At 41.4% G+C, this 135,698-nt stretch overlaps 1 protein-coding gene across 4 annotated transcripts; it reads left to right on the top strand.

Annotated features, from left to right (window-relative positions):
• The first annotated feature begins 32,939 nt into the window (after positions 1–32,939).
• On the top strand, positions 32,940–114,356 carry TET3 (tet methylcytosine dioxygenase 3). Of its 4 annotated transcripts, none has more exons than XM_075207458.1 (11): positions 32,940–33,296; positions 46,228–46,278; positions 65,685–68,145; positions 81,543–81,633; positions 82,671–82,764; positions 87,352–87,560; positions 89,851–90,001; positions 97,470–97,559; positions 98,889–99,026; positions 100,263–100,599; positions 104,345–114,356. In XM_075207458.1, exons 1-11 carry the CDS (start codon positions 32,940–32,942, stop codon positions 105,988–105,990), a joined length of 5,625 nt encoding a protein of 1,874 aa, XP_075063559.1. In that variant the 3' UTR covers positions 105,991–114,356. The 4 variants fall into 4 exon arrangements, with proteins under 4 accessions (XP_075063559.1, XP_075063560.1, XP_075063561.1 ...); XM_075207460.1 differs by lacking the exon at positions 32,940–33,296 and adding an exon at positions 45,846–45,931; XM_075207459.1 differs by lacking the exon at positions 46,228–46,278.
• Positions 114,357–135,698: the final 21,342 nt, after the last annotated feature.

Genomic DNA, 135,698 nt, shown 5'->3' with positions numbered 1-135,698 from the left:
AGTATGCTATCGGTGGTACTACACACCTGACAAACTCACTAAAATGATCCCCTCTAGTTCTCCATTATGTTGGCAGGGTTGTGGCCAGATGGGATCTTTCTTACATTTTTGGTGGGCCTGCCCTAAAATATCCTCCTTTTGGGATCAAGTTAGGGCTCTCCTCCCTCCTTCCGTGCCCTGTCCGGAAAGACCCATGGTCTTTTCTTCTCTGTTATCCTCTGATTGATGATGATAGACAGTCTGCAAAATTGGCTTCCCATGTCCTTGCTGTTGCGCGATGTCTAGTAGCTAAGTCTTGGAAACAAGTTGAACCCACCACTATGGCGGCCTGCTATCCTATATCTGGTTTATTTCCCAGATGGAACAGATTACATACCACCTGCATGATAAGGATGATAAATTTCACCAGATTTGGGCTCCTTGACTTATAACCCCATACCACTTGTACCAACTCCTTCCTCCTAAGAAGAACTCCCTATGCTCATAGGTGACCTGACTCTTGATGCTGTCTCCCTTCCCAGAGAATCTAAGTAGTAATCTCCTTCAAAACTTTTATTGCCCCTCTTTTATTTATTTGTTTCTCTTCTTAAAAAGGGACAGGAAAAGATAAGGGGTAAGGAATTGTGTGGATAAAGGGAAGTGTGTTCTCTTTTTCTTTCCTTCTCGGTGACGACCAGTGCCCCCCCCCCCCCTTCCCACACACACTATGTTATAAAATGTTATAGTTTCTTGAGTATTCTGGATAACAATTGTATACGTATTTGTCTGTTTAATGACAACCTCTGGCTATTGTGGATATTTGCTACTCAAATATTTTCAGCTTCATTGACATATACCCATGATATTTACTGTTCTCTGTTTTTTGTTTCAATTCCTGCAAATGTACTAATTGTTGATTCTTATCTGTACATGATTGCTATTTTTCAAAATAAATAGTTAACAAAAAAAAGGCCTTTCTCCAAGTAGTTTTCTCCGTAATGCTGGCTGAACATGCTGTTATATCTGCAACTATGTTGGGCAGTGTTGTGGTCCTATAGTGATCAGAGAATTAGATTAAAATAGTTTCCATCATTATTGGACATGTTGGTAAATCTGGTTGAATGATGATTGCAGACGTCCACAGCCTGTGTGTATATGCGGTTATCTTCTGACGGCCCCAGTGATGTCGGAAGAGATCTGGTTGTCTGGCCCAAGCATCATCATCATCATCATTTATTTATATAGCGCCAACATATTCCGTAGCGCTCAGGTGTCTATATCTCATCCAGTGTGGCCAAATTGTATTCTGATTCCGTCGCTCAGAACTGTAGCTAAGCAGTTGGTTCGTACCATGCAAGGTTCGTTTAAGATGCGGATCTAGTTGAAAAAAGTTCACTATATCTCTAAGTTTACGGTTCACCCTTTTACAGGGTTTACCCAAATGTAACCAGCGTCTGTTCACACACATTTAAAACCCAGTATTAACTATGTTATTTCTTACTCAAAAACTGTATTATATCTTAGGAGGAAGTAGTAACCCCTCTGCCTTGCTATCCTTTACTGTGACTCTCTTGTTAGGCAGGACAATATTATATTTATATATGCTAGAATCTCATTTGATCAACTGTCTTTCTCTTATTTACATATGATTGTCCTAATGCTACCTAAAGCGCAATATATCCAAAACAGCTGATCATATTTCCTCCTCACAGACTTACAATCTTTCTTCAAATTTCCCTATCTGCCAATGCCACCACAGTCTCATCAGTCTTCTAAGCCTCGTTGCCTTCGTGTCATCCTTGCCTCCGTCGTCTGAAATATTGCAAAAAATATGCTACTTTTCTACCCAAGATGCAACCACAACTCCCTTCCACTTAGTCATCTTCAGTTTCAACCTCCTATCAGGCCTTCCACTCATCCATCTATCCTCTCTTCAATACGTCTAACATTCCGCTGCAAGCCTCTCTTGCCATGCTTTTTTGCAAACCCCTACAAAGTCTCCTCATATTCTCCAGCATCCACTGCTAATTAATCATCCTTCTCTGCAAAACCTTTAACATTATTCCATTATACATGTTCTCTTTGATCTGTATCTGACCTGCACCTCATCTCTGATAACTACCTCTCAGTCCTGTCTACAAGACACCTCCTATACTGCTACTCATCTATGCAATTCATTACCACTTCTGACCAATATCGCCTACATCTTTTAAGTCTATAAAACACAACCCTTTACTAGAACCTACCATTCTCCCACATGCACTATCCTCACTATCTCCACTCTAAGCCGCCCTCACTCCTTTTGTTTCCACCAGATTTTAAGCTCTTGTGAGCAGGGCTGTCCGTACACTTTCCTTTCATGTATGCACCTATATTGTCTAACTTGTATGTCCCTGTTTTATGTATGCTCTGTTTTCCTGACTGTCCAGCAATCATCATCATCAACATTTATTTATATAGCGCCAGCAAATTCCGTAGTAATTAATTGGGAACAAACATTAATAAAACAATACTGGGTAATACATACAGACAGAGGTAAGAGATTGAAATCAATGTTAATAATATCTCATTTCGGAGAAATTCTGATTCCTGGACTGTCGATCTGAATTAGCACAATCACAAGCAGAGGCCCAGAGTATAACGTGCTACCAATCTTCACCAGGAACCCCTACAATGAAGTTTAGGCTCTGCTGCAGATGACACGCAGGTTGCGGCCCTCTGCCTTGGAAGGGAGTACACAAGAACTGAGGTATATGCCTGAACTATTCTGATCAGTAATGGACTGGTGGATGGAGGGTACAGAATCAGCAGGCAGAAGAATGGTCACGACAATTTGAGGTCAGCGTCACAACAGAGGTTCAAAAGGTCAGGAGACAAGCTGGAGCACTGCTATACAGAAAATCCACAGGACAAGTATAATTAGGAATGCTGGAGCAGAGGTCAAAAATCTGCGTTTCTGCTGTCCCACCACAAGGGGGGAGCTGTTCCAGGGGAGGCTCCCTTCACACACAGGCACAGAATACATGCCGGGGTCGAGAAGAGAGGGATGTGCTTGGTAAGTGCGCCTTGGGATCTAGGGCCGGGATGCATTTCAAGGCACAATTTGGTTCATATTTTAATCAGTAAGCCTGGCCCAAGAGGAGGATTTTGAACATTGGCAATATCCCCAGCACTAAAGTAAGAGTACCTGCAATCACAGGAATTAAGAAACTGTAACAGCTGGAAGATTACAATGTGCATGACTTTGAAGGATTTACATCGGTTGCCTGTGGTTGATTATTATACGAAAAATGAATCATTCTGCTAGAAAGTGTTACTGTGACAGTATCTTGTTAAATGGAATATCACCTGGGGCACATTTTAATTTATTACATGTGAAAAGCTTGTCAGAAGTTGCTTTATTGTATCAAAACAAGCTTGAGTTTAGGTAGACTTCTGTTTTTAGCAGCATGATGACACAGTGGTTAGCATTGCTAAATAGCAGCACTGGGGGGGGGTCATGGGTTTGATTCGCACCAGAGCCCTATCTGTGTGGAGTTTGTATGTTCTTCCTGTGTTTCCATGGGTGTCCCTGGGGTGCTCTGCTTTCCTCCCACACTCCAAAAACTTTCTGGTAGATTGACTCCTAACAGAAATATGTGGTATGGACTTTAGATTAAGTGCTCCGATGGGGGCAAGGACTGATGTGGATGATTATTACAGAGCTGAATAATATGATTGGTGCTATATAAATAATACGTTCTATTTAAGTAAAGACGGACTAAAATACCAACAAATAAAATGTCACATAACTGCAAACATACAGAAGGTAAAAACATGTTTCTCTTTGGTATCTGTGTAAATCTGTGTGAGGTTCATCTTATTAACAAGAAAAAAAAAAGCATAGAATTGCCTACGTGAATTAAAATTTTGATTGATTTAGGTACTAGCCGTAAGGGATCACTTTGCCACTGACAGCTTAACATATATTTCAATATGTATAACCAAGAATCCCAAGTGGGTGCAATGTAAATCTAAATGTTTTCTGTGGAAGTGTGTGGAGGGTTACTTGTAGGAGCTACATCCCTTTTTCTGTGCTATAACTTGACATAAATACTATAAGGACGTGAGCACGAACATTATTTATATATGCTCCTATTAAATAAATCATAGGCCCCGCACCTGGACCTTTGACATATTACTTGCTGTCAATATTTTGCACAATGTCAGTTCTGTTGCAGATTCTGGGATCATTTGCGCCTATGAGCTTTTAGTTCTCATAGACTCGAATGACCCCCAGAAGCTGCAGAAATGGAGGTACCGGTAGGATGCCTGGTAAGTATCTGTGGGGTTTACTAGCCAGGGGACATTCCTGCAATACATGGCTGGGAATGAGGTTAAGTCCGGGCACTATATAGCTGTTAATGGGGGTCTGTACAGGGTTATGGTTCTGAGTAGTAGCTATCAGATTGTGTGTTCTGCATGGTATAATAGTCACAATATGATGCAGATGTGTTTTTTATACTGATCACCAAAGACAGGGTACTGTATATTATACTAGTCACCAGATGATGGAGCTCTGCATGATGTACTTAATCACAAGATAATGGGACCCTGCTTGATCACCAGCTAATGTCATTATCAGATTCAGACCTACTAGGGCCTCAAACCAGCACTGGTCCCTGGGAATATGAAGATCTAAGGATTGATCTGTAGAAAGCTGATGAGTAGCTTGCTTTAAATGTAGAAGACATCTGTAGGTAATGCATACCTGCCAGCATTGTTCCGATGGTGAGTACTGTATGGGTGCTGAGGATTACTGAACGTCATCCCTTTTCTGTATCATAATCCTATAAGGATTTCTGTATTCTTCCCAGGACCTATTTCCCGAGCAATCCATCTCACTGTTTTTACTTACTGCTCAGTTCTGTCCAACTGAGACCATCCTCAATGCCTGCATTACTGTGATACCCTGTTCAAGCTTAAGCAGTGAAATGCGCGTCTGTTTGCGCTGTAGTGTCTGAATGTTTTAAATACACTCGCTAGATCAATATAATATTAAAATGACCAGGATAAGAACAGTGGATTAATAGAGAGAGAGGGGAAAGCTGGAGATACTGAAATATGGGCAGTGTATGTAACGTTGAGTACTGAACAATATACAGTCAGCATGAATGTAGCTGCTACAAATTGGTAATACTGACTTCCAAACTAAAACTGAAATTTTGGGGGCTGCAAAACAACTGTAGAGATATAGATATGAGTGAGAGATACATTAATATACACACACACAAATACATGATCTAGGTTTAAGGAAGATCCTACTATGCACCAAGCCTCAGCAGAACAGAAAATATTGCGAGCAGGGAAAACTATTAACTCTCATCCACACATTACAAATGGGAGCAGCAGCATAAATGCCAGGCATATTGTAAGAAAGCTATGTGTAACAAGCAGACAAGAAAACAGTGATCGTGTATCTTAAAACACTGACGGTTGGAAACTTAGCCTGTGAAGCTGAAAACTATTCTGTTGCCACGTGTTTTCACTTAATAAGTGCAGGCGATAACCACCAGAGTCTTTAAATTATATAATTTTCCCCACCCGGCTACTTCTTAATACCAACTGGCTGGTAAAATTTTCTGGGAGAATGTGAATGTGAGCACAAGCTTTGTTTATATGTGCTTATATTAAAGTCCTAGTGGTGGCTGGATAGAGGGGTGTCATGCTTCTGAAGTGCATCCACTTTTGACTAAAGTTACTTATTGTCACACCCTCTAATGGCAGGTGCATGCAGCACACGCTCCATATGGTGAGTGGAGCAAACCACCCAGCATTCCTGGCAGTAGGGACAAATGTACAGTCATGGCCAAAACTTTTGAGAATTGCACAAGTATTGGTTTTCACAAAGTTTGCTGCTTCAGAGTTTTTGGACCTTTTTGTCAGATGTTGCTATGGTATACTGAAGTAAAATTACAAGCATTTCATAAGTGTCACAGGCTTTTATTGACAATTACATTAAATTTATGCAAAGAGTCAATATTTGCAGTGTTGATCCTTCTTTTTGAAGACCTCTGCAATTCACCCTGGCATGCTGTCAATCAACATCTGTGCCACAAACTGACTTATGGCCGCCCATTCTTGCCTAATCAATGCTTGGAGTTTGTCCATCAGCCTCTTGAAGATTGACCACACATTCTCAATGGGGTTTAGGTCTGTGGAGTTTCCTGCCCATGGACCCAAAACTTAGATGTTATGATCCCCGAGTCACTTAGTTATCACTTTTGCCTTATTGCAAGATGCTCCATCATGCTGGAAAAGGCATTGTTCGTAACCAAACTGTTCTTGGATGGTTGGGAGAAGTTGCTCTTCGAGGATGTTTGGTACCATTCTTTATTCATGGTAGCATGCTTAGGCATAATTTTGAGCGAGCCCATTCCTTTGGCTGAGAAGCAACCCCACACATGAATGGTCTCAGGATGCTTTACTGTTGGCATGACACAGGACTGATGGTATCACTCACCTTTCCTTCTCTGTACAAGCGTTTTTCCAGATGCCCCAAACAATCTGAAAGGGGATTCATCAGAGAAAATGACTTTACCCCAGTCCTCAGCAGTCCAATCCCTGTAACTTTTGCAGAATATCAGTCTGTCCTTGATGTTTTTCCTGGAGCGAAGTGGCTTCTTTGCTGGCCTTCTTCACACCAGGCCATTCTCTAAAACTCTTTGCCTCACTGTGTGTGCAGATGCACTCACAGCTGCCTGTTGCCATTCCTGAGCAAGCTCTGTACTGATGATGCCCCAATTCCGAAGCTGAATCAACTTTAAGAGTCTGTCCTGGAGTTTGCTGGACGTTCTTGGGCACCCTGAAGCCTTCTTCACAACTATTGATCCTCTCTCCTTGAAGTTCTTGATGATACCATAAATGATTTATTTAGGTGCTATTTTACTAGCAGGAATATCCTTGCCTGCGAAGCCCTTTTTGTGCAAAGCAATGATGACTGCATGTGTTTCCTTAAAGCTAAACATGGTTAACAGAGGAAGAACAATGATTTCAAGCACCACCCGCCTTTTAAAGCTTCCAGACTGTTATTCTAACTTAATTAGCATGACAGAGTGATTTCCAGCCTTGTCATCGTCAACACTCACCTGTGTTAATGTGAGAATCACTGACCTGATATCAGCTGGTCCTTTTGTGGCAGGGCTGAGATGCAGTGGAAATGTTGTTGTTTTTTTTTATAAGGTTCATTGTTATGGCAAAGAGGGACTTTGAAATTAATTGCAATTCACCTGATCATGACATTCTAAAGTATATTCAAATTGCCATAATAAAAACTGAGACAGCAGACTTCGTGAAAAATATTTGTCATTCTCAAATCTTTTGACCATGACTGTACTGACTGTCTTGATGGCAGAATTGTGCCCTCAAAGCAGAAGATGGGTATGGGTCATATAGTGAATGATTGAGAGCCAGGAGAAAGCCTTAAATAAAATGTCTTTGGGGGGAAGAGAGCACATCATAGTTGCTGACTTTAGGATGTAATGTAAAAGAGTAAGATTGGAAATCTGCAACCAGAAATGAGATGCAGGTGTGAGTGGATGGGGGTATGGTTCAGCCAGAAAGTCGCAGATTTTGAAAAGGTTGCAGGCTTTGGTAAGTGTTATATGAAGAGAATAAAATCAGTAACTCAAAGGTAACTAACATTGCATTTAGGTGCAAAATTTGAACTGGACCACTAGCAACCAATCAGCAATTAACTTTTGTCAAGTCAAAGGTAAATGAAAATGTTTGATAGGCTGCTATGATTTAGTGCAAATCCTGCACATAAATTCAATCAATGTATGTAGTCCTGCTCAGGGCTGGACTGGCCATCTGGCAAATGCCAGATGGGCCGGTCCGCACGGCCGCCGAGCTGCAGCACTTTGCGCGCTGCTCAGCGGATTGAGAGTCAGTGACTGCCGCCTATGCAAGTAATCACCTGGGACGGCACCCCGTGACAGGTGCCATCCCATGTGATTACTTGCATAGGTGGCAGTCACTGACTCTCCGTTCGCTGACCAGCACGCAGGTAGGAGTTGTGTGTGTCTGTGTGGCAAATAGTGTGTCTGTGTGGCCCCCATGTTGCTATTGTGTGCGTGCGTGCGTGTGTGTGTGTTTGGCCATGTTCATATAGTGTGTGCGTGTGTGTGTGCGCACGCAGTATTCTAATATATGTGAGGGAAGGGAGGATCTTAATATAGTGTGGGAGAGCTAGGCTATTTAATGGAGTGTAGGTGGGGGCTAATTATTTAAGGTGAGGTGAAGGAATCTTTAATTTAATGCTGGGGTGGTCTATGGCTATCAATTGAATATGGGGCTGATTTTGGGGAGGAGAGCTATTTATTAAATGTGAATATGAATTATTTATTGTATGGGATGGTTGTGGAGAATGGCTATATTTATTAAACTTTAATGCTATTTAATTTATGGCTGGGATTGTTTGGAGGGAGGGAAATATGTTTTGAGTAAATGGATATACTGTTAATTTAATGTTGGGGCTGGTTGGAGGGAAATAGGTCTATTTATTAAATGTGAATATTATTATTATTGTGGGGACTGGAGGGAGGCCTAATTATAAAATGTGAGTGCTATTGTTTTAACCCCATTTTTTTCAAAATAGGGCATCCAATATTCCAGGATCAAGACAAGAAAGAACTGAGCTAAAGAAACCAGCTGCTACAAGTGGTGAAAGTGAGCAAGACAGGTAGGAGAGAGCAGGACAATCTGCCAACTGTCCTGAATCTGGTGGGGCAGTCCTGAATTTGGGTGACTGTCTCACATAGTCAGGATTTGGTTTTACTGCAAGGACAGTTGGCAGGTATGTCCCGCTTCACTACGTAAATTAAATGTGAATATTATTATTGTGGGGACTGGAGGAAGGCCTAATTATAAAACGTGAGTGCTATTGTTTTAACACTGGGGCTGGTTGGCGTTTTGTAAATCTCATGTACCCATTTTTTGTTCAAAATAGGGCATCCAATATTCCAGGATCAAGAAAAGAATGAACTGAGCTAAAGAAACCAGCTGCTACAAGTGGTGAAAGTGACCAAGACAGGTAGGAGAGAGTCCTGAATCTGGTAAGGCAGTCCTGAATTTGGCTGACTGTCTCCCTTATTCAGGTTTTGGTCTGACTGCAAGGACAGTTGGGAGGTATGTCCCGCTTCACAACGTACTGCTTGTGAAACCAGAGCTGTGTGCTTCTAACAGTAGTACCTATGTATTTGTCTAAAATGATAACCATGTTAGGGACCCTGCTGTCTTAAATACCTTGGAAATCTCATGAGACAAGCAGCTTTCCTGCTCACTCTGCAGGAAGTTCCCATCCTTATGGATGTCAGCAGCACCAGAAGCATAGATAAGTACAGTGGACTGGGGGTGTCATAATGTGCTTGGGGGGATGGCGTGATGTGGCTGGGAGAGCATGATAAATGTAATGTATTATTATAATGTATGTATCAATGCCCCATGTTGGCCACACCCACAACACAATGAGGTTGCGCCCTGTTCGGTGCCTCCGCTTCTCTGCTGCACGTTTTCTTTCCTGCTGGAACTGAGGTGGGACTGTGTGCTTTAAATGCCAGGACTGATTTTTAGTCTGTCTGGCCCTGGTCCTGCTCGATATAAGAAAAGCACATTAAAGCACACAATTGTATTGCATTGATCAGGATTGACCATTCTGCTGATTGTGTGAAAATAACCATGAAGATAATGGAATTCAATTGTTCTGGAGAACTGTTTATTACACGTCACTGGGTCCTAGAGCTGCCTGCTAGCTTACTTTTTACTAACTGATGGAGTTCAGTGCAGGGCAGAAAACAAAGGGCTCTTAGGCAGTAATAGCGCAGGCTGACCCAATGAGGAGATGAAGCCGCCAGGGAATGATAGAGGGATATATATATATATATATAATATTAGTACATGTACTACTATTAAGGGAATCTGTAGTGGCCATCAGCAGTGTTTAGGTCATGGAAAGTAACTCTGCTATATATGAAACAATGTTCATTTGTCTTGCTACAACCTTTGCTCTCTGGTACCCTAGTAACCTCCATACTGCATAAAACAGAAGTCTGATAAGAAAGGCGGGAAGAAAAGGCAGATAATATGGCCTGGTTGTTTACAAGCCCCTGCTTGTTTATTCATTTGCATCACAAGGCCACTCATATCTGCTGCCAGAAGTGGTAACTAAGAACTACTTGCTTAATTGATGCAGCTATATATTATAAAACATCTAAAACTAATTCAAAAATACCACAAGTATGTCAAATATGGATTTTGCTGCTTTCCCAATAATGGTGCTTTTGTTTGAGTCCCTCCCCTTGTAACCTCCCCATTTGGTGGTGCTGGGCTTTCTCTAATGGGACATCCAAAATAGTGGCTCTAAAAATATATGTAATTGTTAAAGAAATTAAATTATAGGTAGAGGGATAATTCTAGATGCGTTTGTTTTCTGGATCGCTCCAAGTTAGCAAACTGGACTTTACTGAACACTAATATGATTCTTGATGTAGCAAGATATATATTATAAATGCAACAGACTATTTCAAATTAATTCATGAAATTGAGCTTCTAGTTTGATAAAGCTTCTAGAGCTATCATGATGTAATAGTACAACTAAAAGAGCATAGTAGTTGCCTAGTATCCACTACCACAATGAGTAGTATTGCTGGATATGTAAAGGTTGTCTGATAGGTGACGCCCTATCTGTGTTTCCCTGTTGAATATTGTTAATCTATGGTTTTAATGTTGCTAGAACAGCTCTCCAATAAGATTCCTCTATAAACACCAGAGCTTTGAGTGAATCATACTAGAGGCTCAATCCCTCTATTTAATTGTGCACTATGACATAATGATGCCAATTGAAACTATTCATTTCGGTATAATGCTGCTGTTATAGAATTATGTTCATATTGAACTGTTTATTGCTATTATGATTTTGTATGTAATTATGTTTTGTATTTTGCAGCTTAAGTCTGCTACATTCCTATCACCCTTTTATAGGATTCTACCTGACCCTTTGGATACAAATTTATTAGAGCCTGTGGCCCAGGGCAAACCATGAAACAAAATGCAGTTTACTAAGGGTTATGGGCTTATTGTGTATATTTTAATGAACTTGGAGTGATGTTTTGGCTGTTTATATTGGGGATAGATGTTATTTCTGTCTATATCAATAAGGGATCCAGAGTATACATTGTAAAGCATGTGTGTTTTGTGCATTCGTTCTAAAAACTTGTTTGTACTAAACGTTATATTCAATATACCACTATTTGGACATGCATCTGATTTGAGCCAAAACGTACATGCTGTATTCCAAAATATACCATTTATGTTTAAAGAAACATGTTTAAAGGAGTGACTGTTCCTGTTTGACATCAAGAAGTTTTAACATTACACGAAAATTCCTCAGGTGCCATGGTAAGTGCATATGCAGTGCCGCATATGACCGGCACAGTTCCCATTGTGTAGGCCGGCTTAAGCTGGCACATAGACAATGAAGATGCTTGGTTAAGTAAAAAGTCATTGCACCTGATGACGTAACCTTATGTTTAATGATGTTATTTATATCATTATCATCTATTTATATAGTGTCACTAATTCCGCAGCTCTGTACAGAGAACTCACTCACATCAGTCCCTGCCCCATTGTAGCTTATAGTCTAAATTCCTTAACATACCCAGACCGAGAGAGACCAAGGTCAATTTAATAGCAGCCAATTTACCTACTTTTATGTTTTTGGACTGTGGGAGGAAACCCACGCAAACACGGGGAGAACATACAAACTCCACACAGATGAGGCCATGGTCAGGAATCGAACTCATGACCCAAGTGAGGCAGAAGTGCTAATCACTTAGCCACTGTGCTGCCCATATATAGCACACGTATGGACTCAGAGGATGATGGGAGCTTATACTTTATAATGCCCGGGCCTAATGCTCCATGCTCTCTTGGACTGAGACCCCTGCAAGCCTCTTCTCCTTTGCCCTTCTTTCCCCTTTCTTCACCATTACCCCCAGGGAGAAGGATATAGGGATTATGTAGATAAACTGGGAATAGAGGACAGCTATAAAAGCAATGATAAATGCTGCAATAAAACTGGTTGATATGCTGTGATATAAGGGATTGTTCTGCTGCGATTATATATGGGACTGAGACATGAGAATTGGACTGAGCTGTGTAAATGATTGTGAGGAATAGACATGGGAATATGTGAAGAAAAGACACTCACACATAAAGACACATAAAGGGAAGTGCAACCCAGATTGGTCAAGGACATGAAATTACTTACACAGATTGACACTTCTAGTACAAGTTCATCCTTGCTCTGAATTCTGTGCCTGGTTGATATATGTTGTCTAGGTTAAACTGTGTTATATATGTGTAAGGTTACATGTTAATAAGAACATAGCCTCTTAAATTAAGCTCCTGATCTGCTTCTGATCTTTCTTGATTTAAGCATTGTCCCTGTGGTGTGTTGTCAAATCTTATATGTTTATCTAATTGTACTGTATAAATGTATAGCAAAATGTTAGTCTCTGGAAGAAAAATATACGGACAGTATATATGATTGTATGTCCCACGTCTAGACTATCTGCTAAGGTAGGTGAACAGTATATAGTAATACAAATGTCTAACACAAAGAATTATTTAGATGCCAGGGGCCTGATTCATTAAGGATCTTAATTTGAGAAACTTCTTATTCAGTCTCCTGAACAAAACCTTGCTACAATGCAAGGGGTGCAAATTAGTATTCTGTTTTGCACATAAGTTAAATACCAACTATGAATTTCAGTGTACAAATAAGCTATCAAGTATTTGTGTGCTACATGAAAAAACAGTCAGTATTTAACTTATGTGCAAAACAGAATACTAATTTGCACCCCTAGCATTGTAACATGGTTTTGTCCAGGAGACTGAAATAAGAAGTTTCTCAAATTAAGATCCTTAATGAATCAGGCCCCAGGTTCTGAAGAGGAAATGAAGGTAATGATTAAAATTGCAATTTTTTTGCTTGCTTCATTACTCATACTTCACATGGAAAAATAACGCTTAGGACTTCTATAGAACCTTGTGGCTAATTGTATCTCCCCCAGAATGAGTTCATTCTGTGCAGGAAAGAATTGGCATTTCTGGGTATACAATAGTACACTTCAAATTGCCTTTGTTTAGTGGTGGCTGTTATTATCTTAGCTATTGAACTGTAGTTTTATGTAAGCAATTATATGTGCAATTTATATGATTTGGGAGTAGGGAATAGTTTGTCCTTGGTTATAATACATTCAGGTTAAGTTGATGATAGATTTGTGTTCATATGAGTGGTTGACATTTGATGATGGGTTACTTAGCAGATTTGCTAAGGGATGTATGTTACCTAGGTGGATTTGCCTGGTCAAAAATAGGAAGTTGTGTGAGTAGCTATCACAGGTGTCTTGTTGGGACTCAAGTGGAGACTGCCTGTATATGGTACAAAACGATTGTTAGGAAGGTTGCGTAGAAAGATGCCTTGTATTTTATAGTTTTGGGTCTGCTTTTTGAGTCATCGGGGGCTAGGGGGAATTCAGTTGCCGGGAATGTGCCGGCAACTACGATAGAAATCTCTGCCGATGGGGTTTGAGGAAAATTGAGCGGATATTTCTGGCTAATTGAATCCCCCCCCCCCCATCCCCCTCATTGTGTAGAATAAGAAGTTGCACATTTTATACTATTTAACAGCAATTGAGTATAATCGTTATTAATAATTAGGCATGAATTTTCCTTACTATTAGCATCCTTATTCACAATGCATCATTCTTTAAAAGCGGGCATCAAATGCATCTTTTCTGTTTCATGTCATTGTAGACATTGTAGTTTGTTTGTGTCAGATCCCCTCAATAATCAGTGCTGAGTAATATGTTTGTTTTTTAATAAAATATAATAAATAAACATCAGCATATTATAACTAAATCACAAATTAAACACATTAATGTTTGCCATGTTTTTATTTATTATGCATTTCTCTAATCGTGTATAGAGTTACACATCAAGCACTGTGTTGTGTTGCACACAAGTTAAGCATCCAGTGTATCAATGTTCATTCATTGTAACATTTGCCTGTGTCTTTATCACCAGTTTGGTAAATAAAGGGCAGTGCATAGGCTGAGCAAGCTGTGTCATAACTCACTCTACTGGGTTGCCTAGAAACCAGTGCAATCAATTCTTACCATAGGCATATTAATCTAATTTCCTTAGTCCCGTCATAATGCAGTCATCTGCTTTTAAACATGTATTTACTTAAAGCAAACAAGATTATTTGTGGTACAAAAAAAAAATGGCTGATCCGTATGCTCCATCTGCACTTAGCCGTACACAGTTCAAAGATATCCCTTTATGTGTTATAAAACCACAATTGTAAAAATTTCACCACCTGTTTTAAAGACAGCCTAACAAATAAAAATATGTATCAGCGGCCCGTAGCATTTTATGGACGCTTGAATGGAATGTTTTGCAGGACTGAATCTGTGCCTGAGCTCCATCCAATGTTTCTTAACACTGATATCAGTATAGAAAAATGGAAGGACATTTATTCAACCACCGCCTTGTGCTCTGAAATTTACAACTAGCCCAGGAGAGAATATGAAATTCTGAAATATATTTATGGAGCATTTACAAGTATTAAATATTTTGCCAACGTGTGGGGGGAAAAAACAAAACATCTAGCAGGGACTGTTTTTTTTTTGGGGGGAGTGGGGGGAGTTTTTTAAGACTTTTAATTAAGGATATTGGCACCTTTTTTTTTTTGCTAGCCAGGAGGTGGTGGTATTTTTGCCCATATCTCCTCCGATAAATTGTATTCATAGTCGCCTACTCTCCCACATTGTCCAGGAGACTCCCATATGATCGGAAGACCTCAAGGACTCGCATAGGCAGTTCTCCTGGAAGTAGACTTATTGGTCTGCATAGTACACAGGAGCATATTATAATGACCCCAAAGGACACTGAGTCGGCAGGGGCACAAAGACAAAATTTTACTGTATTTTCATACCTTCTCCCAGAAGGGAGCGATGAAAAGTGACTAAGTATGATTTATATATATATATATATATATATATATATATATATATATATATATATAAATTAATTTTTTTTGTATTTCATTTTAAGCTCTATTGTTGCTATGACCTCACTTTACCAGTGTAGCAAACTCCAGTGTAAGCATCACAAACAGCCAGCGGAGAGAAGCGTGCTATATACATATAGTGCTGTTTAAAAACCCCAAAAACAACCTGTCATTTTACTTTGTTCCTGCCCAAGTTTAGGTATAAACTACTCCTTGGTGCGTGCCCTTTCCTTTAGAACTAGTAGGCTGTATAATCCTTTTCACATACATACAGTTAGATATTATCTGCTTTGTTTCGATTTTTAGGGGAAGATTTACTAAAACAAAATATTCCTGATTACACAGAGTGCTCCTGGTGACCTGGAGTGTCATGGTGGTGAGATTTTTTTTTTTTTACTTAACATTAAAATACTGTGTATGTAGATACACACACATTGAGGTATATTCACATTCTTTGAAAGAGATTGTGATATTGGCATTTTGATTGGCCTATATAAACACATCCCCCTTCCCTGTAAGAGTCTGTGTATACACAGATTAGACACATTATAGCTACCTGCCTAATACTGTGTAGGTCCCGCTCATGTTGCCTAAACAGGTCTGACCCATTGAGGCATAGACTCCATAAGACCTCTGAAGGTGTCCTGTGGTATCTGGCATCAAGATGTTGGCAGCAGATCCTTTAAGTTCTGTAAGTTGTGAGGTGAGGCCTCCATGATTCTGACTTCTTTTTCAAGCACATCCCACAGATGCTCGATCAGATTGAGATCTGGGGAATTTGGAGGCAAGACCTTGAACTCTGTCATGTTTCTCAAACCATTACTGAATAATTTTTGCAGTGTGGCAGGGCGCATTATACTGCTGTGACCACTGCCATCAGGGAATATCATTGTCATGAAGGAGTGTACTTGGTCTGCAACAATGTTTAGGTAGGTGGTACATGTCAAAGTAACATCCACATGAATGCCAGGACCCAAGGTTTGCCAGCAGAACGTTGCCCAGAGCTTCACACTGCCTCCACCGACTTGCCTTCTTCCCATAGTGCATCCTGGTGCCATCTCTTCCCCAGGTAAACGATGCACACACATCCATTCGTACGTCAACATGATGCAAACGAAAACGTGATTCATCAGACCAGGCCACCTTCTATTGCTTAATGGTCCACTTCTGGTGTTCACATGCTCATTGTAGACACTTTCTGCATTGGACAGGGGTCAGCATAAACACTCTGACAGGTCTGCAGCTACGCAGTCCCATATGCAGAAAGCTGCAATGCAGTTTGTGATCTGTCATAGCCAGCATTGACTTTTTCAGCAATTTATGCTACAGTAGCTGTTCTTTGTGATTAGGCCAGACAGACTAGCTTTGCACACCACGCGCATCAATGAGCCTTGGGCGCCCATGACCTTGTCACCGATTTGTCCTTCCTTGGACCACTTGTGGTAAGTACTAACCACTGCATACTGGGAATGCCCCACAAGACCTGTCGTTTTGGAGATGTTCTCACCTAGTCCTCTAGCCATCACAATTTGGCCCTAGCCAAAGTCGCTCAGATCCGTACGCTGGCTCATTTTTCCTGCTTCCAACACATCCAACCTCAAGAAGTGTCTGTTCACTTGCTGTTTAATATAACCTACCCCATGACAGATGTCATTGTAGCGAGATAATCAATTTTGTTCACTTTGCTTGTCAGTGGTTTTAATGTTGGGGCTGATTTTGGTTTTAAAACTTTAGAATATATATATATATAATTTCTCTATCCAACCAAACTCCATTCTGTAAGGCATTCCTGCTGATTTATTTTGCTATTATTATTCATCGCTCATACCATGGATTTTATTTTTAGAGTTACGTATAAATCTTTGAAATAATCTTATAGATGGGCTGATATTAAGACTTTGGAATCCCGCTAAATACAACAGTCTTCCATCTGTTTCACTGAGTTCTACGTATGTTCCGTTGTTAGATAAGCAATTACCCTGCTGTATTTTGTTATGCATCTAGTGTTCTTTTAATAACTGATATTCTTGTTACAGGTGAAATTTGTGAGAGAATTTTGAGTGATGTTAGTCATACTTACCTACTTTCTCCTTGCTTTGTCCGGGAGAGGGGCTTGCTGGGAGGGGACGGGGAGCGGCCAATAGCGTCATTTTGGCCCCGCGACGGAAGTGCCGTTTTGTCACGGGGCAGAGCCAAAATTACGCGATTCAACGCGTCATTTTGGGATGCGGGAGATTTGCCAGCTCTCCCGGGAGTCAGTCTCATGGGTCCATGAGACTGACCCAAATTTCGCGACTCTCTCGGACATTCCGGGAGAGTTGGCAAGTATGTTAGTGAGTTCTCTGTACAGCACTGCAGAATTAGTGACACTATATAAATAGCTGTTAATGATCATGATTGGATGTTAATTCGGATAGAGGGACTTTGATTAAGACGGTTAGCAAGTAATACAAGAGTTTGGGAAGTATATTAATTTTTACAGTAATAATCCTGCCTGACATGAGGTAATTAAGCAGTGCCAAAAAATAAAGGTCTGCTTTAATCTTGGAAAAGAGAGCTGGGTTATTCTCCTAGTATAGTGACTCATAGGAGCATGTGATACAGATTACAAGATACTTGATTTTCTTCTTTTGCCATTTGAAGTTAAATTGTGAGGTAATGTTTTGTCCCTTCTGAGGGGTATGACTTCACAGATGAGACATGAGACTTCACAGATCTGTCTAAGAAACAAACAATCCAAAACCTAGGTTTGATAACGGAATTACAGTATCTCTGCCAAAGGTGCTGTGGTTCAGCAATAGTAAATCTAAGGTGCTGATAGCCTGCAGTTCTGCTTTTGACCTGAACTCCTGGCGGAGCTGTTCTGCTGCAGACACAAGGGCAATCTATACACTGCGCATGTTTTTTGTATCTGCCTATATTAGCTGCTGTACCTGATTCAGGGAGGATCCAGATTATTGATACCTGTTATGTCTGGTCCTGGTTCTGCCTCTTTACCAGCTTGTATACAGACCCTGCAATGGCTGAGGACCTGTACTGTTCTTATGTCTGTCTGCAACTTGTGCTCACCTGCCTTCCACTGTGCATTTAGGATGGGCACTGAAAATCATTGCCTATACTAGTGCTGTTGTTTATGATGCCCCAGCAAACAGTGCAGTTTGTTGTGGCAATTCTGATTTGCCTGTATATGGTACAGTGCAGCACGAGAACCTACAGGGAACCTTGACAGATAAGTTTGTGGTTTTTTTGGGTTTTTTTATGTAGTGAGGGTATAGATATATGTGCATGCAAAAGCAGGCACTGCAACATCACGCCTGGCTTTTACTTTTTGAATAGTGCACCCACATTCCATCTGTATCTAAGATGTAAACAACCATTGTGGTTTGGAAGGTGGAATTGAAAACTTTATTACTAAGTACATGAACTTTGTTTGGACTAGCCCCCATTACCCAGTGTCAAATATATCAATTTCCTTCTATCATCTATATATGGTTCTCATCTGATATATATATACATACATACATACATACATTAATACATTGCAATGTACCTGACTTGTGGAGTACTTACACCGCCATCACATTAATTTCATGAAAATTAATGCTGTCTGCTGCTAGCTATAAGGTGAAATAAATTAATATAATTTTTGAGGACCGTGCACAAGGGAGGGCTGGCAAATTTTAGCCCAGGGGCAAGACTCAACTCAAGAGCCTATGATGAACATTTTAAAGGAGAAAAAAAAAATTGCAGGTGGTCCAGTGATCCAGCCTAAGGTAGTCCAATATGGGGATGGTCCGTGGGGCAGATGCCCCCTGTCCCCCAGCCCAGTCTGCCCATGACTGTGCACAGTTAGACATGCCCTGTGCAAAACTTGCTTGCTCTGTGTATGTACTGTATGTGTACAGAAAAACTTTTATTTAAAAAAAAAAAAAAATAGGGCACAGTTCACAAATGGACTTTAATGATTGCACTTCGGGCTCAGCTTAATATCTTATGGGCATAGGACAGGGGGACACAGAGGAAACTAAGGGGTGGATGGAAACTGAGTCAACCAGGTGCATAGAAGTGATAGAAAACAAAAATCAAATAGCATAAATCTGCAGACTCCACATTATCAATTTTGACATTATTACAACTTCAGCAGCAGTAAGCTAATGTTTATGTGCTGTACATATACATGTATGTGGCAGACTCATTATGGCGCAGGGGACGCAATGTGTTTCTGGAACACTCAGTGGAGACGCATTGTGCAGAGTTGTTACAGAAATCTCTGCTCATTTTCCCTTGTGCCCCATAGAGATGCGAGGGAAAGTGAGCGGGGATTCTATACTGTATTAGCCTAATAGCCTTCACGTTGCGGCTAATTGAATTTGCCCCATAGAGATATAAGAAGACATTTGTTTTGTAGTATTCAGAAAAATTAACGTGATCAGTAATCAGAAACTCCAGAAACTTCCCTTTACAAGGCAGCGCCGCTTGAAATTTAATCGCCGAACACGCGGGTGTTGAAGAACCCGCACGTTCATACATTTACCCCCAGATGTGTGTACTCCCAAGACTGTGGGTTCGCAGGACATGCAGTTTCACTGAGGGTGATTGAGATATTGTATAAGTGGTGCAGCGCGATTTCCAGGGCCGTAAATAGGGCTGTAGTGATGGGGTGAACGCCCAGAGTGCAATGCTGAAGGGGGATGAATATGAATATTTTAGGTTTATCTGGTTAAAATTGAGGTCTGGTGGGTGGCTTTTTTTTTCCGCCCCCAGGCGCTAAAATTTAAAGTTACGGCTCTGGTGGTTTCTAGTACTGCACTAGGTACATAATGGAAGTGAGGTGAATTCTGTAGAATAGCTAGTGTTATACACTTCACCTCCTATAGGTTCCATTTCAAGCACTTTTTTCTTCCCAAATGGTCATAGGAGAATATCCTGGCTTATTCCAAACTGTCACAATAGTACATCTGTCAGCATTAAGTAGAACAGGTGTTCCCATGGCAATAATCATCAGGTAAAGGGAAACCATGAAGGCAGGTCCAAAAGGATAAAGCCATATTTGTGCCTAGTAATGTATTGGTAAGGTGTGATATATCTAACCAGAGATTATAACTGGGAATTGTGGTCCATAGTGCCTGGAATTATCCGCACCTTCTCCACAACTGTGCTGAGACTTCTGCAGTGTAATCAACTGGCATTGGTTGTACAATCTATAAAGGATTTTCTAACCATTTTCTAATATTGCTATTTCTTTGAATGCTCACACAACCTCACTCCAATTTTTCTAGTTCCCAAGATGATGATATGGCTTGGGTTCTTGTGAAATTAAGGGGGTGTTAAGAATTTTCTAGGAGTCTGCAAACAGCCCTACTCTTAGCTGGATTAGAAGTTTATAAGAAGTTCTAAAGTTGTCTTATCTTTGAGAATCGTGGCAATCCAGTGCCGTAGTTGTACACAGAACAACCAATTGGTGTGTATTACGACTTCTAATTTCCAAAGAACATCTAATTAGGGGAAGCAACAGTATGGCATACCACTGTATACTAGAGATGATCACTGACCCTCGTGTTCTGGTTTTGGATCTGGATTAACTTCATGTTTTGGTTTTGGCAAAACCGCACTTGCGTGTTTTTATTTTGGTTCCCGATTTTTATTTTATTTTAATTTATTTTTTCCCCTAAAATCGCATACTTTTTGCTTCCCCCCCTACATTATTATTAACCTCAACAACACTAATTTCAAGCATTTGCAGTCAATTTTGACCACCTCACAGGTCACAATATTATTTTCATACACTTGCAAACAAAGACTGCAGATTTAGAAGACCAAGCCTGCCAGACCTATTATTTGTATTTCAACAATGACAATTAGCAATGGAGCTGTCCTGAATGTCACTGGAGACTCCTCTTTCTTTTCTACCTATGGTGCTGCCCAACTGCACTAGAGACTGCCAAGAACTGTGCTACCCCTTCTGTGTCCCTCTGTGAAATGGCGCTGGATCGCCCTGGATGGCAGTACTTATAGAATCTAAAGCTACCGAGATCCGTCGACATAACAATGATGTTTTGCCTCATTTTCAATTTCGAGGGCGCACAAAAGTACCGAGCCGCTCAGATCTGCTAAGTTTGGGTGTATTTGGTTCTCAGGGAACCGAGCCTGAACATCTCTACTGTATACCAGCCCACTTTGACCACTGTATGTGTATATGATAAATATACACACACAGGCAAGGTGTCAAAATAATACAGTAATTAAGGTAGAAAGGTATACATGGCATTCCACCAATCTATGATATGACATAACTAGCCACTCTCTTCCAGACAGTGGCTAGTTATGGCTAGCGTTAATAAAGTTTGGCCAATTTGCTTTATAGAGCATTGAATTAGATTAACTCCAAGGTATCTTAGTATAAAGGACTTCCATATGAAGTCGAACTTGCATGTTATGTGGATACAACCATACAATTAACTAATGCAGAACAAGTAACTGCAAAAACTGTCGGCTGTATACTGAATACAATGGGCTTTAGTTACAATACTAAAAAGTATTCAAAGTACTCAAAAGCACTATTAATAACACTGTATGTCCTCTGCAGGCTTCTGTACATGATCTACCAGGGATCACTCCTCTTCTGCCGACCTGTCCTCTAACTAACATCCCTTAGTTTCTCACATCAAGGTGCTCTGCAAGGGGCTGTCCTATAGCTAGCAGGGTTGTCCTTGTTTGTATAATTGACCAGCTGTTCAGTACCGCATACCTAGTTCAGTGTACTCGGCGTGGTGTATTGAATGTGATAGGTTTACGGAGGGATTTGGTTAGATGTGTCGCATATGACTTGTATAGAAACAGCAACGTTTCCCTGTAAATTTGTTTTCTGATGTCATTATGCATATTTATTCAGAGTAACAGTATATTTGTGAGGCTGTGCATTCCTATTGCTGTATTAGCATGCTGTAAACCTTATGGTTCTGTTGAGACTTGATTTTTGCACTCTCTGAATGTGGTCTTTTCAAACATGAATATCTTCTGTGATGATAGACCTTTGCTAGTAGTCCTTCAAGTAAGGACTGGCTGTAGAGGTGAGTGTGTTTGGTCCCTTTGGTACAGTGCGGCTCTAAACACTTGGAGATCAGAGACCTATAGGTAAAGACTGTGTATGTGTGTGTGTGTATATATATATATATATATATATATATATATATATATATATATATATATATATATATATATATATATATATATATATATATATATAATGTGCGTATGTATGTGTGTATATGTATGCCATACTTGCCAACTCTCCAGGAAATTCCGGGAGACTCCCGAAATTCGGGTCCGTCTCCTAGACTCCCGGGAAAGCTGGCATTTCTCCTGCATCCCACAATTCCCTTGGCAAAATGACGCGATTCGCAGACAATTGCGTCATTTTGACCCCGCGACAAAACATCAATTTACTCGGAGCGGTGCCAAAATGATGCGATTCTGGGCGTCTCGCCCTCTAGTCACGCCCCTCTCCTGGACGTCGCCTACTGAAAGTAGGCAAGTATGATGTATGTGTATATATATATATATATGGTGTGTGTACACACACACACACACACACACACACACACACACACACACGCGCTGAAAGGACGGCATGGGACAAAGTCAGCAGATGGGAGCCCAGATACTAAATCTGCAAGCCCCTGATTCACATTTGCCTAGTCCTGAATGGTGCACAATGCCAACCGGTGGTGAACGGCCCAGATCATTTATGCCAGTTACCTCATTTATAGGCTAATACAGTTTAACACTTATTAATATGCAAATGTCATGCACTTTTTGTTTTTCTGTGTATTGTAATCCAGTACAGTATATTGCACCTGCACGTTGCCATTTTAGTTCTTATTTGAGTCATAACACTGGTGATCTACAGACAGAGCAACGCTAAACACCTATAAGTATATATGTTAATGTCCTGGCAGGTGTCTGTGATCATAATAAACATCCAGAATTTTGTACATTTCACATAAAATATACCCTGGTAATAATAATCAGTCATTTGTAATGACTGGAAAACTTCCATGATGCTTGTTCTGATGTCTTATCAAAATACATCATCCATATACAATCTGACAGAGCCTCAATGGTCAGATTATCATTAAATGCTGTGACGTTTGTGTAGCATTATCTACCAATAAGCACATGGAATATTGCAATCCTAACAGTAATCTTTGTTTAATAGCTAATTAAATGTCAATGTTCCAACTGTAGAAGAATAGATGCCTCATACATCCACTGGTTGCAGCTAATTTTGCAATTTCTTAAAAAATAAATTAATAAATAACCTGAATCATGGAAACCCATTGGGTTTCTTGAAGAATGCCTGACAAGTCTTTTATATATGTGTGACAAATGTAAATTGAATTACTTACCAAAAGATGCATAGTCAAACTGCTCATAGAGATTCCTGTATTTTACAGTTAGTTGCATGTTACACTCGTCCCTACCCCCAGTGGTATTGTACATACCATAAATACAAATGGATATATTTACTTGGATTAGGATAATCTAGATTTTTTTTTCCCCTCACGTTTAATGTTTTATTGTATTCTACACCTACACAGACGTGTTATGTCCAACATAGGTAGTTATTTGGGTGTTTAGACTTTTCCCTCTCTTTACACATATACCGTTTTCCTGTAACGCATAAAATGAAGGTGCTACACTAGTACATTTATTGTGTGTTCATTTTGCCTTACAATAGTGTAAAACTCACTAGAAGTAGAGATGCTCGGACTCGGTTTTCTGAAAACCGAACCCACCCAAAGTTAGGGGATCCAAGTAGGCTCGGTACTTTCAAGTGTCCTCGGATCTGAATCGTGGCAAAACATCATTGTTGTGTTATCTGATCTCGGGGGTTTTGGATTCCATAAGTACCTCCCTCCCCAGGAGATCCAGCACCATTGCTCACACAGAAACGGGTAGGAGTGTTCTTGTCACTCTCCAGTCTCCAGTGCCATTGCTCAGTGCCATTGCTCATACAGAAACAGGAAGGGTAGCAGTGTTGTCACTTGACAAAAATTGACTGGAAATGAATGTTATTGAGGTGAATAATAATTTAGGATCAAAAAAAGAGCCAACCTATGTGATTTCAGCAAACAAAAAATTGTGATTTTGGAAATAAGGGATCCAAAGCAAAAACATGCGAGGGCGGTTTTACAAAAACATGAAGTTAATTAGAGATGAGCGGGCTCGGATATCTGAAATCCGAGCCCACCCGAACGTTGCCGATCCGAGCCGGATCCGAAACAGATCCGGGTATTCCCGCCAATTGCAAAACTGAAACCGAGGCTCTGAGTCATAATCCCGCTGTCGGATCTCGCGATACTCGTATTCTATAAATTCCCCGCTAGCCGCCGCCATCTTCACTCGGGCATTGATCAGGGTAGAGGGAGGTTGTGTTAGGTGGTCCTCTGTCCTGCTATATCTCGTGCTGTGCTGTGCTGTGCTGTATTTTTCAAAATAAATCCAAAACCTTAAATCCGAACCAAAACCTTTCGTCAGGTGTTTTGCGAAACAAATCCGAACCCAACACCTCAAGCAAATCCGAATCCAAAACACGAGACACCAAAAGTGGCCGGTGCACATCCCTAAAGTTAATCCAGATCCAAAAACCAAAACACAGGGATCAGTGAACATCTCTAACTAGAAGTGTCAACCAAGGTCTGATGAATCACAGCAAGAATAGTGTGTTACTACTAGATTTATTCTTTCAATGTAAAGATTTAAACCGCTCTTATTTATTCATGTTTTTCTTTTTTCCTTCATGTTTGATTGCAGAATCATGGGAAAGGCCTATGACCAATGCAGCTTTCCAGCTGAGAAGAAGCAGTTCAAAGATTCTGTGGTTTTGTCTTATTATATATCCTATCCAATATGAAACCGGCAATCCAGGCCCTCAGGTAACTTTATCTTTTCACTGCGCCATACTGTAATACCGGATATACATGGTTCGTCTGGTAGATTAAACTACAAAGGTCAACCAGTCACATAGTCATTTCATAGGTTACTTTTCTGTAACGCTTCCCTGGGGTTATGTCAGCCAGGCTATTTGCTTACCTGCATATTCAAGACCTTTCAGGGTAATGGTTTTCTAGATTTAGATCCCATTTTCTTGGCTGGGCATGACTTTAGACTGTGAGCTCCAGTGGGGCAGGAACTGATGTGAGTTCTCTGTACAGAGCTGGGGAATTACTGTCGCTATATAATTGGCTGCTGCTGCTGTTATATGAATGGGAAGGGTTACCAGTGTGATTATTGCGTATTGTGGTTTAATTTAGTGCTAGCCGCATGTTTGTTGTTTTTTTTTGGAGAGATACGCCTTTCCATACTGTACAATCAAAAATGTGCACACGTCCGTATATATATTTTTGAATAGAGTTGACTTGCATCTCCTTACACCTGGGGAGATGGAATGGGGGCATGCAGTTTGGGTAAGAGTAGTCTGAGTACAGTAAGGGTGAGTTCATGGAATTGCAACATACTTGGACGAGTCAGCAGCCACTCCTTTTAGTAGGTGTATGCACCACCAGCCCACATAAGACAGTGATACGTGATGATGATGATGAGGATTACAGGCCGCTGTCTTCCATATAGGCTACTCCAGCTGGTGGTACTTAAACCTTAGCCATAAAGTTATTTTATAAGAAGCGGAGACCTATTTTCATTACTTACTTGACATTTCCTTTTGGATTACTGAGGAAAGAAGATTCTCGTTTGTAAAGGGGAAACAACAGATGTTTGAACTAAATTTGTATTTTGTTTACTTTTTATATTGAAAATGTCACTAGCTTTTAGTAACAGCTGTCAAGACAATAGTCTGTCTTGTGTGTATGACACTTCATTACATTATTATGTGTTGCACAAATAGAGTAATGCAACTTTAGCGTTTCTGACGTAATCCACATGTCTACGCTACTTGTACACACTTGTAGCGCATGACATGCACCTCACGCACACTGTGCTGTTTTTGAGCTGGACGCATGTTGAGATATGCTTTTCTCTACACGCGTCTTCTATGTACGCTCAGAGAGCAAATGCGTCCACCTCTAAATGAGTGACTGTGTGTTTAGGATATCTAGGGCTGTAGCGCTCTCGTGTGACACAAACTGTTCCCTCTGATGACTGTGTGTTAGCAGTGGGGCTGCACGATGCTGTGTTCTGTTCCCGGTCATTTAGTGGGCAGGGCGACTGGTTATTGTGAGAACCCTTTGGCCAATAACCCCACATCCTAGCAGATCAATTCTGATCCCATTGTATCCTGGTGCCTAGGCTGGTTGTTTTGGGCCTTTCCGTCCACGCAGATAGTATCTTACTCAATCCTCATTCTCTGTAGACCGGTTACCTTTTTTTTTTTTTTTTGTAAATCTCCTTGTACTCCCATGTTGCGTTGGGCTTTATTCTATCTGCTGGAATGCTACTCGGTGTGTGTATTGACTCTTTTTGTTTAAAAAAAGGTACTTTTTTTTTTTAAGGTTACTGTGAGATATAATGTTGCTTTAAATGAAGACATGCAGTTAGTGTGTTGTAAACTACATGATGGATACCCACTGACCTCTGCTCTTCTCTGACTTGAGTTTATCTCTTGTGTCATTATCTGCTCTCCTCCTCCATGACAAATCCATCACACCTCTCCTCCCTCACCAGCATTCTGGGGCAGGACACCATGATCACCCGAGCAACCACTCTGTGTGCAGTAGCAGCATATAAAGAGATTTTTAGATGGTAACTTTACAGGTGAACCCCATAACAATGTTTCTGCCTGCAATGTGTGTGCATCGGGGGGGGGGAGGGGGGTAGATTTTGTACCATACAGGTGAGGCATACTTGTGTCTGACTTTTTTGTTTGTTTTTTAATATGGACAAGGTTACATTGTGAAATTGTGGCACACTGGCGGCATTGATTAAAGATTCATAAATAAAAGTTGTCACAATATATGTCACAAATACAAAAGATTTCTGTACTGAATAGAGTAAACCAGCCTTGCTGTCACAGCAGTGTGCTGTAAATGTTAGGTGTGGTTTTAAGTGACTTGTTGCTGTATATTTATGGTATAAAATGCTTCTGCAACATTTTTAAACTGCAGCTGAGTAGTAAAATATTAGCCAGAAGAGATCATAAAGAATACATTTGTCTTTTTATGGTTTTGTGAGTTTCTTAATTATATCTACTCACATGTGGGATTATTATTACAAATGATGCTCCTTGTCTTAAGTGTAATTTTTTGGATCGTAATACTTTATTTTTTGGGTCACAAAAAAAAAAAGAGGGACATTAAATGACTCCAATTTTTATTAGGGTCTATAAAACATATTTGCTATATATTTTGAGGGGATGGAAGGGGACAATGCCATGTTAACATTACTTTTTTGCATGATAATTTGGCTCCAAGTGGTATTAAAATGTATATGTTGGCAAAATGAATTGGACTCCTGTATTGCTTACTGCTACCTCTATTGAGCATCAGAGAGCTGTGGTTCACAGTAAGAAAAGCTGAAGACTGAGCTAGAGGTGTGTAGTGAATAAGGTACCTGATAGGTCAGAAGCTGCAGCCAATCAGCTAGTGTACTCACAAAACACCTCCCAACCTTAAGAACAAGTTGTGTCCACCAATACCGATGTCTCCTCTACTTGCTGTGAAACACAGTGCTCCCTACTTAATGACCTTTCACAATGATTTAGTCACTGCACATCTGCAGAGTCTTATGATGAGTAGTTTCTAACCATACTTTACTGAACTTTTTAAATGACGTGTATTTTCCCTTTACCAAGTGAATGACTCTCATGCTTTGTAAATCTGCTACCCCTGCTACCAGAGAACAGACATCTGCAGCTACAATGTCTCATTAGTTAAGGGATTACTTGTTCATTATTATTCAGGCTTTTTTCCTGTTATCATCATACAGCCATCAATGGCCAGTGACTTTACAGTAAGATTACCATCACACAGGAACAATTGCGTTCTCCTTTTATGAAGTCAATCACAGGAATTCATTAACTGGTTAAACCAATCTTGTGGTCAGAGTGATTGTTTTGGATCCTTCCCCTCCAGGTGGAAGGGGCATACACTAAAGTCCATATCCCTGCCCTGCAGGTTAAAAGTCGCACTATTTCCTTGCTTAACTACTGGGGTATCTGAGAGAGAGAAAACAAATTGCACTGTAATACATAGCCAGTTCCCTGACAAAGGCAAGGATAAAGGAGGATTTCTCAGCCCTCCTACTGTTCAGAGAACCATGTGTGCAGTTCACATAATGGCTTGATCAGACTGTTGACACACTGTGCAGAGTACATTCCAGGTAAGATAGGCAGGCTTACGTTGTCACCTGAAATTCATAAATGGCATTATTACTTGTCGTAAAACTGGTAACACAAGCCTTTTCTGTGAAACTTGCTGGTAAGAACGTGAACTTCAACAAAGCAACTAGTACCCTCGCTCCATAGTGTGTTATTGGTGGATGTCAGACGCTTCACCAGATCTGCCTCCTGGTAATATCAAAGAACAAGCAGGCAGTAGACAGCGTAGTGAACGTACGAGGATAAAGTGCATCTCAGGACACGGGTGATGGCGGGAATTGGCATTCTAAAACTAGCTCCAGCTGACTTCGATATGTAGAATGACTAACTGGAGATTGTGACTGCCTGAATCGTTGTGACTGGTAACGCGGGTGCCTTAGTGCTGCTAGTCGTTTTCCAGCTCACTAAAGGTTAATTGTACAAAGTTTTGCAGACTGTTCTGACAATTATGCAGTGAAATGAGGTCACATCAAAACGGTTTGCGAATAAAGTGTACCCAGGTTCCCATGGTAATAATCTGTCAATGTATGGAAAACAGTTTGCTGCCTGTCATCATTCCAGTTACTGAATTCTGTGGGGTACTGTCGTGAGATGTCCTCTCTCGTATGGTAAATAGCAGATGAAGCATATTCTGCATTGTGTTTTATGCTTGTTTGGAAACAGAATAATGGTTCTGTGAGAATCGGTAGCAATTATCCACAGAAACTTGTGGCAATATAATAAAACTTTTTGCTTCAGAACAGGTGATGGATACATGTTCTTTCTGCTTTCTTACCTCATAGACAATCCTGCACAAGATATTGGACACAAGCAGACACAAGCAGACACAGGCCTGGCCAAATGTTTAATATTGGTGCTCAGGGAATTTATGGCAAATTGAAAAGCCTACAGACTGTGACATACATTTTATGGAAATAACTACTTTTATCTCTTGTTTTTTTGTTTTTACAAATTGAAACCTACCATCAAAGGTTAGATTTTAAATGGGTAATGCAGTCTTAGCAGTAAATTTATCAAACTGTGTGTTTGCTATAATGAAAATGTTGCCTATAGCAACCAATCAGATTCTAGTTATTTATTTAGTATATTCCGCATAATGACAGCTCGAATCTGATTGGTTGCTATAGGCAACATCTCCACTTTTTCAAACCCGCAGCGTGATAAATTTACCACTTAATGTCTATAGGCCAAGCTTTAAGTTATAAAGTTACAGATGTAAAGATTCATGTCCTCTAATGAACAATGTCAGCCAGGTATTATAAGCTGATGTCTTAGGAAATCCCTCATTGTCAGCTCTCTCCGATACTCAGAAGACTGTGTACTCTGTCTCTTTAATGTACCCTGGTCTAGGACTCTGCTTAAGCGTTAGTATGTGCACTACTTTGACAGATCACTCTTACTGGTCTTATTAAACACAAGAAACCTTTTTTTCATTTTCTGATCACTTGAGGTATATATTGTCTACTTGTGATCACATGGATAGTTACAGATTCTCCAGAAATTTCAGAGGTGCTACAGTTTGATGCGGCGTTAACACAGGATACAACCTATACACACATGGTAATGCTAGTCTTCTCTTTAAAGTATTAGAAGCATGTTCATTCACATGTCTGAAGCATAGCGTAATATGTACTTAATGAACTTTCCCATAGAACGTCATCCTATTTTACCGACTGTTAACACATCTGAATGCTGCAGGCATCATTGATATAGTGGGAAATCGAACACTTTTCACAAATTTGGTGTGTGTCCAGGTCCATTTGCTTGCATTATGTTCTGTACTATGAGCATAAAAGGACATTGAATAGGCTTCAAGGACAAGCAGTAATGTCACAGGGAATGTGCCCTAAGGCTTCATACCCACTGCCATCATGTTTATGTATTGTACTTGTAAGTGCATGTGAAGACGCAAGTTAATAACCGCATGTCAAACTGTTTCCCTGGCATTTGAACTTTTTGTTTTTAAATGCAAATCAAACACCAGTGGGTATAAGGTCTAAGGGATATATAGATATGCACACGCTTGTGTGTGCATATAATACAGTGTTTGGGGGCACACATGTGGAGGAAGAAACGCACGTCTGGATGCAAAATTCGTAGGAATTGTAAATAATAAAAATGAAGAAATTACAAAAACACACAGGTCTTCAATCAAAGGTAGGGTTTAATTCATTAAAGTCATGTCAGTTTTTTTTTTTAAGTAATTCTAGGCCTTCAATGAAATTGTAGGTTTGTGTGTGTATATGTATGTGGGTGTAATATATATATATATATATATATATATATATATGTAATTATAATATAATATTTTACAATTTCTTAATCTGTTTGTGCTGTTATGCACTGTGCACATATGTAGCTGTTCCCCCTCTGTTGTGGGCACGATATAAATCTGTGTTCTGCACACAATCTCGTCCCCCTATTCTCCCTCTCTCTGCACAGCACCTGCTCCCTCCCTCTCTGCTCAGTGCGCTCCCCCCTCTGTCTCTGGATCTGCTCCGGATCCCCTCTTGCTCCACTTCGCATCTTTGTGTTTCTCAGTCACTTCCCTTTTGTTTGCTCCACATCTGTGCCCCTGATCGCTCCCTTCCCCCCCCTCCCGACTGCTGAAGGCTCAGAGAGGCACACACAAGGTGAGTGAGGGCTGAGTGCTTTCTTTTCACAGCTCCCAAACACCGGGTGTGTATGACATGTGGGGCACGTAGGAATCCGTGTCGGCTCTGCAATGGAGGGAATGTGACACTATACATCCATGTATGTCTCTGCATTTATACTACAGTGCCTGTATCTATCATGATGAAACTGTTTGTTTTGTATCTGTAGCTTTAATGTATACTTGTGTCGTTTATTTGCATGTTTCATTTTTTTTTGCAACATTGTGTTACCGCATCTCTACACACATGGTTACATTTATTTGTATATTTGCAGAAGATCGGTGGGCTAGGACACTGTAAATATCATTCTTGCACAATGTAACGTTCAGATGTTGCATCTACATAAATAGGGGGGTTAGCTTTATTAAATATTGACATTTACCAATGTGTGTGTTGCAACGATAATGCAATGTTGTTCATGATGTGTGCAGGGGACGTTTCTGCTCCTATACCCCTGTGTCGTTTACTGCTCACACGTGGGTTTCTCCCCTTGTCACCTAGTGCCGATGAGCCGGCTGGCTTCTACCCGTTTACATTAATGGGTGCATAATGGAGCCTGGTTTTATGTGGTATGTACATTAACTGGTTTCTTGGGTCCCCTATGCATTGCATCTTGTGGGGGTACCTTTCAGTTCTGCACGGCTATCGGGGTGCATGTCTCCTATGCAGGGCAAGGGGGTGCATTTCATAAGGGGGGGTCTTTTTTTTTTTTCCTGCACACAGGAGGCGGGGGTCTCTTTGTTGGAGGGGGTGGGGGAGGGCCGACCTACTCGTACAGTCCCAGCTCCCGGCTCAGAACAAAGAATCGAAGGGGAGCTCTGTCCTGTCATTGATAATAAGCCATTAGCACTGACTGTGTTGGGCCTTTTTTGTTGGTGTGTATTGCATTTATTTTGTGGAAGTGAGTATGTTTATACTGTATGCAGCTACTTTGTGTACATGCATTCACAAGAGTGTATAGTATGCTACAATGTGTTTATATATAGACAAAGTTTCTGTAGTGTTATTGTGAGGTTTGTTTATGCTGTGTATCTGCTATTTGTTTATTGTTTTATTTATTTTGTGCAGGATGTGTGTATATGTGGGAATGTAATCTTTGTTTGTGTTTAAACTGTGTATTTGCAAATATTGCAGGACTGGTTAGCCTGGATGTAGCCCTGTACAATTGTGTGTTTACATTCTGCACATTTAGTTTATAATAGAATATATCATTACTGTAGCTGTTAAAGCTCATGTGCAACAGAATACTGGATCCTGTAAATTACAATGTATGTGGTGGAGAGTTTTGCATATTATGGTCTATAGAAGATTACCAGAATCCTTCTAATTACAATTTAATTTATGCATCCAAACAAATTTTAAAGTTGCTTTGATACCTCAATGATAAACCATTCCTTTTTTATTTATTTTTATTTTATTTTTCTTCATATTTTGGACAATGGAGTGACATATTCCTCTGTATTTGTAGGAAAACTTTCAGGAAGTCCTGGTACACCCCATCCCATCGGATCGCTAGAGCGTAGACTTTCCCACTACTTGAGTCACGATGAGCTGTCAGGGGGGAAAGGGGAATCACCAGGAGATGCGCTTTTGCTTACATTTAACATGTCTGCCGGTCTGGGAAGCGAAGAATTTGAAACACTAGGAGTACATTCCCTATGAAGGTACCGCCAAAAGAAGGGTTTTCATCCAAATGAAGGGACATAAACTGTGTATCACTTTTAAAAGTTGGTTAACATTAGTTCACAGAACTAGATAACATTTGCCCAGACCCCACACTCAATAGCCTTATGCTCTCTTAGCAGAGCCAGCATCTCAAAGGTTCTATATTAGGACTCCCTCAAAATTCGGCAGCGTGATGATGGAGACCCAGGCTGCCCCAATGCCTCTCATGGGGTCTCAAGATGTCTATGATTTCTGTGATGACGGGGAATCCCTCGGGAGGCTGAATCCAGTGGAGTTGCCAGTAGAGAAGTTGGTTGGTGTTGGTGGCGGTGTTGTCGGCTCTGTCGCCGGCGATGGCAGTGCTGTGGAAGTTTTGGAGCAGCCCCAGAAGAAGAGAAAGCGTTGTGGGGTCTGTATACCATGTCTGAGAAAGGAACCGTGCGGAGACTGTTACAACTGTGTGAACCGGAGCACCAGCCACCAGATCTGTAAGATGAGAAAATGCGAAGAGTTGAAAAAGAAGAGACTGGTCCCACTAAAAGGAGTGGAGGTGAGAGGTGTAGGTCCATTACTTACGTTTAAACTAGAGTTGTGTATATGCCTATTGACCTATTAGTGTGACCAGGGTTGTTTTCCTATTTCTAAACCTGCCGATTATCAATATTTGTAATGCGCTGCATCATGGGCGGTAAAAATAAAAAGCAAACGTTTTAGAAGATTTTTCCACTATACCTTTTTGACTGTCCTGGATAAGCATTGTTCCTAGGCCAGGAGTCGAACCCAGGCTGACTGGGTGAAATCCAGGAGTCCTAACCGCTAGACCATATGGGAGCGTTCTGCCAGTCTTCTGTTTCAGTCTGAAGTACACATGGCTATGTGGAGTTCCATGTACATTGTTTTGTATTACAGTTCAATGCACTGCTATCTAGAATAGGGTTAAATGTCAGTGTTACAGAACAACTGCAGATATCCAGGCAAGCCCGCTACTGATGTATGGCTTTCAGCTGACGGCGCTAGCTTTGTATTGGTTTGTCGTTTGTGTAGTGGGTGGAGTTTTAAATCACTGGGATTCGTGTGGAGAGTGCAGAAAAGTCTTTTTGACCCCAACATACTTTATTTATTGTAAACTGAATGTTTAACCATGTTGATCTGAGTTTGGATTTTCTTTTAATGTTATATTAAGTAGTTGTTATTGGCTTTAGAATAAATGTACAAGTTCTGTGTTGTCTTTTTTGTTTTATTTATTATATGCTTGCTTATGTTGTCATTTGTGTGGTATGTTTATTGGTGTATGTTTGCTTATGACTTCTGTGAATGTCGCAATGTATTGCAATGTATTGTAGCGTTGTGCCTGGATTGTGCTATTTTGAGTAATGCCACTTTGGCTGACAAAAAGCTGGTGTTGTGGGTGGGTTTGATTGCAAGCTCTTGGTGAGCGCTCCTACCAGAAGCTTGAGTGGTTTATTTGAAATGTTTCCATTGAGAGAGAGAGCTGCACCCTATTAAAATAAAATAGATGGAGTTATCTACCTACATGGATAATGTTGTTAGAATTTCTATGGAAAACATGTTAAATCTCTGGCCCCAAATTGACTAGACTAAATAGTTGCTCTCTGTCTGCTAATAGACTACAGTTCCCATTGTACTAAGCCAGTAACAGTCTTTATAATAGTTGTAGTTCAGCAGCAGCGACGACTACGTTTTTTTTCCCCACTGCTAGCAAAGTTTGTCTTGAAAATTGGATGCAAATCATGTTACTGTATGGTGGGTATTTTAAATCCCTTGACATGGCCCAACTTGCTACTGATCTACATGCTCCTGTGATCTGACTGTTATCTCCAGGCAGGGTCATAAATTACATGGGTGGTAAAGGAGTGTGAAACAGACCTTTCCCTCCTCTTGCTTAACTCTTTGTCTGTCCTTGCAAAACATATCTCTGCACCTATTCGTACCTGGCCTCTCTCCTGGTCATGAATTTGGGCAATCACCTTTCTACGGGATTATAAACCAGGCCTCTCTTTTGTGTTTGGGGTTGTAAGAGAGCGTGCGTCACCCTCCCCCGCTCCTTTCCCTTCCTCCTCCTTCCCCCGCCTCCCAGGGAATGATTCTTGACGTGTGGTATAGGCAAGCATATCCTATGGCTGCCAGCTGGGTTTTAAACTCCCCACCCCCACTGCAAGCCACATACTGCTCCTTTTGTGTATCCTGTTTAGACTTCTTTTCTTCATCATTGTAATCAGGATCTGCCTGGATCACTAAATACACTGAAATCTTCCCAATCTGCAGGAGGGAGATTCACTGTGCTCTGGTTTTCTGTGCTGGCTGACTCCAGCTGCTTGCCTTTTTACTCTCAACCCCTATAAATTACAATAGATTTATGTCTGTGTTGTACAGTGGCATCTGTTATGAGGGTAAAATAAAGCAGATCCAGGGTAGACCAGGCGATCTGCTATTCTGCATCACATTCTGCATGTTATTGCAGGCGATCTGCTATTCTGCATCACATTCTGCATGTTATTACATAGCTTCACCCTGTTGTCATAACTAAAGCACCGCAGTAATGACACTGCTTAGCCCTGTTGTCCATGTAGCTACAGAACACAGCTACAGTGGGTAGTCTGTGTTAATGCTCTGGGATGTTACAGCAAGCGTTTTGTTATGCTTTGAAATCCTGAAATTGTTGTTATAAAAGTCGTAAAAGATGTGGTTGGTCAATGTAATCGGATTGGTATTATTGCTTAGTTATCTTGTTTACATTCAAATGATGTCTTATTATTGTATTATATGGTGTTTCTGTAACCTGATTTTTGACCACTCCATATTCATGGTCACTCTTTCAGCGTCACTGACTTCTTGTAATGTATATCTAACCCAATCTTGCTTCATGCCGGTACAGTTTTTTTTAAGCATTGATCACAGTCCAGTGTGTGGTATACCAAACTGCTATAGGAACTGTGTTCCTTTTAGTATGTTTCACGGTTCTCCTATTTGAATTGTTGTATTGCAGCTTATAGCAGGAATCAAAGTCCAGAGAGTCAGAACCATTCCTGCCCAGGGCCGGATTGGTGTTATCCTGTGTTTTGTAGCCTAGTGTATGCCGGCATTCTGTGCCCGTGGTCTTGCTTCCAGCTCTGTCCGTACACTTACATGTGAGCGACTTCTTTACATCTTCCCTGTATTTTACATCCGTTCTGTATGCTTTATTTTTCTCTGACTCTTCCCGCTTTCCCCTCATCACGACCCCACACTGTAGCGTATCTGTGAGTCAGCCGCTGATCTGCGTTAGAAAAATGATTCGTAAGCCTTCTAGTTGCAATGTCCTCGAGTTACCTTCCAGGGCAGTTTTCTGCCTCGGTCCACTAGGTTACGCTGTGGGAAACACGCTACGTCGTGAATAAGGAAGTAGATTTTTCTTCAATCTGAATTGTGTCCCTGATCAGCCCCTACTTTCTATTTCTCCTGTAGAGTAACTTTACTCAAACATTATGTACTTTGTTTTATCCGCAAGAGTCGCAGAGGGGATTTCTGTCTGGCTTGGTTTTTGGATGCTTAAACTATATTTTTTATCTTTCTTCCATTAAGAATGTCTGGCCACAAAGTGATGTTGCTTATATTAAGTTCACTAGCTCACTCCAAAGAGATCAGATCAGACAGTGCTTGCTAGCTGTTTCTTATGCCCCCCCTCCAAATACCCTTCTTTAGTTCCTTATTGGTGCTTTCATCACACATATATTGATCTCTGTGAATAAGTAACTGAGTTGGTGCCCCTCTCTCTCTTGCAGGTACAAAGTTCAGGTGCTTTTTTTCTTTTGCATCTCCTCCTATTACCTATAATCTGTCGTTGAATAAGGTGGTGATTTTCACAAATTCACAACTTGCACAATAAATTTGCTGGTGGGACAGCAAGCAGGATGCTTAATGCTCATTAGTGATAAGGAAAGGTGTAAGGAAGAAAAAAAAAAAAGCCTCCCACCCCCTTTCCCCTTTAGTTCCCAACCATTAACACCCTTATCATAGCTGTTAACTGGGGCCCTACTTAACTTAACAGCACATTCAGTCAGCCTTGAAGGCCTTCTGCAACTTGGGCTCTGGTGACAGCTAAAGTTTTGCCAGGGTGGTACAGTAGAAAATGTATCAGATTTTTACTGGTTAACAAATGTTGTAGTTATATGGTGATGTATTTGCGCTTCGTATCTACATCCGAGTGCCTCTCATTTTGAAAGCGATTAATACGGTGGAAACTTAGCCAGGTACTGATTTACCACTTACCAATGAGTGTATCCGTTTATCATAGAGCTTTTATCTAAATATTTTCAGTGTAGCGGCGCTGTGAAGTCCTTGTGGCGCCTTATAAATAAAATATAATAGTAATTCCGCCTTCAGCATGAGTCTGTGAAGATTGTATTTAAAATCAGAAAATGTTTTGCCTGCGTCCTCTCTGCGGTGGGCTTTAGCCCAAATAAAAAGGGTATTGGTATGTAATGAGACCTTTAAATGAAGCTACTAGCTATACCACAACTATTTTGGTATAAAAAGTATATACAATAAAATAGGCCACTGCTTTTGCACAGTGAGATTTCACCTTGGTATTGGAAATCTAATTCTTGGTGTCTTTACGGATTGTAGAAAAATCCTTTTGCATGTCATTACCTATAGAGTCCTGTAACAATCGGGACAATGACTCCATTGTGTATTCTACTGGTGGAGGGGAAGCAGATGACTTGGAGTGTGATGCACAGGGTGGGAGTGAGGAGGAGATGCTGCAGAATGGGATTGTTCCTCTAATCTCCCTCTCTTTTTCTTTATGTTAACATTGTCATTGTTTAATACTTACACAGAGAACCTGAATAGTGCCCAGCTAGTGACACACAGCTGTGATCGGGCAGGGATCGCTCTTTATAATCCTTTTTTTGTTTTTTTACCAATTCCAATAACCATGTGTTGGGGTTTACATAAAGCATAATACTACATTTAAAAATGGATTCTTACTGAATATGTTAATGCTGACTTATTACTTATAAACTATTACACGTTACTAGGGGGATTTCCTGATGAAGAGCCAGTCGGGGCTTACCCATCATGTGTGCGCAGGTTATAGTTGTGTGAACATTACTCTCCCCTGATTAGACCTTTATATGGTCGTGTCAGGAGCAACGACAAAGTGGCATTGCAGGTACCACAGTGAAAACTTGCCATGTGCAGTTTAATTGTAAGTGCAGCTATACTTCGTGTGTTATAGTGTAGTCAAAAGTTTTTAAATCATGTGTATTCTCGTTCTCTAGTGGGACCTACCTGGAGCTCTGAATTATCTTGTTCATTGGACAAGTCTAATTGTATATTGTACATTTTAATTGCATTTAATTTGCTTTGCAGTGAAGCATTGCTAAAAAGAAAATAATGAAGTCCTATATAGATCAAAGCTTATGGTTCAGGTAAGGTGTCTTCTTTATAAAGCCCCTGAATAAGGCAGTTTTCTGAACAGGATTTATATATGGTAGTATCTACAGATTGAGTAATATTACTGTGGGTGACCTAATTGAGCGCAGTGTCGAAGAGCAAACCAGTCAAACTTGGTCACGTCGAAGTGCCAGTACGGCACAGCCTGAGGATTGCTAGGAGTCTGGATTTGTGTGTGTGTGATTTGGCCGATTGGACCAAGCATTGAACAGCAAGATGTGTCCAATTTGCCCATGCAAATGTGTGAGGGCAAATTAGTGATCCTGTCAGTTGGCGATTGGGTTGAACAGCAGGATTGGCCCATTTATGATCAGGGTAAGAGTCAGTCACCTAACAGAAAGGGACATTGAGTGCAAAATGCGGCTTGAGGGCCAGTCCATAGATGCTCTAACATTTCATATGGTGGCTTTTGGCAATGCTTAAAAACAAAATCTTGAGTTTTAACCATTCTTGATTGATGTATAGAACCTTATCATGTTCAGTTAGATTCCTTGGTTTGACCGTTTTCACTGATGTTGCCAAACAAGTATACTGACTAAAAGGTCAACTTTGTGTCTGCTCTTCTAAATTCTTTGTTAAAATGTGTAAAATACCAGTGAGTGGGTCTTTGTTGTACAAATCCTTGTTTTTAGGTATTGTTTTATGTGATGAATGGACCACTAACCTCCACACAATATGAATCATGAAGGTAAAATACATTGATCAGGGTAACTGACATTCCACTGAACTTCTGTTAAGAAGTTAAGTATCACCTCCCCAGTCTATTAGACATGTGAAGCTTCTCCCACACCTTGTAGGACAGTGTCCAAATAGGATCTGATGCAAGTCAAAAGAGGAGAATGCAGTCACTAAAGCTGCTGTTACATCACTGCCCCTGCCTCTGAAAGAGGTCATGGTGTACAATATTTAGGGAGGTATAGGCACACCAATAATTTTATACTATACGGCTTGGTAATAGTCTGTATATTAATGTGCAATGATGGCTTCACTTTGTTTTACTGAGTTACGAGCATGCTAACTGTTGCTAATTGCTTTTTTGTATATTGTTTTGTAATATAGTAAAGAGCAAATAAGGATATTATTTGAAAATAATTGTCAAAGATTGTGTATTAATGAGTTCTGTAATGTAAAGGATATAGCTGATGGATATATTTAGCTAGGTATGTACACAACATGCTCTTTCATGCATCTGTAGCAGGTAGTTAGAAGTAAGGTGCTCCTCTAACTAGGCAGGCAAGGTGTGAGTGATAGCTTTGCAGAGTTGCTATGCAGAACTGCCTGGAAGTATACTGGTGGCCACTTCCAGGGATGCTGGACCAGTGAAGTCACAGTAACACAGATGACCGCAGTCTACGGTTTTTGACCTGTATCAGAATGTGTGAGGGGCTTCAGCAGCTGTAGTGTGTTTGTGTGTGTGTGTGGGGGGGGGGGGGGGAGCTGTAGTGGAATGTCTGCTTAACAATGAGCAATGTATATTACCTCTGGTTCATTCCATGTTCATTTTGGGGTTTAGTAATCCTTTAAGTTTCCTTGAATAGGCTTGTGCAGTTTCCACCTTCAGAATATGTCCTCAAATGACTTTTTTTTTTTTTTTTTTTTTGTATGCTAAAGAACTGATTTTTAGTTTGCGATGGTCATGTACATGTCATGCCTTTACATTTATTACCCCGTTTAAAAGGGTATTCTATTTCATGGGTATTGTTTCTACTAAAAAAACCTCATAGATGTTCACTTTTGATCTTTATTCAAGTGCCGGCATTTCTGAGTAAAGATTACCACCATTCCTTTTCCAGGAGTTTCTGCAGCTTTCATTCTAAGAGACTAGAACTGTTTTGTTTTGTTTTTTTTGTTTGTTTTTTTTGTTGTTTATTTTTTATGTGCTGCTACAGACCATGCAGCCTGATTATCTATCCTGTCTTACGTTTGGTACTATCGGCAAAGACTAACATGGTTAAAGTTCCAGAACAAATTCTTGTGTTCTAGAAAGCTGATAAGGTAACTAATTAAATCTCTGTTTGTTTAATATGGAGTCTCTGAAGGTTTTAGCTGCACGTGCCCATAAATTTACACCTCTCTTTCATTGTTATAGGTTATTTATTTATTTATTTTTTACTATTTAAGTGTTTTGGTTTTTCTTCTTTGTTCAAGCCCCCCTTTCCATTTCACCAGTTTCTTCTGTGGGAAAGTATCCTGATATGTCCCCCCCCCCCCCCCCCCCACCCCCACCCCCTATTTTCCTGGTTTTTGACTCTCCCTGTCAAAGGAGCAGGAGGGATCATGAGGCCATCCCTAACGTGAACATCTGTTTCCTTTTTCAGAGTATAAACTTTGTCATCGGCTTCGTGTTTTGAAAGCGGTGCGCTGTATTTTGGATGTGGGTGTGGCCAGTTATGGAGCTGCATTATTACTCCCTATAGTTGTGGTGTTGTGCCGAATTTCTCTCAGTCCTTTTGCTCAGCCACACAGGTGTATATTGAAATATTTTACAATAGGGCTTTTTTTTATAGATGTATGTTCTGGGACCAGCACTGGGCACTCATCCATTCTAAACAATGGAGGTTTTGCCTCGCCTATTTTTAGAGTTTTGCAATATGTTTTATTTGTATATTTAGGTAGTCGGTTACAGAAGGGCATCAACTTTTCAGACATCTGCTGGATTAGAGTTGTGCATATCCATTTATCCTGTTTTCATAAAAAGGCGAGACGTGATTACCTGTGCGGACATCCCAGTATAAGTGAGACTTCTGCGGCTTAAATGTAGAACTCCAACTTTAAAAAAATAATAAAATGATTGTACTACATAACTTGTGTAATGTGCAGCTGACCTACCTTGTAGTTAATCAGGTTAACAGCACACCCTTTTTCCATCCACGCCAAGTGTTACTGAAAAGTAAATTACTAGATAATTGCAATGTCTATGCTTTGGTTTGTTGGATACATGTTAGTATCCCTTTAAAAAAAAAAAACTTGCAATCTATGAAAGAAGTAGTAACTGGTTCCTGCGAGATATGGGTCATAAACTGTTGGTTATATTCCCTGCCACCATTTCACACTCTTCATAGATGGATATAATAGTAAGCATAAGCAAAATTGCATTTGAATTAGGTAAATATAGCCAAATGAACTCGACAGTGCAGCTTTGGATTAATGTCCAGGTTTGCATTTGTGCGATATTCTGAATTTAACGACTGTTGTTCTGTCGTCGAAGAAGTTTTCAGCCCAATGTGGAATTGTTTTGTAGAGAGAATCGGTGATTTCCACTGCTTGAGGTTAGCGGCACAGCGCGGTTAGTGCTTGCGGAGACTGCACTTTGTTGGTGTCAGAGTGGCATGTAAAGGGAAACGTTCCAGCACATGAGAACAGGACGGCCCGGCAAAGACCTCGAGCACATGGCTAATTAGCGTACAGGATCTGGAGCTTGCTCCTTGAGCATTCTGCAGGACGAGCTGTCTTCCAACACCGGCATGCGTGAAGGGTGCAGCATGTTTATAGTGAGGCACCACACTTGGTGCTTATGTGAACTGTATGACCTGGGACAATCCAGTCTGATTTCAAAGCTTTCTTTCAATGCAAACCAAACTCATCTTTACATGACTGACCAGTAATGCTGAGCGTGTGAGAACAAGAAATCAAGCTCACAAGGGAGCGTCATTATCTGTAGAGGTTATTACAGTTCTCAATATAAATAAAAAGCTGCTGTAGACACCTGCAATCAGGTTAATATATTTTGTTCCATTGTCATACAGAAGCTAATGCCCTTTGGGGGTTTCTAAACAATGGAACCATTTATCAATATGACATTGCCTCATGTTACGGTTACTGGGAAAAAAGGTGGATATATATTGAAACTTTTTAAGCAAACCTTAGCAACCTTTACAGTAATTTTATTTAAGGTTCTTTGTAAACCCTATAGATCATAAATGTGAATATACTTCAGTAGAATTCAATGTGTAGGTGTTGAAACAAAAAACAAAATTTTGGAGTAAAAGAAGGTCCTGCTCACAAGCTTACAAACTATGTACAATCTATTGCATGTTAGCTAGCTTATTTTTCTTTCATAATTATTGCTGTCTTTGTATATGGCCACCAAATCATTGCAGGTAAGTTAGGTTGCCAGGATTTTTGAGGGTACATACTCGCAGGTATTTTAACATTTTTCCTATCGTGAATTACTCTTTATTCATTGCTCCTCAAACATCAATGCATTGCATTAGATTTATTTATTCTGATGGACTTAAGCTGGGTACACACTACAGAAATTTCAACCAACTTTTTATGCCGAGCGAATTTACATGCGATCGATGGTCCGATCGCTCGGTCCATGGACTGCATAAACACTAACCTTGTTTAGGACGATAAAGGGAAGAGCGGACGTCCCTTTAGTGACTTTTTACAGCCATGTTGTCGTGAGCAATGACTGTAATTTCGTACTCACAGTTGTGGATCGGTCGGAAACTTATACATACTACACAACGGAAACAAGATTGGAACGAAAATACTAAACGGTACGACCAACCAAATGAGGCGACAATCGTCCATTTGGACAGACTTTTGACCATCGTGTCACTACACACACTGACCCGACTTTTGAACGAGCGGTCGTATGTCAGCTGATTGAGCTGATTATTGGACGAAAACCGTGTAGTGTGTACCCAGCTTAAGTGGTTGCATGGTGGTATTCTACCGGGTTTGGTAAATAATATAATCTAACAGCCTTGCTTGCTGCTTTGTTTAAAAGTTGCATTGCCATTATAATGTTATGCCCACTTAGATAGTAGTTTTAGTCAGTGAACATGCTCTTGCAACAAATGTAGTACGTGTTTGTGTGCACCTAAGCATCAGGTGGTCAGCAGTACAGTTTGCATGTTTTGTATTGGTATGCTTTAAATTCTATGATTGAGAGTGTTAATACTGGTGTTTACGGGTTATCAAATTAACCTAACCGCATTGTACGGGCTGAAAATTATCAAAATGTAATTGGGTTTGGTCAAGAAGGAGCAAAAAATCTGGTTGGATGGTCAGTGCTGTAATGTGCATGCTGTTGGTGGGTTAGAATGAGTCTCTGCTGTGCAGTCAATCCACTTGACCACCAAACCGCCAGATCTGATTATTCAGCAACCTTGCCTGATTAACACCAAAGTTCATTTAAAATGCAAAGTTACCCATGTGTCAAATGTCAGCCAGTAGTTGTTCATGAAAAGTTTTAGACTGGAAAAAGCAGCCTTTCAACCAACTAATGTTTCCTGTTACCCATGTGCTTAGCTTAATACTTCATGCAAAAGGGATTTAAACTGAGAATTCCAGTCTGCTATTGCTGATGTTTGAGTAGTCTCCTCTACCACAAGTGCTTTGCAAATGTTGAGTATTAGATATTCGATTTATATATGGATTTTTTTTTATTTAGAAACCTTCCTTTAAATCTGTCCTTGTAAATGTATCAATAACTTTATTTCTACTAACAGTATATGGTTAACACCTACTAAAAAGAAACAACTTTGGTGTGATTTTTCAATATTTTTTTGTAGGATATTCAGTATATGGGAATTCCAGTGGCTGGGTTACCAACAGGGCGGGCACTATCATTAGGGGAACCTAGGTGCTTGCCTAGGGTGCCATTGTTTAAGGGGGGGGGGGGCTAATATACAGACTGAGTGTTACTGCACTGTACTGAGTGCCTAACCTGGAGGTAGCTGTAAAAGCTGCCAGCCACTGTTCCTCCATGTTAGTGAAGGGCATGGCATGTGATTCCTCGACTATGTGCCCATCGCCACATTATCAGTCCATTGGGAGTAGACCGCACACACCTTCCTCTGCCCCTGCTTATTGAGTGTGAAGAGAAAAGATTACAGCACAAGTAAAAATCCAATCCTGCTAAGTGTCAGGCAGTCGATCCTCCACCAATTTATAAAGTATGGGTTTTATTAAACTAGACTTGATGTCCCGTGTTACCAGTGAAATGTTCATTTCAGAGGTATTGCAACCTATCGAATTCTGATAGATGCAGAGCCAGAGGTCAGACCAGGCAAGGCTTTTTCAATGCACACATTGTTGCACTTCATAAAAGTATCACTTGTCACAGAACATGGTACTTTCACTAACTCTAAATCTACTTTTTTTTTCTTTTATTTCTTTTAAACGATAGCAATAGTGATGTGTAAAACCATCTTCTTGCAGATCAACTCTTCACGCTAACCTATTTCTTCCCAGCGGTCTCGCTTGCCACTCTATACAACCTTTAAAGCCGCAGTACTCACGCGAACATCGTAACTAAAGAGAGTGCTTACTGCGGTCCTGCATTGCTGCTTTAAGAAGCAGCCGCGCACCGCTCAGACGCACAAAACGTTACAGGGATTTCCATTTTAGGGTCGGTTCATTTTAGGTCACCCAGACCGGCTTATTCAGTTTCACTCTTTGCTTGTTAAAACCTTGGATGCCTATAGCTGATCTTCCTGGGATACTTTTTAGTTTATTATTTAGTAAGCGTGCCAGCGAACACATGGCTACAAACCTAGACACGGTGTTTTAGTAGGGAAGTAAAATGAAGACTGGGGGGGGGGGGGGTGATGGCGCTTCTCGTCTAACACACCCAGAACATCCTTCTCAGATAGGTTTCCTGTTTTTTCTACATCTCTAGCTTAACCCTACCACTGTCAGCAATGGCAGTTCACAGGTTAAATACTTCCGCAGTTCTGTTTAAAGAGCTAGCTCTGGCTGAGAGTTTAAGGCTTGGCCGCTCCGCCCACTATATTTAACCCTTTGGCGATAAATTGTCAACCGTCCGAGACCTATAGTAAAAATAGCACCTCTCCCGTAGAGCGTGCCAGTGAACGTGTTTTCATCTATTAACCCTTGCAAAATGGCGATCTTGGTAAACGTGAATATTTTTTTTAAACAAGAATTTGTAAGTGTTGCCATAATAGTCTTGCAAATTTTTTTCTGTACATTCAGGGACGTTTACATTGTTGCCTTCAAATGCTAGTTAATTTTTTGTATCCAAGATAAGCAGTAGTATTCATTATGACTCGATAGTATTAACAAAGTGCCGTAATACGGGCTGATGACCGTGTTGGCACAGGCAAAATCTGACATTGGTCGAGGGAGAGAATGGGGAAAGCTGTGTATGTTTACTGCCACAGACAGCACACACCGCCATTACAGAATAGAGGAGAGGTAAATTTATGTGTGCATTTAGTATTTGTAAAAGATCGAACACATGAGAAAAACAAGCCCCTGCCCTAAAGATCATACGGTGCTATGTGTGCAAATATATAGCGTTAATTGATCTGTAAAGCTTAAAGCGGACTGACAGCTTCGCTGTTCCTTTTAGTCCAGTCCGCAGATTCCAGCAACCTCTAATTGCTGGGAGAGAAACCACATGGTCTGCTCTCCCTGTTAAGATCTGGAAAAAAAAAATCAGCATTACAGCACCCAGCCCCCACCCCCCTCCCCACCCTCCCTGTGCCTTGGTCTCCCTACTACTGCAAGTGAGAGAGGGAGGGGACATGTCACATATCATGTGTTGGGGGGGGTAGAAGAGGTACTAAGAACTCTGTCTTATGATAATGATCCAGCGTCTGGCAGAAAAGAGAGAGAGATAGAGGGAGGGAGTTTAAAAAAAAAAAAAAAAGAAAAGCCAATGCACCAGTGTCTTTATAGGAGCAGACCTAAAATGGCTGCTGGTAATCAACTGTGTTTTGAATTGGGAAGCCAGATCCTTTTAAACAAAAGGTTATTGTTTAGTCCGTCTGCTTTCTAATTTGTCTGGGCTAACTAGAGATTTTGGTTTTGCGAACCTGGTGTCCATGTCCTTTAAATTAATTTCAGCCGGCATCTAGCCAAGAATCCCTGCTCCCAGACGCAGTGTGTATTTAGAGACAGGACATTTCACCCGTTTCCATGCTGTCGTTCGAATGCTGGACCCTGAATTCTGTGCTTATATTATTTTTTTCATTTGTCCTTCACTCCTTTTTTTTTTTTTTTTTTTTTTGTAACTTCTATTTTTTTTTTTTTTTTTTCTACTGCAGGTAAATGACATCTCCCAAATTCTGCCGAATGAGCAAGTGCAGAGCGTGAAGGTAGGTACGGCTTAACCCTTTCTAGGGTAGCACGATTGTGTTGCCGTTTTTAAATGCTTTCATTTTACCAGTTATCAGAACACTGGAGCCTGAATCTTGTACGAAAATATCCCTAGTTGTATAGAAATCTATTAAAAAAAAATAATAATATACAACTACACTTTGGTTAAAGAACACGATTAACCTATGTGCTGCCTGGACGGATAAGCACCCTTATTTGCTCTTAGCAATGATTAATGCAGTGTGCTATACAGTCATGGTTCAATGTGTATTATAAAAGGGCTTTCTACGTGAATTACGAAGATGAATATTTTGAATTCATGAAAGATAAGGAAGTGTGCGTGTGCCGGGCAGATATGAATGTGTGTTTTTGGCCATGGCACAAAGTTTGGTGCCTTTCTCCGACCCACGTGTTATATTTTGTTGGGGGTGGGAAGAGGGCTGAGACCTCTGGTTTATCTGCTAGGTGGTCCAAGTGACATTTTAGAATTTATTGAATGGTGCAAAACCTGCAACAAGTTCAACCTCTCTGTCTTGTATCTCATTTTCCATCTCCTTGATTACATTTCCACCCCATGAACACATTTTTATCCATGATGTTTACAAATGTAAGCGCTTGCTCACATGTGAGAACCGCTGGAAAAAATTAGTCCCAATTTCTCACGGTGTGCTCCAAGCCTCATATGTTATTGCTGTCTGTGATGTCGCGTAGAGATCAGTGGATATTTGTACTGTATTTCTCCAGCATTTATCTCGAGTTGTGTTTTGTTTGGAACACAGCTCAAAAACCTCTCCCGTAGACAAGCCCTTACGGAGTTTGAGGTGTGGATGGCATAAGATATTAGCATGTGTTGCGGCAGTACTTATACAGTGAACCTGGTACATGTACAGGAAAATCCTAGTATACAGTGGGTGCATGTGTCTCTTCTATTTATAAGACTTAGATCTTCCCATACCACCAAATCTGCACAGAATATTGCGTTTTTACTTCTATATAAGTATCTAGCTCATTTGTTCGTGAAGCCTGCAATCTAATCTTAACTTTTGTGACGTGACAATAAATCTGTTAATGTCTGCCGAACAGCTGCTGTGTATAGAGTTGTACCAAAAAGAGTTAGAAAGTTAAAAATAGCTGTGCGCATACCTAATTGCTGCTATTCTGCTGGTTGCATAAACCACAGGGCCTCATCTTCTTTCTAGGAAATCTCTCCTCACCGCCCCTCTCCTGGCAGGCAGATCTTGCTTTCCCCGTCTCTGGCGGAGTCACAGATCCCCAAGTCACGTGACTCTTTAGTTTACAAACATTGCATCCCTCACACGTCACATCAGAGGGGAACACGCAGTTCCCGCCTGCACACGCGTTCAGGAAAAACAAAACTGCGGCAGCCTTCAAAATTAGTTACATGGGTTAAAACAAAGATAATAGCTGCGTGTTCTGTGGCTCCACTTAGTCAAAGGTGCAACATAACGGAGTATTATCAAAAGTACTCTTTGCAGGTCAGAAGAGCTAGACGCTGTCATTTTAGGACACTACTATGGGGAGAGCCCTGATATCTGACACTTTCATTCGTCTAGTCAAACGATGTGATGCAACTGCAAAATAATGATTGTTATACGCTGGTAACCTATTTACAAGCTTCCACCAGTATAATGCCGAAGTTGATGGCATACACAATTTACATTCTACCTGTTTCCAATAATACAGGGCTTTTCTCATTCATATTGACATTCTTTGTGCTCGTTAAAAATCCCTTGGTTACATGTAGAACAGTGCGGACTATAAAGGAAGTGAACTTCCCATCGTGTCTGTTTTTATCTTGGGAGATGGTTGAAGTTGCCGCAGCCTGTGTTTGTCTAATTGCTGATTGAGGTACTACTCCCGGCATATTCTGCCAGCTAATGATTCCATCGTCGAGCAAGAACGGTTTCATATTTGAAGTAACTTTTGCAGTTGTCAAACATACTGAGAAGTTATGCAAATAAGTTGTTGTGATCGGTATCCAGAACACTGCCTTAGAAGTTGGCTGTATAAGTCTGGATGTTGGGTCTAGATAACTTTTATTCTCGACTTTGGTTGGCGATACCAGAAGACCACCAAGGACAAGTAGTAGTAATATTGATATGAAAACAAACACTATGAAGCAGAAATACAGGTTCCATCTTCCAGCGTTATTAACCCTGACTTTCTTTCCCCACACCCTTTACTGCAAGGTGTAGCAGTTACTGTGCCTCTAGGGCTGGGCAAACACAGCAACCGTCACGCTGGTGATTCTTGAGAGAGAGAGCAGCACAGAGGTGTCCACAGCTCCATGCAGACAGTCCTAATAACAGCAACAAAACCAGTCACCTGGTCCCACCTCTAAGCTGCAGACATGTGTACATGTGAAATCTTCGGCTATCCTTCTCACTAATACATTACACACAGAAATGTGAGCATCTAGAGAGGACTATAACGTACATGGCTATATGCCAGGCCTGAACAACCTGTGGCTCTCCAGTTATTGTGAACCTACAAGTCCCAACATAATCAACATGCTACCACAACTCTTATCCAGTCTCTCATCATCTCTCGTCTTGACTATTACAACCTCCTGCTATCTGGCATTTCTGACACCCATATAGCCTCACTTCAATCCATCCTAAATGCTGCTGCAAGACTGATCTTCCTCTCACTGTTCTACATCTGCTGCACCACTTTGCAAATCTCTACACTGGCTCCCCATGTCCTCCAGAATCAAATTCAAATTGCTCACCCTTAGTTACAAAGCCCTCAACAACACTACCCCTGCTTACATCTCAAGTCCCATATCAAAATACTCTCCATTCCGTCCACTTAGATCTAGCTCTTGCCTGCGCCTTATCTCGTCTCTGGGAACCACCTCTTACTTCCGCCTACAAGACTTCTCCTGTGCTGCACCCCACTTATGGAATTCTCTACTAGACTCAATCGGATTTTCACACAGCCTTCAATTCTTTACACCGGCGGTTCCTAAACTGTGCGCCGCGGCTCCCAGGGGTCACTGGGGTGCCACGGGCCAGACATAAAAAAAAGAAAGAACACAGAAACTTACCAATCCGCCAGGCGCCTGGACCCAGCAGCCTTCTCTCTCCCGCAGCTGTCACTGAATATCAACGTCAGTAACAAGCTGCTGCAGGAGAGAGGAGGCTGCTGGGGCCCGGCGGATTGGTAAGTTTCTGTGTTCGTTCTGTTTTTTATGGCTGGCACGGGGCAGAGAAGGGGGACAGAGAGCAGAGGATGGGGAGAGCGAGGCAGACAAGGGGGGGCAGAGGATGGGGACAGCGGGGCAGAGGAGGTGGACAGAGAGCAGAGGATGGGGACAGCGGGGCAGAGAAGGGGGGACAGACAGCAGAGGATGGGGACAGCGGGGCAGAGAAGGGGGACAGAGAGCAGAGGATGGGGACAGCGGGGCAGAGAAGGGGGGACAGCGAGCAGAGGATGGGGACAGCGGAGCAGAGGAGGGAGGGCAGAGGATGGGGACAGCGGGGCAGAGGAGGCGGACAGAGCAGAGGATGGGGACAGCGGAGCAGAGGAGGGGGACAGCATGACAGAGAGCAGAGGAGGGGACAGCGTGACAGAGGGCAGAGGAGGGGCACAGCGGGGCAGAGGAGGGGCACAGCGTGAGAGGGGGCAGTGGAGGGGGGCACAGCGTGAGAGGGGCAGTGGAAGGGGACACAGCGTGAGAGGGGCAGTGGAGGGGGACACAGCGTGAGAGGGGCAGTGGAGGGGGGGACACAGCGTGAGAGGGGCAGTGGAGGGGGACACAGCGTGAGAGGGGCAGTGGAGGGGGACACAGCGTGAGAGGGGCAGTGGAGGGGGACACAGCGTGAGAGGGGCAGTGGAAGGGGACAAAGCGTGAGAGAGGGCAGTGGAGGGGGACACAGCGTGAAAGGGGCAGTGGAGGGGGACAGCGTGAAAGGGGCAGTGGAGGGGGACAGCGTGAGAGAGGGCAGAGGAGGGGACAGCGTGAGAGAGGGCAGAGGAAGGGGGGCAGCGTGAGAGAGGGCAGAGGAGGAGGGACAGCGTGACAGAGAGCAGAGGAGGGGGCAGTGTGAGAAAGGGCTGTGTGTCTGGATGCAGAGGGGGCAGAGTGCCTGAGGGCAGAGTGTCTGGATGCAGAGGGGGCATTTTTGCATATAACTAAGTATTTCTGTCCTGACCTAAATACTTATTACAATTTTTTGACCCAACTACTTCTAAAACAGGACTGCTCAATAATTATTTTGCAGGGGTGCCTTGAAAACATTTGGAGACTCTAAGGGTGCCGCGAACTGCAAAAGTTTGGGAACCACTGCTTTACACTCTTTGAAAACTTAACTCTTTTTTTTTTTTCTGTAGAGGTGAACTTATCCTCGAGGGGCAGTGGAGGGGGACACAGCGTGAGAGGGACACCCTCACAACTATCCCAATCTCACTCTAACCACACTCGCTCTTCTTGTTTCAACTGTGCCCGCTTCCACTTAGAATGTAAGCTCTCTAATGAGCAGGATCCTCCATACCCTTTGTTTTCATGTACATGTTTTTGTCCACCTTGTATGTCCTTGTTTTATGTATATCCCATTTTCCCTACTGTACGGCGCTGCGGACCACCGATTGTGCAGCTTAATCTTCTCCATCAAAATGGCAATCTCAGAATTGTATTATTGTCCTCTTTAACAGAGGACATATCTGCAGAATCTGCATTTTCCAATATGAATCAAGCACTACAATAATATGAATTTAATTGAACAAATGATGATACCTGCACAGTTCTAGCCTTTGAAGGTACCCACTCCTCCACTTTATTCAAAGATCGGCCTGAATATTTACACCTGCCTGTTTGACAAGCTGTAGCAGGGTTGGCCAAACGTTGACAGGATTCAATAAGGTATTGTTTACACTACCAATCAGCAAGTGGGAGTTGTGGCTCAGTAGCTGAGGACCCAACTACTTGTCTACAGTTCAACACTATTTTGACAAACTAGATAGATTTTTTTTATTTTCATAACTAATAAGGAGATTTTAAGAAAGTTTGAAAATGTGCATCCTTCACTTTGAGCAAAGTCTCATCTACACTGTTTGGGTTCTTGCATTGTTGTTGTTTTGTGTAAAAGGGCCCATACAGATTGTGATATTGTGCAGTTGGTCCAATTCCACAGTGTGTATGAGCTGGAAATAACTGTGATCACAGTTATTGACCCTCTTAAAATCGAGAGGATCATCACAACTGGCCAAGCAAGCCAATGCTGCACCTAATTTGGTCACACATAGATTCTGAGTAACTGGATCACTAACCGCAACATTGGGGCCAGACAGAAGATAACCCCACGCACAGACTTTTTGGGCCCTCTGCAGTAATCTTCCAATCACATTTCCGAACATACCCCGATAAGATCGATGGGATCATTTTAGTAGGATAATCGTAGTGTATTGGGGTCTTTCACTTCATTAATGCAGTGTTAGGGCAGTTGCACAATATTGGCTGCAATATTGTGATGTCCAGCAATAACATTAATGCTTCATTATTGACCTTTTATAGGTGGTCCACTTTTATATCCTAATTGCAATCCCCTGATGACTTACTAATGATACAGCTTCATACTCTCCTTGCAGCATGAGAAATTACTAGTACAAGTTGCAAGTAATAAACACACTCTACTAAAGATTATTTGATTACAAGGTTTAAAGTCCTTACAAATCAGCTGGTCGATTTAACAGGAAGAGAAAACAGGAGAGCAGATCCTGCATGTCTTGGCTTCACAGACAGACTTGCCCAACCGGTATTTACCAACAGGTGTGGTCCTGGAGGAGGAGAGCTAGGTACAGGTTTCATACATTAAAGAGACAACAGGGAGGAGATGGGCTGTCACACTTTCACCTTGAGCGAGAAAAAAAATCCAGAACTTGAGAGGGACCCTGTCAAGCTAATCTAGTGACTTGGACAAGTACAGTGATCAGGTGAGGCATTTGGATGGAAATAGAGAGTCAAACCTTATTATGGGAGCAGAAGGTTAATTTGTGCTTAACCTATGCAAGTAGAAGTAATGAGGAATCCTGTCTGCTAGGATTGACTATCCTTCTCTCAGTAATAGGGCAAAGGTTGTTGCCCCCCCCCCTTCTACTGATGCTCTAATGTAGGTGAGTATATGGCTTTCTGAACAGGCTTACACCATAGTGATAAGTTTACAGTGTGGGTGGGGTGGCACATATGTGGAAGTAGGCAGTTATCTCTCGTTAGTTTTTGTTTTTTTCCCCCCAAGGTGTCACTTGTACTATATGATCATTAAAGTAGTAAATCATTTGGGCATGTTTATATGCAGGAGGAAATATTTATACACTAGTACCTATTGATGACATCACATACACGGCAAAGCACTGGTGCCTTATTTGTATTTACAATAAAACTTCCAACATATTTTTTCAAATAACTTACTCTTTTCTGTTCTAATATAAAATGAACGTGCACTACTTTTTTTTTTTTTTTTTTTTTTTTAGCAGCTTGCTGTCATTTTCCTTTAAACATCAACGTTTTTCTATTCACAGATATAGGCGTCTGTATGTAACGAGTTTCTGCACCAGTGAACCTGTCTCAGCTACTATTGTGTTCAGGGTAATTGGGGTAACGGCTGTTAGACGCCAGCTAGTCTGTTAGACCTACTCTGCTGACTTGTTGTCAGTATACTTTTACATTATTCTAGTTTGTTGATTTGTTGTATGCTGTACCATTCATATACACAACTGATATCTGCATTGTGAACTTGTGTCTAAGTGTCCCCATTGCCTACACTGCATGGAAGCTGGATCCATGTTCATGAGAGCACAGTACGTTAGCGATGTCACTGGTCTGTGAACTTGTGTCTAAGTGTCCCCATTGCCTACATTGCATGGAAGCTGGATCCATGTTCATGAGAGCACAGTACCTTAGCGATGTCACTGGTCTGTAGTGATCAATGTAAAATGCACGTTGAAAGTACAACAAACCATTTTGAATTGCCGCGCGTTACCTTTAGTAATACACATGAGAACAGGCTTTAACATATGATGCAGTACATGGCAGTAGAGAGTTTAGGCTGGGTACACACTACAGAAATGTTTCCCCCGATATGTTATCTATAACTATTTTACCAACAACTGATTAAAAAAAAAAAGTCACTGTCAGCGTACTGATTCATGTGTACACACTATACACGTTCTAGATCTGTGCTCTTCTGTCACAACCATTGGTGAAAAGAATTCTACGGAGATCCTGATCGTGAGTGCATACACACTGCAGAATTAGAACGACATAGTTCAATTGTTGAACAAGATTTTTAGTTTGGCTTAAAAATGAAAGGAAACGTTACAATGTGCTTTGTAACGAAATTCGGCTTACTACCCTGTAGTGTGTACCCAGCCTTAGAGGCGGCTTTTTCTGAATCAATACATATCTTGTATAGATTTGAAGTTAACCTGAGGAACATTTTTATATTGCTGAAGAGGTGATGAATGGTTTAGGATAGAGTTGTATTGGCAAAGTTCTACAATATTCTGTGTAAAGAAGGGCTTCCTAGTACAGGTCTAATGTTCATAGTGTTTTTGTTCTGCCCCCAGCCTCACAAGAGCATCAAAGACTTTGTTGGATTTGTAATTTTATGAATAGCTTCCACCCCAAATAGCTTCCATCCCCAATGCTGTCCCAATGTCCTAGATGGGACAGCATTGGGGATGTCAATAGGACAGTGCTAACAACGCCAATGTCCATGCCACAGGCACCAGTGAGATCTCCATGGGTATAGTGTGTTCTGCACAGACAACATAATATGTGTATTTATATTTTTTTAACATGACTGGCAGTTGCCATGCTTTGCTGGACTGCATGGTGAAGGTGATATGACGTATTCCTATATTGTAGGGCAGGCCTGTCCAACCTGCGGCCCTCCAGGTGTTGTGAAACTACAAGTCCCAGCATGCCCTTCCAGATATCAACTGGTTGTCTACTGGCAAAGCATGCTGGGGCTTGTAGTTTCACAACATCTGGAGGGCCGCAGGTTGGACAGGCCTGTTGTAGGGCATCTGTGAATAGGTGCTCATGGACATAGATTACAGGGCCTTCCTACCTACCTGTAAGATTGTATTACTTAGTATTGTTTTATTACTGTGCGTGTTGCCAGTTGTGAAGCGCTACGGAATATGCTGGTGCTATATAAATAAATGTTGATGATGAATGGTAGAATACTCCGTTGACTTTACCCAAGTACCTCTCTGAGGCTGCACTTGTTAAAGGAGCCTGTTGTGAAACACAACTTCCCTGTTGGGTTCATGCGACACTCTGGTCTCTTTCACACGCGCCTCTCACATGTATGTTTTACCCATATGTAATTCTCTCACATCACCCACTAGACGTTCACTCAGTACTGGGCCAACCTAATAGGATTGTACTTTATTTAATTTTCTTGTAGCAATATTTTGTTCCATTCTGTTATTTCCCTGAGAAATATCATTTTGTTTTTGACACAGATGTTAAGCGTGATATAGGAAGTGTAGCAGGCGACATCCTGCTCAAACATTTATTTTCTCGGCTCTCAGCAACTTTCTGGTTTCAGTCTCGCATAAGTGAGAGCGAGTTTTACTTTACAGTTTCATACTGCTATACTGTCCACATGACTTTGTTCCTGTTTAATATGCAGTGTTTCGTGTAAAAACACACGCAGACGTAGAGAGTGCACGTCTTGGAGCCGAGGGGTTAATCATCAACTAGCATAGTATTGTAGTAATGAGTTTCTCATGGAGAGTTGATACAAACTGAACTCGGAAAGTTACTGTTTGAACTCTGGAATTCAGAGGCTGTTAAATTGTAACCCAGGACGATCTCATTCCAGTCCTACTGCTGTTTAAAAAAAAAAAAAATAAAAAAAAAAATGACAGTATGTCAAAGGCAAATATCAATTATTTTCTGTATATTTATGTTGGGGGAAATGGAATCAAAATATGTTTATTACCTACTGGTACCTTAAGCAAATTTTAGTGTCAAGGGCTTCGAAAAAAACATTACCCACCCCCAGCAAACCCCCTTCCCCAAACTTCATTGATAATAATTCAGGCTCAAAATTTGTGTCCAATATCCGTTGCTGAAGCAACGTTCTAAAAGTAGATGCCTTAAATATCCATTGCGATCCTTTAGTTCACTTCATTGTGGGCTAATCCCATTCCAGCCATGTGCCTTACTCGTCCACGTGCAGTTGTATGACAACACTTTATCCCCGCCTACCATCCGAACTTCCCAATGAAGCAGAGGGCGCAGACTTGGTATTGCAGCGGACAGTGATTAGTTCTTATTTCTTACTTGTACGGAGTGTTCAATTTTAGATATGAAATATACATCTTAAATCCCTTTCTGCACAGATTAACTTTGTTCGCTGTCTTGGCCTGATAAATTTGTGATTGAAATGGAACGGAAAAAGCAGTTTTTTGGAATAGGGCAGTTTGTATTGTGTGCTAAAAAATGCACAGAAGCTGTTTTTCATTTTCTACCTTTTAAACATAACTCTGGCGGTATAAGTTGAGTGATAAAGTATTCTTATTTTGTGTTTTTTGGCACACAGGTGCACATTGTCACAGAAATGCATGAATGGCATAGTTAGCCGGTGCCATCGCTTGGGTATTACATTTTTGTCCAATAGGGCACAGCAGGCAATCCCCTCACTTCCTATTGGCTCTGTCAAATAACATTTACATAAGAATTCTTGCATGAAATGGGAGGTCTGGTCACTACAGAGATATAATAACACAGTCGTGTCATGTGAGGCTTGTGTGACAGCCTAAAGGCTAGGGAGTTATTTGTGCTTGATACTATGCAGAAACGGAATGTCACATTTCGGCACTTGATGGGTTTTATACAGAGCTGTCACTTTAAAAACAGGAAAGACTTGTCCAGCGGATCTCATATTTAAAGTTACAGTGACATTGTGCACAAAATTAATTTAATTTGTGATTTTTATATAAATATAATTTTTTTTCATCCCTTATTTTATCTGTGCCAATTCTATGTCTCCATTTCTCCCAAGTTTCTACTTGGTGAAGCGTAGTAAAGGATATGTCTAGACATTAATAATAGCCACAGGGACAGTGTACGGTGTGTATGACTTTCCGTACACATGATCATTAAAACATAGAGTGAATATGTATAACGTAGACTGTCCAACAGGAACTTAACTGTTTAGTGCGAAAGCTTTTAGAATTTTAGAACAAGCTTACATATGTTTTTGATCTAGGTCTTCCACCAATTGTTTGTTTTATTTTTTTGTTTCTAGGAATAATGGCTTTTGGAACACAACTTTGCAAACTAGATTGACTCTCTATGCAACAGTTTCTTTGATTATTTTGCAGACGTAAGAGTTTATTAGCCACCTTACACCCTCCCTTCTGTAAATGATGGTTTTAAAAAGGATCAGAGGCAGAACCTTGAAAAGGGGTGTTTAGTGCTTTAAAGTATGGCATGATTAGTTGTAAGCATCACAATAAAATGTCTCTTTGAATGGAAAAGGGCACCATTGTGACCTTCTTTTATAGGGGTTAAATGTGGAATATAGACCCAAACAGTCTGCTTTGCAAGTATAACCCTTATCCTATGTCTAATAGTTTGCTACATATACTGTACTAGAGAGTGTATCTGGCACAACCCTTTCCTACAGACTATTCACCTTTTGTTGGTTTGGCCAAATGTAGTCCTCTGTCTATACTTGGCCCCCACTAGTAATTCTCAAGCATGAAATCATAGTGTTTGAACTGAATCGTGTGAATAACTTTTCACACTGCTACATTCAAACCACTGATACTGATCATCAGTCATATACAAAGGATTGTGTACGTCCTGCCCATTTGAAAATGAATCGGCAGAGTTTGAAAGGTAAAAGTTAGATACCATCTACTACAGGTGATATCTTACAAGTGATCTGGCATAGAAGAGGCTATGGGACGGATCCAGGGTGAGACGTACGCCAGTTTGCATGGAGTATCTTGCATAAAATCGCTCTGCGCATGCCCAGAAAGTGGGTGCACACACATGCTCCTATGCAGACTAACACACCCACCTGCATCTGGATAGGCGGTGGGACAGGGATGGCAAAGGGGTGTGAAAAAGCAGGATTAGTGCACTAAAGGTGTATTCACTTAAATGCAGTTCACGCTACACACGCATAGACTCAGGCCATACCTTGCCTCCTCCAAACAGGTGAATTGGACTTACACCATTCCCATCTACCACTTTTGTGGACTGCTTGGAGGCGTATCTGTTACACCTGCTATTGGACAGGTGCAAGTACATGCTGATGATGATTTGTCGTAAATTGGGCGCATATGTTACTGATACATAGCTGGTCACATCTTGAGTAATTTACTCCCCATTTTGCGTCCAACTCTGAGGTGGACATAATCTATAAATACAAGTGTTATCAGATGTCTAGGCAAAATATAATGCAAATTTGTGCTTAAAATGTGGCTAGTGGATAAAAAAGGCCTGGGGGTTTTAGCGAGAGAGAGAGAGTAAGTAAACCCAAGCAGTGTCTTTTTATGTTCATCAAGGTCGCCTATTATTTGCTACGCAAATGAGGCTTTGTGTGTCTGTATGAGCGCTTACATTGAGCTCAATGTATGGCTATTGTTTGTGACTAGTGATGTAACAGCTATAACCTTTTTAAACAAAAACAAAAAAAGAAGAATCTTGTGCAGAACAGTGAATACCGTATTTCAGATATTCCAATGGAGTGTCCGCATCTTTAAAAAAAAAAAAAAAAAGGTTCCTCATTAAAATATAATGCCATAGTAACCCGTAATTCCAGTGGAGGAGCCATCTTATTGTGGCATATCATAGCAGAACGTATGGCCCTTTGCGCTATGGAGGCAGTGTACGGCATCTGATTGGCAGGCAGCGTTACGTAGCCGTGGAAGGATGGTCTCCGCTTTATCTGCCAGTGCTTTCCAGATTACATCATATGGGAAGATGGGACTAAGAGCAGGGAAAGAATGGGAGCGCTCTCTCTGCCTTTCCGCAACCTCTGTGCCAGGGAGAAATGTAACCCAAAACCAAAAGCCAACAGTTCGGGAAGAGCGGAGAAAAACAGCTTTTTCTTTTCCCCTCCCGCAGCAAGCCTGATCTTGGGGAGACGGACAGAGAGTTAAAGTAATTGCAGCCTTACTCTGTTCCTTTAAATGGGAAGAGTCTACGCATAAGGCCATCGGGGCGAAGCAGAATGCTGCATCTGGTTGTATTGCCATATAGTTGTTGTCTATGGCGAGGAAAATTGCCTGCCCACCTTTTAGCGACCGTTCTCTCCGTAGATTGCAGCAGAGCGAGCCTGTGTGCTGCTTGCAGAATGTACGTGTGCTGTTTGACAGGGCTAATGGCCCCTACAGCTGTTAGAAGGGGGGAGGGTGAGGTGTGTGTAGGCTGAATCTGTAAGCGGCTTCCTGCTCGCCACTTCTACTCTCACGTCCTTTAAAGCCCCAGGACTTCTCTTCCTTCTCGTGCTTCCTCATTTTTCTTTCTTTTTGTTTTCTGCTGGACCATTCAAATGTAAGTGTCTCCCCGTTCATTATTTTTTTTTATTATTATTATTACATTCCCAGCAACTGGGCCCTGTTGATCTGTTAATCCTTTGTCATCCAAGTCTAACAAATTGATGTTTTGGCTGCTAAAGGGTTAAAGAGATTTGCTTTGTCTTGATGACGCAGATTAATCTTGTGTATTGAATTTGTGACATTTTGTGCTAAAATGTAAATGCACTAGATGCTGGAGGATTGTGTGACACCTGTGCTGTAATAAGGTTTTAAGTGATCCTGAATGGTGCAAGGTTCTATTCTGAGTACAGTTCATATTGCTAGAAAGAGTACGGACAGCTCGGATTTCATGAGAAATGTCTACCTGCACCTATGGGGTTACAGCTTGGCTTTTGTTGTGCAGTTGGAGTTGAAGCGTTTGTGGGTTTTTGTTGTGTTTTTTTTTTTTCCTTTGTGCATTATTTTAGGTTTAAAAATAAAAAATTTGGCATTAATTTGGTTATAATTTTATTACATTTATTTCTATTATGCTTGTACTTAATACTCAAGGAAATGCTATATATTAATGATATAAAATGCCTTGTATTAAGGCAATGGTTTCTTGTATTGTGTCCAAGCTTATTGGGTCCAGCAATATTTGAATAGTGAACATTATCCTTCCAGTAGAATGATTCCTGTAATACAATGCATAGCTGTGATGCACTCACTGCTGCCAGGAGATGGTAGTTTGAAGGATGTTTGTGGAGATGCAGCATTTGTGTAATTTCATTGTGTTTCACTGCAGCAGAAAAAGAGGCAGAGGATGATGGACTGTGATTGTTACGGTCATATTTTATTAGCCTAAAAAGCAAGAAAAAAAACCCCTGCTTAACACCTTTAAAGCCATGAATATATGGAGACACTGGGTTGTGGTGAAGCTCTTCTGCAGCACCAGCTGCTTGGTTTGCACAAGTCAGCTTATTACACCAACTTGGCGCACCTGATGACCCTAGTGGATACAGAATCACTTAGGCAAACAGTTGGAAGCAAAATCTTTATTGCACAGTACCTATGTCTCTTGGACACCTTTTATCCCTATCGGTGGTTTTCCCAGCGGTGGAGTGGCTTCAGCAGACCAGGACTTAGATAAGCATACCCCTTAACATTGGTAGCAGCAGGCAACCTACAATGGTGGGTTCCGGGTAGTCTACTTGCTCCGTAGATGGAACAATGGGAGCCCAGTTAACCTTACAAAGGAGAGTGATCACCTAGATTGCTAGGCAGCATGAGGCACCCCCTGTTTTAACCAGTTAGTCTTTTTGGCTGATTTCATTATCCGGAGTGACAGGCACTTCCGGTACAGCTTGGCTGATTGCTGGTGGTGTGAGTTTTGCAAAGTATTTGTAACGTATAGGAGTTGTTCCAATCGCTGACCAGCCAGTCAACTGTGAAGACTGAGAACCTTGAGTGGGTATAGCTCTTCTGAGGGACATGATAAGAAATATTTTGGTGCATAAGGGACTCACCTGGCAACATTTAAGAACTGGGTACATGAACACTCAACTTAAAGTCAACATGTCTGATTGCACAGTTAACAAATGTTTTTTTTTTTTATGCCCAGTACCCTGCTCTCACAACATTCCTCCCCCTTCTTAAATCCGGGCCGATTCTGGTTGTCCTACTGGCATGGTAAGTGGTGATGACTGGGCCAAGTCGGTGCGTGGTTTAGGAATCCTGTTTCTCTTGTCATGCCCATCTATGTTGCCATGATCCCAGTTCTTTTTATGAGCTATCATGGAGATGGAACTTGGCTTTATAACCTTACTACTCTATCACCGGATCAGAGGAGACAATGGAAGGTTGAGTCAATTTAGAGGATTACGGTCAGTCACCATAGTAAAATCCCATCCATATAGGTATGGTTGAAGCTTTTTGAGCCCCCATATTATGGCAAGGCACTCCTTCTCGATCATATGACGTATGCTATTTCCGGTCCACCAGCTTCCGAGAGAGAGACAGGCCGCAAAGTATTTGTTACCATCCATCGCTGTGTTGCTCAGCACTGCTCCTAATCCACAGCTACAAGGTATCAGTCTGCATAATGAACCGCTGTCGGAAGTCAGCAGCGGATAACACCAATCCTGCATTCAAAGCGGCATTTAGCCTGATAAAGGCATGCTCAGTTGTCATTTTTAGGGTTTGTTTTTGGTCGTCAAGAACGTTGGTGGTTTAGTGGTGGAGCCATACTGGGGTACAAACTGGCAAGTTTACCTGGCCGTCCCAAGGAATGCAGGACTGACTAGGCTAATTCAGGATGGCTTCGTCTTTGATGGATTCAGGCCATATCTTGCCTCCTGCACACACGTCGAATTGAACTTACACCATTACCATCTGCCACTTTTTTGGACGGATTGTCAGCCCTAATGCATTGCAGCATTAGGGCAACACCCCTCTGTTCTCTGTACAGTGCTGCATAATATGCAGCTGGTGGCTCCTATAAATAAACATTAAGAATACCTGGAGACTGGAGCAGATGAGTACCATTAATTGTCTGATTTGCTTGCACAAGTGCTGGATATATTCAAGAGCAGGTACCTCAGGTGCCGTGAATGATCACTCCCAACTCTGTCAGAAAGGCCCTCGTACCCTCTGTTCAAACAGCAACTCACATTGTGAAAATTTCGGTGGAGTTCTGCAGTACCTCTTGTTAAGCAAACTGAAGGGAAAGCTGGGAGCAATTCTTACAGCAGCTTTTGAGCTGATGTTTGCCCATAGCAACTGCTTAAGGGTCCCATTTAAACTCTCACATAGCCTGTTTGTGGTGGTATTGAGTAGCCTTAAAATTGAGGCCATACCTCAATTCTTTCCCAAGTTGTTAGCAAAAACTTCCCCAAAACTGGGAGCTCTGAATGCTAACTACCTCCTGAGGGAACCCTACTTTACTGAAGACATCTATTAATGCTTGAGCAACATTCTCAGAATCTATGGACACCAGGTGGCAAAATCTACCACTGTCAGGATGAATCATTTTAGCTGTATGTCTAGGCTTAGCAATGGGTCATATTGTATACACCGCCACCCACTTAGAGTTCCTCAGTGATGGGCATGGACTGCAGGGGCACCCCCAAGGCACTAGCACACATGTCAGGAGGCTTAAGCTTCTTATGGCCAGGTATAAAATGACTAAAAGCACTATACTCAGTAACTGGGCCTTGGGTTTTCAGGTCCCTAGATAGCTAGCCACAGGGATGTCTTGTTGCCACCCCCCATCTAGCTGAGGTGCTCCAGGTCCCATTACATCAGCTTTAAACTAATGACCAAACTCCCGGCAGCTGACAATTCTTGCAAATGACACTTTTTGATCCGTCTCGGGAGTGACTTTGGTGCTAGGCTCGTGGGACATGACCTGCTCGTAGTTGGATAAAGCTGTGGCTAGTGCAGTGAACTGGTATCCATGTGCCAATTCTTCATGGATCTCTGCAACATATTGTACACTATTCCCCTGCATCGCCACCTGGACACTGACCCAGGGCTAGGTGATCCCACTGCTGCCACCAAATGTAGAGACACCAGGTTATGGTGAAACTCTTTTGCAGCACCAGCTGGTTGGTTTGCTCGAGACTGCCCCGATTGCACCATCTTGGCACACCTGCTGTAACTAGTGGGTACAGAATCACCTATGCAAATAGTTGTGAGCAAGTCAAATTGTTTTATTGTGAAGCTCCACACAAACAAGATATCAACCAGTTTAGAAGAAATATCTACTACCTACTGACCTTTACTTCCGGCACAGCATTGCAAGCTGATGGTGGAGCAAGTTCCACAAAGTCTATGGTCCGTTGTCAGTGGAACTGTACTTTGTTGACTCCACTTATTTCTGTACCATGAGAACCACAAGTTGGTATAGCTCTCCTGAGACATGACAAACAACCTTTTGGTGCATAAATAATCCACCTGGCAATATTCAAGAACCTGGTACATGAACCATCAATATATATACGTGCTGATAAGGGAGGGATGCCAAATGGGCTTAACCTTTAGTGTATATGCCCGACACAAGATACATGCATGCATACATACTTACACGCATTGATGGTTTTGAAGGTGTAATGTTGATTCCACCACATGGAAAATTGAAGTCTACAATTTTTAAAACCACCCAGAAACCTATTTTGTGCTACACTGGAGCATGCAAGCAGGTTGTTCACATATCTATATGGCAGTATCCATAGTGGCGACGTATTCTACCATAAATGGAAGGTTTTTTTATTCTTAATCCATACTTACCAACTATTTTAAGTTGGTGTCCGGGAGACTCTCTGTAGCAGGTGGGCGAGCGGGGGGCGGGGCACCGAAATCGCACCATTTGACAGCGGGGGTAGGGCTAAACGCCGCGATTCACCGGGAAACGCGGCAATTGGGATCTAATTCTGCCCACTTCACTAGGAAGTGGGGCACTTCCTAGTGAAGTGGGCAGAATTCGGGAGATTGCCACACTCGCCCGGGAGTCCGGGAGACTCTCGCAAAATGCGGGAGTCTCCCGGACATTCCGGGAGAGTTGGCAAGTATGTCTTAATCCAAGGGTTTTTTTTGTTTTATTGGTGGAGTTTTTGTGCCCCTAGTTTCCCAATTACTCTTAATAAATTGTCATGACATAAATTTTTAATAGGATCAATCTGGCTGCACCAATATGCAGTATGCAGCAATTACTCAATTATCTAACTCCTACTTTCCTTTAGAGTGTAAGATTGTTAACAGGTCCCTTGTATTAATTTATCTGTCTGTTGATACACAGTCTAGTTTTAGAGCTTTGAAGTATGCTGCTGCCATATAAATAAATGTTTATAAAAATGGGATTCTGCCCATAAGCAGCATGTAGTTATGACTTGGCTATAAGTTATTATTTCCATGAAAATCTTGGATCTCGCTGTAGGCCGTCCTCATGTTTAATCTTCTCATATGAAGACATTTACCATAATCTGTGTTGTTCCACATTTCTAGTACTTTCTAAATATAAGAATTCTTAGTTTTGATACCATACATTCATATTTCTATATATAAATCTATACTGACAGTCGAATTTCTATTTAGAGACAATGGGGGAAATGACTAAAAACTGTTCTACAGTTATCTGTGTAGAATAGATGGTGTTGTCCAATCAGATGTTAGCTTTCATTTTCTAAACTACGCTACTAAAATAACCAGAATGATTGGTTGTGATGGGGCAATGACACCTTTTTATAAACCATTATCTGTAGAATTGTTTTCATAAATGTCCCTAAATGGATTTACACGTTTGGTCAAATAGTCCATCTAACTAGATGTACCAGGTTGAACACAGATGGTTAAGTATACCCGTTTTATTTATTATTATTATTTTTTAAAGACAAACTTTACGAAATTAAACTTCCCTTAAATAGAGATAAGATTTTAGCTTCCTATATGTCTTCATCATGCTTTTTGTTTGGGGTGTAACAATATTGAGAAGTCTCCAGTGAGCTCTCACATCTAGGAGGATTACAGCTGTCATTGGACACACAATCCTTCACTTGTTGCCATCACAATGGATTGATACAGATCTCTTCTACCCATGTGGGCAGCTGCCTGGATGCTTGTGAAATACCAGATAAAGCCAGCACATGATTTGTAGCCATGAGCTCAAATATTTAGTCATTTTCAGTATGACCAACCTTTCGTCTTGGTGCTTGTTGCCTATGGTGATGCAGAGACACATTATCGTCTATTCAGTAGTTGCCATCCCTACATTATTCATTAGACGTGTGGCTTGCGTTTGTAAATTCGCTTAAAATAGGACTACACTTGAAAAATAATTATGTTGTAAGACCTTGGGCATTGATATTTAGCACACCACCTTAATACCTGTTAAATGTGCTTTGACGCAGCTAGTCAGGCATATAATGTGAGTGAATTGACTCAATATGCAAAACACTTGGTACCATGCTTTGTATCCGTTTCAGCTTTGCGTACAGCGTTCACAAGAGCTCACACTTGGTAATTATATATGTGTGTGTATGTGTGTGCAAAATCTAAAGTGGCCACTATATTGTCTTCCCTTTCCTTCTTTCCTTGAGGGCTCTGGTAAACCAGTGAACGTCCATACCAAATTCGTAGTTACTGACTTAGATCAGCAAATATTGTCTTTAGATGCAATATATGTTACAGCAGACTTTTGCTTGCTCCACTTTACACCTTTGAGGTGTCACTGGTTACTCTTTCATTGATAGGTGTACTTATGTGATCTTTTCTGGTAAATCCTGTTTATTTTTAAAATGTGCATAGGGTCAGTCTTTGTGAGAAAGAACCTGGAATAAACGCAAGAGTGAAGTAACTTACCACAATTGATGTTCACCGTCAACGTTTTCTCTCAAGACCATGAGATGTATAACTCAGTGACTTCAGCTCTGTGACTAATACTGAGCGTTTACACTACCCAAATGCTGTTTGACACCTCCAGCTACAGCACAAAAAAACAGATTTAAAGACTCAAAAGCTTGTGTGACCATCACTAGATTTAATTATTTTGGCCAAAAGTCCTAGCAGATAGTGTTATAAAGGTATCATTCTCCTCAAAGAACTCTAGACTGCATGTTCGAGCTGGAAAAGGTCTAGCAGTCATGACCTGAAAATGGTGTCACATAGGCGTTGTTTTTTTTTCCGTTCTTATTAAACATTTTGAATGTTTAAATTAATTTCCTTGTTTTCCTCTTATAAGGAATGACATGTTCTGTATGGTGCCACAATCCCTGAACTCTGACTTAACTTCAGATACATCATTTATTATTAATTTTGAGACACCTTTTGTTACTGGTGACAGGAAAACTTTTTTGTTTTATATTAATGATATTTACTTTGTTTTGTTGTTGTTTTTTTACAGAGTGGTTCAGAAAGCGTTTCAGTTGATGGACCCAAAACAGACCAAATGGAAACTGTCCCGGTTAATCATGTTGAAGAAGGAAGGTTGAAGCAGGAATGTGATGCAGGCCTGCTGAATAAGGGATGCGAAGATTTAGGAAACAGATTGTTAATGGAACCAAATTCGTGGCTAAGTAATGCCCCTATTCCCCAAGATTCTGGTGACAAAATAAATTGGGAAAATTCTTCCATCCTCAATCATGCTGCTACTAACAACAGTTCAAGTCTAGAAGATGCCAAAAACTTAGTAGCGTTCTCTGCTGTGGCTGAGGCTATGTCCTATGGCATACCAGCATCCAGGACTCCTTCAATGGTATCCGTGCAGCTATATGAAAAGTTTAACTATGAGATGAACAGAGAAAGCTCTGGCCTACCGGAAAGCAAAGCTCCATCTTGCCCCGAAGATCTAAATACTTTAAAGGCAGCTCTGGAACTAGCGAAACATGGCATGAAGCCACCCAACTGTAACTGTGATGGACCAGAGTGTCCAGACTACCTGGAGTGGCTAGAGAACAAAATAAAATCTGCTGTCCATGACCATTCAGATGGCTTACACCACCCTTTGAGTCAGGGTGGCAGAGATCTGGTAGAGAAGAACTACTCTAAACAACAGGTGCTTGCCCTAGAAAATAATACTTCTAAATGTCCTTCTGGTGCTCTCCCCTTTTCTCAGAATGCATTGAGCATTGCAAAAGAGAAGAATATAAGTCTCCAAACAGCAATTGCCATTGAAGCTCTTACCCAACTATCCTCTGCACTTCCACAGCCAACCAAGGATTGTCCAAAGGGCACATCACAGACCTCTTTAATTCCTAATGAACACCTAACATATTATCCATCTGCAAAGGGTAACCAGGGTCATGTATTACCAATATCCTGCAATGAACTGTTCCAGAATCAGCAGTCCCAACTATACACTGGTAAAAATGCACTTCCCATGTCGCAGACTTCAAGGCAAACTTCTTGGGATCAAGACAAAAAGGCTACTTATCCAGAAAGACAATACATTCCAGAAGACAATCACTCTCGTGGTACGCCTATGCTGCAGAGGCAGACATCCACCCCACAAAAATCAGAATTTATGCAGCAATGGGATCAAGGACCAGAGCAGCTAAAAGCACCTTCAGATCCCATGACTGGGTTGAAGCAGTTGCTTGGGAATACTGATGATTACATTAAGTCTGTGTTCAAAGGACCTGAGTCTTTGCCCACCAAAGTTAAAAAGTCAAAAAGCTCTGTAAAGAAAGAAGCAGCAGAATTTTACAAAATGTCACCAGATCAACAACTGTCTCAACTGTTCCAAGAAACTGATTTCAACAAGACTGCGCAGACTGCACTACAGCAGCATCTCCACCATAAGCGCAATCTATTTGTAGATTCAAACATCATGCAGGAAAGTCCACAAGAACAACCAAACTGGTGGGTGCCAAACTCCCAAAAGGTTCCAAAGACTGTAGACAAACCAGTAAAGGAGAGGAAAAAAAGGGGGCAGTCACCTATACAAAAACAAACTGAGCCGAAAATTAAACCACCACGTAAGCAAGTACAGATTAAAAAACCCAGGCAAAAAGATGGCCATGCTGTCTTTTTGCCCATGAACCAAATCAAAATAGCAGATTTTCGCCAAGCTCAAAATGGAGAGTGTCAGCCAAAAGAGAAGACTGAACAGTCTTTTCTTAACAACATCAAATCAATGGTGCTTACACCACAGTCTGGGTTACAGGCTAATCTTGACAGTAGATATACTTTAAACACTCAGGAAATGTGCACTGTAAGTCAGCCTAATGATGGCCAAGCCAATGGCTTCTCACTTCATCAAGCTAACAGTTTTGGTTTAAAAGATACATGTCCCTCATCTTCTATGGATGATACCAACTCTAGCTCTGGACAAAATGACTCCATCAACCAGCAAGCCATTGATGACAAATTTGAAGATTTAATTAGGCAGTTTGAAGCAGAATTTGGTGATGACTTCTCACTCTCAAAAACGGATATGCCATCTCAAAATGGTGAAGGTCCTCCAAAGCCAGCAATGTTGGAGTCGCAGGGCAAACTTCCCTTCCCTCCCCCAACGCTACCACCTGAAAACTCCACATGTCCTACCACAAATTCCGACACTGCACTTTCAAACATGTCTCTACCACAGGATATGTCGCAGAATTTTGATGGTCTATTTCCATCAAGATCTAAACAGATCAAGGTTGAGTCTTCTGGTGCTATTACCGTTGTGTCCACCACATGCTTCTACTCAGAGGAAAATCAACAACTTGACGGAACTCCTACCAAAAGTGACCTGCCTTTTAATCCTTCTCTTAGTGGGTTTTTGGAATCTCCGTTGAGCTATTTAACTTCACCGACCAAGAGTTTATTGGACACTCCAGCTAAAAGGGCTCAAGCTGAATTTCCAACATGCACCTGCGTAGGTAAGTACTAATGTTCATTTATGTAAGAAGGTGGAAATGTTGCATGCAGTTTATTCATGGCACCAATTTGTATAATACACTTAGCACATTTTCAAATGGTTGAACATACAAAATATCAACATTTGTCTCCCACAAAATCTCTGCTCCTCCGCAAAGTCCATATATTTCAGAAAGTATCCTACGGAGACATTAATACCATTGTGTATTTATTCAGAGGGAAATCAACAGCAACAGGCAGTGTTTGAAATTAATTAACATAACCAGCAAGCTTGAATAGCTTTTGTGTTTAATTTCCATTCAGCTGACCACTCCTCCTCCCATACCACTTTTCCATGTATCGATCTGTGCAGCTTATAGAGTTAGTTACCTTCTTTTTGGGTGAAAACTTGTTAAAGAAAAATTGACATTATCTAGAAGTAGGTTTGAGCTTTCAATTGAATTTTCCATCAAAAATATAATATTGAAGTGATTCTACACATCTAGCCTCAATGTTCTCTGTGTGCGCATTTACTAAAGGCTTGTCTATAATGGGACATATCCCTCTTCAATACCCTCATATAATGCTTAGGAAAGGTGGGTTGCTCCTCCCTGATGACACCTGCCAGACTCTAATATTTGATAGGAATTGCAGAGTGTGCTGGAAGACTGATCCCATCCAGAGGTTATCTGCTAGGACAAGAGATGTGGGAATGTGATACCTGATTGGCCAGTGGCCTCTTCTATCCAATCAGGTGCCGTGGTCACTGTCTCATTTTAGACATGATAGATTTGAATATCCCTCCTGCAGTGCTGACCACTTTCCCCACTGTCAAGTGTGATCAGGTAAGCAAAGTGATTCCCCAGTATGATTAATGCTGCTATAAAATGCTCATTTGCCTGATTTCACTCAGACGGTTTAAAGCACTGTGCTTTTGCACTCCTAAGCACCTGTAGTGGCAGATAGCAGAGAATCAGAAATGCTGCTCTGCTAGAGGGGTGACTAAGTTTTCATAATACTGTATGTTACACAACAGCACTTCAGATATCAAAACATTTCAGTGTTCCCCAGTCATGGCATTGTATCTCTACGTGAGCTTAGGTGCGTTTTTATATCAGACCCCCAGCCCCACCCCCCTATTTCATTTTTTGGCAGGTGTGTTAGATACCCACATAGAATCCAGAATCTTTAGGGAGAGGCGCTGGTCCAGTGCCCACAGATATGTCTTGGCAAATAACAGAGCAAGGATAGGGGAGAAACACTTTGTTTACCATGTGCCTATCCTTTTATCTGCAACAGTGGGATGGATAAACAAGTTCTCCCATAGGAATAATTTTGTTCCACAATTGCGAAAAAGTACAATATTTTTGGGTGACTCGGCCGTGCCTGATGAAGGAGCGGAACCACCAAAATATTGTACCCTTTCTCTATTTTGGAATCACTCCTACTTGAGAACTTGTTAGGTTATTTAACTGCATTCTTGGATCTATTTATACAAAGGATAACATTGGAGGTTCTGCAATAATCATATGGGCAACACTAGATGAAAAGGTAGTCTGCCCCATTGACTCTGCTTGCTGGTATGAAAATGTCTGTGTGCACTACACGTGTATCTCTCCACTCTCTCTAAGATTCTCTCAATTATCTTTCACCTGTGAAAAAATAGTTTGAAGGGCAGAGCTGTTTAATGGACACTCGTGCACATAGCAATAATGTATATTTATGGTCAATCCTGAGTTTCCTTTTACTTTTAAGTATCCAGTTACTAGTATTGTAGTAGCAAAAACCTATAGCAGCACTACATGAAATTGGTGTGAAATTCTCTTTGATTTCCACTTACCCTAACTTGCTCCATGTTATTGTCATAGACCATTCTTCTGTTCTCTTCCGCCACCTCTCGAGGGATTGAATAGCTCCTAATATCCTGCTATGTTTATAGATCTAAAAGCAGAGGAAATCCCCACCTACTCTTACTACAAAATATGAAATTCCAAAGTAGTTTTACTTTCCAGGATATCTTTCCATCTTGTGTATACATATTGTGTTCCTTCTTTATTAGAACAATGACTAGCGCTAAATATAGTTCCTGTTCCTTGCCATAAGCATTACTTTAGGTATAAAATCATGGACATTTTATTTATGTTTCTAATATGCACATATCCAAATACACTTTGGACACTGCGCCTATTTCTCATGGATAATTATTTCATCGCAGTGTGCGAATTAATGTTTTACGAAGAGTTAAAATAGAATATTATTGTCTCTCCATCTGAACTGAAAAGTATTCCTGTTGTCACTTGGATGCCCTATGATACTGTACCACAAACCAGGAAACCTTCCAAGGGTTAATTACCCGCCAGCTGCTCCTGCGTATCAGAGGCTGGCGTCTTAGTTCCTTAGCAACGTCCACCACTTGTTTACCACACGTGTTTGTCAACCATTCTCTGAAGCTGAACAGCTGGGCCGTGACGCCGCACCACAGGCAGACTCTAATACTGTTAAATTAATTTTATATGCATGTTTTGCTATAATCCTAAAAACTGCCGTCATGATCTCTGTACAATCATGCTAATAATTACACCTGAGACATTAGGTCCTGCAGCAACTGATCGCTCAATCGATCGAATCACTGATTTTTATCTTTGGCATATTGTTTTCGGTGAACAACACCAGTCATGCTGAGTAGATTTATTTAGTTTAGTATATTTAGTTGTCAATTTAGAGCATACATGCACACCCACCTACCTCTCTAGGTGCAGAAGGAGAACGTCTTGGGGGCGTTATTTACTAGCAAAGTGGAAACGAGCAGTAACCAATAGCAACTAATAAGCATTTGGGTTTGCCGAATATGTCTGATCATAACCACAGATGGCTGGTAGCTTTGGATTCTGTACTTTTGTGAGAAAATGTCTGATAAAGACCATCGCGTTGTATACAGAGCTGGATATTACTCTCAGAATACAGTTTTTGTTTTTTCTTTACATGCAAGGAAGATCCAAAATGGTCTTAGATATTGCACACACGTACTGTCCAGACTTATTTTTACGACAATTTAAAATTCAGCTAGGCTGTGGTCCGTGTCCACACTTTACATTGGCCTCCCCTGCGTACACACAATACATGTTTTAAAAGGTTTACCCTCAGATCTGTGCTCTTCAACTGTCATTACTGTCGACTGGAAAGATCATGAGTCTGTAAACTCTATGGAGATCCTGATCGTGAGTGCATACACATTGTAGGATTGGAAGGATGTCGTTCCGGAGATGAACGACATATATGCTGCAGTTTGCAGCCAGTTAGGTGTAAAATGGCCCAATTGGCTGTCTACATTGCAGTGTATATGGGCACTTGCATGGATAAAGAACAATGAGATACTTTTGGAGCAATTGGATGTTTTATTATCTGGCAGTGCACAGGCCATACTATCACTCAAGGGCTGATAAGGAACTGTCAGCAAGATTAAACTGGGATGTTTACTGCTACACTGTAAACAGGGGCAAACTCTAGGTTCAACAGTTCAGGTAGTTGCTGTTTCAGTCCCCAATACTAAATCACACACAACTGTCTTCTGTTCCACCAGTAAGGTTGAGAGGTCAGGTTCTATTGAGGTAGCAGAACCCATGAGCCATACTTTGCACAGAAGCTATGAACAGCATTAGTACAATTAAAGAACAAGTACAGATGATACATAAGAAAATAATGCATATTATTTAGCTCTATAGTACAAACTTATACAGTCTTGATATGTAACGGCTATCTTTTTTTATTTTCGTACACTACTGATTGTTTTGTTTTATTTGTAATAAATTGAGAAAAAGCAATCCCCTAATTATCCACCTCCTCTTTGTTTTAATACTTTAAGTACCTAAAGTGGCATTTACAGGTGTGAGTTTATTTGGGTAAGTATCTACCAGCGTGGACTACTTGGATGAAATCTTCTCCCCAGTCCCTTGCAGAGTGCAGCAGGGTTTTCTCCAAGATTGGTCTATATCTTGCTCCATCCATGCTTGTGCTCTATGTTGACCAGTTTTCCAGTCCCTGAAGGTGAGAGAAGTATCCACACAGCCATTATGCTCCCCTCACAATACTTCACGGAAAAAATAGTGTTCTTGGGATGATGTGCAAAATATAGCACTTAGCATGGAGGCCAAAACGTTCACAGTTGTTCTAACAAGGCTCTATCCAACTCTACTGCCCCCTACATCTCTAACCTTCTTTCCATTCACACTCCTGCCCGCTCCCTGTGCTAAACTAATGACCGACGCCTCTCCTCCACTCTTATCACCTCTTCCCACTCCAGAATCCAAGACTTTTCCCGTGCTGCCCCCCTTCACTGGAATGACCTCCCTCGTTCCATCCGCCTTTCTCCTACTCTGCGCTCCTTCAAATGTGCGCTGAAAACCCACCTCTTCCTCAAAGCCTACCAATCATCTACTTAACCCCTTCACTATACTCCACTCGCTCTCCCCTTGCCTTATCTGGCCCCCCCTGTGCAAGTCTGTTTTCTTTCCCTTAGGATGTAAGCTCACATGAGCAGGGCCCTCTTCCCTCCTGTCTCCTTACCGTCCTTCTGCTCCTTGTTTGCTACATCAGCCAGCCTGGAGTTTCTGAAGTATTGGTATTTTTGTTTATTGGTTTGTACTGTTTTACCCTGTTAGTCTACTGTTTGTACGGTGTACAGCGCTGTGGAAACCTTGTGGCGCCTAACAAAGGATAATAATAATAATAATTGAACCATAGAAGCTTCCTCCTCTGGTTATGCAGACCTCCCACATGCTTTCTGCCAATCGCTAGGGGGTAAATTTATCAAGCTGTGAGTTTCAGGTGGGTTTGAAAAGTGGAGATGTTGCCTATAGCAACCAATCAGATTCTAGTTATTTATTTAGTACATTCTACAAAATAATAGTTAGAATGGTCGCTATAGGCAACATCTCCACTTTTCAAACCCACCGCAAATTCGTAGCTTGATAAATTTACCTCTTGATGTGTTTTCTTCAACAATAGCTTTCTTTTTCCCACCCTTCCATAAAAGACAGATAGGTGAAGTGTTTGTTTCATTCTATCCCCTTATTGAAGATTGTAAATCTGTCAGAATTGTCATAGACCTTACAGTGGACTCCCTCACAAGTGTCCTTCTTAGATGGGTGCTCAAGCTTGGAGTACAGACCGTTCTAGGCAAATTCCCTCCATTTCTTTATAATGGACTTGTGACAGTAACTTCCTGTTGAAGTTTGTTCCACTCATCATGACATTGGCCATGTCACATGCAGCCATGTTCTCACTAACATAATCCCACAAGTGGACTGGTCAGCACAATCATATCCTGCTCCTGTCACTACTCCAGTGATATGATTGGCTAATAAATGGTACACTCTGACGAGCAGGTGATGAGATTGAATTCAGCAAGGTGGTCATACACTAGTCAAATACACCTTCAAAAAAAAAACAAAAAAAAACAACACATAAAAACAACAACTTGTGCTGAAATGCACTAGGTGAATTGGTGGTTTTCACACTTTCATTGCTTTTTGAAGTGACTGGGTACGATTGTGACTGTCATAAAGATGGGGGAAGCGGAAGGGAGTAGGGGATATGTTTTAATCAATCTGTAGTGGGAAAATCACGGCAACACTGAATAATGCATTTCACTTTCATGGTTCATATCTGAAAATTAAAATATTATGTTAGTCGTCCTTTTTTCTGTTGTATAAAGCAACAATAGATTCTTCTTTTTTAATCCATCGATGTAGACGCCAATTTCTCATAGAAAAGACCATGCCCTGGGATTCTTATTGATAATTTGACTTAATTGCATTGTTTTTAAATGTGTTTTCGAACCAATGTAGGCCAGTGACTGTCATCATATTCTGTATCTTTAAGCTCAACAGCTGTAGATCCACATGGTGTCTAAACATACTTATTTAAAATATACTACGTGTATAAGGTGTGCTACATTCAACCACTTTTTGCAAATGCACATGGATTATATACATAAGGATTACTGATAGACCATAGCCACAGGCTATTGCTCTGTGTACTGCTCCCATACAGATTAATAGACACAGTTTCATATGGCACCTACCTGCTTTCAGCAAGTGAAGACATCATCCTTTGTGTACCATAGATGCTGAAGCTGCGCTGTGTGTGCGCAGCATCAGTGTTCTAATTTTCCACTGTGTGATGTTTCAGCCAGTATCTCTATATTCATAGCCTGAACTGAGACACAGCAATTAGGTGAGACCAATGGAAGCTCGGGCTCTGCTGTCACTGGGCAGTTAAGAACATTTCACCGCTGCAAGCAAGGCTGTGGGAATCCTTTCTAAGTCTAGCGCAAGCATTTTTTTATTTTTTTTTGCTGTCAACACAAACAAACAACACTGGAAAAAATGCTCCCCCTAAAATAGGCTAAAAAGTGGTATGGGGCGTCTGCAAGTTCACAATATTGCACAGATGATTTTCGGTGCTCCCATTCTGCTTTGTAAAAAAATTAAAAATAAAAAGTATGATCATTGAGGAAGCTGCTATGCTAAACTGCTCACTAAATTGTGCCTTTCTATGCAAAATGGCCCTGCCCCACGCCTGTCACATGACTCAATGGGGGGAGATTCAATTCAGCACGATGTGTCTACGTACACACATCAACACGAAGGTGGGGATGGATTTTCTGCTCATTTTTCTTTGCATCCCATAGAGTTGCACAGGCAAAATAAGCAGAGATTCCTTACCGTAATGGGTCGAAAAATTGTAGTACCTTGCTCCTAATTGAATCCCCCTATGTGTTCTGCAATGGAATGCACAATTGTCAGCATGAGCAGCACTTGAAACTGGTAAGTTATTTATCCCTTTCTATTTTGTTGAAGTACTACATTTCATTGGTATTGTTTCCAGGAAACGCTAACAAATCTACCTGAGAAACTAAATCTACATTTATTTAGTCTCCCTCCCTTCCCAACGCACAGTCGCAGTAGAACCTCCATCTCCACATTCCATAGCTGCAGATATGCTGGCATTCCATAAATAGATCATTAACCCATCATTTTAAAAGCTGTTGGTTCCCTTTCTGGAATCCTCTGCTAAATAGAATAGTGATGGTAGATGAATTCTCTCAGCGGTGACCACTGGGGACAATGTCCCAATGGAGGTTCGGGGTCAGGATCCCAGCTGCATGCATGTAATGGCTTCTCTATAAAATACACAGTTGGGTGGATGGAAGGGTAATGTTAACATTAGTCTGGTTTTAGTCCTTTGCAACATACATGTCACATTTGGCCCAATAGGTACTTGTTACCTAGATAGATGGTAGACTGATTTAGTTAAATATAAACACTTCGCTGACTCAGGTATAGTATATGGCTATTTATTATTTATACCGCTTTCGTACTGAGGCCCCGGCAATAGCCCGGGTATATGAACCCGGCATATTGCTGGGGGACAGAGGCTCCCACGGAGAGAAGTTCCCGGGTAGACCCTGTTCATACTGAAGACAGGTCTGCCCAGGTCTCCATGGCAACATCACAAGAGGCGTTCTGATTGGCTCCTCTTGTGATGTGTTTGTTTTGTTTTTCAACCTTATAATTGTGTTTGGTGAAACCCAGGGTGAAAAACCCGGGTAGGACCTGGGAATTACCTCACCGAAAGTCGGCAATTAGACCTGACACCATTCATACTGCGCCTCCACCCGGGTCGTCTGGGCTTACCCCGGCAAAAACCCGGGTTTTTGGCGCAGTATGAATGGGGTATTATTTCTACCACACAAGGGTCCAGTTTTGTGTGAAGCCTCTTAAACTACTTGTATTTCTTTGGACGGTGGAGGAAACCTGCAACACATTCAAATAAAACCCATGCAAACACAGTCTGCTCTGGGAGGGAGAGATATATAATATATGGTTTGTTTGTTTTTTAGTTGGGTTTAATTGTTCTTTAAAGCCCAAGAGATAGAAAATAGCTCCTGGATTCTGTTTTGTGAGTGTCTAGAACCCCAAACAACAACTGTTACCTTTAACAGACATGTGTAGCCATATATTTTACCCTTGAACTTGAGCCTGTGCTGCTATAAATGTCTGCATGAAGGGTGTGACTGTGTGTGCAAAACCATCCGTGACCGGATTTCTTCCCAGGAATGCTGCAGCAAAGACATCTGCTCTGTGTAAGACATTCCTCCGGCAGCCAAGGGGTTCAGCACGCTATAGATCTGCATTACTGATCTACAGGACCACTCATCACCGTTATTAGCCCTGGGAAAGAATAAACAATGCTCTAAGCAGTTGTTAAAGTGTTAAAGGCTTTATATATTTATGTCTAAGGGCACTTCATTGCATATGCAAATCTTTGTTAAATAAAAAGGTTTTTCATTTCAAGTTTTTGTTTTTTTTTAATCTATTATAATGGAATAACAATGTCTAATTGATATAGTACTTTCTAAATGCAGCATTAAAATACTATAAAGTTTGTATATAATTATACACATTCCATTAATACAGTAATATATTGGCATTATACTAAACAAGACCTAGTCTCACACACTCCATAGCAAGGCTTTGTACATTTGTTTTCTTTCAGAAGTGATCGCTTTTATTGGGTTATTGGGTCAAATATCTATATTTTTACAGGTATTCAATAGGGAAAAACAGGCATAACCATAAAATAAATATTCCTGTTCAGAATCCTTCCCATAAATTTTATCTATTGGGCATACAAGGGGTTAATTTAGGAAGAGGGTAATATATGGAAAGAAGTGAAGCACAGTGAGCAGTGTTTGGTTTGGTAGCGTATGACTGCGCACACTGCTTGCTCTCTCTGTCTCTCGTGCTAGTAGAGGTTTGTTGTAATTCGTTATCACGGTGATCATGTGGCCAGGAATCGTATCAATTGGTTCCAGATTTTCGCTCCGTGACCTGCGGCAGCCTGTCAGCTCTGCCAGGCTGCTTCTTTGTAAGGGCCCTGGATCCTTGCCTGTCTGTATACCACAGCTGGGCTTAAAGCCCAGTCATGCCCGCTACATATCTATGGTGTATTTATAGAACATCCTGGGCTAAGATAGAAAATGTTAATGAAAAATAGCTGCATTAATACTTTTTCTTTTTACGCTAATAGCCAGTGGCATGTTAAAGTGAAGGTTACACATTAAACAGATACATGAAAAGGCCACACAAACAGTTTTTGTATCCTTTCTTTAGTTTTTACCTTTTTAATGACTGCATGGAGATTCACTTTACATATGTTAGGCTGGTACACACTACAGTGTTTTCATCCAATTATCGGGTCAATTGGATGATAAATGACCAGTTGGCCCGATATCACAATAGTGTGTAAACTTGAACGATGATCATTCCAAAGCCCATCGCATTGTTGAACAATATTATTAAACCGGACTAAATCATTCATGGCTGGAACGGCGTTGTTCCAATCCTGCAGTGTGTATGCACTCATGATCAAGATCACCATAGAGTTTACAGAGTCATGATCTTTTCAGATGATGGTTATGACAGATGAAGAGCACAGATCTGAAGGGATATCTTGTAAAACGTGTTTAGTGTGTACACATGCGTCGGCATGCTGATCGGGGCTTTTTTTTTTTTTTTTTCTCCCCCAGTCGTTTGTACAAATCGTTACTGATAATGGCATTGGGGGAAATTTTCTATAGTGTGTACCTAGCCTTTAGTCATAGCAATCTCCACATCCAGGGAGCAGGCCATAAAACCACACTTTATATTCATGATAAGAAAAGTTAATAATATTGCTGTGTACACAGTTCATCAAGCCTCTCTGGATGCAGTCATTGTTGTAGTACTGCTATTATCATATATACAGCACCAATGATATTGTGCAGCACTGTACAGAGAATATGTAATCGCATCAGTCCCTGCCCCATTAGAGCTTACAGTCTATATTCCCTACCATATGCACTAGGCTTTATTTTCTTCAGCCAACTGAACCCTCCAATATGTTTTTTCGACTGTAGGAGGAAACCCAGATAAAGATGGGGAGAACATACAAACTGCACACTGACAGTGCCCATATTGGAATCAAACTCATGACCACAAGGCAGCAATGCTAACCACTGTGCTGGCATAATAGCAGTAATGTGTCAGATCCTCCTTTCTTGCAACCTTTGGTAGTTTCCAATTTCTATCCATAAACTATCATTGTATTGTATAAAAAAACGCATGACTTGCTTTACTCCACATCTCGATGCATGTCACTGAAACGGATTGTGGATACTGTTTTCTAATGCAAAGTCCTGATTTGTTGTTCTGTGAGGTCATGTGATTCTCCAGAGTCGTCAAGTGAGCAGTCTTTATGCTTCCCCTGATATTGCAGACTTTGTGTAAATGATTGAGGTGGGAGGGGTTAAGGTAAAGGTAATATTATCATCCATACACGAAAAGCAAACAAAACATTTTATTTGCAAAAACTCAGAAGACAATATTCGGAAATCCCTTTCCCCACTAATTAAAAATGATCACATCAGTATGTTTGATGAACGCATCTGAGTCATCTGTTGAGTCCAGAGTCCATCTATGACCTTAACTTCACAGTTATTTTTCTTTATATGTTAAGGAAAATAAAAGCCATGATGCACAGCAATCCCTTTTTTGCATATCTACATTTATTAAAACGTATGGTGACTGCCTTGTTGATTGTCAGGCCAGTAACATTGCAGGGGATTCTAATACACCTTTTCTGCTCCGTAGCTATACTTTGTGCTCAGGAGTGTACCAGTGATGAGGCAAAATAAAGCAGTTATCTCAGACCGCAGGTGTTCAGTCAGAAGGGTCTGACACTGCAACCATGCAGACCCGACCTGCTTCTCTGTGCACTGCGGAATCCTTTAAATCAATCTGAACATCCACATAAAAACACACTTACAGTCCAACCTACTAACCCTTTAGGGACCACCTCCTTCATTGGTTTCAACTTTTCTGTTTGTCTCCCATAATACGTCTCATTTTGTCCTCATTTATATCTGTAATGAATCATGAGGGGATACTGAGATTGAATTGTTTTTTATCACATGCATCGAGAAATGTGCTTTTCTGCAGACACACTGCAGGAAGTGTCCTATTAATAGAGACTCAATCTTCAGCACCTCGGAGGTGGTAGAAAAAGACTGCTCTCTCCGCACACAAAATCCATGAGCTCATCCATTACACCATGTGCATATGCCCAGTAGTGTTGTGATGTCATAGAGAATCATTTGCGCTGCGAGTTCACGCTTTTAGACTTCGTTTTATGAATCATAGCAAATATCATCCGTCTTTTGCAGTGCTATGTAAGCTGCCACCAATTGCATTACACAAATGGGGTCTCACGGGAGAGACCCCCATCAATGTACTAGTCTAGCGTAAGCAGGGTTGTGCAACACCTTTTACATATTATCTATAAGCCATAATAGAACAGTGCCCCCATTAGCTATATTCTAATAAGCAACAGTGCATTCCGAGACACACAATTGTTTTATTCACGAAGGCTAATTTGACACAACGCATTTGGTTTTAGCATTTAAATTTAGTAATATTTCAGTATGGTCTTTAATTATAAACCATCTTTTACTATAACTGAGCAGGACTCAGGACAGAACAGAATGGGATGTCTCATGTGTAAGATGTGCTTTATCCAGGGCACCAGCACTGCCTCTACCTTTACCTAATGGATCACATTTTCCTTTATGAAGTCTTACCAGTCTTTCTCACATGGCACAATCTATGCCAGTGTTTCCCAAATCCGGTCCTCAGGGAGCACTGACAGTGCATGTTTTCCATATCTCCTTGCTGGAGCACAGGTATATTCATTGCTGATTGGGTCTGACCTAAAAAAAACATGCACGGCTCCCTGATGACTGGATTTGGGAAACACTGTCGTATGATTGGACCTTTATTTCTGACACCATCACATGCAACGTGTTGTCTGAAATGGGACATTGATTAAAGAGATACTGCAGAATTGTGTATAATTAATATCATAAAACAATTGATGTAGTACACACAGTGATTCCAAATCAACAAAACAGAAATACATACATTATCCTGATATTTTATTTTTAAACATTGATAACGACAATGGCCTAGCATTAAAAGCTACAATTTAAAGTCATATATTGCCATGCTAGTGCCCCTTTTATATAAATGGTCGTGGTACAAAAACAGGCACAGGTTAGCGGGTCTGAGTTCAAGCAACCTACCTGTCTCTTACAGCTTTATTGCAGTAAGTTTAATACAGCATCAGATAATTGTGGGAAGTGTTGGCAGAAAACAATGTACCTTATATGCCTTATATGATGGTGCTGACTACGGGTGCTGTGCAATAAAGTTGATCTTACTGGATTAAAGCTGCACTCACAATCAGATCTTACAATCAGATCATTCAATCTGCTCTTTTTTTTGTATCAAATTGTTAAAGAATCAATGTGTGTGGGGGACAATCTATCCAGTATAATCAAATGTAGATGGCCAAATTGATGAATAATCCACTCAAATTGTATGGGAACTTTTCATCCACGAATATCGTATTAAAGCTCATTTAAGTGTGTGTGTGTATTCATATAATTACAGCCTGAGGATCCTGCTCTGGTCATGGGCTACAAATGTCTTTCTGCTCTGCCATCAAAATTGTTAGACATAAAACGATCAGCTAAAAACATTGATCAAGCTTACAATGATCGGATTATAATGTGTGCATCTCCATTGTATATGTGTGTGATTCTACAGAAATACTTTTGTTCATTCAAAAACAAAAAGGATGTTTGTGAGCAGTTTGAAGAACGGGACATTGAGCTTAATGTCTTGTTGGTAGAGGCCATATTAATGTGAAAGATCAAACACAGGGATCGGCATAACTGTAGTAAGGACACTACCATGCAGTGTGTGCGGCTGTAATAGTAGCCTCAGTTATTTCTGGACATTTCCACACGGATGCTGCTATTTTTACTCTGACCTTAAAATTTAATGGAACATGTTCTGCACATTCATTTAAACTGTAGAGCATCAGAGATGCAAAGCCCACATAACTCTTTACAGGATTGCTATAAGGACAACATGCTCAGTGAGACAATTCAGCCATATTTCACAGAAGACAATAAATGATAGATGTGAAGGTTTATGACATGACAAGCAGTTGATGCACTGGGGACACAGCCATGGGGCAATGTGGAGTGGGATACTTAGGTTTTGGGGGGCAGAAGACTACCAAGAGATTGAATGACATCAGACTTTGAGTAGATTGATTAAATCCACTATTTACCTGAAGGGGTGTAAGGGTTCTAAGGGTTCTTCATCAGAAATCCTTCCCTTGACTCCTTTTATGTGGCTTTTAAACATGAAGTTTGGTAGATGCATTGAACACTGTGGGTTAAGACTTGACATTTATCCCTGCAGATATTCTTACAGGACATGTTTGTGACCAGTATGTTATTTCTCTGCAGAACAAATAAATGAGAAGGACGAAGGACCGTATTACACTCACCTCGGGTCTGGACCAACAGTGGCGTCCATTAGAGAGTTAATGGAAGAGAGGTGAGTTGGACTTATAAGTGTGCACCCGCTCTTAAAACTATAGGGGTAACCCCTACAGGTTATTATAATTCTGAACATTTATTTATAACCCGGTTATAAATAAATGTTCAGAATTATAATAACCTGTAATGCTGGTTGCTACATGGGTTATACATGGAATTCTGCTACATGGGTTATACATGGAATTCTGCTACATATATCACTAGGTTTACCCCTGTTCCAAAATCCCTCTGTTCCCTCCCAGCTCCTGTAACCATCTATCCCCTATCCACCTTCTCTGTCTGTTATCTACCCCACTCCTGCAACCCTCTGTTCCCACCATTGCTCCTGTACTCTTTGGGCTAGATTTACTAAGCTGCGGGTTTGAAAAAGTGGGGATGTTGCCTATAGCAACCAATCAGATTCTAGCTTTCATTTATTTAGTACTTTCTACAAAATGACAGCTAGAATCTGATTGGTTGCTATAGGCAACATCCCCACTTTTTCAAACCCGCAGCTTAGTAAATCTAGCCCTTTGCCTCGCTGCTGTAATCCTCTACTCCCTTTTTCCTGGCCAGCTCCTCTAACCTCCTAGTTTTCTCTACAACTCCTATATCCTTCTGCTTGAGTGCCTGCATCCCTACATTACCAACACCTGCATTCATCTATTCCTCCTCAGCTCCAGTAACCATCACCTTCCTTAGTTCCAGCAAGTTTCTGTTCCATTCCCATCTCCAGTAACCTTCTACTCATGCTCCAGTAACCCTCTGTTCCATTCCCCTGCTCCAGTAACCCTCTACTTCCCCTGCTCTTACTCCAGACAACCATTGCTCCCTCCCCAGCTCTAGTAGCTCTCTGTTCCATTCCCCTAATCTCAAGGTACTATAAATATATTGGTAACCTTGCTACCTATGATGAAGGCCTCTAACCCTCTGCTTTAGTGCCTGACTGTTATAGACAGGTCCTGTCTGTCAATACACTAATACAAAATAAAAATGTATGGATGACCTTCAATAAACACTTCTTCTGTCATTCATTTCATGCTTCTTACTTTGCAGGTATGGAGAGAAAGGGAGTGCAATCCGCATTGAAAAAGTAATTTACACAGGAAAGGAAGGGAAGAGCTCCAGGGGCTGCCCCATTGCAAAATGGGTAGGTAATCCCAATCACACTTTGGGCTAGATTTACTAAAGGGCGGTTTGCTCAAACCGCCGCTTTTCGGCTATTTTTCCGGCGGATTTACTGAAGCCCAAACCGCCATTAAAACGGCCAGAATTTACATTTTTCAAAACCACCACTTTACAAACTGCCATTCCGATTTTAACAATGATGAACATACAAACAGCCGGATTACTAAGCTGGGGTTTCCAAAACCGCCGCAAAACAGCCATCCAAACGGCCAAAATGAAAGAGGTTGTTGTGAGTGGCGAGATTGCTCAAGCTGATGCTGTCTGAGCTATTTTGCCATTCAGAACATAAGAGAAAGCATCATTGACATTTTAATTATTTGGAAAATCATTATTTATTGATAACGGTACAAAATATTTTTATATTTTTTAAAAGGGACACTATTATAGCATTATATTAAGTGGGAAATGGTTTGGACCATTAAACCGCCGGCGATGGGTGACGGTTTCAAACCGCCACCAAACTCGATTCTTAGTAAATCTAGCCCTTTGTGTCATCTCTCTCTAAAAAAGTAAAGAGAAGTTGTAGAGGGCTTTTTCCTGGACTCTGAGATTCTGATGGGATTATACTGTAGGTTTTAATGTGTTCTGGTAATTCAAAAATGTTTGAGGTTCACATCAGGGTCTGAAAATTGTGAATACAGAACATCTCATTCTCAGTAGATGTCGTGCTAGAACCTGATCTGCATCTTTTTGTAATTGTGGTAACAAGGCAGAATGTACCTTTCTGGGGTATAGTGAAAGATGTGTGTTACAACACTTATGCAGAGTCTAGGGAATGGTGGAGAGCCCATCAGGCCGCTCTGAGATCATTGTACATATTTATATATGTTGTTTTCCTTCTGTGTGTAGTTAATGACATTGAACCCGCATCCCCATGTTTTTCCTCTGTGTGCTTTCTAAGAGAGGATGCAGTTTCTCATTGGCAGGAAGCAGGCGTTCATATGCAGGATGGAGGTAAACTGAGGACAAGGAGGATTGTTTATAACATTATTTATAGAGCAGAGCTCTGAGTGGACAGTGCCAACACATAGATTATGCTGTTGTTAACTCTATGTAGGATACAAATAGCCTTGAAATACATGATCATAGCACTATTCTAATTATAAAGCTTAAAAAAAATTTTTTTTAGCATTTGTTTGAAAGTGAAGATAAAAAAATCAAATACTAACACACAGAACTAAACAGGCAGCGGTTTTGACTTCTGGAGGTATGTGTGTGCAGTGGCATTCTGGTCTTCAGGTCAATAAGAAGTGTGCATGTGTACTTGTGCGATGACACTCTGTAACAAGACAATAGGAAGAGTATGTCTGCACTGTCACTCAGTAGCAGGTCAATTAGGAAATGTGTGTGCCACTAACTAATAGGACAGTAGGATGTAAGTGTGTGCAGTGGCACTTTTTATCAGGATAATAGGAAACGTGTGTGCAGTGTCACCCAGTAACAGGGCAGTAGGGAAGGTGTGTATCATTAAGTAACAGGACAATAGGACGTAAGTGTGTGTGTATGGCACTCTGTAACAGGACCATAGGAAGTGTTTGTTCATTGTCATTTACTAACAGTTCAGTAGGAAATATTTGTGTGTGTCAAGAAGTATCAGGACAATAGAAAGTGTGTGTATGCAGTGACGGTCGGTAACAGGAAAGTAGGAAGCATGTGTGCAGTGGTGCTTTTTAACAGGACAGTATGAAGTGTGTGTGTGTGTGCGCAATGGCGCTCTGTAACAGGACAGTAGGAAGTGTGTGTGCAGTGGCGCTCTGTAACAGGACAGTATGAAGTGTGTGTGCAGTGGCGCTCTGTAACAGGACAGTATGAAGTGTGTGTGCAGTGGCGCTCTGTAACAGGACAGTATGAAGTGTGTGTGCAATGGTGCTTTTTAACAGGACAGTATGAAGTGTGTGTGTGTGCAATGGCGCTCTGTAACAGGACAGTATGAAGTGCGTGTGCAGTGGCGCTCTGTAACAGGACAGTATGAAGTGCGTGTGCAGTGGCGCTCTGTAACAGGACAGTATGAAGTGTGTGTGCAGTGGTGCTTTTTAACAGGACAGTATGAAGTGTGTGTGTGTGCGCAATGGCGCTCTGTAACAGGACAGTATGAAGTGCGTGTGCAGTGGCGCTCTGTAACAGGACAGTATGAAGTGTGTGTGCAGTGGCGCTCTGTAACAGGACAGTATGAAGTGTGTGTGCAATGGTGCTTTTTAACAGGACAGTATGAAGTGTGTGTGTGTGCAATGGCGCTCTGTAACAGGACAGTATGAAGTGCGTGTGCAGTGGCGCTCTGTAACAGGACAGTATGAAGTGCGTGTGCAGTGGCGCTCTGTAACAGGACAGTATGAAGTGTGTGTGCAGTGGTGCTTTTTAACAGGACAGTATGAAGTGTGTGTGTGTGTGCAATGGCGCTCTGTAACAGGACAGTATGAAGTGCGTGTGCAGTGGCGCTCTGTAACAGGACAGTATGAAGTGTGTGTGCAGTGGCGCTCTGTAACAGGACAGTAGGAAGTGTGTGTGCAGTGGCGCTCTGTAACAGGACAGTATGAAGTGCGTGTGCAGTGGCGCTCTGTAACAGGACAGTATGAAGTGTGTGTGCAGTGGCGCTCTGTAACAGGACAGTATGAAGTGTGTGTGCAGTGGCGCTCTGTAACAGGACAGTATGAAGTGTGTGCAGTGGCGCTCTATAACAGGACAGTATGAAGTGTGTGTGTGCAGTGGCGCTCTATAACAGGACAGTATGAAGTGTGTGTGTGCAGTGGTACTCTGTAACAGGACAGTATGAATTGTGTTTGCAGTGGTACTCTGTAACAGGACAGTATGAAGTGTGTGTGCAGTGGCGATCTGTAACAGGACAGTATGAAGTGTGTGTGCAGTGGCGCTCTATAACAGGACAGTATGAAGTGTGTGTGTGCAGTGGTACTCTGTAACAGGACAGTATGAATTGTGTTTGCAGTGGCGCTCTGTAACAGGACAGTATGAAGTGTGTGTGCAGTGGCGCTCTGTAACAGGACAGTATGAAGTGTGTGTGTGCAGTGGCGATCTGTAACAGGACAGTATGAAGTGTGTGTGCAGTGGCGATCTGTAACAGGACAGTATGAAGTGTGTGTGCAGTAGCGCTCTGTAACAGGACAGTATGAAGTGTGTGTGTGTGTGCAGTAGCGCTCTGTAACAGGACAGTATGAAGTGTGTGTGCAGTGGTACTCTGTAACAGGACAGTATGAAGTGTGTGTGCAGTGGCGCTCTGTAACAGGACAGTATGAAGTGTGTGTGCAGTGGCACTCTAACAGGACAGTATGAAGTGTGTGTGCAGTGGCGCTCTGTAACAGGACAGTATGAAGTGTGTGTGTGTGCAGTGGTACTCTGTAACAGGACAGTATGAAGTGTGTGTGCAGTGGCGATCTGTAACAGGACAGTATGAAGTGTGTGTGCAGTGGCGCTCTGTAACAGGACAGTATGAAGTGTGTGTGCAGTGGCGCTCTGTAACAGGACAGTATGAAGTGTGTGTGCAGTGGCGCTCTGTAACAGGACAGTATGAAGTGTGTGTGTGTGCAGTGGTACTCTGTAACAGGACAGTATGAAGTGTGTGTGCAGCGGCGATCTGTAACAGGACAGTATGAAGTGTGTGTGCAGTGGCGCTCTGTAACAGGACAGTATGAAGTGTGTGCAGTGGCGCTCTGTAACAGGACAGTATGAAGTGTGTGTGCAGTGGTACTCTGTAACAGGACAGTATGAAGTGTGTGTGCAGTGGTACTCTGTAACAGGACAGTATGAAGTGTGTGTGCAGTGGCGCTCTGTAACAGGACAGTATGAAGTGTGTGTGCAGTGGCGCTCTGTAACAGGACAGTATGAAGTGTGTGTGCAGTGGCGCTCTGTAACAGGACAGTATGAAGTGTGTGTGCAGTGGCGCTCTGTAACAGGACAATAAGAAATGTGTGCAGTGCCAATTGGTAACAGGTCAATAGGAAGTGTGTGTGTGCACCCAGTAAGGTTTAGTAAAAGTGTGATTGTCTTTGTGTGTGCTCAGTGTTACATAGTAACAGATCGATAGGAAGTGTGTGTGCCCAGTGCCTCTCAATGCCAGGTCAATAGGAAGCCTCCACAATAGTAACTGATTACATGAAGAGATGTGATGTCTTTGTAAGGCCTCATTGTTGTCTAATAAACTATGCTTGAGCAGTATATGTTTTTCATTTGAAGAGGTCATTAATTTAAACGAAAATAAAATTATTTGAATTCTTTACTTTTTCAGTGAGCCAATACTGTAGATCAACTCAAAGCAAAATTTTGCTCATAAACTGGATAATCTATTTAAGTTACAGAAAAGTCATACAGTGCCTCCTCCATTATTCAAGACTTTTATAGTTTTATAAGAACACTATTGTCCATATGAAAACTGCAGAGTAATCTTCATGTAACAGTGAGCTATAAGCCACAAAACCCCTGCAGGGGCCCCCATTAGACTATCCATCTGTTCCTTTGATTACTAATGCCTGAATCACGTATGACTTGTCCATACCCGGGCGGATGGGCTTCAGACAACTTATTGGTCTTGTATTTTCAGGTCATCCGTCGGCAGAGCGAGGAGGAGAAGCTCCTGTGTGTGGTTCGGCACCGGGCCGGTCATCATTGCGAGAATGCTTGTATTATCATATTAATCATGGCATGGGAGGGAATCACCCGTTCCATGGGTGACAAGCTGTATCAGAATATCTCAGAAACCATCACCAAATATGGAAACCCGACATCCAGAAGATGTGGTCTGAATGATGAGTGAGTTCTCCAAACAGATAATAAATAATGTACTGTAGTGTAACTAACTTCATCGTGCTGCCGAGGTCGCATTACAAAACGGGGTTAATAAAGTAAAAATAAATCTAAAATTGTAGTTGCGTTATATAAAAGAGCTATCCGTATTACTAGAATATATGTAACCATTTTAGGAACTGAGTAGACTTGTTTGAAAGGGCGCTATAGATAACTTCTCGGAGTCTGAAATGTCTAATTACACCCAACAATACTTTACAGGGAGGTAGTTAATTACATTACATACAATATTAAACTTCTTAATGCTTGTCATGTTATGGTAACATTTAAACATATATTACACAGGTGAAATTTGTATATTCATTTTTGTCACTCGATAAATAGACATTTTATTGAACATTTGTTATGAAAGAAACATTTTATAGAAAACTTTTTTTTTTTTTTTACAGAACATAGATGACATTTAATCAAATGTTATTTGGTAGTAAGTAATTCTTTTAGGGTTTATGTTTTAAATGCAATTTTTCCTGAGCAGAGCATTAATAAATGTAAAGTTTTGCACCCATCAATAAGAAATATCCTCATGTGACCCACATGAACTGGCCTGGGAGCAAGATCTGGGAGCCTCTTTTCATAATGACGATTGGTCTGAGATTTGGGAGAACGTGGTCTCTAGCTCCATTTGTGTCAAAATAAAAGGAAAAGCATTAAAAATCTTGTTCTCATGGTATTACGTTCCTGTCTCCAAAAGATGCTACCCAACTCCTCAGATAGATGCTGATGTGCACAGGGCCGCCACCAGAAATCGTGGGGCCCAGTACAAATGAAGCAGGCAGGGCCCCCCGATGACCTTTCCCCCTCACACCCCCTTCCCCCCCATGAACCGCCCCCACCAACTCCAGTAGCATTCAAAATGTTTTTTAATAATTAGTTAAAATAAACAGAAAAATAAGAAAAAAAGGTAATAATAAAATTTCTTTAAAATATACTTACCAAGATGTTGCAGCTGCTGCTCCTTCAGCGGCGGCGGGAACATCAATGTGACGTCAAGTCACACCATCACTCACCAACAGAAGGGAGGATCACATGATCGCAGGGACGGAGCAATGATTGCCCTGCGATCACGATTGACAGCTGCCTGGCTGTCAAAGGAAGATCACATGATCGCAGGGGAATGATTGCTCCGCCCCTGCGATCGCATTCTGCGATCTGTCGCCATGACAGCCAGGCTGAAGACAGCAGCGGAGACGCCGCGTCTGTAGGACAGCGGGCCCCCTGGCAAGTGTGTGTCGCCGGGCCCCCAGGTGAGCCTGGGCCCGATACAAGAGTACCCCCTGTACCCCCCTGATGGCGACCCCGGATATGCATATACCAACTAGGGCACATTCCTTCATATCTGGTGGAGCTGGCCGAAACTAGGCCGATTTTGGTTGGATGTTAAAAATCTGATATCTACTATTGTACAGATTGACGTCCAATTAGACCCCAAGATTTTCCTCCTTGCCCTCAGATGTCCTTCAGCCACATGCCATCGGAGCAAACTTGCCCGACATATTATATTAGCGGCCACGTGTCAAATCGCGGCTGACTGGAAACAACTCAACTCCCCCACCCCCCTCCCTCCAGTCGGTCATTAACAGGATGTGGCATGGTCATCGTTTAGAGTTCATGACCAGTATCATCTGCAACTCTTCTACTTCCTTCAATAAAGTTTGTGGCCCCTGACTGTCCTTTTTCCAATTTTTTTCTCCCTTAACGGTGTGAATATCATCCTTCCCAAGTCACTCCTCCACCTCCTTCTTCATCTTTTCTATGATGCGGTTTTAGCCACACTGCCTTCTGCTTTTCCTCCTTCCTGTTCTATCCTTTTTCTTCTCCTTCTTTCTACTCTATCTCCTGTGTTTCAAAGCTATGCTTTACTCTGATACTAGCAATCAGGCCTTGGCTAACTTTGGTGTCTGTCTACTCTTATTTATTGTTTACCTTTCAAGTATTTTCAGCTCAATGTTGCACTGAAATGTTCTTATCTGTGTTTTCATGACCATTTTTATAAATAAATTTTTTTATTTATTTAAAAAAAAAAAAGAAATATTGTTCTCTGCGCGGAAAAACTATCAAAAATAGAAAATAGTCAAAATTGTTATAGAAGTAATGTAAATAGAGTATATTTTAACTTAAAAAAAATTTAGGCTTCAGTGACATTTCAATTAAAAGGGTATATAAGTCAGCCATTCACAATATATTTTATGGAACAGCTTCCCAATAAACATTGACTGATAATAATACTTAATTTCAGCCGAACCTGTGCGTGCCAAGGCAAGGACCCTAACACCTGTGGTGCCTCTTTCTCCTTTGGATGTTCATGGAGCATGTACTTCAATGGTTGCAAGTATGCTCGTAGCAAGACTCCGAGGAAGTTCAGACTGATTGGGGATAATCCCAAAGAGGTAGGTGGTAAATATAGTTATTTTCATTCATAAATGTTTATTTCTCTTTCATATAGCATTGGGTGATAGTGGGTATATGGGTATAACTGGTATCAAGTGAAGCTCTGCCCTGGTGATTATATATCCTTGCTCATCATAGTAAGTGCTTGATGAGGATAGCACTGAGATCCTGGCCTTTAGTTTTCAGTAGCCTGATTTATAGGAGAGTATCCTCTGATCTGACCTCTACAAGATCTGAATGCAACATAATATCGTCACCTCTTCTAATTAAATACCCTCCCCCCTTTGATTTACTCTGTCCTTGGAAATGAAGCTGTCACAGGGATCATTGATCTCTATGACAATCACTTCTGTTCACATCGAGCTATTGCTTTCAAAAATGCATGCATCATTTGAACAGATTATACAGCGCTGGTTTCCTGCAGCTGTAGCCATGAGTGTAATACAATGGTGCAGTTTTGGTGGTATTGGCTACTGCAATTGCTCAGCATTTACTTCCGGATATTGGTACGGTTTACTGAGAGCAACAGTGAATTCATATTAGAGATGAGCGGGCTCGGATATCTGAAATCCGAGCCCACCCGAACGTTGCCGATCCGAGCCGGATCCGAGACAGATCCGGGTATTCCCGCCAATTGCAGAACTGAAACCGAGGCTCTGAATCATAATCCCGCTGTCGGATCTCGCGATACTTGTATTCTATAAATTCCCCGCTAGCCGCCGCCATCTTCACTCGGGCATTGATCAGGGTAGAGGGAGGTTGTGTTAGGTGGTCCTCTGTCCTGCTATATCTCGTGCTGTGCTGTGTTCTGCTCAGTCCAGTGGTGCTGTGTCCTGTGCTCTGTCCTTCTGAGTTCAGTGGTGCTGCTGGGTCCTGTGCTGTGTCCTGTTCAGTCCAGTGGTGCTGTGTCTTGTGCTCTGTCCTTCTGAGTTCAGTGGTGCTGCTGGGTCCTGTGCTGTGTCCTGTTCAGTCCAGTGGTGCTGTGTCCTGTGCTCTGTCCTTCTAAGGGCATTGTTATTTCCCCATTATTCCCAAATTATAAAAAAAAATTAAAAAAGTTATAAAAAAATAAATAAATATAATTATATAAAAAAAAAAATAATAAAAAAATATCCAAAAACAATCCTGTAGTATAAGTCCATCGGTACTGCAATATTACAAAGTTCACAGATTCTGCAGTATAAGTCCATTGGTACTGCTATATTACAAAGTTTACTGATTCAGCAGTATAAGTCCAGTGGTACTGCTATATTACAAAGTTCACTGATTCTGCAGTATAAGTCCATTGGTACTGCTATATTACAAAGTTCACTGATTCAGCAGTATAAGTCCAGTGGTACTGCTATATTACAAAGTTCACTGATTCTGCAGTATAAGTCCATTGGTACTGCTATATTACAAAGTTCACTAATTCAGCAGTATAAGTCCAGTGGTACTCTCCTGTGCCGCATATAATTTTTAAAGGCTTTGCCGAGTGTGTGTGGCTTAGGGGGTACGCTCTCTTGTGCTACATATAATGGAAAACAAAAATTTGGAGGATAAAGTAGGGAAAGATCAAGACCCACTTCCTCCTAATGCTGAAGCTGCTGCCACTAGTCATGACATAGACGATGAAATGCCATCAACGTCGACTGGCAAGCCCGATGCCCAATCTCCTAGTACAGGGCATGTAAAATCCAAAAAGCCCAAGTTCTCAAAAAATAGCAAAAAGAGAAACTTAAAATCATCTGAGGAGAAACGTAAAGTTGGCAATATGCCATTTACGACACGTAGTGGCAAGGAACGGCTTAGGCCCTGGCCCGTGTTCATGACTAGTGGTCCAGCTTCACCCAAGGATCTAAGCCCTCCTCCCCCCCTACAAAAAATTTAAGAGAGTTATGCTGTCCGCAACAACAACAAAACAGCAAAGAACTCTGCCTTCTAAACAGATGACATCACAAATCCCCAAGGCGAGTCCAAGGGTGTTGGTGGTTGTGAAGCCACCAACACCTTCCCATCACTGTACGGGAAGAGGTGACTCCATCCAGCATTTGCAGCACACCCTCTGCATATGTTGGAAGGATCACCCACAGTGTAGATCCAGATTTGGATAATCAAGGTGTCAATGTTGTACACCGGGAGAAGGCTATTGATGTAGCTGGCGCTGTGGAGGAACTTGATGATGAGGATGGTGATGTGGTTATTTTAAATGAGGCACCAGGGGGGGAAACAGCTGATGTCCATGGGATGAAAAAGCCCATCGTCATGCCTGGTCAGAAGTTATTGAGTCTGGAGTTATTTTTATCCAAATCCAGCCAACCAATGTATGGCCATATGAAGCTTATGTAAAGCTCAAATAAGCAGGGGTAAGGATCTTGCCCACCTAGGGACATCCTCCCTTATACGTCACCTGAATAACCTTCATAGTTTAGTGGTTAGTTCAGGAACTGGGCCTTGGACCGTCATCAGTACAGGGACACCTAAATCCCTTGGTCCTGTTGGATACACACCACCAACACCCTCCTCGTCAACTTCCTCCACGATCTCCATCAGATTTAGTACTGCAGGCCATGTCACCAGCCAGACTGAGTCCTCTTCTATACGGGATTCATCCGAGGAATCCTGCAGCGGTACGCCTACTACTGCCACTGCTGCTGTTGCTGCTGTTAGTCGGTCATCTTCCCAGAGGGGAAGTCGTAAGACCGCTACGTCTTTCAAAAAACAATTTACCGTCCAACAGTCGTTTGCCATGACCACAAAATACGATAGTAGTCACCCTATTGCAAAGCGTATAACTGCGGCTGTAACTGCTATGTTGGTGTTAGACGTGCGCCCGGTGTCCGCCATCAGTGGAGTGGGATTTAGAGGGTTGATGGAGGTATTGTGTCCCCAGTACCAAATCCCGTCGAGATTCCACTTCACTAGGCAGGCGTTACCAAAGATGTACAGAGAAGTACGAGCAAGTGTCCTCAGTGCTCTTAAAAATGCGGTTGTACCCACTGTCCACTTAACCACGGACATGTGGACAAGTGGTTCTGGGCAAACGAAGGACAATATGACTGTGACAGCCCACTGGGTAGATGCATCCCCTTCCGCAGCAACAGCAGCAGCTGCATCAGTAGCAGCATCTACACAACGTCTGCTCGTGCCAAGGCAGGCAACATTGTGTATTACAGGCTTTAATAAGAGGCACAACGCTGACAACCTATTAGAGAAAATGAGGGAAATTATTTCGCAGTGGCTTACCCCACTTAGACTGTCCTGGGGATTTGTGGTGTCAGACAATGCCAGTAACATTGTGCGGGCATTGCATATGGGCAATTTCCAGCACATCCCATGTTTTGCCCACACCGTTAATTTGGTGGTGCAGCATTACCTCAAGAGTGACAGGGGTGTGCAGGAGATGCTTGCGGTGGCCCACAAAATTGCTGGACACTTTCGGCATTCTGCCAGTGCCTACTGCAGGCTCGAGGCACATCAAAAAAGCCTGAACCTGCCCTGCCATCACCTCAAACAAGAGGTGACGCGCTGGAACTCCACCCTCTATATGCTGCAGAGGATGGAGGAGCAGCAAAAGGCCATTCAGGCCTACACCGCCACCTACGACATAGGCAAAGGAGTGGGGATGCGCCTGAGTCAAGCGCAGTGGAGACTGATTTCCGTGTTGTGCAAGGTTCTCCAGCCGTTTGAACTTGCCACACGATAAGTCAGTTCCGACACTGCCAGCTTGAGTCAGGTGATTCCCCTGATCAGGCTGTTGCAGAAGCAGCTGGAGAAAGTGAGGGAGGAGCTGGTAAACCATTGCGATTCCACCAAGCATGTAGCTCTTGTGGATGAAGCCCTTCGTACGCTTTGCCAGGATCCGAGGGTGGTCACTATTTTAAAGTCAGAGGAATACATTCTGGCCACCGTTCTCGATCCTCGGTTTAAAGCGTATGTTTTGTCTCTGTTTCCGGCGGACACAAGTCTGCAGCGGTGCAAAGACCTGCTGGTCAGGAGATTGTCCTCTGAAGAGGACCGTGACATGCCAACAGCTCCACCCTCATTTTCTTCCACATCTGTGGCTGCGAGGAAAAAGCTCAGTTTTCCTAAAAGAGCCGCTGGCGGGGATGCTGACATCATCTGGTCCGGACTGAAGGACCTGCCAACCATTGCAGACATGTCTACTGTTGCTGCATTGGATGCTGTCACAATAGAAAAAATGGTGGAGGATTATTTTGCTGACACCATCCAAATAGACATGTCAGACAGTCCATATTGTTACTGGCAGGAGAAAAAGGCAGTTTGGAAGCCCCTGTACAAACTGGCTCTATTTTACCTGAGTTGTCCCCCCTCCAGTGTGTACTCGGAAAGAGTTTTTAGTGCAGCGGGGAACCTGGTCAGTGAGCGGCGAAGGAGGTTGCTTCCTCAGAACGTTGAAAAAAATGATGTTCATAAAAATGAATTATCAATTCCTCAATGAAGTACAGCACTGCCCTCCAGATAGTACAGAGGGACCTGTGGTTGTGAAGTCCAGCGGGGACGAATTGATAATGTGTGAGGAGGAGGAAGTACACACTGTAGGGAGAGAGGAATCAGAGGTTGAGGATGAGGATGACATCTTGCCTCAGTAGAGCCTGTTTAGTTTGTACAGGGAGAGATGAATAGCTTTTTTGGTGTGGGGGCCCAAACAAACCAATCATTTCAGCCACAGTTGTTTGGTAGGCCCTGTCGCTGAAATGATTGGTTTGTTAAAGTGTGCATGTCCTATTTAAACAACATAAGGGTGTGTGGGAGGGCCCAAGGACAATTCCATCTTGCAACTCTTTTATTTCTTTGCCAGCTCTTTTTGTGGGGGTCCAAACAAACCAATCATTTCAGGCACAGTTTGGTAGGCCCTTTCGCTGAAATGATTGGTTTGTTAAAGTGTGCATGTCCTATTTCAACAACATAAGGGTGGGTGGGAGGGCCCAAGGACAATTCCATCTTGCAACTCTTTTTTTGCCATTATGTGACCATTCAACAGTCGTTTGCCATGAGCACAAAGTAAAACAACATTAAAACAAATTCAACAAATTAAACCAAAAGTAAAATGCCCTGTCATAATCAAAAACAAGAGGTATTGATGTGCTAGAACTACTGTAGTGTTTATAAGTTATAAACACTACACTTGAAAGCTTGAGCCTTTAAATGAAAAAGTCACTCTTCATTGCACGAATATTTGCAACAGGGACAGTTTTTTTGTTAACAAAGTCAACAAATAACACTTCGACCCTGTCTGTCTTTCACATACTTGATGGGATCTCAATGATGAATGCTCTGTACCATGGTCGTCTAAAACAAGAGGTATTGACGTGCTTGAACTACTGTAGTTTTTATAAATTATAAACACTACACTTGAAAGTTGGAGGAGGTATTGTGGCCCCGATACCAAATTGGGTACCGGGGCCACTCCACTATGCAGTCCAGATAGAGGCGTATCAGATATTAAACAACGTTGACTGTTGCTGCTAAATCATAAATTAATGAAAATGACCTGTCATCGTCAAAAACAAGAGGTATTGACACGCTCGAACTACACCCTGTATATGCTGCAGAGGATGTAGGAGCAGGCAGCTGTGCAGTGGAATTCAGACCATTTGAAGGCGGAGGTATTGTGGCCCCGGTACCAAATTGTGTACCGGGACCACTGCACTATGCAGTCCAGAAAGCTACCTCGGTGAAATGTTTTGGACTAAAAACAATATTGTGAGGTGTTCAGAATAGACTGGGAATTAGTGGAAATGATTGTTATTGAATGTTATTGAGGTTAATATTAGCGTAGGAGTGAAAATAAACCCAAAAACTTATTTTTAACACTTTTTATGTTTTTTTCAAAATAAATCCGAATCCAAAACCTTAAAACCGAACCAAAACCTTTCGTCAGGTGTTTTGCGAAACAAATCCGAACCCAAAACCTCAAGCAAATCCGAATCCAAAACACAAAACACGAGACACCAAAAGTGGCTGGTGCACATCCCTAATTCATATGGTCTTTGTTTAACAGTCATTTGGCTAACAAGCTTTAGGTTACCAGATAATGAGCCATGGCCATTTTGCGTCTCAGTCTACTACCTAGGGCTCTTCATTTTTGCGACGGTGGCGTATGGTGTTGACACGCGTCCCGGGGGAGACTGAGCCGCAAGTGTAGACAGCATAAGCTGCGTGTCATAGAGATGAAAGGATCTAGCAGCTTTCTCAAGTTGTCGTGTCAAGAAAATGCTTGTGTGGAGGCAGGGCCGGTGCTAGGGTCCACGGCGCCCTAGGCATTTTTAAAAAATCGGCGCCCTCCTCCCTCCTCCCCTTACCTTGTCTCACCACCGCCGCCTCTCTGCTCCGTCTCCTCCCCTCCACTCACTGACACTAGTAAGTGGAGGGGAGGAGACGGAGCAGAGAGGCGGCGGTGGTGACAAAATAGCCTCTTCCCCTCCTCCCCGTCCATCTGAATGCTGTGCGGCGGCCGTGACAGGTATGGTCAGCGGTCGCCGCACAGTTTTAAAGTATTTTAGAATTCTGTGGCGCCCTCCAGACCCCGGCGCCCTAGGCAAGTGCCTAACCTTGCCTAATGGGAGCGCTTAAACAGTTGATTTAAAATGATCAGCACTAAGGGTTACATGTTTTGCTACAACATTGATGCAACAATATAAAAAAGTAATCTTGGGTGTCATGTCGTCAATAGGGAAGAGAGGGTGTGTGAAACTACTTTATTTTAAATAGGTTAGAAACAACTTTAAGATGCACTTATTTTTGTACTAGTAATACAAAATAAATATATTAAATGATTAGTGTCTTAGCTGTTGGTGCACAGTACATACAGGGATCCACTTTAAACAGAAACCCACTTTTTTGGTCTTGAATTGCAGTGTAAAATTCTTGAAGGAAACTTGTAAAAATCCTGGACCACATTCATCTTGTTTATGTGTCGTATACAAGAGAATATCAGATCTGATGTACCTACCTGTCATATACAGCACTTCAGATTGGCATCATTGAATCCTATGTAGAACGCACAGACAGTACATAAGAGTATAAACACTGGATGGACTATGGATGCAACGTATCCATTGTCCTATGTAAATGGTCTGTTCGGCCTTCACTACAAACACTCTTGTCTGCCGGTTCAGTTCACAGGTTGCCACCACTCCTGGTGACAGCCGTGCTCTAACGTACACAGACAGGTAGGCCTGGACTTCAGTGTTTTTTGCCACCTCTTTCATCTCCATTCTCACAGAAGTGCACATACATATAAAATTACTAAAAGAACTAAATGAATGACAACCACTGGCTGGGACGTAAGATGACATGAGAATAGAACATGGTGAAACTAGGGTCTACCTGTTACTCCAGGCTATGGCTATGTGACTTCACTAATCTGAGCATGATCCCAGAGATACGTCCTGTATGGGGAAAGCAAAGGGTTCCATACATCTGATTGTGCAGCTGAATACAACATTGTATTGTTTATTGCAGGAGGAATGTCTCAAGGAAAACTTCCAGGACCTGGCTACTAAGGTTGCTCCAGTTTACAAGCAGCTCGCTCCACAGGCTTACCAAAATCAGGTACCGGTGTGACCTTCTACATCTATTGCACAATTATTTGTAAAGGAAATTACAGTCACGTGCTTACAACTAGCAGCATACTGGCGTGGCAAACTTACTTGTGCTAACTTACGTAATTAAGAGTTTGTATGGAAAGAGGCACTTTTAGGGCAATGGTGATGCATTGCTTAGTCTCAACACAGCCTTCTGTACGTTTACAAAACAACATATAAGCAATACTTTTTTACAACAATTTCAAAATGTTCTTAAATTTTTTTTTGATGAAACAATCATCTGAAAATTCTGTTGACCAATCAGAAGCCACAATCTCTGTGATTAAACCTTCTGATTGGTCTTCAAAATAGTGCTCCAAGGAATAGATTTCGGGTTACACCTACATCATCATCTTAAAATGTATATTAAGACGATAAGCAGTGTTTTAATCCCAAATACCTATTCCACAGTTCTGAGAATGTCACTGAAGTATGTATGTACCTTAGGGCATCTCCACAGATGTGTGATATTCTCCATTAAAGATAAGAAGAGCCGTTATCTGCACTTTTTTTTATATAGGGACAGGGGGGATAGAAAATGTAGTCAAATGGAGGTTATAGGAAACCCCTAGTCCTAAAGTAGTTGAACCAATAGAAGAACAACTCCAAGGCGCAAAAAGTGGTGGTGGTGGCCAGGGGACGCGTCAGAGTGATCTAGTATACTAGACAGAAAGTTGTGTATGTGAAGGACATTTTTTCACGTCAAGAATTGTATATAGTCAGTATATACACTTATTATACACAACATTTCAGTACGTTTTGGACAGAATTTGGAAATTAATTTATAATCAGGCACAATGCATATTCTGGACAGAACTTGGAAATGAATTTATAATCAAACACAGTGCATATTTATTTTATATAAAATAAATATATAAATCAAGAAAAAAATGTAGCAAAAACCAGAATACATATAAAAAACACAAAACTATATAGATTTAGCACTAATAAATGCTCTGAAAATAATGCTGGAGGCAGAGTTCGTATAAAGGTGTCCAATGAACACCTAGTAAATATTGCTCTGTAAATGGTGCACTTGTCAGACATAAATATTGTCTTTACGTTGTTTCACACTCCAAAAACATACTGGTAGGTAATTGGCTGCTATCAAATTGACCCTAGTCTGTCTGTCTGTCTGTGTTTGTGTTAGGGAATTTAGACTGTAAGCTCCAATGGGGCAGGGACTGATGGGAGTGAGTTCTCTGTACAGCGCTGCGGAATTAGTGGCGCTATATAAATAAATGATGATGATGATATGATGTGCCGTGTTCAGTCTCATTTCATTTCCCCCCGTTAGGTTAACAATGAGGAAACAGCAATAGACTGTCGTCTCGGATTGGAAGAGGGACGACCTTTCTCTGGGGTCACAGCGTGTATGGATTTCTGTGCCCACGCTCACAAGGACCAACACAATCTCTACAATGGCTGCACTGTGGTAAGAAGACAATTGCCATTATACCTCTGAGAAAAAAGCTACATGGAAATGTATTGACTAGAAGTCTATACAGGTTTCTGTGAAAAACTAGGCATGTGCATTGCATTTAATGACCAGTAAAGCCATGTAAATGTATTGCTAGAATAATAAAATTGGTTACTCTGAAAACTATAAGAAGCATAATATGTTACTTACAGGGCAAATAAAACAAAAATGTATTTTCCATATATGAAACATGTAGGTAGAAATCTCTATACAGGCTTGGCCTCGGTTTCCACTGCAGCTTTGTTAGTAGCTAACGTGTAATGGAGGGCTTCTTGGAAAAATGCCAAAAGGATTCTGATATAGACAAGAAGTTAAAAATGCTAAACATAGTGATTCATTAAGGAAAGGTAAGCAAAAAAAATGAGTAAGTTTTCTTCTGGACAAAACCATGTTACAATGCAAGGGGTGCAAATTAGTTTATTATTTTGCACATAAGTTAAGTACTGTCTGTTTTTCTCATGTAGCTCACAAATACTTGATAGCTTATTTGTACACTGAAAATTTAAAGTTGATCTAGGACATGCCCTACCCCAACTATAAATTTGCCATCACATTTTAAAATTACATCCCCTCCAATACAACATGGTTTTGCCAAGATGCAAAGTTACTCACTTTTTTGCTTAAATTTCCTTAATGAATCAGGCCCAGTATGTTGATTATTTGACTTTCAATGAATTCACTGGCCAGGCCCCTATGAGTCCACAAATACAAAAAGAGCATTTCACTTCACTTGGCTAATGTAAGAATGGCATTTAGACCTGGCTTCTGGGAGATAGAGAAGCAATGTTTCCTAAACTAAAGCTGCATAATATAATGTAACATTTTGGAGCCAACCAGTTAAATCTAAAAGTCAGTAGGTTACTTTAAGGAACCAGGAAATATATGCACCCTCTGATTTCAGTGGAGTGGTAAACTTAGGCCCCAGCAGTAATTTTCTGGCTTTATTTGCTCTTTAAAAATATTTATTCACACAATATAAAATAAATATAACATATAGGTCATTGATTTTATAGTAAGCATGCTGAAGCCGAATTTCTGAAAATGATTGTGCAACTAGGGATCACTTCACTAGTCTCTGACTTAACCAGACTTCACATTAAGGAGGTGATGAAATGGAAATATCTAATAATTCATTCATTCAATAGTCATTTATTTGTACATGCTTGTAACGGCTCCCCTCGCTCTGTGTAGGTCTGCACGCTGACGAAGGAGGACAACAGAACAGTTGGTAAGATTGCTGAGGATGAACAGCTCCATGTTCTGCCACTTTACAAAATCGACAGCACAGATGAGTTTGGGAGTGAAGAAGGCCAGGCCATAAAGATCAAGAAAGGGGGATTACAGGCGCTTTCTTCCTTCCCCCGCGAGGTCCGTAAGCTTTCTGAACCCGCTAAGTCTTGTAGGCAGAGGCAGCTGGAAGCCAAGAAGGCAGCGGCTGAGAAGAAGAAGCTCCAAAAAGAGAAACTTGCCACCCCAGATAAGCCCAAGCAGGAGTCACCACGCACAGAGACAAACCAGCAGAACCCAGGTACGTAATGATAGATGGATGAGTATTAAAATAGTAGTATGCTACCCTTACCTGTCCCAGACCACCCCTCTCATGCCCAGAAGTTGTTCACACACATTATCAGTGCGGCGACCTGCCAAATCGCTGCCTCCTGAAAGAATCCCTCACCACCTACGCTTCCAATGGTCTGCAACCGGGTATAGCACACCTATCAGATTGAGAATATGACCAGCATCCTGAGGGGCTCCTCTGTATCCTTCCACAAAATTTGGACCCCATGGACCTCATATCATAATCCACCTCTACTCCGATTCTGAACTGGTTATGAACCTGTGACCGGCCTTTCATTCTGGACTGCAACTGCATTCCTGCTATGCCTCTCATCCCCCCCGCCCCCCCTGCAGTCCTCTACTGCTTCTCTCTCTTTCCTTCCCCTTTGCAGCCCCCCTTCCCTTACTGTTCGAAATGTTATATGCAGAACATCACTGCAGCTAATGTCCAGCACAGAGCGAACTTCATAACGTAAGGACGCCATTGGGGCATGATCTTTGATGGCTTCATGTGTCATACTCCAAAATGCTATATGCCCCATCTCTGTCTATATATTATTGTTGCTGGATTTCTACTGAATTTCTGTGTTCATTTGTACACATGTTGTTATCTTACAGTAGTAAGAAAAAAATTGTAGCATGCTGAGAGCATATGTGTGTGTGTGTGTGTATGTATGTATGTATGTGTATACAGGGCTGCCACCAGAAATTGCGGGGCCCTGTACAAATGTAACAGGCAGGGCACCCCTCCTTCCTTCTCTCACCCCACCCGCATTTCAAATTATTCTCTAGCCAACATTTCCCTCCCCCGATTCTCTACAGTCACCCCCCCATCCCGTTCCATCTAACCCCTGCAATAGTTACTTACCTTTCTGCGTCTTCTAGTTGTCACCTTTCAGCTCATCTCTATTGACAGCGCTGTGACGTTATTAATTACATGATATCAGCTATACTGCAGGGAGTCTATCTGCTTTGTCAAGGCTCTCTGTCCGGGAGCTGGGCACCTGGGGGGCTAGTACTGGAGCAAATGTTGGCAGCTGTGGGCCCCTGACATCTTGGATGTGGAGGCAGACATGCTGCCTACAAGGGGGCCCACCACCGCATCCTTAATTACGCACATAGGTCTCTCCCCACACCACCTGTTACATCTCAGGAGAAGCTGCTGCCTAGAAATGGTGCTCGCTACCTCCTTTAATTCACTGCGGATGCCTCCTCCCCTAATAAATTTGATTGGGTCCAGGGCTAGTGAGGCCCCACTCTGTTCCTGGGCCCCATACTGCAGTACTCCCCGTACCCCCCTGATGGCGGCCCTGTGTATCTATATATATATATATATATATATATATATATATATATATATATATATATATATATATATACACACATATATACACATATATATATATATATATATATATATATTACTTATTTATTTATAAATCTATAGGAATTAAATGTGAACTATAAAAGTGCTTCTCTTAAGTACAGTGCAGCAAGTGCTAAGGATTTATGCCCCTTCTGGTAAATACATCCTGTTCTGAAGAGCTTACAATCTATGAACCATATAGCACTTCAGTATGTTTAATATAATCTACATTTTGCCTATTAAAGTAACGGATCAATTATTGGATTGAGGTGTTAAATGGGTCATGTGGAGCTTTTTTTTCTTTAGCTGTACATTTATATAAACAAATAAAAATATAAATTACTGATAAGTACCTTATAAATTACTTTTATGATGCATTGGCCCTGAGTTTGGAAAATGTATAATTATGGGACTAACTTGTTACTGCGACTTGAATTAAGTCTCTTCAAACAGGGTCTTCTCTGGTGATTCAGCACACTCTGTCCATCCTGGAGCCAGCCTGACACATTATAGGTAGATACAAACAAATGGTCAATCCCCTCTAGAAATCTGGAGTTCTGGGACAAACTATCAGTCCTAAATCCTACCTGCCATTACACATAGTACCAGACAATCAGTGCCATCTAAAACTCTGGAGGTCCTGGACCAGTTACGAGTAGTAAATCCTACCTGCCATTACACATAGTACCAGACAATCAGCGCCCTCTAAAACGCTGGAGGTCCTGGACAAGTTACCAGTACTAAATTCTACCTGCCATTATACATAGTATCAGACAATCAGTGCCCTCTAAAACTCTGAAGGTCCTGGACAAGTTACCAGTACTAAATCCTACCCGCTATTATACATAGTACCAGACAATCAGTGTCCTCTAAAACTCTGGAGGTCCTGGACAAGTTACCAGTACAAAATCCTACCCGCCATTACACATAGTACCAGACAATGTGTCCTCTAAAACTCTGGAGGTCCTGGACAAGTTACCAGTACTAAATCCTACCTGCCATTAAACATAGTACCAGACAATCAGTGCCCTCTAAAACTCTGGAGGTCCTGGACCAGTTACCAGTACTAAATCCTACCTGCCATTACACATAGTACCAGACAATCAGTGCCCTCTAAAACGCTGGAGGTCCTGGACAAGTTACCAGTACTAAATTCTACCTGCCATTATACATAGTATCAGACAATCAGTGCCCTCTAAAACTCTGAAGGTCCTGGACAAGTTACCAGTACTAAATCCTACCCGCTATTATACATAGTACCAGACAATCAGTGTCCTCTAAAACGCTGGAGGTCCTGGACAAGTTACCAGTACTAAATCCTACCTGCCATTATACATAGTATCAGACAATCAGTGCCCTCTAAAACTCTGAAGGTCCTGGACAAGTTACCAGTACTAAATCCTACCTGTCATTACACATAGTACCAGACAATCAGTGTCCTCTAAAACGCTGGAGGTCCTGGACAAGTTACCAGTACTAAATCCTACCCGCCATTACACATAGTACCAGACAATCAGTGTCCTCTAAAACTCTGGAGGTCCTGGACAAGTTTCCAGTACTAAATCCTACCTGCCATTACACATAGTACCAGACAATCAGTGTCCTCTAAAACTCTGGAGGTCCTGGACAAGTTTCCGGTACTAAATCCTACCCGCCATTACTCATAGTAACATACAATAAGTGCCCTCTAAAACTCTGGAGGTCCTGGACAAGTTATTATTCCTAAATCCTACCCAACATTACACATAGTACCAGACAATCCGTCCTCTTTGAAAGAAGAAACACACTGAAATTGATGAGGGATTCTGCAACCCATAGATATATTAGATATAACAGTGCATGTTTTCCAGGTGACATGGGAAATAATTATACCACCTAAGGATCTGTTACAATGTGTCAGTCAGTAATGAATACATCTGTGCTAAAGCAAGGAGATCTGGAAAACATGTACTGTTAGGGGTCCTGAGGACCAGGTTTAAAAAACACTGTCTTAGACCACCAGCAACAATAATTATAATAGTTATTAGTACCGGTATTAATGTCAGTATATTTAATTTGTATTGATCTAGAAAAAAGTCAAATTTTAGATTTTAACCGTGTATTAAAATATTTAATAAAATTTTTTAAGAGCAAAACAAATTTAGACAATTAATCAATCAATTTAAATATAGCTAAAACACAGTGATAAATAGTAAAAAGTAATTTTACATTTAGGTTAACGCTAATATTGTACATTGCTGCGGTATACATTGTCACAATGCAGATAATGGATAAGAATAAGTTATAAGCCGTATTGCGTTAGTTGTTCTCTTTGGCCATACTAACAGCACTGTATTTCCTGCCCCCACAGGTGTGCCCCAGCAACAGGTAAAACCTTGTGTAAAAGTGGAGCCGACCAATCACTACAGTTCCTTTAAGTATAACGCAAATGGAGTTGTTGAGAGTTACTCCGTGTTGGGAAGCTGCAGGCCTTCTGATCCCTACAGCATGGACAGTGTTTACTCCTACCATTCTTTCTATGCACAACCACCTAACCTGCCTTCTGTGAATGGCTATCATTCAAAATTTGCTCTTCCTTCCTTTGGATACTACGGATTTTCCAGCAACCCCGTGGTCCCTTCTCAGTTTGTGAATTATGGTTCTGCTGATACGAGGACTGGTGGATGGATGAGCAACTCATTTGAGAAAAAGCCTGAAATGCATTCAGCGGCAGACAGCATGAACCATGGTTATGGAAATGAATTATCGGAGCAAAGCTATGGGAGAGCACCACAGTATGGCCTCCCAGATACAACCAGTCAAAAATCAGTAAGCACCCCCCATCGGACTACTCCTATTCCAATGGATACCACTCCGTATTCTCCCTGTTTCAGCAAAATCATTAAGAAGGAACCGGTCAATGATTTCTCACATGATCCATTTCAGAGATCTCCTAGTGTCCTTTCTCAAAGCCCTGCTTTGAATCTCTCAGTACAGAAAAGTGATCAGTCCATTCCCTACAAAGCAAATGGGGTGTTTTCTTCTGAAAGGACAAGTGTAGAGGGTTCTCAAAATATGTTTATGACCAGTGAGAAAACTGGCTTACCAAATGGTCTAGATAAGAGGGATTACTTTGGCATCCAAGCTAATAGCATGGGATTGAAGAACTTGCATGGGCAGCATAAGCATTGGGGTGCATATGGGATCGATACTCAGGCAGGTCAACGTGACTCAAACACTCCAGGGAAGGTTTGGAGCTCATGCAAGCTCAGTGACAGTTTTGCAAGCACTCAGGAGAAGAATTGGAGTGGTGGAAGAGTAATGAAGGAAACAGCAATGTTTCAGGAAAAGCTCTGGAATTCAGTTGCTGGAAGCGATAGGTGTAATGTAACACCTAGCTCCAGTATGCAGGAAAAGTCATGGAACATGTTTGCTACCCCAGCCACTCCATCTACCCCCTTGAAAACAGATACCTGGGACCCATACAGTCTAGATGATAATATGGAGGATACTCCCGTGAAGAAAGAGGAGGATGAAGAGGAAGTCTGGTCGGACAGTGAGCACAATTTCCTGGATGAAAACATTGGCGGGGTTGCAGTAGCTCCAGCCCATGGCTCCATTCTAATAGAGTGCGCACGGAGGGAGCTTCATGCCACCACTCCCGTGAAGAGGCCCAATCGCTGTCATCCAACCCGCATCTCCTTGGTATTCTACCAACACAAGAACTTGAATCAGCCTAACCATGGATTGGCACTTTGGGAAGCCAAAATGAAACAGCTGGCGGAGAGAGCCCGGTTAAGGCAGGAAGAGGCCGACAGACTGGGCATCAAACAGGAAGTGAAAGGCTTTGGGAAAAAGAGAAAGTGGGGAGGTGCTCCCACTACAGAGACCCCACCTGTTGAAAAGAAGGACATCATCCCAACTCGACAAGTCGCTACTGTCCTAACAAACTCTTTCACAACTTCATCTTCGTATGCCTATACCAAGGTTACGGGACCATACAGTCGCTGGATATGAGATTAAAACAGCTACCATTGTGGCCATTGTACCTCAGCTAATTGACAGCACTGTAATATATGGTGCTATTTATGGTGCTTTTCACTTGTGTACAACAGGGGAATCTTGTTTATGTACACATCTCCCAGGACTTAACCCTTGAGCAAGAGAACTATTACTGTATAATTTTTTTTGTTTTTTCTTTGTTTGTGTTTTGTTTTTGTTTTTTTATTATTTTTTTTTCAATTTAATCTTAAAAAGATTTCTATCTGCATTTTTTAAGCCTAATGTTGTACAACATACAACAGGAAAACACACAGAAAAATCATGGCATCCTTTTACAACACAAAAAAAAATAGATTTTTAATTGCATTCAAACATATATTTATTGGATTTTTATAGAACAATGATGGTGCAGAATTTATAGCCCAATCACACCTGAATAGGTCTTTATAAGCTACTAGAAATCACAGCTGACACATCACCAAAAAAATCCAGGTGCGAGTCATGTCTCGTCAGTCTGCAAACTGTGGTAGCTGGCGATAATGACTTAGTCATAGCAGCGGCTATATCACAGATACAGTATCCCTTTACTAGTAAGTGAAATCAATAATTATCAGCTTGTTTTACCTACCACCATGCAAATGAATGACATCTATACGTAACTTCTGCAGGGTATATCTGTTGCCTACAACGCAGTAATACAGATGTGTCTGAAAAGACGACTGCTTAAAACATATATATGAAATCAGTATGTTCTTTAAAGCAGCAAATTTGTAACAATTTTACCTATATTTATAAAGCCTCATGACTTGAAATGACTATACCTTGCATGCTGCACATACAGCCTGCCCCCCACTTTTTATGATTTTACGCACGATTGAGTTACATGTTAAGAATGAAGTAGATAAAATTATTCTCTACGTGGGAGGGGAAGCCTGTTTTAAATTTACAACTTTGGTTTCTTAATTATTTGCTGCTAGTAATTTTTTGCACCAAAAGTCAATGAAATGATCAGAATGTCTCGCGTTGCTTTCCATACACATCTGTTTTTCTGCCCCAGAAATTCCTAATGAGAGGCATTTGTATCTGTTACCAGGACCTACCACTGCAGTACTTACCTGAAGGGCTGCTGTATCTCACATCCAATATAAACTGTGAATCTATACCATTGTTCTCTGTATTTTATTGATCGTACATATGGTGCTGGGGTATCCTCTGTTTCCTTTATATTAGTAGGACTGCCATGCAGACCAAAATATCCTGGATTTCATTTTATTTTGGCGTTTCCTACTGAATATCGCTTTGTGACTACAGGATAGCTCATTGTAAATGTGTTTTAGAATTGATTTTAATTTTTGTAAAAAAAAAAATTTTGGGGGGGGTTGTTTTATCTCCACAACAAGCCAGTCAGTTGTTGCAAAGTACAGTCAATTATTGCAAAATAGTGGTGCTAGAATATATACAACAGTGACACCTATTTTTTGGGACGGGAGGGGGGGGCCTGGAAAATGCAGGTGCTACAAAGAATAAGTAATTAAATAAAATAAAAAAAGTATTTTTTATGAACATAGTTGAATTAAGACTATTTAGATTTTTTAAGGAGGTAAATGTAATAGTGTCTAGATTGGATGAAGGTTGCCAGGTTGTGCCGGAGAGAATAAACAATGAACATTGCACCTATACTGTTGACCACTCCAGCTATCGGGTGGTTAATAGCACACCGAATGTAAATCCAATAAGAATTCAATGTTTTTATCATTATCATTTTTTTGGTTGTATTAGGTTTAAAATGCATGGGAACAGACCCCATGTGTCTGAATATCTGAAACCGTCAGTCTGTAAATAGCTTTTTTTTGTTTGTTTTTTTGCCTGTTTTATAATTTCATTTTAAAGCACTTTTTAATCCTGCTGCAAACATTTTGACATAGATAATGGGAGAATTGTATATAGAGGTAGAATATTTAACGTAATGTGTCCGTCCTACCGATTTACTATATCTGCTTTTTTATATATATATAAATATATATATATATAATTTTCCTTTTTTGTTGTCATTTGTAAACTACACAAATGTTGCTATTGTACAGTCTAAGGCAGTAGTTAGCAAAAAGGAAGAATAAAATGATACCACTTCCCCCATGAAATGCCTGTGCAGCACTAAATGAATGATACTGAGTATCTGAACATTACCTATATAGGACATGCTAAGGGTCATAAATCAAAGTCTTCATCCCCCCCAATCTATTATCCTGCAGGTTAAGATTAGGAAATGATGGACTGATATATTTGGTGAGGGAGTACTAGTCAGTGAAGGCTGCGTATATTATGTTAACTTTCCAAACTCAGTGATCATTTTCTTAAAATCCCTGAATATTTAAACCTACATTAAGGTACCTCTGACTGATGCAGCCTATAATGAACTGTAGACATGTAATTCCACTAGCTATGGCATACTCAGATTCATAAACCCATCTCATCATATTATTACTGCCTTATAACATTAACTGTATTCAGGTATCATCTCTTATACCAGCCACATGTAACTATTTACATGAAGATGGGCTGGATACAGATATAAACACAATACAGCAGAGTATATAGATGAGGTCAGGATTTGTGACTGGACCAAAGTCGTGAACAGCCGAACCTGCCCAATTTGACTAACTGCGTATTTGGCCAAATTGATTCTGGCGAATGGGCCGAGCAGTAGGATTGGCCGATGTGTAGCCGGCTTGAGTCTGACATCAGAGAGCAATAGCTTGCATTCTGCTGTATATGTCTGTCTAGGTATGGTAACTTTTACATATATATTTGTGAACATGAGATGCTTTTTTTCATATTGGATCAATTTGTATTTTAGTTTTAATGATCCTTCAAAGGGAATAGGACTTTCCAAGTGTATGTGGTAATTAAATATTCTATCACCAAAACATTTATAATGGTCTACCGTCGAATGTCATCTACGGAGGTCTAAAATATGTAGGTCTAAATTTAGTTGTCCTAACGTAAAACAATAATGTAATTTCTGCGTTTTAAGGCACTCTGTTGCTATTTTAGTCAATCAACCAAATTTATCATTCCTGAATGCTGATCTACTTGCAAACCTAGTGACTTACCCTCTGAAAGACTCCCCAATCTTGACTTTCAGGCCTCTGGAGTTTTAAGGGACAATCATGATTGGTGCACATGTAGCTATGTAGAAAGATGAGTGTGTCCATGTGGGAGACGGTGACCTGTCCACTTATGTTATCTTAGTATGGACAAGATTGCACATGGCAGTGGCAATGTCATGATGTGAGAAGGGGAATGGGGGAGAGTGGGAGACCCCAGACTGAGGCATAGCGTAAGGGAGACAGGTCCATCTGCACCCGTTTTGCAGTTCCCTGTGCACCTCCTTTCATAAATGTCCCTGGAAGTGTTACTGATGACTGGTTGTTGAAAATAAATAATAAAAACGTGTATTTTTCATTAGGCTTTTTCCCAGATTTATTATGACACATAGGATACTAAGTGGTGTTTTAACTACTGTGCTATTTATCTATAGTCTAAAATTCAGAACTATGAAATGGAGATGAGTTAGAAGTAAAACAATATGACCCTCACAGCCATTACTCAGTATTGCTGTTAGTGCAGTGACCAATGTATTTCTGAATGCCGTCTATCTTAGAAGAGACAATAAACTGTATATAGATTTAATCATTCCTTAAATTAAAAAAATATCTAAAAAAAAAAAAACAAACAAAAAAAATCTTTGACTAAGTTGCGAAACGTAAATTTTATTGATTTTCACCAACAACATAATTGTTGATGAAAATCGATAAAATTAAGTTTGAAAAACAATAAAATAAATGTTGCTAAACTGCTTTCCCTGTAGTTACTCTTTATTTTCTCACCCAAAGGAGCAGAATACTTTGTCACCAATTTCCAGAGGCCCAATGATTTATTTGCAGATCCTACTTTACTACTGTACACCTGGTCTAAGTATGTGAACAGCCTTAATTATACATATGTGAATTGGACGTAACGGGTAGACGAGTTTTGGCACTCCAGTAAGCTTCTAGCTGTGGGCAATAGCAGTTTTAGACTTGTAACTTCTACAATAGAGAAGGCTTGTCTCCTTCTGTGATAGAATACATGGAAGAAGTGCTGAAAAGCACTTGTATATGTCTGTATTGTATTTTTTGCTCTATTTACTAAATATAGCTCTCTGTATTTTTTACATTCTTTAGTGGTGCTTTTTAGTCAATTCCTGATAAATGTTCTAGGATTCAAATTCCTGATTTCTCAAACTGGCAACCAAGATTGGAGATGTAACGGTGGTGAGACGAGAGACTGGAACTGACTGAGAATATGTATTTTTGTGGAATGGAAATATAAGATATTGTGGCTGTGTTTTACACTACATCTACCCTACCTCAGACTCTCCTTCCAGAGGGACCTGGAAGGGGTTAGTATAAATCAGACTCTGTGCTATGCATAACTTGGCAGCTGAATCAACCTTTCTTTTGTATAATAATTAGAATTTTCCATAATCCTGCATAAAGAGAGGTCCAACGTTACTTTTATATTCTAATCTTAATTGATGGACCTTTATAGTATTATAATGTACAAGTCCGATGTATGTTATTCCCCCTAAAAGTTGAAAAGCACTAGTAAACTATTGTCTGCATGCTGAAATGTATATGATTCATACATACATATACCCATGTTGTGTTTAATATAAACATCCATGCAGTTTTCCTGTGTAATGATCTAAGATTAGATGCTGTAACTAATGTTGTGTTAGGATCAAAACTTCTGCAAGTAATGTTTACCCTGGTGTTGTGGTATGAAATCTACCTGAGTAAGGGCTTGTTCAGATGAGCATTCAGTAAAAATTTACAGACGAGGTGTTCCAGACTGAATACTAGAGGTGTGTAAGCACTGGGATCAATGACCCCCATGGATGCGCCACACTCAAAGTGGCACACTCACGTCATGTTCCATCTCTTACTCGCGGCTCATGTGAACAAGCCTTTGGGCTAGATTTACTAATCTGCAGGTTTGAAAAAGTGGAGATGTTGCCTATAGCAACCAATCAGATTCTAGCTGTCATTTATTTAGTGCATTCTAGAAAATGCTAGCTAGAATCTGATTGGTTGCTATAGGCAACATTCCACTTTTTCAAACCCGCAGCTTAGTAAATCTAGCCCTTTGTTTTTCTGTCTACAGTTTCTAACGGTGTTGCTTCATCTGATGAAAACGTGATTGTGATGTTTGACTTGTGCTTGATTTAGTCAGTTGAAGTTTCAGTGACTTGTGACATCTCGGGTTTGGGATAACCAAACTTTCAGTTTTCATATTGTCCATTGTGTAGAAATATTTAATATAAACAAATCAGAAGACAAAAAGAAAAATGTTGCCACTAACTGCAAGGGTATGATATAAGGGTGGCTTTCATGTGGGTACAAGTCACACTGACCTTCATGCTAGCATGCGACTCATTGGTTACGTGCGTCGGCCACCACGATGACCTCTGCAAATTTTTGTCCTTCTCTGTCTGACCCAGAAAACAAGTTAATGCGCCTATAGGAATGTGATAAAGGGGGGCAGTAACCAGAAAAAGATCCACCTCATAGATAGAACCACATACTAAATTACCACTTTATTAATCAATGTTAATCAATGCTCGTCTTGATTTAAGTCATAAATTTTAGAAAACTAAATATTGCTAAGTAGCTTGGCTTCATCACCCTAGGTGAGCTTGTCCAACCTACTCATCTTCCCTTGAACACATGTTAGCTTGAGGTCTCAGGTCCAGAACTCTTCCAGGTAACTCCCTATAGAATGAGTGCGATCAGAGTGGACAATCAGTTTTACCACAGGTCAAGGCCCCATTTATATCTCTACAACTCTCCGGGTACAAATATCTATTGTAAGAGGGACACAACACAAGGAAACGTATTATAAATATTCTATTTCCATTTGTGTGTGTGTCGGGGGGGGGGGGGGGTTAGCCCCTGTAAGCTATACATGTGTGCATTTACATAGGCCTTATGTTTTCCTAAGTAATTCACCACTAAAGGTGACCCCTCACCTTGCATTTACAATAAAACACCTTTGTTTAGGTTTTAGCAGGTATTTAACTTGTTTGATCTATGCAAACAAGGGGGAGAAACCGCAATTATTCTTGTAGTCTCATCATTACAATGTGCATATGTGAGAATCTGAGAAGGGTAGTTAAAGCTTTTGCTGTTTTTTTATTTATCTCAAGACAATTAGAAACAAATGCTTATATTTTTTTAAGACATGATCGTGGATGTAACTGGGGGTGACAAGTTCACTTTAATGGTGAATTATGGGTAAAAAACCTGAGGTCTATACGAAAGCACACAACTGAAGATGCCCACTGTTTTTTTTAATAGATAAATGCAGCCTATCAGTCTACTTGTAACTTATGACATCACAGAGGAATGAGGCGTTGTCTATTTCCACTGTGTGTAGACAATGGTAGGTTTTCACTTACTACAGCCAACAACTCTTATAACCTTACAGTTAACCTACTACGTAATGGTGCTATATTATTGTCCTATTGCCCTGCCTCACCATCCTGATGGGATGTGGTTTTACATACACTGGACACATGAAATATCTTCAGAATTGCTGATCTCAAACAAACTTTAGGTTTATCGAGCTAATAGCAAACACATAAGCATACAACAATACTATCAAAGCCGTCAACAGTTTTACTAAAGAAATTCCTATTTCATATTGCATAACATATTAAAAAAAACAAAAAACCACATTGCTGATGTGCTACTATATGGAGTGCTATATAATAGATCCTGAGATGTGGTGTACAAACTTACCTGGTGCCGAGTGAGTCCACATTCGTTTTCTGTAAGCTACAGACATCAGTGTGGACAATATTAAGGCTACAAGGGATTTTACATACTGAAAGTTGCTAATCACGATAAACAAAACAAGCTACATAGCGCATTTTCTTAGATCAACATGTGAGCCATTTATTTATTATGCTAATTTCCCATGTATTTGTCACTTAGACCATGCAGCTTAAACTGAAGTGCAGAATATGAGCGTCCGTATATATGAATTCAGGAGACTAGATCTAGGTGTCAAGTGATGGTATTTTCTGTCACCATAGACAGTGGGGCTGTTACATCTCTTTAGTAGATCATTCCTCTTGGAATTCTGGTGAATAAGCTACGACAGTGATTTCGGTACAGTACATTTGTTGTCGGTAAAATTTCTTATCCCCCTTTTTTATTTATACATTTGCAATCGGTGCATGAGAAGTTTCCAAATGCTGGTTACAGCTGTATAGATTTTTTTATATATATATATATATATATATATATATATATATATATATATATATATATTTAACTCACTCCTTTCTGTAATGTTTTGGTTATAATGCAACATTTTTATTTTTCCTCTTTGTGCTTTTTATATTTTAAACATTTCTTTTTTATCATATATGGTGCTAGTTTGTTTTTTTTTATTATTATTTTTGGGAGGACAAGAGGGTGAACATAATTTATTGTATAGAAACCAAATTTTCTTTTCACATATTTTCACATGTAATATAAATTGCTGTAACACATATTTTTTTTTTTGTTTCCTGAAATATACCTCACAAATACATCACTGCAGTCTGTTCACGAGAAGCTACAAAGTAGCCATGTACTATTAATAAAACATTAGAATTATTTCCACACCAGAGTTGCCTACAATACAGTCGCAAAACTATTTAAAATATTTATTGGCAAGTTGAGAAAGGCTTTCGGTTTTGAGGGTTTATTTTTTCAGTTTACTTAAACAATAATGTACAGACACTATCCGGAATCTCGTAAGTCAGCATTGGCCAGAAAGTTCTAAAAACCAGGAAGGGATTTCTGCATTTTGGCAATGTCTTATACACAGTCATAGGAAGTAGTTCTTCTTATGGTTACCGTGAGGAGCCCCGCTAATCAATGTAGTAAGTAGAAATGTTTTGTGAATTACAGGAATATTCAATATCCAGAAATAAACGCAGGGCCCAAAAATTCCGGATAGCAGATCCCATATATACATATGTAAAGTTCGAAAGTATATAGGGGAGTTAAGGACATTATATATATATATATATATATATATATATATATATATATATATATAATTGTTATTTAGTAGCATGCAACTTATTTTGGGGGTTGTTTTTCTCTCCTTTTACATTATCAGGGATACAATTAGCCGCCATTACAATGTAATTGTTTTCAGGGATTACTCTCTAGACACCATTCACCTTCAGACACAGGCATTGAACTTTTTAATAACCTTTGTTCTTGTATTATGCATACTGTCAAATGAAAATAAAGTAAAATAAAAAAATGTACATTTTAGGTATGGCTTGTCCATTTTTATCTTTTTATGTATTTGATCTAATTCTTTTCAATGTTGCCTGGGGGTAATGCATACCTGTATTGTCAGTCCCAGCAGCAGGGGAGAGGGTTAAGCTGAATAAAAGGTTGGTTTTGTGGCATAAATAAATGCAGTATAGTTAGCTAGAAATAGATGTTGATGTATTTGATTTCTTGTCTTTAAATTCACTGGCTACAGGATTCTCCAATGGAGGTAAGCTTGTAAGCCACACTTGAATATATCTCAGCTTGTGACTGTGGTTACTTGAAAATTCAGTTTATTTTGGGGTTGATCTGATGAATGGTAGATTTTACAATGTCCGAAGGCGATAGGATTAATGTGTATTAAACTGCAGATATGACTAGTACAGTAAATTGATGCTGATAATTTTATTTTGTATAATTTTCCATGTTTTGTATTTCTTTTCCTCCCTTACATTTCCTTCCACCTTGTGTTCTGTAATTTTTATTTTTTAGGATGCCTAAAGAATTACAAAGTATGAATCTTCATTTTTTATTTTTTTTTGGTATTTTATTATAATTTTCACAAGCAGCTTGTTTGTGAAATGTATTATTCCTGATAACTAAAACATTGTGGGTGTTTTAATAAATTTTATATTTATTTTTTGCACTCAAACTCTGTCTTGTTTTTTTATTTTTTTTTATCGGAAGATGCAAAATATAATTTTCTTTCCCTCCTTCTGGCGGAAAACATAGTGATTCTAATGATTGGCAGACAGAATCTGTTCCAAACCGGCTGCACATATGGGCCGGCAAATTGCACAGATCCGTGGCAATGCCAGATCACGTGAAGTCCTGTTAGTGTGCTCTCTAGCTGAACACACACACAGACTGACAATGGTCATGTGTTGACCCAGAGCCGTAACTTAAAATTTTAGTACCTGGAGTGAAAAAATGCCCCCCTCCTCCAGCCCTTTATGTTAACCAAATGAACCTAAAATAGTCATAAACTGTGCCCCCTTTAGTTCTGCGCTCTGGGCGGTCTTACTTATCGCATGGCCCTGAATTGACCTGATGCCAAACATTATCCAATAGATTCCATTTAGATCAGTTTGAGGTATCGTGTCCATTGTGGAGTTTCCTACACAGCGATATTTGGTGCCCTGGTATCTTGCAATGAAAATTGTATAAAAAAATATTTATGTTTCTCATATTTACATCAGGTAATGTTTGTAAGACAGACCACCCATAGTTAAACAGGTACTGTGGGGAACGATTAAACAATATGGAGCAATGTTTTGTAAACAGCATGGCTCTTACTGCTGAATAAAACAAGGGTGCTGAGTGTTAAATATATTCATACATTTTAAATCATCAAACACAATGCAGCACCCTATAATAGCCTGTTGGAAATGCTGTATGCAGAGAAGCTGTGGGCAAATTAGTTCTTGAAATAGTAACTGCAGTCTGCGAGCAGGTACTATAATCATAAAATATATTTAAAAAATATTAAATAACATCAATAAAATTAATTGCATTAAACAGATTGCATCATTTAAGTCTCAAAAAACATATTTTGAATTTGCTGCATCCGATACTTTAGGACCTACATATTTTTGCATGATTAATGTAACTCACATAATTTATAAGTTTACCTGGATATGACAGGTGCGTCCTAAGGCTCCAATAGTCCAGTGCATTCCTCTCCTACTAAGAGACCTTTTTTAAAGACCGGTGTTATTAATACCTCTCCCATGTGAACTTCAAAGTCATATGAATGGGAAGTTCATAGAGGGGCATGGACTGTAGGGAACCTCCCAAAGTGGAGTAATGCCACATAGAAGGTAAGTAGAACTTTGTATTTTATCTTAACTCCACCAAAACAAAATGTTTAGTTTTGGGTGGACTATATCTTCACACCCTGCTAAGTACAAGGGGGCTCAGTTGCCATGTCCGCACGGTGATAAAGAGCTTGATATTCTGATAACGTAATGGGCAGGGTCACTATAAAATTGTGGAGCCCCTATAAAATGTTGTTAGGACTCCCAGGTACATGGAACAGACGATGTCTCACCTCTTACTGAAGCTCCCTGTACTGATCAGTCTGTGGCTGCTGTTATAGTCACCAAAAGGAAGCAGTCTAACTAATCACAGGCTTCCTTTTGGTTACTAGCACAGTAGCCACAGACATATTACTAGGAGGAGCTTCAGAAAGCCAGAGGAGGTGAGAAATTGTCTGTAGCCCCCCTGCTGCTGCATGGGACTATGACAGGAGAGACTCCCACCTGTGGGCATTGTATTAGCAAAACATCTCACATAAATAAATTTAGAACCTGAAAGTATTGTGGAATGAATAAAAAAATTGGCTGAGCATTTCTGGGGTTTTTAAGAAATAAATTGTGATACTACTTGTATGTAAGGAAACTGTCTTTTGGAAATGACACAAAGACTTGTAACAGGGCTGATACCCTAGAAGGGGTAGGTGAACTGTCTAGTGATCAGAGAAAATAGAGGAATGGGCTGGAATCCTCAAGTACATAATCAGTAACCCCATATTACCCTTAGTAATAACGGTAATATGGGGCTACTCATTAATACGTAATAAGTTGAAACAATATAATTTAATCAAAGAAAGAAAGAAACACCACATGTCCTTAGAATAAACCTCAAACGTCTCTCAAGTCTCTCACTCACCACAAACACCCCTCACAATTCCCACTCACTAAAAACACCTCTATATGCCTTTTCAAACCTCTGTTACCCCAAAACACCTCTTCTTGCCCTACACACTTCTCAGCCTCTCCACTCACTTATGTAATAAGAGTTGGGGCTGCGGGTGCAGCTTGGTGGAGCATAAAACAGCATAAGGACTGAGCTTGAAGGGCATTATGGAAAGAAAAAGACCAACAAGTAAAAAAGCAGAAAAATAAGATGGGGCCACAGGGGCAGGTTCCTGGGCCACATGCAAACCTTAGTCCGCCTGTTGCCCATTACTGCTATAGATGGCCTCTGTGAACACCTTGGGCGGCCTTCAGAGTGTGTCCTTCATAGTGTGTCCTTCATAGTGTGTCAGGAACCTGACAATTCCAGAGGTAACAGAAAAACACCATGTGGCTGATGTATGCTGGATGCAGAAAGTGTCACTGTCTCCATCCTTAGTGCATTTTTTTGTATGTAGAAAATACCTTGTGAATAATATGTTACCTGCACATGTCTTGTCCAGTTCCCCACAAATCTGATGGCTTTTTGTGTAGGCACCATATAGTAAGAGTGAAAGAAAACAGCATTTTCTTTCAGCGGGGGAAGCGCCTCTATGGCATGGTGCCCATCCGCCTTGCTTACCCCGCTTACTGCGTTCCGCCAGCCCTGGTTGTTTGGAATAATGGTAATACTAGTACAAAATAACATTAAATGGATCGGTGGTCAACGTGTGCTTCTTTACACTGCTTTAATTGTGTGGGGCGCCATAGTCACAATAGCTGATTAGTATCCCTCTCTCAGATACTGGTACTAATCATTCATTTTGACCATGGCGCTTCATACAATGAGGGTGATGGGTGTCCTTACTAAATTGCTTCTGACTCACCGTGGGGGTCCAGATGCATCGCACTGTGTCTCTTGTCACGCAGTGATGGTTTAACCCAGTGTTGCGCAACCTTTTCTCATCTTCGGCACACCTAAGCCCTTCCCAAAATCCGCGGCACACCTAAAGAAAAATATACAAAAAAAGCAGGAATTACAAAGTGCATACACAGAAATTACATTTAATAGTTATTTTTTATATGATAAAATTAACATTGCAGCTAATAAGATAACTAATATTAACTATGTTAGCATATAACTATAATTAATATTACCTTTTAACTACAACTAATGTGATACCTGTCTGACAGGTAAGACATGAATGTTACATGCCCCAGTGGTGCCATGTCTTCACACACAAGTTCTTTGCTTGTGGTACCATTAATTACACAAATTCATGCAGTGTCAGACTGAGGCATGAAGGGCCCATCGGGGGGACTGCAACGCTAGGGCCCCACCAGAGGGGGTGTGGCCAGCCATCATAGAGGCGAGACCAGACACTAGAGGGGGTGTGGTCAGCCCATGAAGGACAGCTAGCACCATAGTGTAGTATGTAAAGAATGCAATGTGTATATAAAGAGTACACAGTCTTGACCTGTCCCTTAGATTGGGCAGAACAGTCACCAAAAATCGGGATTGTCTCACTAGAATCAGAACATTTGATAGACTGTCCTACCTGTTCTTGTCACTTTCACCACCTGTGGCTGCTGGTTTCTTTAGTTGCGGCTTGTCTGGATCCTGGAATATTTGTGAAAAAAAGGGTACATTTAGAAAATTCCAACCAACCCCGGTATTAAATCAATAGGGCCCATGATTAATACTCAGGCCTTGCTCCAGCCCCAACATTAAGGTAATAGTATTCCAATTTAATAAATAAACCTATTTCCCTTCCTCCAAATAGCCCCAACAATAAATTAATAGCATTTACGTATTTTAAATATACCTATTTCCCGCAACCGTCACTGTCATTAAATAATTCATATTCACATTTAATATATAGACCTCATGCTTCTCAAACTCAGCCCCACATTCAATTAATCACCCCCAAACTACCCCATCGTAAATTAATAGTCCCCACTATAAAATTAGATTGTCCCACAAACAAAATAGCACCCATTAGTTAGCCACCACCTACCACACACACACACACACACACACACCCATTCCCTCCTCCCACCATTGCGTCTCTGTCCGTCCTACCCTCCCCTTAGATTGTACGCTCCTTCGAGCAGGGCCTCCTTTCCTCCTGTTCTCCACCACCTTAACTCTTCTCTCCAGCTCCATGTCTCTTCCGTGAGGTCCTCCTGCCCTTCTACCCCCCTCTCTACCCCGCTGGGGGCTCTCACCTCTCATCTAGCTGTACATTGAGCTTCTGAGTTACTGTGCTTTTTGTTAACTGTACCGTGCTGTCTCACCCTGTATCGTGTTTCTGTCTGTCCCTGTACGGCGCTACGGATACCTAGTGGCGCCCTATAAATAAAAATTAATAATAATAAAAATTAATAATAATAATAATTAATAATTACATTTCCACAAGCCCGCTGTGCCATCACACACACATTACTGTAGCCCTTCATCACCATTCTGTGCCGCCTTATGATCACGCTGCACCCTCCATGCTACCTTTGCTCCCCCCTTCTCCTGGCCCCCTTTATCACCCTGTGCCATGCTGCTTTTGCACTCCTTCACCCTGTGCCAAGCTGCTTTTGCCCCCCCTTCACACTCTGCCATGCTGCTTTGGCCCCCCTTCACATTCTGCTATGCTGCTTTTGCCCCCCTTCACACTGTGCCATGCTGCTTTTGCCCCCCTTCACTCTCTGCCATGCTGCCTTTGCTTTCCCTTCACACTCTGCCATGCTGCCTTTGCTTTCCCTTCACACTCTGCCATGCTGCCTTTGCTTTCCCTTCACACTCTGCCATGCTGCCTTTGCTTTCCCTTCACACTCTGCCATGCTGCCTTTGCTCCCTCTTCACTCTCTGCAATGCTGCCTTTGCTTTCCCTTCACACTCTGCCATGCTGCCTTTGCTCCCTCTTCACTCTCTGCAATGCTGCCTTTGCTCCCCCTTGCTTCTGTTCCTTCACTTACCTTTCCTATCGGCTTCTTCTTCTTTTTTCTCTTCTTCTTCCTTCTGTCTCCTGTCACTGAACGTCGGGCGTGATGACGTCACGCCCAACATTCAATGCATACGGAGCAGAGAGGAGAGAGGAGGGGCGCTGGTGCCGCAATGACGTGAGAATTTTTTTTTATTTTTTTTTAAATTATTTTTTTATTTTTAAAGTCCCCGCTCCCCCCACCAATGAAGAGGGGAGCGATCCGGGTCGGGGCCTACAGGGGATATCCTGGCTCCCTGGCGGGCTAGTCTGACCCTGAATACATGAAAGATTTAATGATATTCTACAGCTGGCATTAATACAGTACATTCTAATTAGCTGCACACCAGATTATTTGTGCAGTATAAAATAAGACATGGTTCCCAAAAACAATAATATTCTATATTTATTATTTTAACAGTGCCTAAATGATGATGATGGTAAATTTTGCGGGTTATTTTAGGCTGAGCCCTATTTGTGTGAACCCTGATAAGTACACCAGTTTCATTGTACAATATGAAACATTCTATAGGAAGTGGCTGCAGACGTCCCTGTTCTGAAGAGCTAGCACTTTAAGCCCGGGGACAGAGAGAGACGTTGCTTTCCGACGTTGTTGTGCTGTTGGTTTACAGTTAATGTGGGAGAGAAAGGAAGAGACTGCTGGAGGGAAGAGACGGTGGAGATCAGTGGTTAAAAGAGAGAAAGTTATATGAACATAAACTCACCAACAGCAAGTAACAGGTAAGGGGCAGTGCTAGCTCCATACCCAGGGAAAGGATAAATAGGGAGGAGGGCAGGACTTCTGGGTACAGTGGGAGGGGAAGTTAGGAAAGGAACATACATGGGAGGGGCAGAAATATAGCAGTGTCTCAGACTCTCAGGCAGTACCTGAAGCAAGGACGAGAGAAACCTGAGCTCGACACACGTTACCTGTGTAACCCGCCCAATGACCCGCAACCTGCAAAAGAAACGCAACTTGAAAAAAAAAAAAAGCCCAATTCCAATTGTTATAAGTGGAATTGGCAAGTATGGCAGCGACAGCAGCGGAGAGATAGGGAACACGCTTTTTGGGTACATCATACATACGTGATACATTCGTAAGTGTCACCCCCGTAATATAATAATAATAATAATAATGAACTCTTTATTTCGATAACATTTTTTACAAAGAAAACATATGGAACAAATGGTGAAATTATTTCCTTAAGGCAAAGTCTTCCAGTTAACCATAGTATGACGCATGTACTGCCATAAATCTTCTGGTTTTTTCTCTTGTTGGAGGTATTCCGCCACGGCACACTTAGCAACATCTCGTGGCACACGCACACTGGGTGAGAAGCACTGGTTTAACCAATGTGATTTTGCTCCTACATGAACAAATAATCCAGACAGCGAGCCATCTCAGTGTGGCTCCTCCCCCAGTTTTCCAGCATCTCTTCTTTCCCTACATGTTGACAAACTCCCAGCCTGAATAAATCAGATTAAATCAGCAGCTCAATGATGGACAGGCAAAGCATATTCTGCGCACTGCAGTGTGTGCCTGAGGTGTTGAGGCCAAAGGTGATTGAGATGGTTAAAGCAGATGGAGACTGTGCGGACCTTGTCTTGGTGGAAGCAGCCTCTACGCATCAGAGAGCTGGTGCCCAGTAAGCTGAGAACATAGGAAGACAGTGATGTTCTGGCTCATCATTTGGCCTCATAGGTCTGCGTCCATCATCGACATGCTTCAGGGGGTGAGCATACAGACCATCAGTTTAGACAGCCACCACCCTCCTCCCCAGACCCAGGGCAGGGAGACGATACCATCTCAGATGCGAGTACTATCACTGACCGGCAGGACGAAATGCTCGCATCCGCTATACAACATCTGGCAGAACAGGTCAGTCAAGCACATCATGAAGGGGGGATACCGAAGGCTGAGGCCCTTCTCTGGAACCAAGTCAGTACCAAAGGGAGAAGAAGCCTATGACTCTTGGAGGGAAACTGCCCACCACTACATTGGAAAGTGGAGTTGTTCTGAGTCTGTGAAATGGCAGAGAATAGCGGAGAGCCTGCATGGGCCTGCAGCGGATCTCGTGCAGGCATTGAAGAGGAATGACCTCAATGCGACCTCTCAAGATTATATAAATGCACTTGATGACATGTATGAAACACCTGAGAATGCTGATGAGATGAAGTATCAACTGAAGCACACCCACCAGAAGCCGGGGGAGAAACTGTCTATGTACATATTACGCTTAGTTAAGTTGATCCACAAAATTGTGGAAAAGGGAGGGATGGCTCTGGAGGACGTTAAGCAGAATTCAGCAAATGCTTTGAGGGGCCACTAAACAAGACCCCGTGGCTCTGAAGTACAGATACACTGACACTGAAAAAATCCCCCCTCTCTCAAAGAGATGGTGAAACATATCCGGAGAGAAGCAATTATAATGGCCGCTAGAGAGTAGCCTGTGAAAAGGGTAGTGACTGTAGCCACACAGCCTGATACAGAATGCAGCAAGAGTGAGTTATTAGAGATGCTCAAACTACAGGGGGAAGAAATCGCTCAGCTTTTGGCAACACAAACCCAAAATACCCCTGGTGGATCTCAAGAGTCTAAGAGTAGAAGGAGCCTTACAAGTCTCCAGAAGAATAGGAGAAGTAGAGAAGGGGGCCCACTGCAAGGATGTTACAGTTGTGGAGAAATGGGCCACATTGCTCGATATTGTGCAAATCGGTTGAACCGAAGAAGATTTCCCCACTCCGCCAACCCGAGGCAGCAAACCATCGGGAAACGGGAGAGGAGGACCAGCAAACCCTCACTGGCCCTCTAAGAAAGATACGAGCTAAGAATGTGGGGGCACCCAAGCAGGAGTGATGGAAGACCATCCCAGAAGGGCTGATGAGGCCAGACCCAAATGTGCCAGTGTCTCTTAATGGCTATCAATACTCAGCTTTGCTAGATAGCAGGTCGCAGGTATCCATAATTTTTGAGCGGTGGTATAGGTGATACTTATCAAAGGTGCCACTGAAGCCCTTGACTGGATTGACCATCTGGGGTCTGAGCAAGCAGAGTTACCCCTACCTAGGTTACATCACTGTGATTTTGAAGTTTCCTCAGGAAGCTGCAGGAGTTGATAATCTGCTGCAGGTGATGGCTTTGGTGTGCCCTGAAGTTGAACAGATGCCAGAGAGGTGCCGATCATCATAAGCACGAATGCAAACATCTTCAGGCAACTAGCTCAGTGGTGCCGTGAAGCCAGAGATGAAAACTATCCACGGAGTCTCACCATCTATCCAGTGTGTTTGGCTGCCTATCAAAAGTTGGAGAAACAGGAAAGAAAGGGGAGAGAAGGCCTGAGGCCTGAGAGTTTTGAGTCCTGTTTCGAGGGAAGTGATGCATCCTCATCAGACAAGGAACAAGTGATCAGAGAAATGACGAAGAAGGCACAGCTTTCTCCCTAGTGGATTGGGACCTAGCCTTAGCCTGAGGGGTGGAGTATTGGATCAACCTGAATGATGAGAGACCATTCAGAGAAAGGACCTGGAGATTGGCTCCAGCTGATCTGGAAGATGTCCGAGATCACTTGCGGAAGCTGCTTGAGACGGAGGTCATCATGGATTCTGAAAGCCCTTATGCCTCTCCGATAGTGGTGGCTTGGAAGAAGAATGGGGACATCCGCATGTGTGTGGACTACCGGACACTGAATAAGAGAACAATCCCTGATCAATGGCCTGTGAGGAGGCTTTCAAGAAGTTGAAGAGATACCTGACATAAGCTCCAATACTGGCCTATGCTGATCCCACAATACCATATGTACTCCATGTTGACGCTTCATTCGAAGGACTAGGAAAAGTTTTGTACCAGGAGCATGATGAGAAGCTTTGCCTGGTGTCTTATGTTAGGCGAAGTTTGCCCCCAGCGAGAAGAACTATCCAGATCACAAACTAGAATTTCTGGCGCTCAAGTGGGATATAGTGGATAAGCTGCATTACTACCTTTACGGTGTTACTTTTGAGGTCCATGCAGATAACAATCCTTTGACCTACAAGCAGACTACAGCAAAGCTTGATGCCACCGGACATCGCTGGCTGGCAGCATTAGCGATCTACAAGTTTAGCACCAAATACTGGCCTGGGAACTAACCGCAGCTAACTAATGTTGCTGTGGTTGCTCTGTCAAGCTTGCCAGGGAGGCCATGTGGCGGAAAGAAGGAAGGTTGGGTCGCACTCCCCATTCCTGAGTTGAGAGAGATGTGCCATGAAGGGCAAGTGATTATCCCTCCTGTGAGGGAGAGCAGCAATTCTCTTGGAGCCACTGAGAAGGCCTTACCACCGTTGTATTGAGATGGGAGACGTTCAACAGCCAAGCTTTTCCCAGCTGAAGGCAGATGAACAGCAGTATCCAGCCAGTTGACCGATGCAGTGGGCCGTGAAGTACAAACAGAAGTTGCTGAGCAGTGGAGTGAAGGGTGAGGAGACCGCTCTGCTGTTACGTCAGAGGGAATTCCTAGTGGTGAGGAGGGGACTACTATTTCGAAAGTCCCAAGGGAAGAATGGAAGGACCAGAGTGCAGTTGGTGTTGCCAAAAAAGCATTGGGTTATTGCATTTAAGGCTCTGCACGACGAAGATGATCATCTAGGTGTGGAGAAGACTACTGGGCTCATTGGAGACAGGTTCTACTGGCTGAGGATGGAGGCAGACATCGAAAGATACTGCAACACCTGTGGCAGGTGTATATTGAGGAACACTCTGCCTATCAGATCTGCTCCCCTTGTGAGTATCGCTAGTAGTGGGCCACTAGAGCTAGTTTGCCTTGATTTCCTCTCTATCGATGAAGGGAACATTAGCAACGTGTTGGTGGTGACTGACCACTATACTCGGTATGTCCAAGCCTACACCACCAAAGAACAGAGTGCTTGTACAGATGCCAAGGTACTATGGGAGAAGTTCTTTGTGCATTGTGCACTACCAGTACGCATCCACTCTGACCAAGGTCGAGACTTCGAGAGCCGATTGATCAAGGAGTTCTGTGAGGTCTGCAGGGTCAAGAATGACCCCTTTCCATCCACAGGGGGATCCACAGCTGGAGAGGTTTAACGGAACCCTCCTCAATATGTTGGGCACCTTGAACCCTAGTGAAAAGGCACAATGGAGCAGGCACATATCCCAGTTGGTGTATGCATACAATTGCACGAGAAATCAGACCACATGGTTTTCCCCTTATGCTCTGATGTTTGGGAGAGAGGCAAGATTACCAATAGATATCTGCTTCAGGGTCTCACCAGAAGATACTCCTGGACCATCAAGCCTACAATACATAACCAGACTGATAGAGGAGTTAAAGGAGGCATAGAGACTGGCTGAGCAGTCAGCAAAGAAGTTGGCGGAGAGGAACAAGGTGAGTGAGGGAGCACATTCTTCAGCCAGAGTGCTCATCCGCCTCTTAAGCATAACCGGGAAACATAAATTGGCCAACAGGTGGAGAGATGACAGACATGTGGTAGTGAAAAAGTTGGATGGACCAGAAGGGGCATCCGGGCCAATAAAAACTTACCATCTATTTAATATTGGTGGGATTGTAATTTCTGTTTATTTATATTTTCACAATGTGTGGCTGCGTTGTGGAAGAGTTTGGGGCGCTAGTGAATGTATGTATAGCGGATATCTTGTCGTTTAGTTTAGTTTCCCCCCAAATAAATATACAGTTGATTGTTTGCAACCACAGTGTGCGATACATTATTAATTAGAGGGTTAGTATGGATGGGTACAAGGGGCTTCCCGAGTCAACCCTTGGTGGATTCAGTCACAGTCCACTTCCCACTATAGTGTGCGGGAGACTCTGGGTTTAGGTGCTGAAGAGAGAGAGAGAACACTTCACAACCCCTTTTGGTGTGCTAGGGAAAGGGGTGCTACAAAAGATTTCTCTGTGGGAACCAATATATTTGTTGTAGACAACACAATGGTCAGAAACAGGAGGAGCAAATGGGACCATATTTAAGACACAAATAAAGGGTGGTTGTTTGGGAACGTACAGACACAATTTTTGGGGAGAATCAATTTGGGCGGTGGGAGAGAGGAAGGGCATGGGAGAGATGAAGGGACACAGAGCCATCAGGAAAAGCTGGAAGAACATAGGGAAAAGGTGAAATATAAATGAGAATGCAGGTGGACAATGTTCTGCTGGGAAACCTTGGGTCCTGATATTCACGTGGATGTTAATTTGACACGTACCACCTACCTATACATTGTTGCAGACCAAGTACACCCATTCATGACAACAGTATTCCCTAATGGCAGTGGACTCTTTTATCAGAATAATGCACCCTGCCAAACTGCAAAAATTGTTCAGGAATGGTTTGAGGAACATTACAAAGGTGTTGACTTCCAATTCCCCAGATCATCTCAATCCAATTGAACATCTGTGGGACGTGCTGGAAAAATGCCATGGAGGCCCCACCCAAGGACCTGCTGCCAACGTCTTGATGCCAGATAACCACAGGACATCTTCAGAGGTCTTCATCATCATTATGGTCATCTATTTATTTATATAGAGCCACAAATTCTGCAGCGCTGTACAGAGAACTCAGTCCCTGCCCCATTGGAGCTTAGAATCTAAATTCACTCTCTCTCTCTCTCTCTCTCTCTCTCTCTCTCTCTCCTCTCTCTCTCCTCTCTCTCTCCTCTCTCTCTCCTCTCTCTCTCCTCTCTCTCTCCTCTCTCTCTCTCTCTCCAATTTAATAGCAGCAAATTAACCTACCAGTATGTTTTTGGAGTGTGGGAGGAAACCCACACAAACACGGGGAGAACATACAAACTCCACACAGATAAGGCCTTGATCAGGAATCGAACTCATGACCCCAGTGCTGTAAGGCAGAAGTGCTAACCACTGAGCCTCCGTGCTTGTGGAATCCATACCTCGGTCAGAGCTGTTTTGGTGGCACGAGGGGGACCTACTCAATGTTAGGCAGGTGATTTTAATGTTGTGGCTGATTTATATTTTGAATTTTATGATTTGCTGATAAACCTTAATGTACAGATTTCACTGTCAATTAACATTTTAAGTTAAAAAGTTTTTCAGACAGTGGCCTGCTGATATACCCTTGGTGTATATTTTGCTCAAGGGGTACTTATGTAGCATTATTAACCACAATGGGTCTGGTGACTCCCCAGTCATTGTCTCCCTGTCCTTAATCCTACTGGAACCATAGTCAAGTAGGGTGCTGGAAGTAGGTACATCAGTTACCATAACAAGAGCACAAGAGGGTGATCAATATAAGTAAGGCAGACAAGAGGATAAATGATTCCCATATCACAGTAAAGTAATTAACAAAACAGATCACTAACATTCTTTTTTAGGATCTTAATTAAAGGCATTATTTCCCATTGCAGTGAAAGATTTATTGAGACAAAGTTCACAGAACTGCTTTTTTTTAATGAAAATGTATATTTTAATGGAATATATATTGAATAACAGGTTCAAATTACAGTTACATAATAGCACTATCAAAGTATTCAGATACCATTCGTGATAATTCAGTGATTACAGACAGTCATTGTTACGCCACATACAGTTTTGGGTGACACACTGCAGGTAATTATCTTGAGATTACATCCCAGCCCAGCTACCAGATGAGAGGGATGAGTATATTGCAGAACAGATAATTGCATACAGTGATAACAAGGAACTCTTTTTAAAACCCAGCATCCTGCAATTTTGATGTCATTTAAACCATCTACATGCAAAAGATTAAGGCTAGGTGCACACTGAAGAATTTTACGACTGACATGTTATCTACAACGTCTTTCCCTGCTACCGTCGGTCCGATTGCTCGGATGACTAATGCGTACACACTAGTCACGTTTTAGATAATTAACGAAAGACCGACCGTCCGGGAAGCGACTTTTCACCACCATCTTGTCGTGAGCAAAGATCAGAAATTTGTACACACTTAAACGACTATGTAACGATATCCCCAAGAAATTTAAATAAGGGGCAGATAGTAACCACCCCAAACCTCATAAAAAAGTGAAGACTACACTGACAAAGGTTTATAATTAAACTGGCAGACATATGCTATACGCATTAATGCAATAGATACCTGCTATTGCTTTACCGCTAGAAGCACCCAATTACAAAATGAGTTACGTGCGGACACCACACCACGTGGGACTGGTAGAGGCATCAGAAATGAACATACACACTACATGATCGTTAGTTGGATTGGTCGAAAAATATTATTAAACGGTTCGGCCAACCAAATGTCCTGAACATCGACACTTTGGTACGACTTTCAACAATCGTGTCCCTATACACACTAACCCGACTTCTGACCGAACGGATGTATGCCGGCTGATTTGCCAGACTTTTGGACGAAAACGCTCAGACTTACTTTAAATAAATTTAATGGAAAAATTACAAGGACAACAATTGTAATAAACGTAACTTTTTTTTTATTTTTCGATATATACGAATTTAACTTTAAATGCAATATTATACATTTTTGTATATAAATAAAAATGGCAAGGTAGTTTTGCATCATTATAATGACTATCTCTCTCACGCACACATAGATAAAAAAATAGAAAAATAAATTAAAAAAACAGCTCTCTTTAAAAGGAAGAGAAATCAGAATAAATATGCATAAAGTGCTTTAAGAGATTAAAAAAAAATAAAAAATAGATGTAGACAGTGTTATGGCACCTGAAGCAAAAGCTTTTTTGATCGGATGTACCTGAAAAATAGGGTAATACTTCTGTCTGCACTATTACTAATAAATGTTACTCTGTGACCTACTTTTGCATGTAAAACGGTGTGTAAATCAAATTTGATGTTAACAAAATAACCAAAATATATTCAGTAAACAATGCTCTGAGCTGTAAAGTTTAAGATAATTTTGCATTTAACCATATTTAAAAATGAAATACCATTACAGGCACCATGTAATTCACACTCTCTATTACTCTGTAACGTGAATGCAAAATGGCAGTTTCTTATACACGGACCCTTCTTGTAATAAGATGTGGTGTAACAGATGTGGTGCTAGATGCAACTACATTTTCCAAATGAGGGGCCTGATTCATTAAGGATCTTAACTTAAGAAACTTCTTATTTCAGTCTCCTGGACAAAACCATGTTACAATGCAAGGGGTGCAAATTAGTTTTCTGTTTTGCACATAAGTTAAATACTGACTGTTTTGTCATTTAGCACACAATTATCAACTTTAAATTTCAGTGTACAAATAACCTATCAAGTATTTGTGTGCTACATTAAAAACAGTTAGTATTTAACTTATGTGCAAAACAAAATACTAATTTGCACCCCTTGCATTTTAACATGGTTTTGTCCAGGAGACTGAAATAAGAAGTTTATTAAGTTAAGATCCTTAATGAATCAGGCCCGAGGACCATCATTCCATTTAGTTACGGTAGAAAATACGATTTTTAAAACATTTTTGTAATCATAACAGCTGTGAACATGTAATAGATTGTCAAGCTAACAAAATGTAGCAAAGTATAGACTTGATATATAAACATGGTGATGTTTTGGTAAAAGTATAGCATTAAAAATAAAGATGAAGTAATTTTAATGGGGGAAAAAACTACTTGCTTTAAGTATGTTTTGTTTACATCACACATTAAATTATTTACCTGTTACAAAATATTCAAATATTATATATTACAAACTGCAGCGGTCTGTAGTATGAAACAGCACACAGAAATGTCTGATAATGTCCTTTTACAATGTCATGTAATATACTCCACTTGTTGGTCCTCATCATAACCAGCGACAACATAACTATCACTCTTGGCATTGAATTTATCAGACATTATCTGGTGGGATAATAACAGGAAGTTCGTGAGTAGAAATAAAATAATTCATAAACTGCCAGTATTACGTTCCTTGCGTTCTCAAACTGTCATTAACGTGTCCTATTACCCTCTGGAGCACAGCTCTGCTAGAAGCAAGTCATAAGCACTTTCTGTTCCAGGGGCAGCATTCAAAAAGCGTTGCAGTTCTGAAAGTAGAGAGAACCTGGAAAGAAAAAAAAGGGTCAGTGTAAGCAAAGGTCTGGCATGTACGGAGATTGTGATAATAGATATAACAAGTGGAAATGGAGAGCACTTAATACTTTTGTAGTGAAAAAATAATGAAAATGGAAGACAAGGTGACTTCAGTAGGAGAATGGTAGATAATGATGGAGAGTAGAGGGGTTATTCCTGCAGCCGCTATTTGAATAGATTGTAGGGGACCAAGATAACATTGCAGCAAGATGGAGGTTGCAGTAGTTTGGATGGCATGTAACAAAAATTGCTTTGGAGAGACAGAATAAAATGTTGTTTTTTTCTGAAAGAGTAATCAGGGAAAGAAAACACAGCAGAAATAATAGGATTATTATGCTTCAGAGAAATCCTCTTCTCTTAGTCCATTTGGGGACACCAGGAAACATTGGGGTATAGTGTAGCTCCTGCCCCTCTATACCCCTGACCTGTTAGGCCTTCAGTTTATGTTTAATCAAGCCCCACAGGAATGGAGAAAACACTGAGAGAAACAAGCAGAACAGAGGTAACAACATCCTCCCAAACCAAACATGTTACACAAAAGGAGAAACCAGAGCGTAGAGGGTGGTGGTCCGGTGGTCAGGCATCCATTGGGGGACACAAGGAAACAAAGGTGAGATCCCAAACATGCCATCACAGGTGGGAACGTTCATAACAAACAAGGCAAAGCACCTTTCTCCCAAAAACTTGCATCCCCGGATGCAAACACATTGAACTTGTAAAATTGGGTAAATATGTGAACAGAAGTGCGTCATAGAGGATCAACATATCCTCAGTCCTATAGACATCTTGAGTCTTACATACATAAGTGCACAAAGCTCTGATCACATCCAAAGAATGATGAACGCTCTCGTCCTCGGAGGACCTACTCTTGAAAGGAACCAGAATGACAATGTCCTGATTAATATGGAATGTGGAACCTATTAGCTAACCTATTAGGTTTCCTCCCTCATGTGTTCAATATGGTTTAACAGCAGAATTGTTTAATGTGTTTCCCCCACTATGTACCCCCTCAACCCTTCCCCCTTTTAATTTTGTGTCCTTTCCTTACCCCCCATCCCTTTCTACTTTCTGTACCCCATAATTTTTGAAAAATTAATAATAAAAATATTATTGAAGTAAAAAAATAAAAAATATGGAATGTGGACACCAGTTTAGATTGGAAGGAAGGTTAGGTCTGAAGAACCGCTGTATCCTCATGGAAATCTAGAAGAGAGGACTTGCAAGACTGCAAGCGCTCAAATTCTAATAGCCATAAAAATGGCCAAGTGGAAGACAGTCTTCCAGGTAAGCAATTTCAAATCCCCAGTCAAAGGGTTCAAAATGGGAATGCTGCAAATTTAAATTCCAAGGAAGAACATATGGAGGTTGTACATGAATTACACACTGCAAGAACATCTACACAACAGGCTTCAGAGCCAGTCTTCTTTGAAAGAAGACCGAAAGAGCGGACACCTGGACCTTAAGAGAGCTAAGGCACAAGCCAGCGTCCAGGCCATCCTTTAAGAACATAAAAGTAACCTTAACAACAGAAAAGAAGAGGTAGGGAACCCCTTCCTTTCACAGCAGACAATATACGTATTATATATATATATATATATATATCCAGAAACTATTCGTGGCAGACCTGCTTCCGAGCCCAAATCATGGTTTGCACCATACACGCAAAGGATTATGGCTTCCACAGACACGCAGTTAAAGCCAGACGTTCGAAACTGTGATGTAATGGTCTTTGACTTTGCAGGTCTGATCTGAGCAGAAGCCATGAAGAGAATGTCAGTGTACCAGTCCCTTCGAGGCCAATCTGGCACCACCAGAATGACTGGGATGACCTCTCCCTTCACCTTCTTAAGGACTCTTGGAGCATGGCCACCGGAGGGACCAGATACACCAAGTGAAATTGTCAGGGAACGGACATGGCGTCTACCAAGACTCACGGAAGATCTCTTGCCCTGGAACAGAAGAGCTCTGTTACAAGCCACGGCTCCCCGACGGGCCGCCGCGGCTCACTTCCTGTTGTCCCAGGCGTCTCCATGACGACTGGGACGTCACTTCCACCCTCCGCGTCCCGCTTGCCTGGGCAACAACCGGGACGCTCTGTCTCTGCTGCCACAGCGCCCTGCCAGCTGTCCTACAGTCGGGCGCATGCTCGCAAAGGTAATTAAAACTTTTGTTTATTCCATACTTATTTTGCATAGCAATATTGAAGTATTCACTATACATATTTTGTACATCCTTATTGTCTTTATACATGGCATTTATGGCCTTACATAGGGGTTATTAGAGTTTAGGGAGGAGTCTCGCTGGCACTCTGCTTCTATTGGTGTTCCTCACTATTTAAGGCAGTGAGGACAGAGCCTCACTGCCAGTTATAGCTCTCTGTGTAGCTAGGCTCCCTGGTTCCTGTTCCCTGCTCCTGTGCTGTGTTCTAGATCTGATTTCCCGTGTATGACCCCTGGCTTGTTTCTGGACCCTGTTGTATTGCCTGTGACTTCTGACCTTGGCTTGTTCTCTGGATACGTTGTCTGCTGCCGGCCCTCGACCCCTGCCTGGACTTCACTCAGCTATCTGCCATAACCCTCTATTCCTGGGTTCTCCCTAGCCGGTACACATCTCACGACCCTCCGTTTGTCTGCAGCCAAGTCTATCCCCACTACTAGGGGCAACAGTGAACACCAGACTTTCGGAGCAGACTCCGGGTTTTGCTGTACTGGCTGGAGGGGTTCCTAACAAGCTCCACCTTGTGGTTCAACCAAGGTGCCATGATCTTGCGAAATGCCTCTGGAAGTAGAGACCATTTGCCTGGATGAAGAGTCTGGCTGCTCAGAAAGTTGCTTCCCATGGTGATTGAGGTATGTGAGTGCATTCCAGGCGGTTTTTCGGAGTCCAGTTTCGGAGAGATGAGTTACTCAAGTGAAGAGTACCTGCAACACAGAGGAACGCACAGGATGGCTAAATATAGTGCAGATCCTGTGCTAAGCAAAGAACACTGAAATTCCTTACTCTGCGACAAGGAGCAAAGTGAAAAGGGCGCTGGTGGCATGGAGTGAGCAGCACAGGTCACTGGATGAGGAAGCTGTCTGCGACAGGGATCTGTACTTGGGCCAATGCGTTTTTGCATAGTTTACTGCCATTTGATTGAGGCGATTGTGTCTGACACCTATCCCCTGCCCTGCATCGATGCTCTGTTAGACAAGTTAGCTGGAGCAAAGTATATTTCCACATTTGACTTGAGCAAGGCATATTGGCAGATACGACTAACCCCAGAGGCTCAAGAACGGTCTGCATTCATCACCCCATTGGGCCTGTTCGAGTTCAAGTCTATGTCGTTTGGGATGAAGAATGTGCCAGCCACCTGCCAGCGTGTGGTTGATTACCTACTGAAAGTGTGTAAAGGCTTGGCTCAGGCTTACTTGTACAACATTGCCATTTTTAGCCATTCCTGGGAGAAGCATCTGAAACATGTAGGGCAGGTTTGGGGAAAATTCAGTTTGCAGGTTTGACCATCAGAGCAGACAACTGTCAAATGGGGATCTCAGAGGTACAGAACCTAGGGCATCATGTGGGGGGAGGAAGGGTTAAGCCAGAACTAGCCAAGGTAAAGGCAATCCCACGGCCCACAACCCAAAGACAAGTACTGGCTTTCTTAGAGATTGTCGGGTACTATAGACATTTTGTCCCAGACTTAAGTACTGTAGCAAAGCCCCTGACAGATTTCACTAAGAAGAAACCCCCCAGAGTAGTTGACTGGACACCCGCTTGTTAGCTGGCATTTCAGTCAGTAAAGGAAAACCTGGTACGTGCTCCAGTACTGTTGGTGCCCAATTATAACAAGTATTTTATTGTGCAAACTGACGCACCACAGTACGGACTTGAAACAACACTTAGCCAGGTGGGGCTTGATGGGCAGGATCACCTTGTAGCCTATTAGAGCAGGAAACTGCTGAACTGGGAGGTGAAGAATGCCACAATTGAAAAGGAATGTTTGGTCATTATTTGCGCAGTAAAAAAACGTCAACCTTATTTGTATGGGTGACATTTCATGGTGGTGACTGACCACAAACCTTGAAAGAAGTTACAACGAATCTCAGGGGGAGAATGGTAGACTGTTGCAGTGGAGTCTTGCACTTCAAATTTATTGCTTTCAAATCGTTCAAAAGCAAGGAAAGGCTCACAGCAATGCAGATGGACTGTATAGGCAGGAAGAGCCGGAACCCCTGGGTCACCTCTGGTAACCCCAAGAAACTGCGGGACCAGGAGCCAAATCGTGGGGATATGGCCTGCATGGACATGGGGGGAGAAATCTGTCTGGAGCACTTATAAAAAACTTACTGTAAAAATGTATTTCAATTAGTGGCGTGGTGCGCCCTTGTATATCATTGAAAATGTACTGATTTTTTCATATTGTGTTGTATTTCTGTATTGAAAATGTATTGCTTTCCGATGCAGCAGCCAAAATCTGTTTTGTAACTTCTAAAGGCAGGCTAATCGCATGCTAATTAAGTATTTTCATCTCAATAACCAAAACCACTTTTAGCTTGAATAGGCAGGAGAGTGGTCATTACCACAATCTGAAGAGAAAATGGCTCATTGTGTAGGTAAAGGGGGCAAAACTTTTTGTTAGGCATATTATACCACTTTCATACTGCCGCCCCGGCAATATCCCGGGTTGTTAACCCGGGATATTGCCGGGGCACAGGGCAGTAAAGATAACAAGAATCCCGGGTCGGGCGGGTTCATACTGCACCTGCCCGACCCGGGTTTTAGAAAAAAAAAAAGTGAAAAAAAAGATTTTAATCTTTTTTTTTTTACTTTTTTTTTTACTTTTTTTTTTACTTCACAATTATTTTTTTTACAGTATGAATGGTGAGACCCGGGAATTACACGGGTTGCACCATTCATACTGCAGGCTAGCGGGGTCCAACACGGGAATTACCCCTCGCAAAATCCCGGGTCTAAGTCCCGGAATTTTAGACCCGGGATTTTGTGGTTGGACTTTTCAGCGTGCCTCTGCAAAAACCCGGGTTTTTGGTGCAGTATGAATGGGGTATTTGTGAAAGGAGAACAAAAGGAGGAATAATAATACTAAAGACAGAGAGTGAGGGTCTTGTTGAGAGAGACAAGGTAATAGCAGATCATTTTAATAATTATTTTTGCTCAGTGTTCACTACAGAAAGAGCGGAGAAGGGGCCATAGTTAAGTTGCAAATATACTCATAACAATGAGGTAGATACAAGTACATTTCCAGAGAAGAAAGTCCTAACAGAGCTTTAAAAATTGAAAGTGGATAAATCAATGGTGCCAGATAGGATACTAAAAGAGCTTAAGTGGGTGCTGGTAACACCATTATCAGAATTATTCACCAGTCACTAGCTACAGGAGTAATTACAGAGGAATGGAAAAGAGCGGATGTAGTCCCACTGCACAAAAGTGGAAGCAAGGAAGAGGCGAGCAACTACAGACCAGTGAGCCTTACATCAGTAGTAGGAAAATTGATGGAAATACTCTTCAAAGAAAGAGTTGTAGAATATTTCAAATCCAGTAACTTACAGGATCCCAACAGCTTGGATTTACTGGGGGGAGATCATGTCAAACAAATCTTATTGACTTTTTTGACTGGGTGACTAAAGTAATACATCAAGGGGG

The sequence above is a fragment of the Mixophyes fleayi genome, chromosome 4, assembly GCF_038048845.1.
Source record: "Mixophyes fleayi isolate aMixFle1 chromosome 4, aMixFle1.hap1, whole genome shotgun sequence".
In the NCBI taxonomy this organism is placed as follows: Eukaryota; Metazoa; Chordata; class Amphibia; order Anura; family Limnodynastidae; genus Mixophyes; species Mixophyes fleayi.
The sequence above is the reverse complement of the archived record's forward strand: the minus strand, read 5'-3'. Positions and strand labels throughout refer to the sequence as shown.

Coding starts and splice junctions, on each gene's coding strand:
- TET3 (XM_075207458.1), top strand. CDS start 32,940: ATGATGGAGACCCAGGCTGCCCCAATGCCTCTCATGGGGTCTCAAGAT. Junction 46,279..65,684: donor AGCAAGTGCAGAGCGTGAAG/GTAGGTACGGCT, acceptor GTTTTTTTACAG/AGTGGTTCAGAAAGCGTTTC. Junction 82,765..87,351: donor GCTGCCCCATTGCAAAATGG/GTAGGTAATCCC, acceptor TTGTATTTTCAG/GTCATCCGTCGGCAGAGCGA.